The following is a 144,179-nucleotide window of genomic DNA, read 5'->3' as shown; positions in this document are numbered from 1 at the left end:
AGCAATCTATTCCTGTGGGATGTCTTGACACCTTATCGTTTCCTTTGCGTTCGAATTTGCATGAATCATGATTAAGATGATGAATGATGATGTTGACTTGGCTAGCATGTGATCAGTTGTATTAGGAGGATCACGCTAAATTTGCCAAGAATTGGATAGGCTGCAAACACCGCTTTTTTAAAAGGATGCGTCGTTTATGCCATAGAAAAACCATATAACACTCAAGAGCAATTTCTTTTAGTGTATACTTCATGTTGTAAACTGAGAACGCTCATGTTTTCGTCATTTTATGCTGAATCATTACCAATAGTGCTTATTTTGAATAAAAAACAATATCCCGGCAGGCGGTGGGCCTCCCAGCCACCTTCCGCGCGGTGGGGGGGGGACATTTTTTTGCCCCCCCCCCGTATCTCCGAAACTACTGGACGGATCCGGAAAATTCAAACGGCGTTCGATAGCCCTGTCAACTTTGTCGAAGGCAACCAAATTTCATTGACCTCGGGGTCACCGATGACGTCACAGGTCAGGTCAAAGATAAAATGTTTCACCGTTCACGGGGCTTCTAGGGAAAGCGCTATAACATCGAGTAAAACGCATTTTGTCGAAAATCAGTGATAAGGCGTCAGTTGTCTAGTACATATGTTGCTATTAGAGGTCACTGGTCATACCAGGTCAGGTCACAGGTCAGGTCGCCAAAGGTCACCAAGGGTCACCACATGAGCCCAACTTTACTAAGGTTATGCGATGCATGTTTTATGGCCAGTTTTTCATTTCCAACTCAATGGTGTTGTTTATAAGACCATCAGGTACGGTTTAGGTCACTTTCTGGTGGAGTTCAGGTCAAGGTCAGGTAAAAAAAGGCCAAATTCCAAAGTTGATATTTTTGCATAAAATGGGTATCGATTCGATGCAGCTCGTCACGAGGAGTCTAACGGTGGTCTTTGTTTTGCGCTACGAGGCCTAGAATTGCTAAAAATTGAGTTTGAAAATTTGACATCATCAATTTTGAGCAGTTTTTTTCGCTATAACTAGGCCAAAAAAAGAGGTGTCGATCTGAAATTTGGTATGTGGGTAGAAGGCGGTAGGTACTATCACATATATTCCGTTTTTTTTTAATTCAAATTCTTTTGGATTTTTTGGTTGTTATATTCAAAAAATCTATTTTTTGATTTTTGGGGGTCAAAATCCAAAAAAATCGAAAAACTGAAATAGCAGTTTTGTAGCCATTTTGATTCTACACCTCTTATGTCGGAAACATTTTTCTGTATCTCTAAAGCTGTAGGCCTGATAGCTCTTCCCGCGAAACCTTTTTTTTTGGGTCGAAAATGGCAAAAATGACGTCACTCTGACGTCATTAGCGGCCAACCTAGCATAGCCTTTGGAAAAATTTGTGGTCACCATGTGCGCTAGCTGCTCCCGGGAGGATACTGAAAGTTTGGTGACGATCGGCGCGGCGGTTCTCGAGATATATTGAAAAAAAAAACTAAAGGGGGGGGGGGGAAATGCCCCCCCCCAGCCTGAAAGGATATGGTTCTAAAATGAACCTGTTCATATCAAGCATACGGGCGACAAATTCACTTAACATGGAAAATCCGGATTTTGAGTGCCCACATGTTTTATGTAATTGTTATTTGTCAGAAAATGTTGCATCTCATTCAATCACCGCAACTATGCAATTGATCAGTATATCATATAATACATGCTCAGAAGCGTAAATGGGTATATCTCAGTGGCGTTTCTATGGCTATATTTACATAGCCCATTGTATGAAAGTGTCGTAAGTGTTTCATGTCAACAATACCGAGGATTCCTCGAGAGCTCTGTTACCATCAGTCACCAGGAAAGCAGTATGCAGAGACTCACCGCTCCACAATTTCAATTAAGCCCATCACCGAACTAACTTTCCGCCCAATGTGACAAGCAATAGGCAAAAGTTTGCATTTTACCATGATGGGCTTAATTGAAGTGTGGAGTAGCCCGAGTCCTTTCGAATGATTATCTTTTCCTCTTTGAGAGAGAGGTAGAGAGAGAAAGCGAGAGAGAGAGAAAGAGACGGAGCGAGAGAGAGAGAGAGAGAGAGAGAGAGAGAGAGAGAGAGAGAGAGAGAGAGAGAGAGAGAGAGAGAGAGAGAGAGAGAGAGAGAGAGAGAGAGAGAGAGAGAAGAACGACAACAGAAAAGGGTATTAAAACGTCTCACGCATATAAACTTATGTATTTTTTTTAGCCATGTATGTCCCCATAGTTTTGCGACTGTCCCATGACAGTGCGGCGTGGGCCGTAATTTCCCCACCAGATCTTTTGTTATCGTCAGGCGGCGAGGCTGTGTATATTGCGGTTACTGCTCTGCGCGGGCGGCAGAGTTAGAGCGCCTCCGTCGTTCCGGGTCCCACGGGCACGGTATCTCATGTCGGGCGCACATGGTAGAGGGCTAACGAACATGCATTAGGCTCTCATCTGCACCTGTCTCAGTGGGCGCGCTGCCCCCGGGGATGGAGAGAGATGGACGACAGAGAGAGAGAGAGAGAGAGAGAGAGAGAGAGAGAGAGAGAGAGAGAGAGAGAGAGAGGGAGAGGGAGAGGGAGAGAGATAGAGAGAGAGAGGGAGAGGGAGAGGGAGAGATAGAGAGAGCAGCACATGGAGAGAGGGAGGAGACAGACCAAGGGACACAAGAAATTCGAGGAAGGATGAAGGAGAATAGGTAGATGAAGGAAAAAGAAAAGGAAGAAGAGGATAATGAAAAACATAAAGCACTTAAAAGGGAGATATAAGAAGGGCAAAAGAAAAAAAAAATAGGTGAAGAGCCAACAAAGAGAGAGAGAGAGAGAGAGAGAGAGAGAGAGAGAGAGAGAGAGAGAGGGGGGGAGAGAGAGAAAAAACTTGTAAGGACAAAAACATTTGACGAGTCTAGTAAATAGTAATGATATCCAACAGCCGCATCTCCGAGAATTATCGCGGACATCATTGAGCATTTAATGCCTTAGCGCTCCTGCCCAACTTTGTATAACAATGGCAGCTCTGAGATGTCGGTGAGGACGATGCCTATGATGTAGAACGGTCATTGCCCGGGACAGGACGGCCTCCTCACGATGGTGCTGAAAGGTCCTGAGAACGGGCCACCAGCCGTCCCTGAACGACCGCATCTATTGCAGCGCGAACACTTCCGCGGCAAAGTTTTGTTTGTTTTGTATGCCGAATTTACTGCGGTATACTGTCGATGTGTATCATTGGCTGTCCATACATTTGTCTGGCAGGGTGCTTTATTGCTGCCACAATAGAAATGGGATTCCATTCTACTGCAATGGCCGTTAGCCATTACATGCTGGCTCAGAGCTCTGTGGAAGTCGCACACAACATCAATATTTTATGCTCAGCTTTTCCGTGAAATCCGAGTAGGTCTCTTGGCCACCACTGGCTGGCTTTGTTTATTATGCAGCCGTTCTTGCATACCACAGTTGGTTACCCTCAATGCCATTTTTTGTGGTCAAAGGAACTGATGCGGTGTCGGACCCATCCGGTCTGCAATGTGTCCACCCTCTGGTAATAACCAACACTCTGCCACTGTCTGTTGCATCATTGAGAAAGAAACCGCTCCAATTCGTCCGATTATCGTTCCAGGCTTCTTTGTCTATCGGGCTGAACGGATCGGCTGCCCGTCTGTGGCGGCCGCATCTCGATAGCTGCAGCTGACGGGTGTCTGGTTTTTCAGCGGGGGCGTCCGCCGCTCCACTGCAGACGCGCTACGGCAGCCGGGGCGCCGAGCTGGGAACCGCCGCGCCGTCCGCCGCACTGCCGTCGCTTTCGACACAGCCGGAGTAAATAACAGCTGATTGTCGCACAGCGGCGACGAGTGACACGACGCACCGTGTTTGGGTGCGCCAGCTCCTCGCCGAAACTGCGCCACATTGGCAGACGCACGTGAGGTCGGCTTTGAAAGACTTGTGCTGAACATAGAGAGCCGAGACTATAGAGACCTCGCCAGGCCGAACTTCGAACCTCCGAACAAAGCTCACCAAATGAAACAGGACGCCTGACGCCGAAACTAGAATAGCTCTTGTGACCCAAGCGGAGTAGTTCATTGTTTCCAGAGACTTTAGACTGCTGAGTGAGGCGGTTATTTCTGTCCACGGCTCTCCTGCGTCTCCGGACCCGTGTTTCACGGCCGACTGACGCGGTCTGGACGCAGTGGTGGGCGACGTCAGCCGTCAGTGTGATGTGGCGCGCGATGACGCCAGGGATGACGTGGATGACGGCTGTGACGCTCCTCCTGGCTGGGGTGGAATCGACAAGCTCAGGAGACTTCGAGATGTACAAAGGTGAGGACAGGGGACAAGGCTGGACTATAAGGAATGTAAGGAGTGGAGTGTAACCTAATTATACGCATGGTATGTATTTGGAAATTATTTAGACCTTTTTATTAGTGTATTGAGATTGATTCGTCAAAAATTCGAATTGGCAGCTTGCATGCAAGAATGCCACGTAAGTGTCACATAATAATGTGTTTCATAGTTTTGAGACTTTCACAATGTACAATTAATGGTCAACTGATGTCATCTATTACAACAGTTTCGGAACTTAAGTTTAATACCCCCACACCAGGATGATAATATGAAAACAATAATAAAATGGGCGTGTTGCTGAAGAATGATTGACCACTAAGTTGCTGCAAAATATGCACGCCAAGCATAACAAAAACACAACAATTAGACCTGTAATTTGCCATAGGTATGAAACATTTGAAAATGAGTTATCAAATTTTGTGCGCTTATGCACTAGCTGCGATAAGTATGATATAGGACCACAATGCTGTATCGCCTTTGGTTACTGCTCTGCCTGTCTTATGTTTAGTCTGTATAGTGCAATGTTTCTCAGTTGGATGGAAGGAATAGATTGCCCCCGAATAAACCGTTTTATGATCCCTTTCTGGACTTTTTCATACGGTTATGCCTTTATTAAAGATTTCTAAGATAAAACGAATTCAAAGTACTTGCTTGTATTTTTTGGTTGACAGCCTCATGAAAGCAATTGGAAATATACCGGTGACAATAATATCAAGCATATTATGTAGAGGGTGTCAAAATAAAGTTAGTTTGTTTGATCTCCAGACATTACCTCCAGTCAAGTACAAATAGCAAATTCTTTGTTCATAGTCTGAGCGGAGCAATGTTGCCACGGCACATTGAACCGCAATGCAGCATATATAGACTGAAAGGGAATGCACCAGATTGTTGTTGCGAGCCAGACTGATCGGGGATGCACCAGATTGATACTGCAAATCAGACTGAGTGGGAATGCACCCGTCTGATTCTCCGTACCGGCGGGGAGGACAGCTTGCTAATGCAGTGTCGCTGATTCCATTGCGTCCCTATGGAGCCTTTCTCTCCGGCTCCAGGATGGGTTGTTGCCTTTGTGCTGCCTTTGTTTGAATCTGAGCCATTATCCGGTCGCAAATGGGCGCATTCGGCCGTGCCATTGATTGCGCCAATGTCTGGTCCCCGCCCAAATGTGGCCGGAGCCTGGTCGTAATGAACCAAACCGCCCCGGCCGCTGTTGCTGGGTCGTTCCTCTCGGTGTCGCTCCCGGGCGGGGGTCTGCTGGATGTCCGTTCGGAGTGGCGTGAGTCAGATGGACAGTAAATGTATTATTTGTATTTGTATTGTACAATCAAGAGCGATCCACATTCTCAAATTGCGTGGCGATTACTGCTCAATGGGACCACAGCTAGCCGAAACATTCACCCAATCCTAACTCTCCCAGGCTGTCCTGCAGCGGTATCGGCCGAAATAAATATTTTCTGTCGACGGTATTAAAATTTTCATACATGCCCCACCTGTGAGATAGAATTATATGTTTGAAAGACTTCTGGACGTCGTTCAGCTAAGTTCTCTCTAAGCAGTTAGTACATCCACCCATACCGTCGTGTATGGTGTGTGGTATTAAATACTTACGAGCTGTGGCGCTTAGAAACGGCGCCCGTCAAATATGACACCTCTCGGATGCGACCCATGTCAAGAGGCGTGCCTTGTTGAAACACAATGCCGGATAAGACAATTTCTATTTCCTTGCTGCGTTGGCTCGGTATGCAGAACATCTCAACTCTCGAGCCGATGGATTGTGATCTACATATGAATGATCAGAATTATTTCTGATACAATGCGCTTTGCTCTGTCGTGCAACAACTGACAACTAAGTGCGCATTGGATGTAAACACGAGTCCAATCTTTGTGTACGTAAGCACTTCACTTATATCATTCGACGATTTTACCATCTTTCCATTCTAAAATCACATCACCTTTCTTTACTAACATCACTCTCACGAGACCGCAGCATCCGTCGATCACCAGTTTGATCACCAATCACCAGCACCGTGTGTGCGCACCAGCCCTCCCTGACGCCGCTGTGTCGCGCTGCCGATCAGCCGTCAGCCATCACGTGAAGAACACCTGCTGTACTCACCGGGTGCCGCGTCCCCCTCCCCTCAATGACGATAAACGCTGCGCACAGGTGGTGGCTGACACCTTCATTGTAACTGACGACAACCTGCATGCATCTTCGCTGATGAAAAAGCTGGACAGATATGGATGAGAGGATATAAGGGAGACAAGATGATTCATTCTGGGAAAAGTCTGATTCCTAAAAATTATCGGAAGTGCTTATATTTCTGACATCAAGCCTTGTTGATCAGAAGGATCAATTTTAGTTTATTCGTACTTTGTGTAAAGATTATAAACAATCTTCCGATGGAGTCTTCCTCACCAGCGACAAAGATGTTTTTATGCTTATGTGATGCTTGTGGTCCTTGCACAAAGAACTTTAACATGAGGCATATAGGATAACTAGAAATAACTTCTGACGAGCAGGCCTATCAGGGGCACAAAAAAACTGCATTGCCGTATCTAGAAACATCAGGCTAGAAGGCATATATGCAACCTAGCTCCCCAGCGTTTTTTGAATTTTGTGTATTCGCATGAGGTTCATAATCATTCTCTACCATCCTGACTATTTTCTGTTGATTTCCGCCGCCTGTCCGTGTCTCCGTTCCGACCAGGCGAGGGAAGCCCTGGGCCCATAAGGACCGGTGGAGCAGGCCTCGCCCATGACGCTCCCATTTCGGGATAATGACGGTATTAAAGTGAGGGCTCTTGGGACGGCGGGTCATCACCTCTCATGGCCTGAGGCAGCGGCTATCGAACCGCACCAGGCGCCGTTCACAAATAACGCGCAGGAAGCGTACTGCAGGATGGACGACTCTTTGTGATGGTTTGGTTACTGGCAACTGCTTCCTTGAAATGCCTATTGGCTAGATATGGTGCTTGAAATATTCGGTTATATCCCGGAAATAGGGCTGAGGGAGAACAAATACAACGAAATTTTGGGTAAACTTGGGTTTATTTTCATTGCAACGTCTTTATTTAGCGTTATGTTAGCGATTGAATGTGTTCAACCTCTGTTTGGCTTACGAAGATGCCGTTTTATGCCTACGACTGCTGAGAATAATAAGTAGACGCACAGACCTCCTCTGTCCGGCCATCGTGGAGATATTGGTATGGGCGGATAAATGCTCGCAATATTACGGATAAACGACGCTTGGCGTAACAATACGGCATGACTGAGTCTTTCAGAGTTGAATACACATACAACAATCCCACATTTTCTTTCAACACTCAATCACTCCCTTCACTGCTCCTCGTTTTCTATTTATGTTTCTTTTAGTTTTTAACATCACTTTTTATTTGTCACATATACCATTTTATCGTATTTCTTATGATTCCATGCTGTCTATTATTCGCCTGATCTTTGTCTTTGACCTGCTTTCCCTCCCTGTCTGATTTGTGTCTAGTCCTGTCTGACCTGCCAGTCATTCCCTGTCTGACCTGTGCCTGATCCTGTCTGACCTGCCGTCCCCTCCCTGCCTGAATGTTGTCTGATCCTGTCTGACCTCCCTGCCCCTTCCCTTCCTCCCCACTGCCGGTCCGAGACAATGGCCTCTGAGCAGGTCAGGTCATTGATTAGGGCATCTCTGGGGACCCTAGCCGTCGATACCAATGTCCGAGCTCACGAGTTGGTGTGTGGGCTCTCCTCCAGAACAACCTCTCCACGGGACACGGACCGGTTTCATGGCAGCCGTTCCTAGAAACTGGTGTCGGACCGGCTCAACGATAGCTTCTAAAATGTTTGGTTCCAATGCAACTAAAAAAAATAAAGATCTGGTTCCACGGAATCATCTCCTACATTGCTTAAATTGCATGCATATTGAACATACCTAATGCCCGTCACCCACTCGACGCATACAAAACCGTATTGCATATTTTATAGAAAACAAAACAAAACAAGTCGCGGCCATTGTTATTCATGAAATGCACACTCTCGGATTTCTTGTCAAACATATGGTTTTCTTGCGTTTACTGCGTTGAGGGCTAATGTCCGTATCGTTGCCGGGCACCCACTGATGGCTGACGGATGCCTGCTGCCTGTCGGAAAATATTGGCATTTACGGTCTTTAAGCTAGCATGCTCTGCACTGTTGGCTTATGGTCGACTTTCGGTAGGGTACAATGTTGACAAATGCTGTTTGATCTGGCTTACGGAACTGTATGTATACAACTTAACGAGCAAATGAAACGGCGGCGAAGTTGCTTGAACATCCGATGGCAGCATGTGTATTGTGTGACGTGTACCAAAAATCCATGCTTGGTAACATGAGGGTTACAGCATTTGGGTTAACTTAGTAAGCAAAAAGAAGGCGATATGCTTACTTAAAGGAGCTGGATAAAGAAACAATTTCAATAACGCCATAATAGTTATTTTCTTACCGAACCTCTGATGACGGTATACCGGGTGGCCCAGAAAAAAAAACGTTCCCAACTTTAAATCAATATTTCTCAGAAAGTGATACAGATACAACATTGAAACTTCGGATAGTCAATGCAGCACACATTTTCAGTAAATGGTGTGATTTTCATGGTGTTCGGTAAATTACTTTTTAAACGGTTCGTGTTTCAAGCATGCCATGTAAAAATTACTTTTTTGCTCCGATGTTTACTAAAAATGTGAGTGAACGGGTCACTTTCACCCCGCTGCACCGCGGCCTAGAGCCATGACTTCTACTGGCAGCTAGTCTCATTAACCCTCGCCCGCACATGGGGGGGGGGTGGTTGCCACCCCCCCAGGTAGTCTTTCTGCTCTGCACTCAACATTTTTAGAGCTAGAAGGCTGATTTTTCGTATAGCTGCTCCTCTATCCTTTCTTGATGTCCACTGAAAATTTCAAGTTTCTGTGGTTTTTGGTTTCGGAGATATGACCTTGTTTTTCAGGTCATGTCATGACCCAAATGGCCAATTCTCAACATCTTGCGTTGGCTATGGGCCTTGTGAGCTTTTAACACCTTGATTTCGGCCTTTTATGCCAATCCTACCTCCCACCTATCATGAAACATGTTGTTCGACGATGTACAGAGGTCAAGGTCAGGGTCAAGGTCAACCTAGGTCATCTAAGATAATTGCGTTTTAGGCAAGCTGAATTTACTTTTTTGGAAATTTTTTGACTACATTTTTGGTAAAAGCTTCTCAGATCATGATTTCATGTAATATGGACACATAAACAATCGGTGCACACATCAGTATACACACAGACACACACAGACATACAAACACATATTATTGACCTTGACCTAACTTGACCTGAGATGACCTCAGCAGCAAAAACCTGGTCGGGTAGTGTGACAAAGAGGTTCTAGCTGGCTTGGCACCAGAAAACGGCATCGTCATCGGTATATGACAAGCAGCGCGCTTGATATCCAACGGTGACCTAAAACAGCAACATTTTTTAGTTTGACCTGACCTGGAAGGTCAATGACTGACCTGAGAAGGTAAAACTGGGTATCATTGGATTCGTCTCTTCCCAAAGAATCTTTTTGGTCTTTACCGCTAAGCTCTATCTCCAACAGGAACGAAATGGCGCGGGGGGGTGGCAACCACCCCCCCCATGTGCGTTCTAGGATGGGAAAATGGCATGTGCGGGCGAGGGTTAATGGTTCGGGTCTCAGGATGACACATTCCCTCAGGCAACCACGATGGCTCTGTGCCAGCGGCATCGGAAGAAGTTTCCAGTTTTCTAACCATCTTGTGGCTCAAATGCTTTCCTGGCTGACATTCCTGAGAAAAGGTATAGCTTTTCAACCTTTTTTTTGTCATCTGCTGGCAATGTTGTTTTTCATAAGTTATTCTGTGGTCTTCTGGCACAGGAACCAGTCTGCTTTAGTTTGTTTTCCTTATCCGGTCGATTTACTGTTTGATCTACTGAAAGGAGGGTAATCAGCAGTAATCCATGCACCGTGCCACTCCTGCTCGAAACATGATTTAGTGTTGAAACGAATGGCATCCATGAGCACCATTTTGGCTCAGTATTTGAATGTTTGGCACATAAGTGAGACAAAAATATTTAAAATAAGAACATACGTGTTGGTTTCATTCACGTGCTCTATTTTTTATAACATGGGACGTCTAACCCTATCATCACTATCGTTTGACATCGTTAAAAAAGCAAAAAACGTCTTGTTTAACCCTCGCCGGACCTATTGGTTTTCTACATACGCGCCGGCCGAGGGGGGGGGGAGGGGCGGGTACGCCCCCCCCTCGCCGTTTCGCCCCTGGTGGAGCTAGCGCGTTGCGGAAAAAACGAGCGTGTGCGCCGTTACGAGACGCAGAGATTGGTACCCGATTTTAAGGTCCTAGGTCAACCGGTGACCTCTGAGGTCAGGTCAAGTGCCCCAAGGTACGGTTCAGTTTTTGGTGAATAACTTCGCAAAAAACGGCCGCAGAGCGCCGATTTTGGCAGCATCGTGTTCGCCTCGCTCAGGCGCGTCGAATGATATACTTTTTGTCCGGGTCAGGTCAACTTGGGGTGTTGACCTCAGGTCAAGGTCAGGTCAGCACCCCCAGGTCACGAAGTTGGTCGAAAGAGGTCATGTCGCATATCATTCGATTTGGCAGGTCTTCCTGAGTCCATTGGTGGCTTTTCCGACTCGCTAGCTCAATTTGATCAAGAGTTATTGACGAAAAACTAATATGACCTTGATGACGTCATAAATGACGTCACGCAAGGTCAACATTGCAAAAGTGACGCATCTAACCTTGCAAGGAGTGCATCAAATCACGATTCTGTGTGCTTGAGATAGTTGGAGATCGTTCCCGGCGCCAGAATAGCAGTTTTCATTTTTTCCCCATTGACTTATAATGGTGAGGTCACGAAAATGACCTGACCTCATATGACCTTTAGGAAAAATCCGAGATATAAAAGTTGTGAGACTCATAATGGATACCAGATCCTGCAAGTTTCATTTCCCTGTGACATCTCCTCTGGCAGTGAGGGCGTTGTGAAGTTGCGACATCTGAAGACCGTGCAGAGGTTCACTTATGACGTGATAGGTCAGTGACCTGACCTGACCCAAAAATGCGGTTGGTGTCAAAAGATCCGGCTTGAATCAAAGGTCAGGTATGCCAAGTTTCAGCTATCTATCTCCAGCGTGCTCGGAGCTATCGCGAAAAAAACCCTATGGAGGGGCGGCACCCGCCCCCCCCCCCCTCGGCCGGCGAGGGTTAATTCAACTCAAGATTCCCAGCTTGAAAATGATGGTATAGTGTTATAATTTGGCATACCAATGCGCAAAGAAATGACGCAAACTTGATGAAAATTTTGGCTCGGTATTTGTACTCGACTTTGATATATAGGCCTCCAAAGTTCGGAACGTTTTTTTCTGGGCCACCCGGTATATCCCTCGCCCGCACATGGGGGGGGGGGGGTGGTTGCCACCCCCCCAGGTAGTCTTTCTGCTCTGCACTCAACATTTTTAGAGCTAGAAGGCTGATTTTTCGTATAGCTGCTCCTCTATCCTTTCTTGATGTCCACTGAAAATTTCAAGTTTCTGTGATTTTTTGTTTCGGAGATATGACCTTGTTTTTCAGGTCATGTCATGACCCAAATGGCCAATTCTCAACATCTTGCGTTTGCCATGGGCCTTATGAGCTTTTGACACCCTGATTTCGGCCTTTTTTGCCAGTCTTACCTCCCACCTATCATGGAACATGTTGTTCGACGATGTACAGGGGTCAAGGTCAGGGTCAAGGTCAACCTAGGTCATCTAAGATAATTGCGTTTTAGGCAAGCTGAATTTACTTTTTGTGAAGTTTTTTGACTGCATTTTTGATAAAAGCTTCTCAGATCATGATTTCATGTAATATGGACACATAAACAATCGGTGCACACATCAGTATACACACAGACACACACAGACATACAAACACATATAATTGACCTTGACCTAACTTGACCTGAAATGACCTCAGCAGCAAAGTTCTGGTCGGGTAGTGTGACAAAGAGGTTCTAGCTGGCTTGGCACCAGAAAACAGCATCGTCATCGGTATTTGATAAGCAGCACACTTGATATCCAACGGTGACCCAAAACAGCAACATTTTTTAGTTTGACCTGACCTGGAAGGTCAATGACTGACCTGAGAAGGTAAAACTGGGTATCATTGGATTCGTCTCTTCCCAAAGAATCTTTTTGGTCTTTACTGCTAAGCTCTATCTCCAACAGGAACGAAATGGCGCGGGGGGGGTGGCAACCCCCCCCCCCCCATGTGCGTTCTAGGATGGGAAAATGGCATGTGCGGGCGAGGGATATCTATGCCTACAAAATCAGGCAAAACGTCTCCTTGATTTTCCCTTGCGGTTCGATTTTTTTATAAATTAAATTCAAAGAAACCGAGGCTTGAGGCAAAGATAATTAATTCAGAGTGATACAATATGGCCGACTACAGAGCATATTCAAAGACACTAAAATGACACTGAATGATTTACCGGTCCTGAACGGGCAGACACAGCACGGAGAAGCGTCTACTAGCTGCCGTAGCGTTTCAGTATCAAACATAAATAAATAGGTTCGTACCTGGTTTGGATTGTTCCTGCGCAGGATTCTTTCTAATCCACCTGAAGGTAGTCTGATGAGAAATAATAGATTTATCTTCGAGGTGTATTGACTTTGCCGACATTTCCGTTCTGAATAAGCGATGAAACCGCCGGACTGACAACAGCGGAACAGCAGTGTTAGCCGTCTTCACTGGAATCTTTAAGCCATTGATGTGTGTCAAGAACTTGGTATCGATCCACGCCAGCTGCGTCCGGACAGAGCTTCCTCATTGCTGAGCCGTGATAAGCTGCTGTCAGTGAAACTGAGGGTCGATATAAATCGGCGCGGAATGGGGCTCAGTGCGTGAAAACCTTACGGTAAAATACAGAGACAGTGTGGACATATTTGAAATACGTCGGCCCATTTTACGTCATGCATGTGTAAAAGTGAGAAAATGGATGCAAAGACGCTTTATAGGGACATCTGTTGTTCTGAAACACTTTTTCTTACCCTCCCCTCTTCCTCTTCCATGATTTTGACGCTAGTGGTTATTCATTCTTGCTCTGTGGTAGATGAGCGAACTCTGTCATATTTCACAAACCGTATTTCTATTTTGTTTCAGCTGACTTTGCATAATTGCAAATAGATATGCAGCATTGTCATGTTTATCGTGTCCTCTTAGCCAAACCATTCTTACACATAGACATAACAAAACTGCATGGATGATAGAATAGTTAAGCGGTTTCTTTAATCCGAATAACATGTGGTTTTGTAGACCCCGCAGTCCGAGGTTCTATGGCTAAACCTATCGTCCGTGTTTCGGACTATGCGGTTGACATGATGTATCACATATCGTGTTCCAGTGAAATGCAGGCAGAGCTGTATATGTTTTCACAGTTTCACGATGCGTCCGCTTTTACATATACCGCGCAGGATGTCACATTCCCGTCGTGTGATCCGCGGAGATATACATAGGCAGATTGCCGCTACACCGCTGCAATCAGTCTGATGCGGCGAGCAGCGGGACGATCATTCTTTCTCACCACATGGTACGCTCTCGGACAGATAGAAAGCCGCTCAATCCATCTGGCCTGTGTGGTGTGAGAGTGCGTGCCTGCCCTCCGACCGAGTCAGGTCAGGGAGAGAGCCGGAGAGGTCGAGAGGGGGCGAGGGAGGCAGAGGATGGAGCGGGGTGAGCGGAGTGATGGGGCTGACGGAGGTCAGGGATAAAACTGAATGGGGTTGATGAGGGGGCGAAGGAAGTAGTGTACTCTATAGGGTATACCTCATTTATAAATGAGGTATCCATAAAGAGTGGGGACTGAAATGCACACATAAGTCAAATAATATACCAAGTAATAAACACCAATCATTTATCAGTTGTGGTGGACTTGCTCAGTTTGTAGTTCTCTCTTTGTTTTGTTCTCATGACCTCATTGTTTGGGAGCGCTCCGCCTGTTTATAATTCCGTGATGGATGGATGCCAGGCTATGTGACTGAGTGATAAACCGTCGTTTTTGTACGTTTTTGTGTGGCCTGGTGAAATAAGCTTCTGTTTATTCTGAAGGCAGGCTTTGATATTGTGTTCCATCTCATGTTTATGCTAATTTCCGGAGGATATGAGTAAATGTAAACGACGATTGAACATTACGTTGCGCTGATCCACCAATGCAGGTATAGTGTATGATTCGGAAAAAAATATGAGTTGAAAAATATGCAATTCTCAGTGAAAAAAAGTTATAACAGTTAGCATTCAAATTGCCGCACGAATAAAAAAAAATAACTTAATATGTGATGAAATTGAGCAACATAATATTTGGGGAGCAACCATAAGTATATGTAGTTCGTTTTTCTGAAGTTTGCCCCTCACTGTAAACGTCTTTTTGAACACAGCACGAGAATTGCTAGCTAAATTACCGAGAAAATTGGTTGGCGCACATTGTATTGGAGATATGAATAATATTTTCAAAATAAGTTTTGAACACCGACGATGTAACGATAATGTTAAACGCCGTGCAATTTATTAATTAGTTCAGACATGATTCCTGAGAAGTCGTCTATCACTGTGGAGCTGTAGGTATGGGCAAATACGAGCTATGAGTCCGTGAAATAGTAAACAAATTTGATGAAATTGATCGTCTGTGAAATTTGGTGAAATCCCTGGTGAAATCAATGTGCGCCAACCAGTTTTCTCAGTAATTCAGCTAGCAATTCTCGTGCTATGTTCAAAAAGACGTTTACAGTGAGGGGCAAACTTAAGAAAAACGAACTATAGTTACCAAGCTGTTTTTCTTGAAAAGCGCTGTCAACGTTTCTCGCAAACCATGGTATACCGAGTGACGTCATGCGTCACAAAGACTGATGCCAGGACTCGGTGCTACCAATTCCACCGTGGTCGTAAATTACGACAGTGCTCACCACTGCGACATTTCATGGTGCTCGACGTCCTTACAAGATCCATTTTCAAAGAGCTTCAAGTGCTCAGCAGTCACACTTCCCTGACAGAGACATGATATAGGTGTCATCAGTTAGGTAGACGTGAATGCTCTCATAGCTGGAAATATTTGTGCTTCACTGGAAGGCAAAGCCAACAGTTCAAATTATCAGATACCCATTTTTTAAGGCGGCCTTCTGAGCCCTGAGCTCGGCCATCTGAGTCAGGTGCCCGTGCTGTGGCACCCTAGAAAAGCACGTTTGAAGTGCGGCTTGCAGCTGACCTTCGCTCGCAGTTCACAGACCGTTGACCTTTCACCCGGCCGGACTACTGCGTGACGCTCCCTAACGCAGCAATTTCCGAATAGGCCAGCTCTGAAAACTGGTGACACTTTGCGACACTTTGCGATACTTTGCCAGCTTGTCACGACACTGCTGCAAACTTGGCGCAGCGAGGCGTCCGACGGCTGGGGAAGGGGTTTTCCGGCATGACCTCCCGAGTTTGAGAGGATGGGAGCCGGGATGACACCTCGACCGAGTGACCCTGGCTAGGTGGGGGGTTTACCGACTGACCCCGTGACCCGTGCCGGGAGTCCCTGCAGAGCCGAGACTGAGAGCCACGCCGGCCGGCGCCGCTCATATCTGAGTTCTGATTGAGAGGCGGGATCTCAGACGATGCCCGTCTACCAGCCTCTCCAAACTGACAGCGAGATTATAGCTGCCTCGGCGACCGCAGCTATGCGGCCATACTAAAACTCAGGTTCACAGCCATATGAACCGAACAAATCAAGACGTTATCGGTGCTGCCAGTAGTCGTGAGCAAATAGCACTGATTACTTATAAGGTTACTGAAATTCTGAACTCGAATTGCTAAAATCGACTCACGAGTATCTTTATCTCCAATATGGATCACCGATGTTACAGTCCAGGGAATAAAGGTATTGCTACACCGGAATAAAGTGTGGCTTGGTATGCTGGTCCCTTGCAACTTAGATACATATTTATGAAACTGAAGACATCCAAAGATAACAATAGTCATAATGCAATCTGTCTTTCCTTTCCTCTTCAGATGTTTTACATCTTCCGCCCTGCTAAACAACGAACTTGATGTTATAGCACTTACAGAGAACCCTGTCTGTATCCCATTCGTCTCATTCATAGACCAAGTTGGGCCGGACGACGGCCATCCTCGGCCGGCGTCCCTCTAATCCAATGACGCAATTCCGAGAAGAGGCCAATGCATTTCATTTGGGCCGAATTGGCCAGCCGACTCGAGGTGGCGGACAGCACGAGCCGGCAGCGACCCAGTGACGTGCTAAATCGGACCACCCATCGCCCCGCGGACCCCTGCGATCGGCCCGGAGCAGCGGCGCCCCCAACTCGATCGGCCCGGCGCTCCCAACTCATCTGCAGTTGGCGGCCGGCTACGATTGAACTCGGTATCACCATTCGGTCTGGCCGTCCGGTTCGACTGAGAGCCGGCGTGGGCAGCAACAGTCAGTAGTCTGCGCTTAGTGGCAACTTTCAGTCGGAGTCAGGAGTTTGCGCAGCCCTGATCCAATAAGGTAAAGGCACCCAAGAAGAGATCCTCAGGTGGTACTGATGATATGGTCCCCCACGCTATCGAGCTCGAATCCTTTAGTCAGCAGCGTTGATCCAATAGCAAGCAACCAACAGCGTCCACATGCGTCTGGCACCTGCAGCTATTAGTAGCCGTTGCAGCAGTGCCTAACGCATTTTGTATGATTTAGCAATCTTTCACTTATACCGAATCCATCATTCCTAACATTATTCCTGTTCTGCCTTCCTTTTTTTTGTTACTTCTTAACCCGCGCCCGGCTGGGGGTCCTGGATTTCCACGCCCTGCTGGGGGGGGGGGTGTTTGAACACCCCCCCCCCCTTCTAACTCGGCTCCTGGGCCACGTAGCGATAAGCGGAAGGCGGCGTTCGAAAGAGCGTCAAAAATAATGAGGAAATCACTTCGGTCAATTTTTTGGTCAGGTCAAAGGTCAGGTCACCAGAGGTCATTGAAGGCAAAATTTGGCCGATTTCCAGGTCGAATGTCGACAATTTCCAAGAAGCCAACGCATAACTCGGGAACCAATAGAGCTACAGCGCCGCGGAAAAGCGCATTCGATAGCCCTATTAGCACCCTTTCTGAGTAATTTTCTCAGATTTGACCTAACGTCAACGGTTTTGCCTGCAGGGGGCAAAAACTGCAAAAATAGCCGATTTTTTCGGAAACAGTATTTCTGCAATAACTTTTGACCCAAGCCTTGTACGAGCTTACTTTTACCGGCATCGTGTTCCTCTCGTCAAGACGCATCGAATGAACTATAACTTGACCTTGAAAGGTCAACTTGAAAATTTGACCTCAGGTCAAGGTCATGACCTGACCGGAAAGGGTCATGTTGCATATCAGTCGATCCGTATCGTCGAGCTGAACACATCTAAGGCGTTTTCATCGCTCTAGCATGCCTCTATCAAAAGTTATTTGCGAAAAACTGTTAGATACCATTCGTGACCTAAGATGACCTCAGGGCATAAACAGGGGTCACGGACACCATTTTCATGTTCAGTGTGTCTAAACCACTTGTAATTCAGTGTTTGGGAGTGTTTATAATGTCTTTCGTCCAAAAGAGGCGCATTTCAATTTTCTCCCATTGACTTATAATGGGGAGGTCGCAAAATTGACCTGACCTTAGGTCATCGATATCAAAATTCTGAGATATACATTTTGTACATGCTATTGCTCTTAGCAATCGCTGAAAGTTTCAAAGCGATCGGTCACTCCGTGTAGCTATGACAGACATTGAAACTTTTTATGAGGTGAGGTCACTTCAAGTGACCTGGTGACCTGACCTTGAATGACCTTGGTCTGAAATTTTCACAACGTGTGTAGAATTGATGTATGATAAGGTGTACCAAAAACGGCGGCGCTCCGCGCCGCCGTTTTTGAGATATTTGCGAAAAACCACAAGGGGGGTGTTCAAACACCCCCCCCCCAGCAGGGCGCGGGTTAATGGCCATTGTCCCCGCAGTCTGTCGCCATCCTTTCCGTGACTCTGTCCTCTCTCTGGGCTCTTTTATCGGCGTCTGCGGCTGGCCGCGTCATTACTGATGCTCTGATCGAACTGGGAGCTCATCTCTGACTCGGGGACGCATTATCGGGTAACGATTCTTACCGACCCGTCCGTCCAAATACCGCCGCGGGCCCGCTGACGTATCAGCCCGTAGCTCGACTGGGGGCACTGGACAGTGGAGCTGGGCGGGGTCTTGAGCCAGCTTATTGGATCGTTGGATAGGTAATTTGTTTTCATGTACTCCAGTGTGTTTAGAGTTTTCAGTTGTATAGTAAGAGCGAGTGATTTTTTTAGTGATATTGAGGTGCTCCTGAAGCATACAAACTAAGCTACCACTGCACTGGTATGATGGACGGTAATATCATATTTAGACAGCCGGTCTTATCTCATAGATTTAAAACACATGCAAAAACACTCCAAAGTAAACAGCTCATGCAGCTCAGAGCTTCGGCTATTGATCTCCATTCCGTTGTTGATTATATTCACCATTAGTGTCCATTTGGTCGGCGGCTCGTGTCCGTTGTCTTCTGAGCCAGGCCGGCCTGTGTGTGCTGTCGGTGATGACCACTCGGGGGCGGACGAACACGCAGGATGATGATGTCGGCAGACGGATCCAGCTGTGCCCAGACGGCATAATCACAGAACGGCATAATACCGCCATTAGACACGTGGGTATGACGGGCAGTGTGAGTAATGCATAGCCGAGACGCGAGCGCCGCTGTATGTACGTACTTACAGAAGGGCCGTGGGTGGTGAGACTATCCCAGTGAGATAATGTCGGACAGCGTAATGCTGTATTCAGTCAGCCACTGTGGGATTGTCGATTGAGCCAAACTGGGCTTAGTGACTGTCTGAATCAGTCACTGTCGGACTGAGATTGTAGGACTGAGCCAAGCACTGGATTGAAATACTGCGCTAGCCATTCTCAGATTGAAGCGCTGTATGGTTCAGCTGAACTTTTTTGTCGTAATTATGTATGCAGTATACATCAAACATTTTAGTATGAAGTAAGACAAGCGGTTGATTGGGAATAGCCAATATTTCCTTGATTGTTACGTCTACTTTGGTTTGCAAGCGATACTGGAATCTAAGATACTAATAACGAAATTCTACCACCACACAATGCACATAATAAGCATCACTCCCTTGAAGAATATTTGTCTTCTGTGACTGCACGGACCTGCATGGCACACTTCTCTGAGAATCTGTCTGTATGGCCCCTGTCCAATATTCTCAGCCTGTGACTGTGGGTAACCCCCGGTGCAGCCATTCGTTCCCAGCTCGGCCGCGGATGTTTTTACGGGCAGCGCTATCCAAGCGGCACGAGCATCTGACACGCCTGGACGGCATCAAATTTCCGCAGTCGCAGTCGTACTTGCTACCTGTCTTCAATCACCATATTTCGTCGTTTACGGCGCTGGCTGCCTCATGGCTGGACGGATTGGACGCGGGGTCGGAGTGTGTTGCCTCGCGACTGGCGTTACGGCTGCCTCGCCCTTTGGCCGGCTTACTGAGGCGGAACTCGGAGCTGCTCTTCGTTAGCCTCTTTTGGTGATATTCTGAGTTTAGCTGTCACCCTAATGACTGTTTTGCTCTGCCACCTTTGCCGGCTGTCGTTTATTTATGTCTGTCCGCAATTTCCGAGTCAGACTGTTTGCATCCGACTTCAGGCGGCAGAGGCAGCTTTCATCACAAACACCTTCAAACTTTCGCCCTGATTGTTAACACAGAAAATATTTCAGGGCTGACGAAAGTAGGAACGCAGCCACCCTCTCCACTTGTGTAAACGACGGCAGTCGACATTGTCTGTACCCTATGAAATGTTATCAATGATCGCATATTCCCTTTTACTGTCCACATGAGCACGCAACATATCTGATCTACGATCATATCGACCACCTATCTACGGTAACAGTCTACACTTCAGCAGAATCAATCACCAACTGACAGTCCTATCCCCGCACTCACCAAGTATCCACAGTACACTCCCCTCCGCCGTCCCTCCTCGCCGCGGACCCACCGAAATCCGACACACCCGGGCCGGGTTCGTCGTCTCGGACCACCGCGCGTCAGCTGTATTCGGGAGCCGGCGCCGGGTCTCGGCGGCGTCTCGGGCGGTCATCGATCCCCCGCCGTCGCCGCCGTCGTCCGTCCAGTTGGGTCCGGCCCACCGCCTGTCCGCCGCAGACCGAACCTCCAACGAACCTCTCCAGTAGACGAGGAGAAGGGAAATCAGACCATGACACGTGTGATCTACGCAGGGTGGCTCCGGCTCTCGATGTGTGATTAGTGACAGACGTTTTAGGTTTCTGTTTGGGGTGGTGAAGCGTAACAGCCGTTTGAGTTTGTGAATTCGCAGATTATTTCGGAGGCTATCAGTTCTTTCGATCATGGATTTGGGATATTAAACGTTTTAGCATGCTCGCTTAGCTAACGAGAAAGGAATCTCTTTGTGGTTAGTGGACAATATAGTAGCATCATACCTTGACTGTACTATTTAGTTTTTAACCCTCGCCCGCACATGCCATTTTCCCATCCTAGAACGCACATGGGGGGGGGGGGTGGTTGCCACCCCCCCCCCCCCGCGCCATTTCGTTCCTGTTGGAGATAGAGCTTAGCGGTAAAGACCAAAAAGATTCTTTGGGAAGAGACGAATCCAATGATACCCAGTTTTACCTTCTCAGGTCAGTCATTGACCTTCCAGGTCAGGTCAAGCTAAAAAATGTTGCTGTTTTAGGTCACCGTTGAATATCAAGTGCGCTGCTTATCATATACACTGAAAAAAATAATGACACCTAAAAGGGGTGTTTTTTGAAGCGTACCAAAAACGCGCAGTTTTCTGGAGTCCGATTACACCCGGAATCAGACACTTTCTAGGGTATAATGACACTGGTTGAGGGTGTATTTTTATACCGTACGTCGTCAAATGATTCCCGGAATCATACGCCTTATGGAATAAAAATACACCCCAAATCAGAGTCATAATACTCTAGGAAGTGTCTGATTCCGGGTGTAATCTGACTCCTGGAAACTGCGCGTTTTTGGTACGCTTCAAAAAACACCCCTTTTAGGTGTCACTTCAGGGAGTAATCGGATTTTGAGGGTGTATTTTGATCCCACACGGTGTATGATTCCGGGAATCATTTGACACATGTGGTATAAAATACACTCCCAACCAGAGTCAGATTACCTCGGGGGGGGGGGGGTGTCTGATTCCGGGTGTAATCGGACTCCTGGAAACTGCGCGTTTTTGGTACGCTTCAAAAAACACCCCTCGTAGGTGTCACCTCAACGGTGTCAAATGACTCTTGGGATGGTTTTTCTATACCGGTTCAGAGCCTGTTCCTGTTAGCGTCATACATCAGCTTATATCAATATTACCGGTACTATTGGTCTCCTATATGAATATTCGTAATATTCGAGTGCGGGGATTGGGTTGTGTGCAGGGGTGAGGGATGCACTCGAACCGAGCTGCGGCGAGGGTATAAAGGGTATATTCATCGCATCAGAAAAACAGGTCGCCTGGGCCCTTATCTTGAGACCAATAGTATGGTACAACTAACCAACATACCCATGGGTATGTTCTGCTTCTGAAGCTTATAGGAACGATTAGCCAGACTGCAACGAGACTTTAAATGTAGCTTACATGTGTCTTCACCCTTCCAGCTACAATTTTACCTATTGACGATGACGTCTTCTTTTCAATCAGTCTTTATACCAGATATTGTCAAATGATTCTCGGAATCATACACCTTATGGGATCAAAATACACTCTCCAACAGAGTCATAATTTCAGTTGTTAACCACGTGACGCAAATTAACAATACATGCATGTCATTCTTTATTTTATATGCAACAATAAATTCCAAAACATTTGGGCACGAAATGTATGGCGAAATCTAATGAAAACTTATCGTAAGGATCATGGGTCCGTGACTCCATTCACCGTAAGGAATTACTCACATTTCAACAATGTTCCATCAACCGGTGATTATTGCTACTTACTTAGGTAGAGTTATTCTGCAGCTTAATGACAGAAAAACTTACCTCCGTTTCCATAGTGCGTTGCAATCTTACTGTCCTCACTTCATAATTTCACCGAGTGCAGGGCGCCTCCTTATATGAATACGTACAGAGCAAGTTACAAATAAAAACTGAACTTTATCGTTAATGCACTATCACTTGAAACAAAACTACACTTCAAACAACGTTTGGCGACATTACAAGCACGTAAATTCAAATAATTCCTGTCCTCACTCACACCGCACACACCACGTGGCACACCACGCGCGCAACTGAAGTCCAACGGCTTTCTAACGGTTTTCCTCAAGGTCGCACTATTTCGTCTTCGTGGTGGACCGACTAACACAAATGACGTCACAAGACAATGCAGCCTGCTGATTGGCCTATTTCATCTTCGTGGCGGACCAGCAGCACACACATGACGTCACTCGGGGCATTGACTCAAATCACTGAACCTACACCAGGGTTACGGAGTCAGAGTCGGAGTCCGTTGGAGTCGACAGTTCTGGCCGTAGTCGGAGTCGGTTGGAAACGACAGTTCTGGCCGTAGTCGGAGTCAGAGTCGATATTGGAAGCCGGAGCTGGATTCGGAGTCTGATTCACCGAAAATCTCTTGACTCTGCAGTGTTGGTTCCTACCACCAGTGACGTCAAAACAATTTCTGTAATAATTTAGTGTTTTTTGATACTATCATGTGGAGTTTTTGAACCCTATGGGTGTCATTTCACTCATGAGTGAAAGTTGAGCGTTTTCGTAATCCGTGACTCGCTTATTAGGTGTATTTTGACCCTCAGTGGTGCCATAATATTCCGGTGTCATTTGAACCCAATGGGGCTCAAATGACACCGGAATATTATGACACTTCCGAGGGTCAAATTACACTCAATAAGTCATTTGAACGGAATATTATGACACCACTGAGGATCAAAATACACCTAATAAGGGAGTCACGGATTGTGAAAACGCTCAACTGTGTGAAATGACACCTATAGGATATAAAAACTCCTCATGATAGCGTCAAAAACGCTTAGATGTGTCATTTTACACTGACACCGTGCAGGATCTTTTGACACGACACCTAAAATGGGAGTCAAAATTTTGGGAGTCAAATGACCCTTGGGTATGTGATTCTGACCGAGATCAATTTACACTAAAAAACGGTGTATGGACACTGTTTTTCAGAATCGGATTACACCATGGGTGTCAGTTGATTCCCAAATAGGGGATCGTGATTCCCGGGGGGAGTAATTATTTTTCTCCGTGTACCGATGACGATGCCGTTTTCTGGTGCCAAGCCAGCTAGAACCTCTTTGTCACACTACCCGACCAGGTTTTTGCTGCTGAGGTCATTTCAGGTCAAGTTAGGTCAAGGTCAATTATATGTGTTTGTATGTCTGTGTGTGTCTGTGTGCATACTGATGTGTGCACCGATTGGTTATGTGTCCATATTACATGAAATCATGATCTGAGAAGCTTTTACCAAAAATGCAGTCAAAAAAACTTCACAAAAAGTAAATTCCGCTTGCCTAAAACGCAATTACCTTAGATGACCTAGGTTGACCTTGACCTTGACCTTGACATCTGTACATCGTCGAACAACATGTTCCATGATAGGTGGGAGGTAAGACTGGCAAAAAAGACCGAAATCAAGGTGTCAAAAGCTCACAAGGCCCATAGCTTACGCAAGATGTTGAGAATTGGCCATTTGGGTCATGACATGACCTGAAAAACAAGGTCATTCTCCGAAACCAAAAATCACATAAATTTAAATTTTCAGTGGACGTCAAAAAAAGGATAGAGGAGCAGCTATACGAAAAATCAGCCTTCTAGCTCTAAAAATGTTGAGTGCAGAGCAGAAAGACTACCTGGGGGGTGGCAACCACCCCATGTGCGGGCGAGGGTTAATCACTCAAATTTGCGTTTATCCTCTTATATGGCAAATATTTCAGTTACAAGCAGTGCAGTGCACTGGTTTGGTTTGGACGAGAGCAATTCGATGGTAGGTGTACATTTTGCGGTTTCAAATCAACCGATAGCCTAACAGATCGAAAGCAAAATGCCGACCTGATATCAGCAAGACGCTTTTTGGGGCGATACACGAGCGGGCGCGAGGGTGAATCTTGTACGTGCGAAAGTGCGAGGGAGTACTCCCCGCTCCCCCACTGACTTGTGAGGGACACCAAGCTAAACGATGCCTGAAGATGTACCAATTTTAGCTCAATCAGCCCAGCCGTTCTCAAGCTGTGGAAGCGGCTTCCTGTACGTACGTGCGCAGTGCGCACGTGCAATCTGGACCCAACTGACTTGGACATCGATAAGCCACCGATCCTAGTACGATTACGCTGTGATAAACTACCAAGAAAAACAAACAAAATATTTCAGGCTTTTGCTGTTGAATTATTAAATGTTTATATCAGACAAGAATATGGCTTTCATCTGAGATCGGAGCCTGATATAAATTTGATTTATCTCGAAAGTTAGTCAATAATCATGCAGGCCGGACTTATAATGTATTTTTTTTAGTTTATTTCTTAACATTATTTCTTATAGAGCAGTGTGCAAAATGTGCGAATGCTCAACGAGCACAGTCGCATGTCAAGCTGGGTCAAATGCCCGTGCGTTTTCCTATGCGAGCACAATATGTTTAACGAACGCTTGAGCCCGAGAGACTATGCGGCCTACTCCAAGACAAGAAAAGACAATTTATTTTTGTAAAAGTTTAAACACTGCCCATTTAACATTCTCCGTAGAGCTGCCCTATGTGGTATCAGCGTCGACGGGGCGCTCTGCCGTGCTGGCCGTCCCAGTGTCATCACTCAGCAGCAGCCCCGCTCGATACCCCCTCCCCCGAGCACGCCCCCCCCCCGCACGCCGCTGTCACGTCTTGGTTGTGCGCCTCAGTAGCGTCGATCGACCCCGCCGCGATTTTACACCAGTCGCCGCACGGTTGGAGTCGGCAGTCCGCCGCGGCTGCGGCTGGTCTAGCGCGTATCTAATTCTGTTGGATGTCCTGCAGTGGAAACACCACAACTGCCGTCCCAACGGGGTGAGCACGGTCTGTTCGGCCGCGGCCTTGAATGAGACGGGTGTTGATGCATCGCGAGCTAAATCGTCCTTGCTTTTATGAGAATCTCGGCAGGCGGATTAGGATGCAAGATAAAACTGTTTGGGCGCCATAAAACTGCGGCTTGACAGTGCGTGACCTTATGGCCCGTTCGGTAGTGCTCGAAGATCTATAGTTGAAACATGTTTTTGGGAAGCACAAGCAGTTTTACATAAGGCCTATATGCAGCTTTTATCAGGCTGATGCATTCGTATTTTCCTCAGAGTTCACTGATGGTCAGGTTTGAAAATAGTGCTGCAAGACTTTACCTTAATTGCTTAACTCCTCTTGTACTTTTCACAATAATTTAGCCACTTCAGCATGTGTAGCTAACTTCATAGTTCAATTAGCTCTTCTCTCTCATGCTGCTTTTCTTTCATTTTTTCAATGAATGAGATACCTATTGTTGCAGGCAAAGCCTCACTTACAGACAGATTTATTATCCTTAACATAGCTACACTTTAGGAACTTATTTAAATCATGTTGTCGCCGACGCAACGAAAGGCGACAGCGATTGGAGCGCACGAGGAACGTTAATATTTTATTTATGATTTTACTGAACGTTCCGACGGGTTTCGACGAAAAATACAGTTTTTTTGAGTGCATTACGACGATTCGTTTCCCTTCGCTTTTCGTATTCGTAATATGGGAATTTTTCGCATTTAACGTAATGTATTTATTAACTCAACATTCGTGATTGTTGTAACGACAACAATTAATGGTCCTCCGGGCCGGATAGATAAGAATTGATCCTTTTATCGTGTGCTTTTGTCATCGATTGCCATTGACCCCGAGTTCATTGTAACGTAACGATGACCTACTTCACTCGCTAGCATCTATCTCGCACTGTTACAGTTAAAGTAAATTGTAGCCCTTATCATGGAGACGGCTCAGAAGAAGTTACGAGCCAGGAAGAAGGGAGCATTTACGAGACTCTGTAATACAGCCGAAACCATTATCGCATCAAACGGAAGCAGAACGCAACTGCAAGGTCTACTCGAAAGGATCGGAGAGGCTTTAGACAACGTGGCTGAAGCAAACGATGCGTATATAAGAGGACTCGAAGATGACAATGAAGATATAAGAATATCAGAACGCTACATGGAAGAGGTGGAGGAGCGTTATAAATCAATTGGTGACAAAATCACGTCGTACTTAATGGCACGTAAGAGCGACGCACCCTCCGAAGCGAGCTCGCGAAGGGCGGGCTCAAGCATACGATCTCAAGCGTCAAGTACGTCAAACCGCTCTACAGCATCTAAAGAAGCCCAAATTAATGCCAGTCTGAAACGGCTGCAGGCGCAGCAGCTAGAACGGCGCACACAAGAGGAGAGAGCTCTGGAAGAGGCAACGAGGAAAGTGCGACTGGCTGAGGAAGAGGCGAGAAGAAAGATGCGTCTGGCTGAAGCGAGGGACGCTGCAGAATTGGCTGCAAAGGAGGCTGATTTACGCCAGGCAGCTGAGGACGAGCTGCAATGGGAAAGAATAAATGACTTCGACGGAGAAGAAGCTGAAAACCAAAGACATCAGCAATCGAGTGTGATCGAGATGAACGACGAAGGTGCCGCAGCCCCAATAGACGGTCCAGTAACCGAATGTTTGACGGCGCAGAAACCGGACCGGCCGACGAGCACCATGGCTAACCAAAAAGATCAAACAGAAGAGCACGCACCGAAGGAACGGCAGGTTCAAAATTTAAATCCAAGACGGACTGCTTCTGCAACATCCTGGATTTCCGAGGTGGCAAACAAACCGCAAGATATGACGTCAGCAGGGCAGTACCCACCGGGCGGCCATCATCGAAGTGTTCCCCAGATCAAACTACCAATGTTTAGCGGGAAGGCAACTGAATGGCCACAATGGATCGGGCTGTTTAAAACGCTTATACACGACCAGCAGTGTTTGTCCGACGCAGAAAAACTCGCCCATCTTCAGTCTTCTGTCACGGGGCTGGCCAAGCAGACAGTCGAAGGAATGCTGTATGATGGTGCGCTGTATCCTGTAGCCTTAGAAACGCTCATGGAGAGATTTGGAAAGGAACAGGACATCGTAAATGCCAATCTTTCTGCCGTCTTCTGCACACCACCCATGAAAGAGCTGGACCCGACGGCGCTGGAAAGATTCCATGCTGTCGTCCGCTGCGCGGTCAAAGTTCTTGAAAATATGGGGTTCGAAGGTGATCTCAACAGCACCGAAAACCTTCGTCGGGTCGTGCTGAAACTACCGAACGAGCTGAAAAGAGAATGGGGGCGTCAAATCGTGGAAATGGAGCCAAAACGACCTGGTCTAAGGGACTTCGACAGCTGGCTGAGCCAACAAGTTCGCATCGTCACGGCCCTCCCAGCCAAGCCCACGGACTACGACAGAACGACTCGCTATAAGAGTGACCGCTCCAAGAGCCTCCTAAGAACACCTTCAGCTCCAGCAACCTTGACCACGGCACCGAAGGCCAGCATAAAGAGCGCCAGACCTCCGCACGAGCAGGACGCGCCACACTGTAGCTGCGGAGAGTCACACGAGCTGTCCGTGTGCCCTTCGTTTCTGCAGCTGTCAAAAGGAGAACGAGCAAAGTTTATCGGTGAAAGTGCTCGCTGCTTTCTGTGCCTGAAACTAGGACATCGGTCGCGACACTGTCCATCGGTAGAGACATGTGAAGAAGAAAACTGCCGGGGAAGACATCATCGCCTTCTTCACGGCAGCAGCAGAGTCTTCCCTTCTAAGACTGATCGTTCAACTCGTAGGACAGTCGCGGCTACAACTCCACGGAAGGATGAAATGACCCTGCTTCAGATAGTGCCGGTTAGGGTTCACGGAGACAATACTTACGTCGACACGTTCGCTATTCTCGATTCGGGGGCTCAGACCTCACTGTGTACCGACCGGCTGGCTGAGAAGCTGCAGCTGACTGGTGAAGTTCGGCCTCTATCGCTGAACAACGTGGAAGGCAGCGGACCGCAGCGGATGGCCATGAAGACATCGGTGAAGCTCACCGCACTGGCAGAGGATTCGGAGACACGCTCAGTGACTGTAAATGAAGTATGGACGGTGCCAAGACTGAACGTTCCGGTACCCCAGCTGAGCTCCTCCGCGCGCTCGAAGTGGCTTCATTTGAACGGGCTGGACATAGCCGATGTTGGCGCAGACCAAGTAGAAGTGCTTCTTGGAGCCAATGTTACCGAAGCGATTCTCCAGAAAGAAGTACGTGTCGGGAAAGCAGGCCAGCCAGTCGCCATCAAAACGCATTTCGGTTGGGCTCTGACTGGCTCCATCGCCAGCTTGACTCCGACTGATCAGCACCATGTGATGCACATCCACCGCAGCACCTCTCAGGAAGACGAGCTGAACGAGCTGCTGCAGAACTGGTGGAAAACGGACTCATTCGGTACCTCACACGACTTGAAGAAAGAGACTTCGCACGAAGACAGACGAGCCATTCGAATACTCGAAGACACGACCAGGCTTCAAGACGATGGTCACTTTGAATGTGGTCTCCTGTGGAAAAAGGACGAAGTGTCGCTGCCGGAGAATCGCATCGGCGCACTCCGTCGCCTGGAACGAACTGAAAAATCACTTCGAAGTAGCCCTGACAAGGCGAAGGGATACAAACAAGCCATCGACAGTTATGTCTCTCTCGGGCATGCTCGTAAGCTGGGACAAGACGAGGCAGCCAAAGCCAACCCTAAAAGGTGGTACCTTCCTCATCATGCCGTCTTCAATCAGAACAAGCCTGGGAAGATAAGAGTTGTGTTCGACGCGTCCGCAGAGTTCCATGGAACTTCGCTGAATGAAGAGCTGCTAACTGGCCCAGACCTTCAAGAGCTTCCGGCTATTCTGATGCGTTTTCGCGAGAAGTCAGTGGCTATAGTCGGGGACATCGATCAAATGTTTCATCAAGTGCGCATCCAGCAGAGCGATCGACCAGCCCTCAGCTTTCTCTGGAGGGACTTGGAGTGTGGCCGACCTCCAGACACATACGAAATGAATGTCGCCATTTTTGGCGCAAAGTGCTCTCCTGCGATCGCCTCCTACGCGTTACGAAAGGTGATTGAAAGTCAAGTAGAAGTCGGACTCAACAAGCACTCAGCATCTGACATTGCAAAGCAGTTCTACATGGACGACTACGTGGCCTCAGCAGAAAGTCCTAAGAGTGCTGCCGACCTACTTCACACCGTCACCAAGCTCGTCTCCACAGGCGGGTTCACCCTGCGAAAATGGACAAGCAACTCAAGAGAGGTGATGGAATCTGTTCAGCCGACCGATAGGGCTCGTTCCGAATTGGACGCATTCACTCCGCTCTCTCCTGAGCGCGTGCTCGGCCTGATCTGGGACACAGAACAGGACACGATCGGTCTAAACGTTCCGAAGAAACGAAATCTCCCAACGACGAAACGGGAAATTCTGAAGGCAATAGCAGCGGTATACGACCCGCTCGGTCTGCTGTCGCCGTTTATGCTGCAGGCAAAGCTGTTGATGCAGGGTCTATGGAGACAGCAGCTTACATGGGACAGCCAGCTGGACGAACAGGACCTTCACAGGTGGCGATGCTGGCAAGAGGAAGCCAACATCCTCTCACAGCAACGGATCTCTCGCTGTTACACCGCTCTGGATGGACCAGTGAAGAGGTCAGAGCTGCACGTGTTCAGCGATGCCTCGGAAGCAGCCTTCGGCGCAGCAGGCTACCTCCGGCAAATCGACGCGACCGGCGCTATCCAATGCGCGCTGGTCATGAGCCGGACTCGAGTCGCTCCTCTGAAGCAGCTGACCGTGGTCCGTCTGGAGTTGCAGGGAGCTGTCTTAGCTACAAGACTCGCTGAAAGTATCACGTCAGCACTATCTATGTCTATCGACAGCGTCTACTTCTGGACTGACAGCCAGGTGGTGCTTGGCTACATACAAAATGAAAGCAGACGCTTTCATACGTTTGTCGCCAACCGCGTAGCGGAAATCAGGGACAAGTCGGACCCCGAACAGTGGCGGCACGTCCCCGGACCGCTAAATCCAGCCGACGACTGCTCCAGGGGCCTGGAGGCCTCTGCTCTCACGCCGGACAGTCGGTGGTTCCGCGGTCCGAGCTTCTTATATGACGATGAGACAGAATGGCCGAAGTATGAGTCACACTCACATCCGACACAAGAAACCGACCCAGAGGTTAAAGTGGTGGCCTCTGTCAGCGTGCGAGTGAAGAAAGTCGGGCTGCTAGTCGACCCTGCTCGCTTCTCATCATGGACGCGGTACAAGCGAGTTGTAGCGTGGTTATTCCGTTTCGCATACAATTATGCTGCGAAGCATCGCCCGCAGTACAGCCACTGGTCTGTCACCGGCCGCCTATCGACAGAGGAGCTGTGTGCCGCTGAGTCTCACATTCTGAAGAGAAGCCAGCAAGAAAGTTTCACAGAAGAGATGGACGATATCTCTCAAGGAAGGCCAATATCCTCCAAGAGCGCCCTGGCACAGCTAGCCCCGGCTCTCGACGAAAATGGCGTTCTGCGTGTCGGTGGGAGACTATCAAAGAGTGATCTGCCGCCATCGACCAAGCATCCCATCATTCTACCAAGGCTACATGACGTCACACGCCTCATCGCCATTTCGTACCATCGCAAGGTCATTCATGCAGGAGTCGAGCACACGATGAACGAGCTCCGTCAGAAGTTCTGGCTTCCGAAGGCTCGCTCGACGCTGAGATCTCTGATCCACTCCTGCTCCGTTTGCAAGAGGCGACGCGCGCGACCTCAGGCCCCCCTCATGGCTGGCTTGCCAAGTGCAAGATTCGACTGCAAGCATGCCTTCAGCTCTGTTGGCCTCGACTTCTGTGGACCGGTGTACGTGAGGAGTCGCCGCAGTCGTCAAAAACGATACATCCTGCTAGTGACGTGTCTGGCTTCAAGGGCAGTCCATCTAGAGATGACGTCATCACTGGACACGGACAGCTTTTTACTCGCTTTCCGCCGATTCATCGCCCGGCGAGGTAGGCCTACTCACGTCTTCTCCGATAACGGCAAGAATCTGCTGAGGGGTGAAAGAGAAATTCGTGAGGCCCTGCAGAAGTGGAACAAAGCACACATCCATGATGCCTTGGCCCAACAGGATATCACGTGGCACTTCAACCCGCCTGCAGCGCCGCACATGGGCGGATCCTGGGAGTCTCTCATCTCTTCGGTCAAGAGAGCTCTGAAGGTCGTGGTGGGAAACAGCCTGGTGACTGAAGAGGTGCTGCACACAGTCCTCACCGAGGTAGAGCACATCCTCAACAGTCGGCCTATCACCCACGTGAGCTCGGACGCCGGCGACGCCGAAGCTCTGACTCCAAACCACATCCTTTTGGGACGCAACTGCCCAAGTCTGCCTCCGGGAGTGTTTTCTGACAAAGACCTCTCCATGAAAAGACGTTGGCGTCACTCGCAACAGATTGCAGACCATTTCTGGCGCAGATGGACCAGAGAATATCTGCCCACACTGATCGGTAGACAGAAGTGGACGAAGGATACCAGAAACATTCAGATCGGTGACGTGGTGCTAGTTGCTGAGAGTAATGTACCTCGTGGCCGCTGGCCCCTGGCTCGGGTAGCCAAAGTGTTCCCGGGATCAGATGGACGAGTGAGGTCAGTCGAACTAAAGACGCCGAGTGGCACATATGTCCGACCTGTCGTCCGGTTGTGTGTTCTCGAGGAGTCGGAGTGAGCACGCACGTGACGCAGGGCGTGAGGAATATCGGTGTTGTACATAGGATCCTGAGATCGTCTCTGAGGTGCGCGAGTATATCGTTAGACTGTGCGCTTGTTAATGGACAGACGGCCTCCAAAAGGTACTGGAGGTAAATGTGTCGTGTGTTACCTGACTATATCGGGCATTCGGTTCGATTTCTGGGGGGGGGGGGAGTGTGTCGCCGACGCAACGAAAGGCGACAGCGATTGGAGCGCACGAGGAACGTTAATATTTTATTTATGATTTTACTGAACGTTCCGACGGGTTTCGACGAAAAATACAGTTTTTTTGAGTGCATTACGACGATTCGTTTCCCTTCGCTTTTCGTATTCGTAATATGGGAATTTTTCGCATTTAACGTAATGTATTTATTAACTCAACATTCGTGATTGTTGTAACGACAACACATGTTAACCCGCGCCCCGCTGGGCTATTTAGCCATACGCGCCCTGCTGGGGGGGGGGGGGCAGATTCTGCCCCCCCCTGTCTAACTTCCGAACCGATGGTCGTAGAAAGACGGGGAAAACGGCAATCGAAAGCTCTCAACAAGGCGGATCTTAAGAGCCCAAATTTTTTTGCTTAAGTAGGTCAGAGGTCAGGTCAAGGTCAGGTCAAGGGTACAAAATGCAAGTTTCTACAGTATCGGCCTTGCACCGTAGTTGCCGAAGAATGGACTGAGACTGATTGCCCAAAACGTGTTCTTAGACTACCAAGACAATATTCGTTGCATACAATGTCATTCAAAGGTCAAGGTCAAGGTCAGGTCAGGTCAGGTCACCAAAAACAAAATATAGAAAAGGGCATGTGCGACACATGTTTTATGGGTCATTTTATACATAGAATTCAATAGGCACACTCAATAAGTGATATGGACCACCTCTGGATTAATTTCAGGTCTAGGTCAGGTCAAGGTCAGGTCAAGTGAGGTCAAATTTTGAAGTTGGTTGTTAAGGCCTAAAAGGTGTCTATCTGATGCAGTTTTTCACGGCGAATCGAATGGTGCTATTTTTATTCCCGTACGAGGTCTAGAACTTCCCAAAAATCATTTTTCAAAATTTTTGTGTGTCGTGACGTCATAAAATCTTGAATAACTTCCACATTTTTGAACCGATTATTCTAAAAATTAGTATGTAGGTGCACATAGACCACTTCTCTGACATATATTCCGGTTTTTTCGATACACTCAAAATTTTGGATTTTATAATTATTTTCCCAAAAAAGTCAGTTTTTTGAAAAAAAATATTGGTCAAAATCCAAAATTTTCAAAAACCGAGATAGCCATTTGATAGAGAAAGTAGAATCACGTATAACCTTTTTTGTTACGTCTTGATTCCTCTAAAAATGAAGATGTTAGCGGCGTTTGAAGTTTTGCCGTTTTTGAGGCGAAAATGGCGAACATGACGTCACTAAAACGTCAATTTCTCAAAAATTGTCCGACGGATTTCGCTCAAATCTTCAGGGAACTTGTCAAATTGATGTATGATAAGGTACTGTAAGTTTGACGTTGCTGGTTTAACGCGTTTAGAAGTTATTGGCGAAAAACGAAAAAATCCCGCGCCCCAGCGGGGCGTGGGATAAGTTGGAAACGCAGTTTAGACCATCTACCCCCCCCCCCCCCCCGCAAAACCGTCCCTGGCCTGCAAACTGCACGCACGGCTTGGATATAAAAACGGAGTCTTACTCACGGCCCAACTCAGCATTACGTTTCAAAGTGAGCAAAATGTTTCAATGAAGCTTGTTTACCGTATGCTTTAGAGCGACCTCGCCTGCTCTCAGAAACAAGCTAAGCTGCTTGGCGTGACTCAGAACGCATCTACCACGTCCCTGCTACATGAGCCACTGAGCTTATCAGAACTGCTCTCAGTCTCGGTGCTGGAATGATGGACGGCCACCAACCAGCCAAGGGTCGGTTCAGGCCGGTGTTCAAGTGATTTATTACGAGATTGATCTCTGTCCAGACACCTCATAACATCAGCGATCTGGACACTTTAGACGCTTGGAAAACGCATTGTAGGTGTGTGTTAGGCAAATTTTTGTGCTCCTCTTTATGTTCTTACAACATATTTGTTAATAAAAAACAAAACACCTACGACCTTCGTGTAGGACAGCTAGCCTCGCAATTGACGTTACCTGGCGGCTACTTTGGGTTTCTATAGGCTTGTATCTAATTCCACTATGCCAGAACCTTTTATTGACCACGAACGGTCCGAAATTGAGATCATATTTGACATATCTATTGCCATTGAATGTAAGCAACAGTAATAAGCATTGTTTAAAACTATTGTTAAATCAAACTTGATACCTATCCCTTTCATTTGTAATGAAGTGTAAAATGATATATTATTACGTGAGCATTTAACCCGGCAGGCGGTGGGCCTTCCGGCCACCTTCCGCGCGGTGGGGGGGGCATTTTTTGCCCCCCCACGTATCTCCGAAACTACTGGACGGATCCGTAACATTCAAACGGTATTCGATAGCCCTGTTAAATTTGCACAAGGAAACAGAATTTCATTGACCTCGGGGTCCCCGATGACGTCACAGGTCAGGTCAAAGATAAAATATTTTACCGTTCACGGGTCTTCTAGGGAAGGCGCTATAACACCGAGTAAACCGCATTTTGTCGAAAAACAGCGATAAGGCGTCAGTTGCCTAGTACATATGTTACTATTAGAGGTCACTGATGATACCAGGTCAGGTCACAGGCGAGGTCACCAAGGGTCAGCACATGAACCCAACTCTACTAAGGTTGTGCGATGCATGTTTTATGGGCAATTTTTATTTCCAACTCAATGGTGTTGGTTATAAGACCATCAGGTACGATTGAGGTCACTTTCTGGTGGAGGTCAGGTCAAGGTCAGGTAAAAAAAGGTCAAATTTCAAAATTGATAGTTTTGCATAAAATGGGTATTGATTCGATGCAGCCCGTCACGGGGAGCCTAAGGATGGTGGTCTTTGTTTTGCGCTACGAGGTCTAGAATTGCTAAAAATTGAGTTTGAAAATTTGACGTCGTCAATTTTGAACAGGTTTTTGTCTATAACTGGGCCAAAAAAGGAGGTATTGATCTCAATTTTGGTATGTGGATAGAAGGCGGTAGGGACTATCACATATATTCCGTTTTTTTTTCGAAATTCAAAGAAACGTTTTGGATTTTTCGGTTATTATATTCAAAAAATCTATTTTTCTATTTTGGGGGTCAAAATCCTAACATTTCAAAAATCCGAGATGGCAGTTCTGTAGCCCTTTTAATTCTAGACCTTTCATGTTGAAACATTTTTCTGTATCTAAAGCTGTAGGCCTGACAGCTCTTCCCGCGAAACCTTTTTTTTTGGTCGAACTTGGCAGAAATGACGTCACTCCGACGTCATTAGCGGCCAACCATCATAACCTTTGGAAATCATTTTTGGTCACAATGTGCAAAAGCTATTCAAGGGAGGGTACTGAAAGTTTGGTGACGATCGGCGTAGCGGTTCTGGAGGTATATCGAAAAAACTAAGGGGGGGAAACTGCCCCCCTACACCGCCTGGAAGGTAAAGAAGAGCATCAAACCGAAGCTCTCCACTCGAACTACACAGGAATCGAGCAACCGACAATCTACAAGACGTCAAAGACAGATACATCGGCATCAGTTCTTTTGATGTAGATCTTACGCAAAACAACGCATCTTTGATTTAGCTTATCAACACGATGATTGCAGTCAAGGAGGGAACTTTGCAATTGCCTGGCGTTGAACTGGGCATTCAACTCATACAATTGAGAAAAACAATTACTGCATCTTTCAAGTTTTTTTTTTTGCCTACAACAAATAACTACAAATGTAAGAGTATGTCGCGCCCATGGCTGGCGTGGTGTCTTTACGTCCTTACAACAGCTTTCGCAAATATTACGCCTGGTTTTCCTTTGATTCGCCGTCACGGTTGACTCATTCGCAATCACTCCCATTTGGAGCGACGGCTGTGGTACTTACGCAGCGTGTTCCCCGGGTGACAGCAGTACCGGCTAACGGTATTGCCAGCTGACAGCAGTGGCAGATGACAGCAGTGCTGACAGCAGTGGCGACTGACAGGTGACTGACGGCAATAATATCTGACAGCAGTGCCGGCTGACAGAGCTGCGGCTGACAGCAGTGCCGACTATAAGCAGTGTCGGCTGACAGCAGTGGTGGCTGACAGCAGTGGCGGCTGACAGCAGTGCTGACAGCAGTGGCGGCTGACAGCAGTGCTGACAGCAGTGGCGGCTGACAGGTGACTGACGGTAGTAATATCTGACAGCAGTGCCGGCTGACAGAGCTGCGGCTGACAGCAGTGCCGCCTGACAGCAGTGCCAGCTGACAGCAATGCCGGCTGACAGCAGTTCCGACTATAAGCAGTGTCAGCTGACAGCAGTGCCAGCTGACAGCAGTGCCAGCTGACGGCAGTGCCAGCTGACAGCAACTCCAGCCGACAGCAGTGCTTATGTAACAGCAGCGACAGCTGCCAGCTCTACCGCAGACCCATTTCGACCCTAACCAGCCGACACAGATTGACCAGCTCCGCCCAACCGTGCCTCCCTGTGGCACTTTGCAGCCGCTCGGCGGCACACAACACACAGATGGGCGGGCTGTTTGGATTCACTCACGTCCCTGCACGGCGCACACCGAATGGTCTCATTGAGGTCTGCAGGGGGCAGGCAGGGGAGGCGCGTGTCGCCACCCGCCGCTATGTTGACGGAACTGATCTGTCCTGGGACCAGGCGGGCTTCCATCGGTCCTCTCGGGGCGTGTTGTGTATCCGCTTACCGAACACTGCAGTGTCACGTGAGTGAGAGAGAGAGAGAGAGAGAGAGAGAGAGAGAGAGAGAGAGGGAGAGAGAGAGAGAGAGAAAGAGAGAGAGAAAGAGAGAGAGAGAGAGAGAGAGAGAGAGAGAGAGAGAGAGAGAGAGAGAGAGAGAGAGAGAGAGAGAGAGAGAGAGAGAGAGAGAGAGAGAGAGAGAGAGAAAGGTACCTATCTCTAATCGGTAATAATTCAATTTGTCAGACCATGAAAAAAACCGTTCGTAACTGCAATCATTTATCAACCTAAGCTGTGCTTAGAAACTTCTACGAGTGTCATACCATTTAAGCATGTATGATAGACGGAATCAGAGGGTTGCATATGTATGACACATTTTCACGTGACCAGAGAGTCAAGTCGAGCCACATTTCCAGCGCCTCGCTCCAACTGTATCCAAGGAGGGCGAAAACATATCTCCCAAATGGACAGTTGCAATGCATGTAAACGAGACTAAATTCAATCTCAGAATAGAAAACAGAAACACTCGGATGCAGATAAAAATGACACTCCTTTTCAGCCGAGAATATGTCTATTGCTCATACCAAGTGTATGCCAGTGCACGCAACGCCAGTGTTCGCACCATCCGGAACACCAGGGCATATAAACTGGGTAGAGTGATCCGGAAAAAACGGGGGCAAAGATAAATTGTTTGTAGGCCTAAACAACCTCCGCCTGCTATAACAGGATGAAATTAGAGTTAGTACCTACCTAATAAGTCGCTTTTCGTTGTAATACTGCAGGCAAAGTGATAACAATGGGTTGATTGACAGCAAAATAAATCGAAGTATTCTAGAAGTGAAAAGAACACTTACTAGACTGGCCACATGACATCCAAATGAGCTTTCACTGTCCTCCTGAGCTGCTGCGCATCAGCTGGAACTATCTGCCCCCCCCCCCCTCCAAATCGTCACAGACCAATAAACCAATGAGCGTAGATCTTAGTTTGCTCTGATTGGTCGCGGAAACACCAACAGTTTCAGATGACGCATAAAATGCTCAAGGTCTCCAAAAGTTGCTTGCGAAGTGTCGCCATTTTCAGTAATGTTAGAAATGGCCCGAGCACAATCTCCTGCTTGTGGCTATGCTGCAGGTTGAATCAGGCTCTAGGTTCGACCCCGAACAAAATCAATGAATCGTGAGGTAGAGTTAAACTGAAGTTCAGAGTCTGGCTCATGGCTGTTTGGCATTCTGAAAACACCACCGCGTCGGCGGAACACTGCTTCACTCTAACAAATCGTACAGATGGGGTATTCTTCATGAGAGCTTGATTTCTTGTCATGAACCGATCCAAAGAACTTACTTAATTCTAACCCGTGAACCCACAAACTTTATGTCTTACGAGCAATAAAGGCCAGGGTGTTGTTGACTTGTTCCCAGAAATTTTAGCATCGTAAATCATGGGTAACTGCACTCGCACGGCAACCCTAACACCCGTAAGAAGAATGACTCAGGACGAACACTTCCAAAAAGAGACATATGTTCACCAGTTCAACCACCAGGATATTGCTATTGTTCCACCACCACTGAAATTGAATTTCTCTGGCATGCCAGAATCTCCTAATCAGATTTACTAATCACCATTATCTGGCGCTTTGTTTTCAGGCGCGCTGGTGCCTGCACTAGCGGTTTTGGGCGGCAGAGCGAGTCTTCCGTGCAGTTTGACGTCGGAGAAGCCTGGCGACCGACCGGAGCTGGTGCTTTGGTACAGGGACAACTCCGGCGCGCCCATTTACAGGTGGGAATTGCCGTGCTGCAGCTGGAACGCTGATTATACATGTATGTATGAGAGCAGCATATAGGGTTTAACAGATGTGAAATATTGGTTTAATGCCTACCTATTCATTATCAATCCCTCCTGGAATATGAGGTTATACATAGTATATGCTCATTTTCGTGATGTAATCGGCAGGGAAAGAGCGAGACGATTGAAGCTGGAGTAGCTAATAGTAATTAAAAATGGCAGACATTACTGTCTGGTTAACGAAACCCAAGTGATAGTTTCATTATTTGTGAATAATGTAATTAATGTACCTAATAATAATGTATTGTTTCGCTGGCGCAATTGACTTCCTCTAAAGCAGCGATGAAGCCTTATGACGGCATCTATTTTATATTGCAGCTATGACGCGCGTCAGGGTTCACTGGGTGGCGGAGTCCAATGGAAGGACAGCTTTATCCTGGCTAACCGGAACGCCGAATTTCTGGTGAACACGTCTCCGCCGGTGCTGGCTATCGATGACGTCAGAGAGGCAGACGCTGGGGAGTACCGATGTCGGGTGGACTTTGAGCTGACACCCACCAAGTACCACCGCGTCAACCTCACCATAATCGGTAGGTGGGAGTTGCTGACGGGTAGCTTCATAAATTTGGTGTGCTGGGGTTTGGAGGAATGCTATGAAATTTTTGGATTGTGACAAGATGATACACACTAAGTACATATGGTAATTAGTTATGCACCTATCTCCTTGACATGTTCCAAACTTGCTTCCAAACAACAGCCTCCCAATTATCAATCATTTATTATTGCTCGAATATTATGATAGGTGGCTGCCAGAGTGGCTGCGATTGCTCGCTCATTGTTGACCTTATTTTTTCATCGTTGTCTAGCATTATGTGCTGCAAGTAAAGGTTCGATACTAACCGTAAGCTGGTTTTAATCTGTAACAAGCTAAGAACTGTGGCCAACTTCAAGCCATGTTTCTACATCTTCTGTAAATAGATCAGCAAGGACAGGGTCTCTGAAACCCTCGCCCATTTCGAGTCTTTTTTACAGCTGTTCGTTTTTATATATATCTTTGTAGTGTCACATCCTTGGCCCAAAACAATGCTGCTTTGAGGACACTTGACAGAACTTCACTTTTGATCAAAGCGAGCGGAAAGCAAACAAAGACTGGCCCGAGGAACTTGGAGCTGATTCGGTGCTTATCTGGTTCCGACTTTAATCGGTGATTTTGTATGCTAAGGACCGCTGTGCTGTAGTCGATTTTGTTGGGAAGATTTTGTTGGGAAGGTCACTAAGTTGATTCCAGGTTCGATCCTCTAAAAATCAGCTATTGGTCATTTGAAGTAGGACAGTCACTAAGTTTATTCCAGGTTCCTTCCTCTAAAAAATCAGCTATTGGTCATTTGAGACAGTACAGTCTTTTATCATCTGCCGAAATGCTGAGTGGGGAATATGTCAAGTACAAAACTTTTAGTTACGCGTACCTGTATTCAGTATAAAAAATTGATACAGGAATGACAGGTACAGTCTGCAATACAGGAATATCCCTCTTTCTCTCTCACTCCCTCTCTCTCTCTCTCTCTCTCTCTCTCTCTCTCTCTCTCTCTCTCTCTCCACTACAATGTTCCGTATCATTCGTCGCTTTGTTATAATATAGGCCGATGTCATTATGTTTCGACCAGAGCATTCTTCAAGTTTTCTTTCTAAGCAGGTGTTATATTCTCCCTTTTGCTTTGCTTTTTAGTATTTTATTTTTTTCACATTAATACTATCCTTTCTCTTTTCTTTCTTTATCCTCTTCTTTTTCCCTTCTTGTCCTTCCTTCTATAATTTCTCATTCGATTCATCATTGCCCAGTGATTTTATTGACTTGTTTTGTCATCTTTTTCTTCTGTCTTTCCATTCCTTTGCCTTTCGAGGTTTGCATTCCAGTCCCTTACCTGACCGTCCAAGGGCACACTTCACACAGCTGACAAGAAAAAACTCCAGCAGCCTTCTAGCAGCCAGGCCAGCTGGTCCTTTTCCTTCCATGCCCGCGTCATTTGGCACTGCAGTGTAGCGCCTCTCTTTTGTTGTCGTCGATGGAGCCAGCGATTACCGGCATCGCATTGCCAATGCAAACGCACCTCTCTGTATGCGTCCTGGCCGACGTCAAATCATCGGTGACGGCACCGTCTCGCCGGCCGTCTGACGTCCGGTGACGCGGCGTGTCGGCAAATGTGGCGCGTCGACGGCGACGGGCGGCGCAATGGAGGCCGTGGAGGAGAGCGACGGCCGGCCGCTGCCAGGGAGTCGAGAAAGAACGGAACTGGCCCGAAAAAAATATCTGCCAGAGTGGCAGTTTGACCGGAAAACGGTAGACTGGTGGAAAATGGAGAATGGAAAGTGGAGAATGGAAAATGAATGAGGAGGGTTACTGAAGTGGCATTGGCGTTTCATTATGCTTGATATTACAACTAAGATAACTATTGTGAGCATGTTTGATGTGGAGCAGTACATGGCTGAGCCTGAACAATGAACATACATTGGAGTCCCGAGAGAGTAATGCTAATTCGCACATGTCATTATCGAACGAAGCTCTATTACACACTGGATAAGTGTATCTTGGAGAGGACGCATTCACTTATACCGTACAGGTTTTGAGGCAAATGGAGTATGACGTTCGTCGTTATGGCGTCATGGCAATCCCTACCCCACCTCAGCCCCCGTATATCTATCCCCCGTGTCTATGGAAACGTCACGCACAACATTGCTCGATAGGCTGGGTTCACCGCTGTCCAACATTCCTAGCCATGTAATATCACCATCTGTCGGAAAAGCTGCGTCCCATTGCCCTCTACTCCTTACAGCTCCCTTCCTAAATTAAAATTGCTGCTCGGATCATCTGTATCATTTTTCTCGTAAGACACATATTAGCTCAAAAGAATGTCTCACTGTTGAAATGCGCCATGATTAGCGTTTGCAGCCGCTGCCTTTTTGCGCCACTGCTGCAATGCGTTTATCGAATGGCTGACTTTCAAAGGGAGCTTACCGGAATGTACCTACTGACGCCACTGATAACACTATGCAACAAAAAATGAAACATTTTCTGTTCCTGGAAAGCGACCGAATTTTTCTTATTCATTGGGTCCTATTATAACCGAAATGGGCATTAGTTTTGATCTGAAAATGCTTTTCCGGTTTTCAGAGACGATTTTCGATTTTTGGCCCCGAAATTCGGTTTTTGGCCCACCGTGTCCGATGTAATTGAGTAATCGACTCGCGGTAACTTTCATCGCCTTTCCTATGCCACAAGCTTTCGAATGATATCTGGTTTTGCATATTTGCGTGCAAAAATAACGTCATAAATCTATGTTAAAGTAAGAAAATGTTGAAATTTTGTAAAAATTTGACATTTTTTCGATTTCATTTCAAAATAGAGGAAAAACTGAAGGCCCCATCCAAATTCTGAGCCCAGTTCCTTGAAGAGCATTCAATTTCCGTTCGGAAGGTACCTTTTTAGTGCATTTTATCGGATTCCTGTGGCGTCCAGATTAAGTTAACCTAAACACATATCCTAAGTCATATCACATAGCATTAACCTGATAACGTATGTTAACGCCATAGGATCAACGAGGGGTCAACTGAGGTCATTTTGTTGACCCCTTGTGACCTCGGGTCACACGCAGGAACTTACTTTTGAGCAGTCCTGTCGCTCAGAATCTTGATCTGTTGGGGGCCCGTTTTTCAAGTGACTCAATCTGGACGCCACAGTAAACCGATAAAATGCACTAAAATAGTACCTTCCGAACGGAAATTGAATGCTCTTCAAGGAACTGGGCTCAGAATTTGGATAGGGCCTTTAGTTTTTTCTCTATTTTGAAATAAAATCGAAAAAATGTCAAATTTTTACAAAATTTCAAAATTTTCTTACTTTAACATAGATTTATGACGTTATTTTTACACGCAAATATGCAAAACCGGATATCATTCGAAAGCTTGTGGCATAGGAAGGGCGATGAAAGTGACCGCGAGTCGATTACTCAATTACACCGGACACAGTGGGCCAAAAACCGAATTTCGGGGCCAAAAATCGAAAATCGTCTCTGAGAACCGGAAAAGCATTTTCAGATCAAAACAAATGCCCATTTCGGTTATAATGGGACCCAATGAGTCCAAAAAAATCGGTCGTTACTCAGGAACAAAATGACTGTTGCATAGTGTAATTGATTGAATATGAATTATGACAGAACGATCGGAACGACTTGTTAGTCGATTGTGATATGGTCAGACGTAATAAATCATCTAAGCTGTTTGTAAATTTTCCTGCTATTTCCGCATTGTTTCCGCATGTCGTACATAACATGTTTTTTCAAGCTTTGTCTCTTAGTGGTGGCGTAAGCAAAGCAACGTCGGGATATCAACGTGTGTCTTTTTCTCTTACTTTGGTTTTGCTCATTTCCACAGAAAACCTTTTTAAGCTTGGTTGTTTCTTCTTTTATCTAGATTGTTTTCTGAAAAGTGGCCTTACAAACTTTGTAACGCACAGCTTCAGAAGTTTCTGTAAGCGAACCGTCTTTTTCGCTCGATTACTTGGAAAATGTTTGTACGTAGATGTATTGCTTTTAAATCGGAGAGACTGAAAACAAATTTGGGACGAGTAAAGCACAAACAAGACAAAAGAAATAACATTTTATCATCGTGGCAAACAACGTGGTAGGAGGCAACGCCCTCGCTGGAGTTCTATAGCTATATAAACACCTACCGTTTATTTTTCAGTGCCGCCGACCCAGCCAATGATATCGTTTCCAAACGGCGATTTTGTTGGTGAGGAGCTGGGACCTCTAACGGAAGGTGACCGCCTGAAACTCAGCTGTGAGACGCGGGGAGGTGAGAGGACGCACCGCGATAGCGCACTTTGCGCTGGTTATGGACCAATGCCGTACAGAATTGCTGGTTGCTGGGATGTAAATGTTGGCAAAACATCCTTTGGGCATTTGAACTTCTTATTGCTGCCAAGGCGTCCGTATCCTAAGTCGGTGGCACCGAGTTCGCGGCCGGGGCTACCTGCCGCCATCTACCTGCGATGCGTTAAACTTTTTATTCAAATTATTACCGACGAACCAGGCGCGGTCAGGTCGAGTGATGGGTCCGTGGTGTCGTTCGCAACAAGCACTGCTTAGTGGTGCCCTCGTGCCCACAGCCACCCGTTCATCCACTTGGACAAAATGCATTGAAAATGAAGTAAAAGTAAAAATGTTAAAAACCTAATGTAAACACAAATTTAAGATAAGCAGGAAAGATTTGCGGTATGTAAACTTACTGATATGCTATTTTTTGTAGCATCATTCGGTCACAATGGTGAATCCGCAGGTCGTCCGGCGCCGTCCCTCTCGTGGTGGCGCGGCTCGACGCTGCTGAGCAATGCGCACGTGGTGACATCTAGCGGCGTGCTGCGCAGTGTGCTCCACCTGCCGGCCATCTCTCGGTCGGACGTCGACCAGACTCTGACCTGCCACGCCACCAACAACAACATCAGCAAGCCGCTCTCCAGCAGCGTTCTACTCAAAACGTATTGTGAGTTACGGCAATGTCAATTTGTGATTTTTTTTTTTCAAAATGTCTACGTGGCTGTTGGTCTTGACTGATGCCTAAGGATGTTTGATATTTTCTCTCAATCTTTCAAACTCTTAACCCTCGCCCGCACATGGGGGGGGGGGTTGCCACCCCCAGGTAGTCTTTCTGCTCTGCACTCCACATTTTTAGAGCTAGAAGCCTGATATTTCGTATAGCTGCTCCTCTATCCTTTTTTGATGTTCACTGAAAATTTCAAGTTTCTGTGGTTTTTGGTTTCGGAGATATGACCTTGTTTTTCAGGTCATGTCATGACCCAAATGACCGATTCTCAACATCTTGCGTTGGCTGTGGGCCTTGTGACCTTTTGACACCTTGATGTCGGCCTTTTTTGCCAGTCTTACCTCCCACCTATCATGGAACATGTTGTTCGACGATGTACAGATGTCAAGGTCAGGGTCAAAGTCAACCTAGGTCGTCTAAAATAATTGCATTTTAGGCAAGTTGAATTTACTTTTCGTGAAGTTTTTTGACTGCATTTTTGGTAAAAGCTTCTCAGATCATGATTTCATGTAATATGGACACATAAACAATCGGTGCACACATCAGCATACACACAGACACACACAGACATCCAAACACATATCATTGACCTTGACCTAACTTGACCTGAAATGACCTCAGCAGCAAAAACCTGGTCGGGTAGTGTGACAAAGAGGTTCTAGCTGGCTTGGCACCAGAAAACGGCATCGTCATCGGTATATGATAAGCAGCGCACTTGATATCCAACGGTGACCCAAAACAGCAACATTTTTTTGTTTGACCCCTGTTTTGGAAGGTCAATGCCTGACCTGAGAAGGTAAAACTGGGTATCATTGGATTTGTCTCTTCCCAAAGAATCTTTTTGGTCTTTACCGCGGAGCTCTATCTCCAACAGGAACGAAATGGGGCGGGGCGATGGCAACCCCCCCCCCCATGTGCGTTCTAGGATGGGAAAATGGCATGTGCGGGCGAGGGTTAACCCTCGCCCGCACATGGGGGGGGGGGGGTGGTTGCCACCCCCCCAGGTAGTCTTTCTGCTCTGCACTCAACATTTTTAGAGCTAGAAGGCTGATGTTTCGTATAGCTGCTCCTCCATCCTTTCTTGATGTCCACTGAAAATTTCAAGTTCCTGTGGTTTTTGGTTTCGGAGATATGACCTTGTTTTTCAGGTCATGTCATGACCCAAATGGCCAATTCTCAACATCTTGCGTTGGCTATGGGCCTTGTGAGCTTTTAACACCTTGATTTCGGCCTTTTATGCCAATCCTACCTCCCACCTATCATGAAACATGTTGTTCGACGATGTACAGAGGTCAAGGTCAGGGTCAAGGTCAACCTAGGTCATCTAAGATAATTGCGTTTTAGGCAAGCTGAATTTACTTTTTTTTTGAATTTTTTTGACTTCATTTTTGGTAAAAGCTTCTCAGATCATGATTTCATGTAATATGGACACATAAACAATCGGTGCACACATCAGTATACACACAGACACACACAGACATACAAACACATATTATTGACCTTGACCTAACTTGACCTGAGATGACCTCAGCAGCAAAAACCTGGTCGGGTAGTGTGACAAAGAGGTTCTAGCTGGCTTGGCACCAGAAAACGGCATCGTCATCGGTATATGATAAGCAGCGCACTTGATATCCAACGGTGACCCAAAACAGCAACATTTTTTAGTTTGACCTGACCTGGAAGGTCAATGACTGACCTGAGAAGGTAAAACTTGGTATCATTGGATTCGTCTCTTCCCAAAGAATCTTTTTGGTCCTTACCGCTAAGCTCTATCTCCAACAGGAGCGAAATGGCGCGGGGGGGGGGGGCAACCACCCCCCCCCCATGTGCGTTCTAGGATGGGAAAATGGCATGTGCGGGCGAGGGTTAAAAAGGTATTTGTACCTATCCATCTTCCCTCGGATATCTGTTTCACCTCAATATATCGCCAGTTGGCCCTGAAGGGTTCTTATGAGACCAAAGGCACTAACCCTCCAAAAAAGTGTTTTGAAGACCAAATCAAAATTTGTATAAGCATTTTTAGTAACTTAGCTAATCAGTTTTGTAATTTTGTTGTTTTTGCATTCATGGTGTAGTAAAAGAACTTGGCAGTGCAGGTTTATCCGCTCCCGACCGATATCCGTTCGTCCTTAGACAATAGAGTTTCGAAATTTTCGGGAATTTTCTTATATTGAGGAAAGCTCAAGTCTTGTAGAAAGCATCCATTAATCGTGCTATTCGTGAAGCAGAACATGAATCAAACTAGCATGGAGAGATTGTTGAGCGATTGCAATGTTTTCTGTTTCAGTTCGTCCCCTTTACGTGCGCATTGAGGGCCGAAACCGTCCGCTGTCTTTGGGCCGCGTGCATCACGTGACCTGCACGACAGCTGGCTCACGACCAAAGCCCGTGATCACGTGGTGGATCAATGGGTTAGAGCTGCAGGATTACTCAGTGCAGGTGAGAATGTCGTATAAATATTTTGGGAACATTTATCAAGGTATTGACTGGGCACATAACCGAAGGTTTGTTGTCAATAGTTAAAAACTATTCGTTAGAATTGTGTATTTCTATTGAAAAACAAATCTGAATTCCCTGACAATTTGGCAAAAGAGCTGCCTTGAGATCAGTATAAAAGATTGAGAACATAAAATCGATTATTGCATGCCTATAAAATCAAGACATTGTTTTGCAGCCTGATAATACTTATGTTAAAAATAGCCCGCATTAACAACTTTAAATTTTGAATATGAAATTGGAGATATCTTTTAGACACCAACTGAGTATTCAATAACTATAACTTGTCATTATAACTTGTCATGTGATGTAGCAGTGCAGAGCACGCACAAATGCGACTACCTTGTTCCTGACCCCGTTCTGTATCCTCGATCCTCGTGGCAGCAGCTCCAATTCGGGGTTATCGACATTGGGTCGGTCAGTTCCATTTCCTCACTAGCTCCAACTTTGTGGGCGAGGTCAGTGGCACTCTGAACTGGGCCAGAGGTTCTCATATCTCCGTTCCCGAGAGAAGTTCCGATAAATTTCAGATTGTATCTAATGCATTTTCTCAGAATCGAACATCAACTGGGTGCAGTTAACAAAATTGTGTCTCAAGTTATTTTCGTGGAGCTTGCTAAGTCTCTCCACTAAAACTGGTGCTACAATACACATCTCTTCGTTTGTTGAGACAACCAAATTTAAATGAGAAACGTGAGAGTAGATTTCCGCCATCTCGACAGCGGACTGAATTGTTTTCATTACAGACGTCTCTGGACGGCAACGAGACGACGAGCGTGCTGTCACTGAACGCCAGCCGCGAGCACAACGGCAAACACCTGACGTGTCGCGTCACAAATCCCGAGATGGACTCCACCGTCATGGAGGACGCCTGGAGAATCACCGTCAAATGTACGACACGGACAGACACTGACATTGTGCATGGCTTCCATCCGAAGGGTATTCACAATTCCTCTAGTATCACCTAGCTGCCTGTGCTGTAATATGACGAAAGGTCAACTGCAAGTGAGCCTGGACATGGAGCGGAGAAACATAAAATCCCAGGTGGCCCTTTCCCGTTTAGAAGGAAGTAGAACTAGAACTGTAAGCTCAACTCTGACGGCCGAACACCGAATGCAATGTAATATCTGGCTTCAGTTATGGCGTTCTCCACTTTATGGTGCTACCCCGCCTTTACAATGTTAGGGCAGGACGTCCATCATGGAAATTATGTGAGGCAGCTGCGCTTTGAGGCTGTAAGCTGTTGGCTGTAAGAGCATTGACCCATAATGCTCACCGCATAAGCAGAACCTGACATATTTCATCGCTAATGAACTGCGTAGTGTTTTAATGCGCCTTCATCTGAGATTAGGATTTCGTGTTTTAAATGCTAAATGACTTACTAAGTTTCTCTGAGTCTATTTTCAGCTTTCAAAATACATCTGTCCGTCTGTCCGTCTGTCCGTCTGTCCGTCTGTCCGTCTGCCCGTCTGTTTGTTCATGATCTCCGTGTGTCGCTGATGTGATTACTCGCCTGAGCACGGGCCTCTGTGCCGACAGATCCTCCGGAGGTTCGACTGACTCTGGGACCGCAGATCGATCCAATGGCGCTCAGAGAAGGCAGCGACGTTTACCTCGAGTGTCGCGTCAAGGCGAATCCAACCATCTTCAAAATCGAGTGGCTTCATAATGTTAGTGTCTTGAAGAAGCAATGTGTGAGCGCACTGTGACTTTGTTTGAAAATCATGTTTTTACGGAAATAGTTTTTTTCAAAGCAACTATAATTGATACGAGCCTATTCCTTCCCTGTCGACAGCTGTTTGGTACAACCAATCAGGTTTTTTTCGAGAACAGTATTGATCTTTAGCGGCCGTCATTAATCATTTCCGTCTCACGTGTCCTCCGGAATTTTCCTCTCACCCAACCTCCAGTTTATTCGTTGAATAAAGAGCATGGAGCTAAAAGCTTCAAATTGATAGAAAGAAATGAGTAGTGACTCGTTTAGTGTAACGTTTTGTTTAGATTTGTAGTTTTATGCGAAAGAAAAACATATCTTTATCGCTGGTTAACAAATGCATGCTTTATTTCAATGTACCTGATCATTTTATACTGATAGGCATGCCTCAACTAGCAGCACACGTTGTAACGCTTCAACATAGTTTTCAAGTGATCGCCGTTTCCTTCAGGGCCACGTTCTTCAGCCAAACCAACGGGAGGGCATCGTCATGAGCAACATGTCTCTGGTGCTGCAGCGTCTGACCCGACACAGGTCGGGTCACTACGTGTGCCGCGTGGCCAACAGTGAGGGCGAGAACGTCAGTAACCCCGTCCAGCTCAGCATACAGCGTGAGTGGCGAGTGTGGGGAGAGAGAGAGATGGAGAGGGAGAGGGAGAGGGAGAGGGAGAGAGAACGTCAGCAACCGGGCTCGGCATATAATGTACATACAGCGTAATTGGGAATGATACAGGAAAGATAAAGAAACTTTATTGGCAGTTCGGTAACCAATAATTCAGCGGGCTTCCCCTTTTTACACACTGAGTCACTCACACAGTTTAACGCTCTCATCGTTCCTTCTTTAAAACCTAGTCGACCTTTGTCAAAGTATCGTGTTATTGCGGACCTTTGGGTCCGAAAGTCCACTCGGCACAGGTTAGGACGTATTTTAAAAGCGCACTTTGACCGGTCTGTCGGCCGTTATTGGCCGGACTCGGGTAACAGGCGCCACAACACTGCACTGGACGGGTCAATAGGTAGATGCGCACATCAATACTGGTGGAGCGACATGCGTGTTTTTTATACGTCCTAAAGCTATATTCCTAAATATGATGAATGCTTTATCAGGGTCTTGCTTTCACTATCACTGGGTACATGATCCACAGGGCAAATGCGTCTGTCACGATACTATTTATCTGACGATGGTCGATGATGCTTTTAAATGACATTGGCAAGTGCGTGTTCCTGACATGTTGTTTACATGCTGTCTGCAACTGAGTGTTCTATCGACTTTTCGACTAACCACTTCAGCACAGCAGCCGTCAGTGTTTTACCTCCGGCGACCCTCAGAGCGTCTCTCTGTGTGTTCCCAGACGCCCCCGCCTGCCGCGCCAACCAGCGGCGCCAGTACCACGTGGCCAAGCACGAGCAGGTCACCGTACCGTGCCTGGTGGACGCAAACCCCGCCAGCGTCGACTTTCAGTGGCGACTCAACAACTCTCATCAGCTGCTGGACATCAGTCGAAACAGGTGTGAGGCAGTCGGGAAACTTTTTCACTCGAATTCATATTTCTCGCGATTTTAAATGCCTTTAGGCAATTAAAATCGCGGCATTTAAAATCGCATTTAAACATCATGCTGTCCTGTTGTCACATTGTTCCCTTAGGAAAAATGATTCCATGGTAATACTCAACAAAACTGCCCACTGATCAATATAAGACGTGTATCCAGCCATAGACTACTGCATCTGTGTGATATAGACTAGTCTATGGTCTAACTAACCATCCCGTGGTTTTGTTCTGACGCAGAGTGCGGTCTTCTGGCACGATTAGTGAAGTCACTCTGAAGCCGACCAACGACCTGGACTTTGGCACCCTCGAGTGTATCAGCGTCAACGAAATAGGCGACCAGAGGACACCCTGCTACTTTGACCTGATCCACATCGGTAAGAGATACTGGACAAGAAGCAGATCTGTGTCTGTGCATTTATTGTTGGGAAGTGGGGAGCGTATCCAGCCATGTTTCTTAGAGAGATTCGGAAATATTGATGAAGAGAACATTCCAAAAGGCCGCGGCCACTGTCCAGACTGAGTCACTGTTGCGGCGACCACGCATCGTAATGCAGTGGTGCACAGTTACGCGTGGGCACGTGTCGGTAAGGGACACGATGTCCAAAGTTTCACCATAAATCAACTGCCCTCATTGTACTGGTGCCTCCATCACTTCCGTTGGTGCTTGATATTAAAGTTTATTTCTAGCTGTAAGCGGAACCACAAGTTTCAAAGGCGCTAAATCAGTTTAATGCTTCGTAAGCCTTTCTCTCCTTACCTAGAAGCATTGACGTTCGAAACGTTCAAACCCTCTAGGCGCACACCGCGCCTGGGTCTGAAACGGCTCATAATGTGCCGCAGAAGTTGTGTTGCACGGTTTCAGAGTATGTGCGTCCATATACATACAGTGTGGAATAGAGTCACTAAATGCTCACAACAATTGCTATATTCCAGCAAGCCAGAATAAATGCACATCTTCCGCCGGACATCACCCGCGGTCCGTCTGCATTTTACTGACTAAATTGTATGCCCACAAGTATCTACGCATTCCTCTCTGAATGCATCACATGTTCATGAACAGCCTACCCAATTTCAATTTTCGTCAAGCTTCAAAAAGTTTAGACACAACAATAAGGTGGATAGGTTTCCAACTTGTAATTCATTTACTGGGCTCCACCAATATCATAGTGCCGTTTTTCCCGGCTAATGTAAGACAATGAGAACCCACCCACCTCTGCGGAGCGTGTGTCGTCCCACTAGCTCCGGGACTGGCGGGTGCTGCGGGCCTGCAGGCTGGCGCCTGAAGACGGATGAGGGGCACCAGTTGGCAGAAGCTATACCATGCATCATATACTGCGGCGTGGTGGCTGCCGCCGCCGCCTCCACCCACCACTGCAGCCGCTTCAGCCATAAGTGCTACCACATCCCACACCCCACTGGTGATATCAATTGCACAGCATGGGCAAACCAAACAGCAGCTAAGCCAACGGAAGTGTGCGGCAACAAGCAGAGCAATTTTGAAAAAGAGAACGAGCAATCTTATATCGGATTGTTGATGGTAACGGCAAAGGCGTCGATAAAGGACAATTTCACGTGTTATAAACAGCCAGTTATGTCGATGAACTTTATGAAATGGCGTTACAAGAAGTGGTGCAGGTAAAGGCTGTGAATGTCTGTTTAGATTGCGATGATGAGCAGCTCTGGCTCACAGCTGTAATGCGACAATGAGCCGAATAGCTTTGAGTCACTGTAAACGCTGGCGATAATTGGCTAGCGCAGTCAGTAATGCGACCGATTCGAGTACGGACGGCGACAGTATTCAGCGCCAACGAACGACGGCGAAGCCTGTTTGTGCAGCGACGACGGAGCTGACACAAATAGGAAGCCAACAGTGGCCGTATTGACAGAGGCGTGCTCGGTAATAGGGCCTGTGGGCCTCGCTGCGGGGCGGCTGCGGCCGCGGATGCTCCGACGGCGGGGCGGCGGTGGGCGTGCTGGGAAATAGCGTAGTGGGGGGTGGCTGTATGTATGAGTATGGGTACTCCACCGGTGAGAAAAGCGATGGGGATAATGTAGTAAAAATGGCTACTGGTATGGCAGCTTCGTTCAATGTTCTTGTGAACAATATTTAAGTGGGTCGTCTGACAGGATTATACGCTGCAAGACCGGCAAGAGAGATAATGTAGCACTATGACGGGGGGGGGGGGTATGGTAGACTTCTGTGGTATACTCATGTCTTATATGGTAGCCCTGCCGCTAGAAGACAGGAGGATATAATATGTATGCCTGAAAGTATGCTGTACCGCATCGCCCATAGCTTTGGACATTGCCGCTAGATGGCAGAGTAGATCAACGCCTGGAAATATACTGTACCGCATGGCTCAGAGTTTATAACGCTGCCGCTAGATGGCAGTAACGATCAACGCCTGGAAGTATACTGTGCCGCACGGCTCAGAGTTTGAACTCTGCCGCTAGATGGCAGCAAAGATCAACGCCTAGACGCATACTGTTCCGCATGACTCGGAACTGAGATTCCTATCGCTAGGCAACAGTAAAGGTTGACGGCTGCAGGCATATTGTGTCGCTATCCGCAAACACGGCTGGTGAAGCATACTGTGAGACATCTACGGTCCAAGATGGTATGGAAATAAACTAATTCATTAAACCACGGTTGATTGTAGCTTATTTGGATGTTACACATATTTATGTTACATTCTGAAAATTCGAACTATTGCTAGTTTTAGCTTCCTTGTTGTTTCTATACCCTACCACTATTTGACAGTGTGTAGCAGTAGAGTGACCATTACCAATATCAACACGCATCACTGTCTTACTCTTGACGATGTGTCCCTCCGACAGCGAACCCGGTCGGTCCGCCGGAGCCGCCCTCCGACTGCGCCATCCGAAACCGCACCCAGGCATCGCTGCACATCGGCTGCACGGCCGGCGCGGCCGGCGGCTACCCGCAGACCTTCCACCTGGAGGCGTACCAGGCGCGCACACACGTGCTGCTCTCCAACCTGAGCAGTGAACAGGCCGAGTTTGTGCTGGGCAGCCTCGGGCCCGGCGAGGAGGTGGTAGTGCATGTGTACGCGGTGTCGAAGCGCGGCAAGAGCGGGCTCGTCACACTCGAGGCCGGCACTCTCAAGGTGGCAGAGCTGAAGACGAGACAAGGTGAGCTGCTGAGAGAGAGAGAGAGAGAGAGAGAGAGAGAGAGAGAGAGAGAAAGAGAGAAAGAGAGAGAGAGAGAGAGAGAGAGAGAGAGAGAGAAAAAAGGAACGTTCCTTTTCTTGGACGGATCCTTTGAGAATGCGGTAATTTAATCATGATCGTAATTTCAATTTCACAGAATCTTCCAAGTTCTTAAGCATTCTAGCATGTTAGCCCAATGAAAATCCTGGCCAACCCGATCTCTCTCATATATGTGACACGTCTCTTATCTTCCCATCCTCAATTTTTTTTTTCATCTCAGAATGAAAAAAAAACCCTCACCAGCTCCTCGATAGACATTTTTACTCGATAAAGTGCTCCTCCAGGAAAAGCAATCTTACTCAGCGAGGCTCGTTGTGAACGACATCATAATTCGAACACCAAGATAGATAGGCTCTGGAGCATGCTTGGTAACGAGCATTTCGACCGAAATAGCAGCACTTTTTATGCTGGGTATCCACTCTGCTGAGCGGTGAGCCACATACTTCTTGGTGAATAAGCTCTGAGAGTCGGAGAAATGTGTAGGTTGCAGGTGGCTATCTACACTCAGCTCCTGTGTCATAGTTCATCCTACTAATTCATTGCACCTTCTGTCATCATTCCGTAGGAGTGTACTCTGCCTCTTAACTCTTTTTTCTCTCTGTACATTAACATTGCTTTTCATTAACCTACGTCTTGTTTTCCCTTTTGCTCATACCAGTCTGCATTATTTCTCCCTTCTCACTTCTCTCTTTCTCCATTTCATCTCTCTCTCTCTTCTCTCTCTCTCTGTCTTTCTCCTCCTTTCCTCTCTCTCTCTCCCTCTCTCTCTCTCTCTCCCTCCCTCTTTCTCTCTATCTATCCCAGCTCCGCCCATTCGGTCCTTGAATCAGCGGTCTGACGGTAACTGATATCGACCAGTCTCAGCTGAAGACTCGCCATCAAACGCTCGTTATGACCCTGAGCCGCCTGACGATTGAGCTGAGCTCGCTCGACCGGAGCGACGACCGCTCGGCTCGCAGCGGGTGACGCTGTGCTATTTGTCGTCACGCGCAGCACACGTGGTACTCACTAGTGGTGCCAATCGAAACTTATTTGGATACCAATATCTTGAACCGATATAAACTTAGCATCACTTAGCATCACTTTGAACTCTTAATTTAATGGTGTTGGTATTCTGTTTGTTTTACAAAGTCTTAATTTACAATTCTATTAGGAGCTCTGAACTTCCAAAATTGATCGGTGTGGGATGGATTTCCTTATGATTTTTGCTCATATTTGTGGGTGGGCTGGGTTTGAGGGTGGGGGCACTTCTGGTCACCTATTAATGGGTGGCGGCGTAAAAAATGGTTTGGTATCAATTTTCCAATAACCCGTATCTGCAGACATCACTAGTACCTACTCGTTTTGCACGGACGGTAAACGGGTCACGGGGGGCACACGTGTTACTCGTTTTGTGCCGACAGCACACGAGTCACGTGGGGCGCACGTGCCGTCTCGACGCGGAAAGCCGGTGATGGCCGCCGTCCGGCAGGGGACATTCCCGGGAGTGGAAGTCAGTGCAGCCAACTTTGACCCGGACCTCTGCGCTAATAGTCACCGGTCACCGGCTAATGGTTCCGGACCGGAGGGTGATGTGGCCGCGGCCAGGGGACATGTGGCTGTTGGTCAGTCACGGCAAATGAGTGTCTTTGGTGTGCTGGGGTTGTTAGGTCCTTGCCACGGCTACACCTGAACAGATTTGGTCACGTATTGTGATCAGGAATCATGCTTCGAGGGGAATGCTGCATTTGAAGACATGGCTCAACCTGTTTGTGATTGGCTCAGCTTCACAAGGTAGCAAATAAATCCAGCTACATTGGCGGGGCGCTCACATTGGATCGCAGAAGCATAAGCTTTATAAGCTGCCGTCATGGGAGCTCCGAACCATTTGTGGGTTTGACGCCGCTGACAATCGTATAGTCGCTGGAGTATTGGATCGGCTGTTTTCATGACACAGTATACACGCGGTAACGACATTTTGAGGCACTTCGTCACTCTAGGAGCACATACATATCCAAAATAAGCCATGTATCATCACAAAAGCTTCTGAACCTCATCGTAAATGAGCCTTATTGTATCGAGTAATTTGATATTAGCCGTTTTCACGACGGGCTATCCGGCGAATGCACCTGATTTGACCAAATCTGCACCTAATTTCTTCTACAGCAAATATCTTCCTTTTATGAATTTATTTCAGTGTTTTAATCGATGATGCTCTCTGATAATATGACAAAGCAGGCATTTAAGCAATTAGTGCAACCCTAGCTGATAGCTGCTAAGAGACACACTGAACCTGATTTGACCAAATCTGCACCTGATCTGTACCAGATGTGCACCAAATGTGTACCAGATGGCCGTCGTGAAAACGGCTATTTTGTCGTTAGGTTGAATCTTGAAAATAGATAAAATGCTTCCCTTCAAGTCGTTTGGACTCTGAATAAGTTGGAGCTTCGCGGAAAAGGTGCACTGCTCTCCACGAGAAAAGGCCAATGGTATCTGTGTTTATGGCATCAGGACAACCAACTATAGCGGCACACAGGACGGGTCAATGAAAAAAGGAGTTCTGGTATAAGCGAATAGCTTCCACAGAAATAGTCATAAACATAATGATACATAGATCTTTCCAAACTCATCGAATGAAATGTTGTAAATTCCGCTACTTTGTCCAATAAATCAGGCGGACCCAGCCTTTGTTGTGGTCTACGTCTAGAAAACTTCACCAGAGTGTATAATTGTCCAACACAGTGTCTTGCTCGATTGGGTAGCTGTTGACACAAATGTCTTTGGACGTTCGGTCACCGTCTCTCAGGAACAGCATCGATCCTTCTCATCTCATGATGTCAGATGTTTCGGTTTTTTAGGGATATCAGGGACCGTACTGCAGTGCGCTGATCAGCCCATGGGCTGATGAGCCCATGGGCTCATCAGCGCCTTCCCTGCTTATTTCAAACTTATTACCGGCTTGAAAAGTCAGGAAAATCAGTTTAGATATGTAATTGTCGGAAAACGAGATTGATCAGTCCATCTTTCGGTCAGCCAACAGAAAAAGGGAAGCTAGAAACGGCTCATTTTGTCTACCATTTAATGCTATACATTGCATTGCATGTTGACAGTTGTGATAGGTCTACTGTGCATTTCCATCCCGCCACCGGTATTCGTATTTCACATCCATTGTGTCGGCCGCTGAAGGCCAGAACGGAAATCATTCATCTGTCCCGGCAAATGGAATCCCGGGCGTCAGAGCTATATTAGTCATAGCAGACATTGGTCTATGCTCCACTATCTCATTATCACATAGTGTGTAGGAGACATGTGAGCTAAATATAAGAAGCGATGATCATACAGAACCTGTAAATCATATTGCTTTTATGCACTGTTTTGTAACGTCTGTGTCCTGCTTATAACATCAACAAGGATTAAAAATCCTTGAGAGCGTGCTATCCTAATATACTGAGTCGTCGCTGTGTGTTTCAGAGGACGAGTCGACTGGACTTCAGTTCACACCGCTGGTCGGTATCCTGCTGGGGGCCATCATCGCGCTACTGCTGATCGCCGTAGCCGTGGTGCTCACCCTGCGCCGGGTTAGGGCCCGCGAGCTGCGCGCCGCCAGACGCGACACGGAGGAGAGTCGAGAGAAGATGCTCAGCATGCACACCCTGGACAGTGACCGGGTGGGCGACAAGAGCCCCGATGTCGTGCCCTGCACCAGCACGCTGCTCGATAAAAGAAAGGGTCAGTGGATAATTCGTAGATGAATGGTTTAGTGGAGATTTTAATCGATTGACACGGAAAAGTTGTAAGTTATCTTTACAGGGGCATTAAATTAGTTCGTTTACTAACAATAGCTGACCAGAAAGGATGCATTTGACCAATGACACACTAGCTTCGATTAATTCGTTTCCTTATTAACCAGTAAAACGCCTTTTGGGCGAGGAACGAGCGAGCGAGATAGTGAGCCCTGCACGTGCGGAAGGGCGAGAGGGTACTTCCAACGGGCTTGTGCAAAGCACTCTTCTAACCGGTCGCTAGCGGTGTGCCAAATTTGAGCGCAATCGGCCCAGCCGTTCCTGAGATCTGGAAGCGGCATTGTGCACGTGCGCACGTGCAAACGGGGTCCAAAATGACTTTTGCACGGCACCCTTCTAACCGGTCCCCAACCGTGTTCCAAATTTGAGTGCAATAGGCCCAGCCGTTCTCGAGATCTGGAAACGCCCCCTGCACGTGCGCACGTGCAGTAGCACCCTAACCACAACACATGGGAATGCATTGCCTGGTGGGTGCCTACCTGTATGCCAAGTTTCAGCGAAATCGCCCCGGTAATTACCGAGTTACTGAAATGGGAACAAATTTGGCACCTCTTCTTTTTGTATTTTGCACGTGCAGTGGGGGTCACTCACATAGGTCAAGAGTATCCGACCTTTGGTAGAAGGGATGCAGCTACCCTATACAAATTACCGCAAGACAATCGCTCAAGCCGCTGCTGAGATATGGGCCTCTCAAAATCACTACTTTTGCAAAACTGCTTGAACACCCTTGACTTTTCACGTGGCACGTGCCACGACGGTCACTGAGATGTATCAGAAGTAGTCAATTACGGGGTAGAAGGGATGGGGCTACCCAGCAAAAAAGACCGCAGTCCAATCGGTCCAGCGGTTGCTGAGATATAAGCCTCTCAAAAGCGTTACAGGCCGGGCCGGGCCGGGCCGGGCCGGGCTGGGCCGGGTCGGGCCGGGCCGCTCATACTGAGATTTTTCCGTTATATTGAAAAAACTTCGCTTTGCTCGCTGCGCTCGCTCGCTCGTAATTATATCGCAAGTCTGCGTGTGTTGCAAGCACCACTGCACACGAGGTTATAATGCATGCGTAGTTTCAGTATGTCATGTTATAATTGCTTTGTAAGCAAATACGGAAGCATCTATCCGGTAGCAACCGTTACCATGCGTATGACAATTGAGTAAAGTAATGGTAAGGACGTGCACTGCCGTTTCACCACATCACTGACGCATCACTGACGCTGTGTATTGCAGGTAGCGGTAGCCACCACGACTCGCGGAGGCCTCAACGGCCCGTGTCGCCCGGAATGCCCAGCATATCGGAGACGGTGTCTATCGCTCCCGACAGCAGTCTGCCGCGCAGACTGGCCTCACTGGAGTACCTCGACCCTCGATTAGTGAGTATCTACCCATAGATATGTACTAATTTACTACACTATAATTTACTACACTATATACGACACACTACATTACAGTGTGTCGATCCTAGATTAGTCAGTATTTCCCGAATTTTACTACAAATGTATGATAGCTCACCTAATGACCGTAGACGACTAAATACAACACAAAATAATAGTACACAATGCAATGTACTCGTATGCTGCACACAAGGTTGTCATGTTGACCTTCACGGAGATTTGGATAATCTTGATTGGCCAATGCTTTCTTTAGCACCGTTACCATGAATATGACAATTGAGTAAAGCAATGATAAGGATATACTGAAAAATACTGATCGTCATTGTCGGCCTAGAATATTTCTTTGTGACTCACTGATGACATCCAAGTTCAAATCATGCATAATGTACAGTCGCATGTCAAGGGAGTTTATAGCCTGCATTTACATGTTTTGTGGTCCATCCGAAATACTTTATACGCTGGATGTTTTCCGAGCATATTTATAGCCTTTGTGACAGCCTGTGCAATGTGCAACCATCCCGTGTACCCATACCCTTTTCACCGGCCGGCACATATGCAGATCCCTGTCAAATAAACTTCCGCGGTTTGATAGCCTAAATAAACCAGCAGCTGCTTCAGGGTTGACTTGTGATTGACATTTAATGATCCGCATCGTTCTGCTGTTTGATAATTGGAAATCACAATCGGGTTGCCGTTCCGCCCAATCGGAGTTGATAACATTTACCAGACGGGGCAATCTGCCCAGCTTCGATCGTCGTGACGACAGGACCGCAATAGTCGGACAGAGGCGATTTCTTGGTACTGCAGAATCGACTGGGGAGTTCCCTTGTGTGTCTTTTGTTTATAGAGCTTTGGACGGAAGTTGAGTGGGAAATGTGTTTGGCCTGTAGACAAGACTTCTTCCACGTAGCAATTCTATGTATTCGTGTATAATTTAGGTCCGAAATTGGTTTGCCCAAGCGCAAAGAGTTGCGTGACTTTCCGCATGTCTGTGATTAACAATTCAAAATTTCAGCACCGAGCCTGTAATTGTCTGTTTTATTCACACAAAAAAAAACTCGACATCACCACCAGCCGCGGTCATTCCTCGCCGTTGTCACACACACACACACACACACACACACACACACACACACACACACACACACACACACACACCCCCACACACACACACACACACACACACACACACACACACAGTGACGGAAAGTCGTCACCGACGATGACATTTCGTCGGCACTGACGGCAGGCGGACGATTAACTGGCGAGCACCGGCTAACGGCCCTCGAACACTAATGAGACGGCGCCTCTCTAATGGAAACGCCGATCAGACGGACGAGCGTCACAGTCCCGCCGTTCGCAGCATCGAACAGTGCAGCGGCGAGGACGGTCCATGCTCTTGTGGAGTCGATAACGAGACGGCTGTCACAATTGGACGGCTTTGCATGCACTGGAAATGGCGGCAGCATTCGACAAACTAGAACCAATAATGCTGACAGTAGGCAGCACAAACATAGCCCAGAACCGCTGTCTATACGGGCCGTAAAATCCCTGCAATGTATGTTGCACTTGAAACAAAATCATTTAATTTACATTTATTCAAAACAACGGAAGGGAATACCCCGCCACTGAAGAGCGTTGGACACACATTGACTGCTCGACCTCAGGCGTTGCCTTCAGAAGAGGCCTGTTGTTGTGGCCTCCCACAGCAGATCAGCTCGCCAGAGACCGAAGTAATTGAAGTGCTCTCGAGAAACAGACGTCAAGGGTGTTGTTTTTCGCTCGAGTTCTGTTGGGCAGCACGCATGTTTGTGGTTGGGTGTGTGTAATTTGCGAATAATTTGTCGGAGTCTTGGACGTTTGGACTTCTGATTTTAGCGAGATACAAGATTGTGATGTAACTAGATTAGTATGCTAAAAGCCTAAGGGAACAGCATCTTTGTTCAAATTGTGGTCGAGTTGCATCTTTGTTACGACTGCGATCACGCAGGTTGTCCTATTGTGGCAAGTCTTTTAGTCGAATTTACATAAATTGCTGTAGAAAAATGTTGCAGGCCGACTCTCACTCGTACTCCTACCTTACCACCAGAAGCAATTGACCATCGAAGGAACAATGTCGAGGCTCTTGTTCCTTTATCACAATGTTCACAAACGCATACACGCATGCCATTTGTTGACCTCATACCTACCTAGTAAACGTGTTACCAGTTCACGCTGAGAGTATTCGCTGACCATCTTGTCCCACTTTGTTCCAGGACTGCGGGGAGACGAGCTCACTCCGCAAGTCTCCCAGCATAGAGATGTTCCCGGCCCGAATGGCCGAGATACCGGGCTTCCCAAAATCTCCGGCACCGTGCAGCCATCTTCATATGGTGTACGATTCGACTGCGTCGCCGTCAGAGGCGGGGAGTGAAGGTCGTGATCGTAAGTGGCACGAGAGTGTGGTGTGATAAAGGTGACCGCGTGAGCACGTGCTGCGTGAGTGTTCGATCACTATTTGTGCCTCTGGGACGGCTGCGAGTGCTGGAGTGGACCAGCGGTGTATCGCAGGGACGGCTACTGTCGCCAGTGCAGTTTGATGTGGGACGATTATTTGGAAATGTGAGCTGCTGGTGCCGTTATGGAAGATCGTGTGTTTACCTAATTATTGTGTTGGGAATCAGCATGGCGATTGGAGACACGTGAAGAGACTGTCAAAACTATTGCATTATGTATTGTGTAACACTTTACCGAAGGGAATATATGGTCTGTCAACGACTGTCAGTGAGATCTCAAACGTGAGAACTTCTTAGCCGTCTCAAACGATCGTTGCAATGTTCCACAGTGTGGCTTCCACGATTGACAGGGTAGGAATGACGCATGAACTTTGGAACGGAAGCCCTGATGTTGATCGAGCTCGATGCTAGTTATTTAGTCCTGAAAACAGAATGAGTGATGTATTTTTCGAATATCGTGTTTCAAAACAAACATGTGTTGGATGTGAGGATGTGACACACAAATGTTTCAAATTTCAAATATTATGTTTTGATTGGTGTGAGTGTCTTTCTGAGTGTTGTGGTCGATCAGTCAAAGATATATGTGCTGTACATAAGCTATGACTCTAAATTATGAAAGTCATTTGCTTATAAAATCATTATCCGCAATCCTATAAATTACCTTTTTTAGATAACGTTACATACTATCCATATCTCTAACAGCTGCTGCGATATACCCTATATAAATATATAGCCACCCTTCCTTGGATAAGTTTAAAAGTGAATATACTAATATAACAGTTGGCTTTGGTCAGTTTTTATTGTTAAAATAAATGTTAACATCTCGAGTGGCCAACGAGAGCATTACCACTGACATATAGGCATTGCTCATAAGCATTGGACCGTGTAACTTGTAACTATGTTTGTTACCAATGCTGGTACAAAGAAACACTCGGGAATGAATTAAATATTTAACTCTATGAATGCCGCTAACAAGGACCGTATGGTGTTTACAGTTTCGTGTCCGCAACTCTTAAAATAATTGCCTTCAGTAAATCACTAACCAAATGAATATCAAAGCAGCCAATCATGACCACCCAGCTGATAGACACTGATGGCTATATGAGGGCAGACAAGCCGCAGTGTCGGCTGGGCATCGTTCCCCTCAGGGCCGGCGGCTGATAGCACAGGGCTAATGCATGCGTGACATCTATGACGGAAGCCGCGGTTCCGCCTGTCATACAGACCGACTAATAGCGGGTCTCGTGTAGCGCGGCAGTAGGACGGACAATTATCCTTTGGTAATGTGACAAAAGGATGGTGATAAATCACGTATTTATGGCCAGTTTTCCTGGCGCTGTACAGTATACTCCTGAAGTCTTGGCCTTTACGAATGTCGTTACCCATCATCCATTGGCTCGGCTCTTAACAGTTTTATGATCATCTTCATGGGCAGGCCGCAGTTTTTCATTGAGGCATCGAGACCTTGTCGGCTAAACTGTTTGCTCGGATTCCCTCTGCACCAGGTACGGAGTGCCAGGAGAAGGGGGGGGGGGGGGTGACGTGCTAACTGTCCAGTCATTGCTTCCTCGTGCTTTGCCGGATATATCTTTCTAGTTGAGGTTTATTTGCCATTGGGTCTACAGTGCAGGGATATTTCTATCTCGCACTCTTCTGAGATGCAGAGATAAGAAATTGTTATCTCTGCATCCCTCTGAGATGCAAAGATAAGGTCTCGAGGGTTCATAGCGAAAAATCAAGAGTTCAAGTGATGATGGGTCAATAACCGAACAACATTTTTAATGGTTGTTTATTGATGAAACTTATGAAATATGAACAAACTACTCTGGATCTATTTTTACATAGATGAATACATTTAAATATAATATTTTATTAATCAAGAATAAACCTCAACATAGAAAGATATAGGATTCCTCATGGCTCACTCGTGGAAGATAGGATATCTTTTCCTCGCGTGTTACAGAAAAACCTCGCTCCTTCGTCGCTCGGTTTTTCAGTAACCCGCTTGGAAAAGATATCCTTATCTTCCACTCGGAGCCATGAAGAATCCTCTATATCTTTGGAGACGTCTAGATAAAAGAAACGGGTGTCGGCACAGGGCAGTAGGCATTTGCTCAGTCTGTTCAAAGCTGACTTTAGACTAAATTAATGTGTGAGTAGCAAGAAATAAGCATGACTAGTGGGTCAGTAACCATGAGCCGTTGCCAGCCCTCTACTCACCCGTCTCATCACGTATTTCAATGGGACAGCTGATACCCGAAAGCCGCTGACCGCAAGGTGCCCAGTCCCGCCACTGTCTCAGTCCCGACTCCGAGTGGCCACCCACGGCACTATTTTGGCACGGCTGCAGCAACTGACAATTGATACTGCCGACCAGACCGCCAGTGACAACATCAGTCTTAAGAAGTGGACCTTCATGTAGGATAGGGTGGCGCCGCAAAGTCATTAATGATATTCATTAGGAACAGCATTACGTGAACAGCTTTGCACCTACTAATTTTCCATAAATTTGTTTAACGACACTCTGGCGAAAGTTGAGTCTGCTTCGTTCAAGCTGACAACTGTCTAGAAAATATTTTCAGCACTAAGCGCTGGAGCCCATCTCTACGGATACATAAAGCATGGTTAACTCACGTGGTGGCTAAGGGAGGGAAAGTCGTGATCAGCCGTGACAACAGTCCGTGTTTTTAAGCAGTTTAAACCCTATTAGTGGCAGGGGGTTGTTTTCATCCACCCCTCGGGTTTTTCGGGAATATCTCCGAAATCGCTGAAGCTACGATGCTGAAATTTTCTTACTTTTCCTAAAACTAAATTGGGCACATTCCCTGAAAATTTCAAGTTCATAACTTTACAAGGGGTGGCTCCAAAGACTGGGAATTGGGGGGTCCTATTCGTGAAGCGAGTCATTTGGGCGAAGATCACGATGCTGATGTATTATAACTGTCTGCACCAGTTTTACGAACAGTGAATGAAAGGTATCATGTGATAACATATACAAAGTTATTGTGCATCCTCTTTTGACACGTTTTTGCTATAATAGGCGGATCCAGGCGTCCAAAAAGGGGGGTTTATGTTTTACCTCCCAACATAGGTGCCCTGACACCGCTGATGCATGACCAATACAATTGTAGTCGTTCTCTCATAAGAAAATTGTAACATAACAAGACCATTACCACCCTTTTTAGAAACAGTACCAACAAAAACCTTATTTACTATACTTTTTGTGTACCCCCAATCTCAATGATCTGTATCCGCCTATGATTTTTGAAAATGCATATTTTTAGGATCCATGTGAATTCCTGGCTCATTCTCTATCGATCGGCAAAAGTAGCGTTAAGATTGGTTCAGAAACCTGGCCGTGATAAACAGTCTAAAATGTATCTGCAATTCGCCCGTTTTTACCCCCCTCTACCCCCCTATTGACATTTTTTAATTTTTATTTTTTAGAAATGTAGATCACGTTGAGCGAAATCGAATGCCGTTTGAATTTTGAAAATCGGCCCGTTAGATCTCGAGATATCAGGGGGGGGGTCGTAAACAGCCCCCCCCCCGCCACTAATAGGGGTAGCCAGGAGCCTGCCACTAATAGGGTTAACATGAACTTGTTTCCTTATTGGCTTTCCTATGGAATCGATAACAATTCCTAGGGGGATATATGCCTCACCAGTTCTTGGATGCTACGTTGACGAGAAAGCATTTAACATTTTGCTACACAAAGCTACTGCAAGGTAGTCTTGGACATTCATCCACCGGCCATAGACACTGCGTTATCTTTGTACTCCCTCTGCTATTCAAAGATGTCTTATGTTCCAAAACTTGTTCTACATATATACCAAGCAGCTCAAAATGCGTGCTCCAGCCTCTTAGCTCCCTGTAATCTAATGTGTGCACACAAATTTTGCATAATTTGACATAATTGACTTCGTTGTGCATTGCAAAACTCCTTGTAGCCAAGTTCTAGTCGCAAAAGTTGGATAAAAGTTGGGCTGCCGTCAGGGAGCCCAGGTCGGGCTGCAACGGTTCCCAGCTTTTTGCGCTTAGGCATGGAGTGACGGACGTCGCAATTTCAAATTAGCAACGCAAGACAAAGTTTTACTACATTATCCAAGCTGCTTTTCTGCGCCCATATATTTGCAAGCGTAAATAGAAGAAAGAACTTTAAAAATGATGTGCATGTTGAATTATATATCACTTATGCTTATATATTTATCATTAACCCATTAATGCCGGAATTTTTATTTTTGATTCTTTAGTTGTCCTTAACAAATGTTAGCCACACGGGTCCCAGTAAGAAAACTGTGCAAGCTTAAATTTTTTTCCATCGGTTCTCAAGTTATAAGCATGGGTCATAAATGACCCAACCGGCATTAGCATAGTCACAAATAAGGAGTTATCACGAAAACCGATTTAGCTAGATACCTTATTGTGTATACTGTATAGCGGTCTCAGCCAAGCAATATTAACCTTCCAGGCGGTGGGGGGCATTTTTTGCCCCCTTTAGTTTTTTCGATATATCTCGAGAACCGCTGCGCCGATCGTCACCAAACTTTCAGTACCCTCCCGGGAGTAGCTAGCGCACATGGTGATTAAAAATTTTTCCAAAGGCTATGATAGTTTGTCCGCTAATGACGTCAGAGTGACGTCATTTCTGCCATTTTCGACCCAAAAAAAGGTTTCGCGGGAAGAGCTGTCAGGCCTACAGCTTTAGAGATACAGAAAAATGTTTCGGACATTGAAGGTGTGGAATCACGAGGGCTACAAAACTGCTATTTCGGTTTTTCGAATGTTTATGGATTTTGACCCCCAAAATCAAAAAATAGATTTTTTGAATATAATAGCCGAAAAATTCCAAAAAGTTTTTTGAATTTCGAAAAACGGAATATATGTGATAGTCCCTACCGCCTTCTATCTACATACCAAATTTTAGATCGATACCTCTTTTTTTGGCCAAGTTATAGCGAAAAAAACTGTTCAAAATTGATGACGTCAAATTTTCAAACTCAATTTTTAGCAATTCTAGACCTCTTAGCGCAAAATAAAGACCACCATTAGACTCCCCGTGACGAACTGCATCGAATCAATACCCATTTTATGCAAAAATATCAACTTTGAAATTTGACCTTTTTTGACCTGACCTTGACCTGACCTCCACCAGAAAGTGACCTAAACCGTACCTGATGGTCTCATAACCAACACCATTGAGTTGGAAATGAAAAACTGGCCATAAAACATGCATCGCATAACCTTAGTAAAGTTGGGCTCATGTGGTGACCCTTGGTGACCTTTGGTGACCTTACCTGTGACCTGACCTGGTATGACCAGTGACCTCTAATAGCAACATATGTACTAGACAACTGACGCCTTATCGCTGATTTTCGACAAAATGCGCTTTACTCGGTGTTATAGTGCTTTCCCTAGAAGCCCCGTGAACGGTGAAACATTTTATCTTTGACCTGACCTGTGACGTCATCGGTGACCCCGAGGTCAATGAAATTTGGTTTCCCTCAACAAATTTGACAGGGCTATCGAACGCTTTTTGAATTTTCCGGATCCGTCCAGTAGTTTCGGAGATACGGGGGGAGCAAAAAATGCCCCCCCCCCCGCGCGGAAGGTGGCCGGGAGGCCCACCGCCTGCCGGGTTAAGAGGCACTGCATTGCAATGCTTTGCAACGTCTCGTTGGCGAGGCCGTTGGTGCCGCTGGCAGGCCTGTGGTGCCCCTGTTAGGCCTCTGGTGCTCCTCATCGGCCTGACAGGCCTGTGGTGTCCCTGGAAGGACTGTGGTGCCCCTGGGCCCTGACAAGCCTGAGGTGCCCCTGACAGGCTTGTGGAGCCCCTGACAGGCCTGTGGTGCCATTGCTAGGTCTGTGGTGCCCCTGGCAGGTCTGTGGTGCCCCTGGCGGGCCTGTGGTGCTCCTGCTAGGCCGCTAGTGCCCGTGGGTCCTGGCAGGACTGTTGTGCCTCTGACAAGCCTGAAGTGCTCCCGACAGGCCCGTGGAGCCCTTTACAAGCCCAATGTGCACGTGCGAGGCTGGTGGTGCCCCTGTGAGGTCGATGGTGCCCCTGGCAGGCCTCTGGCTGGTGCCCCTGGCAGGTCTGTGGTGCCCCCTGACAGACCTGTGGTGCTCTTGCTAGGCCGATGGTGCTCCTGCAGGCCTGTGGTGCCCCTAACAAGCCTATGGTACCCCTGACAGGCCCGTGGTGCCCCTCGGCCGGCCGAGTCTCCGGCCCGCCCCGCGTCACGGCCCCGCACGACCGGTCCGCTCATGATATCCCAACATCGCAACACTAGGCCTGTGGTGCCCCTGTAAGGCCTGTGGTGCCCCTGATAGGTCGGTGGTGCCCCCGGGTCCCAAGGGAGGTCATGAGTGACCCATATGACCCCCGTCCTTTGGATCCGCCACTGTGATCTGATCACAACCCCCAGAAATAAATAATCGTATAATCATCAATTGCTTCCCTTGTATTCAACATACGAGAAAATTGACAACACTATTGCCGGCTGGGTCATTTATGACCCAAGGATATTTATCGAGGAAAAAAAGTTATCCGATGGCGACAAGAAGGGCAAAAATATGCATCATGCCTTTTTCAGACAAATTTAGATTCCAGGTGGACGATCATTCAACAGATAGTAAAGTGCAAACATAATATAATGTTAGGTACTTTTGGGGGCGGCGCGCCATTGCCAGTGACCGACGGCTGTGCAGTCCCGTCGTCTTTGGCTCCAGAAACTTCCGTGGACGAGCTCACACGAGTTTTATGCGGCTCCGACGCTCGTCGCTGAACCCACAAATCCAACAAAACACACGCACAAGTTTCTCAAAGTGCCACTTGCCTCCATTGAGAAAAAATGTTAAGATGTTGCTTTTGGGTCATATATGACCCAAGCGGCATTAATGGGTTAAATAATGTCTGCTTTAAAAGCAGCTTCGATGTTTTTCTTTCAAAGTATAATATAAAATGAGCATTTACGCGGTAACGCAGCGCAGTTAAAACTGATAAAAGCAAATGGCTTTCTGTCAAAAGTTCCCAGTTCGATGGCTGACATATTTCCAGGGTCTATCCGACGGTGATCCTCCCAAATCCATTTGACCATTCTCTCTCCAGTGTGTGGTGCCCTCTCTGTCAGCCCGGCTCGGTCCGGCTCTCCATTCCGGCAGTTTAACTCGGCGGCCAGCGCGGCGCTGCCATCTCCAATGTGGGTCGGCCGAGCGCCGTTCCACTGAGCCAGGTCACGGCGGCAATAGCGGGCCGCTGTCGGTCGGTCAGCGCCGGCGCCGTCCACCCCCTGATAAATGACCACTGGAGAATAGCCAGCAGCGCGGCGGCCGCACGTCCTGAGCCGGCGCCGTTCTCCTGACTAGAGCACAATGTGGACCGGCCGCCTGCTGCCCGACCGCCCAACGTCTGACCACCGCCCGCCGCAGGTCATCCACCGTCTGACCACCGAAAATGGCTGAAATGTGCCTATTATATAGATGTGCTTACCAGTTCTACTTATACTTTGACCGCCCATGAATATGTTTCATTTTGTTGTAAGCTACAAGCCATCGGAAAATTTGTCACGCGTCTAATGCCATCCGATGAGCTCTATCAATGGGCACCACACGAGTAACATATTCACGTACCGGTGAATGGAGAATGGATTATGGAACATTGGTATTATCAGCCGTATAGGAGCGCTACTGCCTGTTCCAGCACATTAATCATAGGCACATTGTTCCGAAGAACAGGTGAGGAGCTGTAACGACCACGCTGTCAATAGAATAGGCGGCCTTCATTGACCTCAAACAAACTCGCATGTCGTCAGGGTCGTGCTTGTATCGTGCTGCAAAATAGAAGGTACTAATGTGCAACAGGTGTAATTTCCTTCGCCTTATTTGATAACCCACAAGATAGCCTGCTCTTCTTGCAGTTTGATTTCTATAGGAGATAGTCACTCGTCTCATACGTTTCAACCAAATTGCATTATGGATAGTAACCCAAGCAAATGGAAAGCCTGTGCTCTCAACGATAAGGAACAATCAGCATGTCAAGTGAATTGGCCAGCGCGGCGCCATGTGCGTATATCTGCATAAGTGGCACGGAGCTGCGTGGCTTCTCGGGTCAAACGGCGCCGAAATCCGTTCAGCTGAGAGACAGCGCCGGCCTGGGCAGCCGACCGTGCTAAATTCGGCAGACGTTGAGCGCATTATGACAGTGGATCCTGAGCGTCGACGGCCGACGTCTTCATGCTCGAGGAGCAAGTGTGCCATTCTGAAGCCGGTTTGAAACAGAGGAGTGAAAATTTTGCTTATAAAAACACGCAAGGCCGATGTATTACTCCCGTGGTAGATATCATGTGTCATACATGCAACATATTCTTTGCATTTTGCTACTGCACGCAACTAATAATTTGTGATGGTTTTGTAAACGCTCATCTTGGTCTTACTTTTTCGATTAGAGTTATGAACCATTTAAATCTAGATGTTTATGGTTCCAATCTCTCTTTGTGCAATGACTCGTAGTATCATACACACCTGTGCAATAAGTTTGGTATATGTAACATATACATTTCTTAGAAGTTAGAACCCTCCCAATAAGAAAAAAAAACGGAGAAGCTTATTATATCTGGCCTTGTGCATATTAACCTATTCGACCTTCTAATTTTGGAATAATGCTGGACGACAGGGTAAAGGCCGACCTATATGCACCCCCGCACTGCACGTTCACATGGCACGGTCATTGGCACGTACAATAGGTACAGCTCATATGCCGTATGTGACATGTGGAGCTAATCACCGGCGAACTCCAGAACGTTCTCAACTATTCGGGTGCATTACCTACCATTTCAATCGGCATTAGATCTAAAGCACAGACACCTTTGAAGACCTACCAAGAAAATAAAGGGAACTTAGTTACCATAAATCAGCTTGTATTGTGAGTAGCGCTTGGCAGGAACAGTTTATAAACATACAATCAACGTGTCAAACAGTCATATCATCATCTTAACTCACACAAAAGACATGTTTGTCAATCAGCCTCCAAACACATACACAGTAACAGGATGTAAGTGGGCCTCTATCCAATATTTGTATATTTGTGACAGAACACAGTGATACAACCTGCCGCAGCGTACGCAGAACTTCGTACATTGCCGGGAGGAATAATAATCCTACACGGCAACAGCTACAACATACATCCAAGCATGATGTTAATGTTGAGATTATTAACAATATCCAATGGCTCACCAAGCAACAAAGACAAAAAATGCACCGATCTAAATCAACCCTCGCAGGCTTCCTCCCAGTTTAGAAAACATTGACAGAGCGTATACTGAGAAAACACTATCACATTTCACGGCCCGCTTGAATCGGCATTCGTCCAGCAACAATGACACATTGAACCGACCAACAAAGACCTGAGCACCATACCCCCGGCCCCACAGCCGACCCAGCGGGAGTTTTCGCCCCGAGTCGTCCTCTCGCCCCACTGTGCACAGCCAGTATCGCCCGGGGCACCTCCCCGCCACTCACAGTCCTCGCCACGGCCCTCACGAGGACGAACCCAATCCTCTGGGAGGACGACAGGCATCGCGTGTCCTCCGGGGACGACGAGTAACGTCGGATCAGCCGCCAGAGGTCCTCAGAGGAGGCAGTCCTGGGTGTCAGGTGACGGCTGAACCATCCTCTAGTAGGTTGTCGGGCCGTTCCGATACGGGAACCTGTGTGAAAGAAAGGATTGAGTGAAAATAACGAAGATAACAGCAATTTTATTGAGTTCTTTTGATGATTTCTAAAATAAAATAACACTTCTACCCAGGCATTATTAACTGAGATCAAATACAAAGACATAATCGATTATGAAACAAATCATCCTCGTAGAATTAAACACTCCCTTTATTATAGTCATGTGTCTAGCACGCTTAGCACCTTGCGATGCATGATGGTATGCATGAAGTTGTGCGATGTAATCAATTAATGTGCAATATAACGATGTTGCTAAATTACTAACAACTTCTGAAGTGTCTAACGCAGAGCGATGCACAGCACAGAGTCGGTCAATCAAGGTCACACAGCACGATCGACACAGACTCAGCCAGTAGGTCACGGCACAGAGCTTCTTCAACCATATTCTCACCTGGTAAATCAGGCAGAGTTTCATGAAGTTCCCGTTCGTTCACCGGCCATTGGTGTCCTTCCAGATGGCTCCCGCACCCAGCCGCTGGGCACGTTGTCTCCCGCTGTATTTCTTGAGGCCCCCGGCCGTCCACCGCGCACTGCCCTTGTTTGGAGCACTGTCCCTGTCTGGAGCACTGTCCCTGTGTCCGTTCCCGACACATCACTGCCGGCACCGCACGCGCCACCGCCCTTCTCCCAGCAGTTGGCACTAGACCCCTGCCTCGAGAGTCCATCACTCAGCAGTCAGCGTTCTCGGGCGGTCCAACGTCAGCGGGGAACACGACTGAGGCCGCGCCGGCGCCGCTCCCGAGCGAGCGTCACACAACGCTCTCCTGCCACGAGGTGTCCAGCTCTTTGGTGTCCGACTCAGACGCCTCCATCGAGTCATAGAAGTCGGGCGAAAGGGTGGGCGCCTTGGGAAAGCCGGGAATCTCGGAGACGAGACGATGATTGGTATATGGGTCCGGGCTGGGGGGCTTCGGGAACGTGTGCAAATCCGTATGGCACTGAAACAGGCAACGGGTGGGCGTTAGATACACGTGCTCGTCGGCCACTAACTGCCGGACGCAGGGCGACGCGCCGGCAGTTCTGACACAATTTCGACGAAATGATGGCCAAATTGGTGGCGTCGAGCAGGTAGTTGGCTTGTAATTTGCGCGTCCAAGTTATGTAAGTTAATGTATCGACTTTCGCACGACTCTGATAATCGTCAAGCAGAGGCGACCTCACCAGTGACCTCGGGGGACCTTCAGGACAGGCCTGGCTCGACCCGGTGGCCTGTGTCGCACGGCCGCATTTATCATTGCAGATACCGCGGTGCTCTCGGTGGTTGGGGTGCTGAATTGTCTAGTTTGAATGCGCATCTCATTACAGTATAATAGGAGCTCTGTTAGAGCGAGGCCCGCCCGCCAGCGGCCGACAGTGAGACTCCAGTAAATGGCTGTGATTTGCTCGGAACCGAGGCAAATGTGAGACAACAGTGGCGAGCTCGTCAACGTTCCGGCCAACAATGCATATTGCATACTATCAAGGACAGATATATGCCACAGCGAAATGTTCCTGCAAACGGACCACAAATACAGACTATTGTGGCGGCTTTAAACAGAGAAAACTGACCGGGTGGGCATCAACGATGAATGATTTAGATGTTCTAATGCTTTAAAACGAAAATTAGTCACCAGTGTTAGTGTCATTTTGTGGTACCTAGGTTTAGGCCTGGTTAGAAACACACAAACGGATACTTATAAGAAACGGTTAAGTTAATCATCTAAATGCCAGCTACGTCAAACTAGCTCGTTAAGTGCACAACACTCTGATTACTCCTCGAAAACTCTGATCTACGGTCGGCCTGTAGGTAGTCCAGTAACTGGCGTTCGTACGTCTTGGCAGGTAACTCCTCACTAATCGGGGGTCAAAATACTCCAGTGTGTTAATTAGTACGTCTCCGTAGGTAGTTACTCACTGATCGGGGGTCGAGATACAGCAGTTGAGTTAGTTAATACGTCTCGGTGGGTAGTTAATCACTAATCGGGGGTCGAGATACAGCAGTTGAGTTAGTTAGTACGTCTCGGTGGGTAGTTACTCACTAATCGGGGGTCGAGGTACTCCAGCGGGGTCATTCTCCGCGGCAGACTGCTGTTGGGAGCGATAGAGATCGTCTCCGATATGCTGGGCATTCCCGCATATCCCGGAGGCTTGGAGCGCCTCGACTCATAGTGAGAACCGCCACCTGAAACACACCCAGTCCGACCGTGTTAGTAGGTTTAGAAACATGTCCTTTATACAGTCAACTGGTGAGCTCCAGCCCACATAGCAGGGTGAGCCGCGTGCCTTCCACAAAAGCAATTTAGTGGTTAGTGGGATGAGCTCAGGGTTATTTAATTACGCTCATTTAGCTGGAACTCTTCGAACGTTCTGCTGTTTTATTCGGTACGACAATAAAAATCAAATCACAAGCGTAGAAAATTTGTGTTATCGACTTGCTATCGACTCGCACTGACATCAAAAAATGTATCCGAACGATGTGAAATTTATGACCAGGCAAGGCCATGGTTCATTATTGTCTGCCGTAGTCTCGTGATCGGCTGGTAACCGCGACAAACAAACATTAATTCCAACACGGATTCATTTTGCGTTTTATGTCATCAAAAAGAACAGAATGCCAAAAGCATAAGCATGAAATGTCGGAATACAATGCGTTGCGTGCTGCGCTTGACGATGTGATGCCAGAGCAAATTTTAGCAAATGAAGGATCAGAAAGACCGCTAGTCAAATGCATGAAATTCAAATTCTAAAACACTCTCTGAAAGATGCTGAAATCAATTCAGGAAACTATCCTCATTTAACTATTTATGAGTGCAAGATAACTTCATCACTTTTTAACAGCGTAAAGTGGTAAAAATGCGTGATCTCATTTGACTGGATAGTCGTGAAAATTAATGTTAATCTTGTACATACCTACATAACAGATAGTCTCTCGAGAACGGCAAGTACACCGAATGGTACAAGTCTGCTACCACTGCCCACAACTGACCCTTTCTTTTGTCGAGCAGCGTGCTGGTGCAGGGCACGACATCGGGGCTCTTGTCGCCCACCCGGTCACTGTCCAGGGTGTGCATGCTGAGCATCTTCTCTCGACTCTCCTCCGTGTCGCGTCTGGCGGCGCGCAGCTCGCGGGCCCGCACCCGGCGCAGGGTGAGCACCACGGCTACGGCGATCAGCAGTAGCGCGATGATGGCCCCCAGCAGGATACCGACCAGCGGTGTGAACTGAAGGCCGCCCGACTCGTCCTCTGTAAGACACAGAGCTGCGAAGTCAGTACACATTATAGTTATACACCGAGCAGCAGTCCTCGTGCACCCTAATTGTTCGACCTTTGGAGTGACATTGGGAGGTATGGACGATTAACGATGTGGGTCTTGATTGAAAGTAAGTAAAAAAGGTATCCCTTGTAATGGTCATGATAAGCAGCCTTGATTGGAAGCCTGATGGATTGACCAATAGTTCACATAATAAATCCAAAAATTAAAAATACAAGACTGAAATGAATGGTATTGTCAATGCATGCGACCAGTGGCCTGCATAAGAAGCCCCCCAACTTCAGCATGCCACCAAGAAACGCGGTATGACATATGCATGGCATCGATCCTGGCTTCCCAGCCACGTATTTGGCATGCTCTGGTCGGCCGGGCAGTTTCTCCAAGTGTCACAGTGGCTGTGGATACACAATGCCCGGCTACAGCTGGAGCGCAGAAACCCACGAAAATGGAACATTTGCCTAACTAGATGCAGCCCTCGGCGTACAATATGCAGACCTGCGGTAAGCGTGAATGATGCTGTCGACTTCAATACAAATGCATTCCTGGATATGAGGGAAATAGCCAACAGCATGAATAACCCGCACATCCAGTTAATGATATGCATACAGGTCATGCGTTACGACTTACGTCACTTATAAACGATGAAAAAGAAAATAAATACGTCAACTTAAACGTTATCAGTCAGATATGTATTGCAGCCCAGCATATGAGCATGAAACAGCGCAAATGTATTATAAACAACGTTTAACTTCATGCTAATGGGGAGGAATTGAAACGAATGAGGACAGGGCAGCATATCGCCATTCAAAACAAAACTTAAATAGATGGGTAAAATAAGACCCAAATGATACGCAACCAAATTCTCAAAACTTTTTACATGATGGTGTGCGTGCTGGTTCCAATTTCACCAATATCTTTCATAGCCATAACTGCACCCTAATGGTAATGTTTTGGCCCGATCTCAGTTTTTTTTTTCCAAAGGCATGTGACTGTAAGGTGCCTTTTCAAAATTTTTGAAAAAGGTGATTGTCGATAGCGCTTAACATGTTTAAATGAATGAAAGTGAGAAGAAAAATAATAGTACTTCCATAAAATCGAAATATCTTTACGATTGGCATTTTATGACATTTGTTGAGGTTCGTGCGTCACTGTACAAAATAAATATCATAAAGGCACAATCAAGAGCAGCAAACGATCAGATAATGGACTACACTATTTATTTTTAGCTGCAGTGCCTGCCAAACATTTTTGTCGCTATTGGTTGACAGTTCGACCCGACGTGTGTCAGGTTGTGTCAGTTGCTGCACGGAGAGTGACACATCTCCGATGACGCCTAGCGCGGCAGTCGGACGCTTTTTACGCGCCGCCGTACCACTCAATAACGTGGCACGCGTCAGCGATCGGCCCCGTTCCGAATCACCCCTCTGCAGGCAGAACAAACTGAAAATGGACGGCGGCCAAAAACGCCGCCAATCCAATAAGAATAAACGACACTCCCACGACGAAAACGTCAAGCTGCAGTCATCACCGATAGTAAATTTCCCGAGAAAGGAGCAAGCAAGCGACAAAAAGCAAAACAAAAAGAAGCACGGCCAAGCGGTAGCATGCTGAGCAGCGACAGCGGAGCGGCGCCGGTTTCGGAGACTGACCTTGGCGTGGTTTCAGCTCGGCCATGTCCGCGCTGAGCGTGTCGGCCTCGAGTGTGACGAGCCCGCTCTTGCCGCGCTCCGACACCGCGTACACATGCACCACCACCTCCTCGCCGGGCCCGAGGCTGCCCAGCACAAACTCGGCCTGTTCGCTGCTCAGGTTGGAGAGCAGCACCTGTGTGCGCGCCTGGTACGCCTCCAGGTGGAAGGTCTGCGGGTAGCCGCCGGCCGCGCCGGCCGTGCAGCCGATGTGCAGCGATGCCTGGGTGCGGTTTCGGATGGCGCAGTCGGAGGGCGGCTCCGGCGGACCGACCGGGTTCGCTGTCGGAGGGCGTTAGTTAGCGTGCGCGAGCGACGGTCCTGAGTCCTGACCGCACCGTGAGCTGGCCGAGGCAGTGACAGACCAGAGACCAGAGACCGGAGACCAGGTCAGTCACAAGGCGGCGACTGGGTCAGAGTGAGAGAGAACAGAAACACAGACAGACAGGCAGACAGATAGACAGACAGACAGACAGACAAAAGGGTAGTGAAGTATCATACACTAAGGACAAACAATTACGCTTAAGACCGCGTTGTGAAGGCCTGTTGTAGTCACTAGCTCTAGCCTCCTCGTTTATCCAGAGAGCAGAAACATGTCAACGGTAAAGTTCATTGTGGCTTGCCGTTGCTAGCTGGAATCCTTTTATTATACCTTGACATTTCTGTTATCACCCGTGGCAAAGTGTTCCAACTATGACACACCCGGCCTTTTCATTTCAGGAATTCTCTGAACTTGAAATGGTAAGCCCAAGTGGACTAGAATACATAGAAGGGCGCTTTGTGGATGCATTATATAATCTCAGGATCAAAGTCTCGAGCTCGGCCATATTGCCTATATGATGTTAAGCCACAGGTTATTGTTTTTGTACATATTTATCAATCAGCGTTTCCTCAACATACATCTGCGATTGTGACATTGAGAGGGCCGTTGAGGAGTTAAACTCTGCTCTCAGCACTCTTATTATATTGACATCTTGGTAAAAGGAAGTACACATGGAAAGCGCCATTCGTATTTCAAAGAAATATTTTAGAAAGCCGAATTTCATATTTGCATGCAGCAAAACAATCATTATACGTCTATCAGGAAAATTTTCCTTTCTTATGAGCGATGCGTAAGATGTAGGTATGTATTATAACTAGTTCTTTCTAACAGAGCTTCTGAAACGCTTTACCGTAACGCACAATAATCATGAGTGTATCGGGATGCACCTGGACCTTTATCTAGCCACCTCCAGTACCTACCCGACACCTGTCGTAATCTCGTCTAGAATAATTCGCCAAAGGCATTGTTTCAATGTTGTTGACAGCTACCTACGCATCAATGTATCTCTTCGGTGAGAGAAATGGAGAGAGATGGAGAGAGAGAAATAGAGAGAGAAGGAAAGAGACAGAAGGAGAGAGAGGGAGAGAGAGAGAGGGAGAGAGGGAGAGGGAGGGAGGATGACAAAAAGAAAGCAGGGACACATAACATAACATGTCATACGCCTCAGCTAGCTCACCGATGGGTATGATGTCGAAGAGACAGGGCTCCAGCTGCTGCCCGATGTCGTTGTAGCTGGTGCAGATGAGCGTGCCGAAGTCCTCGTCACCGGACGGCGTCATGGTCAGCTCACTCACCGTCCCGCTCGTGTGGATCCTGCGGGCAGCAGAGGAACGGGAGAGGTCAGTTGTGGTGGATAGGCGTGCTGTAAGGTACTGCGGCTGCATTGTATGCAGTGAAAATAAAATATTCATGTTCTATTGTGATATTTAGGTGGGTTATACAATATACGCTCCCTTACTATGCGGGTAATTTATACCATATAAATGCATGTAATAGTTACATTCATTGTGGTTGATGGCTTCACCGTAACATAACACACTGACACGTCCTCATAAACCCATGCATGTTCAAGCAATAACCCTGCATGGATCCTGTTTGTGTGAATAATCAGATTCATTTGTATGAAGGGATTTGTTACATAAAACGTCAGCACAGACAGATGAACAAATTCGCGCTGCAAAAAGTGCACAGCGTGAGCTCACGTGATCCATTGCCGTCTCACCTATCTGAGGCGATCTGAACAAACTCGGCTGAGTTGTTGAGCTTCCACTGGAATTTGACGCTGGCAGGGTTCGCGTCCACCTGACAGGGTACAGTGACCTGCTCGTACTTGGCCACGTGGTACTGGCGCCTCTGGTTGGTCAGACAGGCAGGAGCGTCTGCGGCAGAACAGAGCAGATGTGCGGTCAGAGAGATGGCCTAAATAGCGACAACACAACAACACTGCATAGTGCATACACTAGCCCTCGCGGGCCCGGGGGCGTTTTTCGCCCCCCCCCCCCCTGGCGAATATTTGCGATAGCTCCCGAACGCTTAGGGATAGGAAGGCGAAACTTTCAGTAACTTTTCTCCCATCAATTTGACATCTTTTGAAGTAAAAAATTTGGACCTGGCCCCCTTGATGACGTCACAAGGTCCATTTTTCTAGACCCCTGCACGGCAACCTTCGGCGTCACAGACGCAAACTTCAAATAGCTGCTAAAAATAGAGTTTTAGAGATAAAGACAACTTACGAGCATGGTTGTGTAGCGTTTGACATAGAGAAAAATAGAAAAATAGTTTTGGTGACCTGAGGTCAGAGGTCAGGTCAACGACCCCGAAATGTTGTTTTAGTTTTTCGCAAATAACTTCGACAAAAATGGTCCTAGAGCTACGGCAGTGGTACCATCGCATTCGCCTTGTCAAGCCGCGTCGAATCATATATATTTTGTTCGGAAAAGGTCAAATTTTATGTTGACCTCATGTGACCTCGAATGACCTCTGATTGACCTTGACACATGAAAGGTCGTTTATGATGGATTTGTACCCGCTGATCACGAATCTGGCATCTATTTTCCTCTAAGCCTTCATTTAGAGCTTCCGGATTGCAAAATTGTCTTATTTATTATTACTAACTTGAATCAGTGAAATAGCCTCTAGCAGGGATACTCTTCTGTGACCTTGACCTTTGAGCAGCTTTGTATCGTAAGATGAACCACAAATAGGGAACTGATAAGCCTCAAAACATTTCAAAACATCTTGGAAGTTAGCACGCAAGATATGCGAAAAAGTGCCAAGTTTGAGGTCAATTTTGAGCGTGACCTTGACCTTGACCTTTCACTTTGAGCACATTTTCAGAATCCTCAGATTCTCTTCTTTCGTTTGACAGCCAATTTTGCCGGTTTGATGCAGCCTGCCGTTCTCTAGAAGGCTTACTTTGAGATCACTACACATGTGGCGGTTTTTGCCTTTGACCTTGACCCCTGACCTTGAAAATTGACCTGAGGTCAAAAATTTTAGGTGCATTAGAATCGTCTCGTAAGGACCTTTCGTTTGGTATCGCTTTTGTTTCCGTATCTCCCTTATTTACGGAGTTAGACAGGGGGGGGGGCGAAAAACGCCCCCCCCCCCGGGCTGCGGTGGTTGGGATTACCCCCGGGCCCGACCGGGCTAGGGTAGGAAACTAGCATTTCAGTGCACGTTGTTGGCGCAATGAAATATGAGAAAGCAAAGGCATGGTACAGATTATTATGATGGACAACCGGAATCCTCAAAGCAGTCCTGTATTGTGAGAATACATCGGAATCCGGAGACGGCGGTGAACACTACATCTGGCGACGAGGATGAGATCCTGAATACTACCGACGATGAACGTCGAGGGGGTGTCGCCGCCAACTCCGTTCCTGGCGAGACCAGGAAAACCAGCACTGCCCTGGAGTGACTGGATTTTCAGTTTCCACAACTACCTGACTGCCCTGGGAGGTGAGGCCTACAGCACGGAGAGGAAGACGGCTCTCCTTCTGCACTGTGTCGGCGCCGAGGCGCAACGGGTGTACCGTACCCTACCGGTCCAGCTGAGGAGAGAAGACGAAGACGAGTTCCATGCGGCTGAGCGGCAGCTCGCCGAGTTTTATGAACCTCAGGTCAACGTGATCGCGGAGCGGTTCTTCTTCCGGCAGCGACGGCAAGAGTCGCACGAGCCGACGGCCGACTACGTGGCGGCGCTGCGCCGCCTGGCAGTAAACTGCTCGTTTGGACAAATGACAGACGCCATGATACGTGACCAAGTCGTGGAAGCAACAGTGCATCCGATTCTCCGCGAGCGTTTTCTGCAGGATAAGGGCCTGACCCTGGACCGCGTTCTGGAGATCGCCGAGGCATTCGAGCGATCCCGACGCGAGGCGACCGCCATGGCCGGGCCGGCGCGGCCCGCCGCCGACGGAGCGCAGTCACTGCATCAGATATCTGACGCTCGTCAGCGCCGCGGGCGCCGGCCCTGGCGACCCGCCCGGCGGCAAGACGACCGCCGCCCCGCCCCTGCCCAGTTGCAAGCCGACCGTCGCCCCGGACCTGCCCAGCTGCAACCGGACACGTGCCCCAGCTGCGGTCGGCGCCAGCACAATGAGCGCGGTCGGTGTCCCGCTACCGGGGCCACGTGCAGGCAGTGTGGGCGGACGGGTCACTTTGCCGTGGTCTGCTGGTCTGGTGAACGGAACGACGACAGAAGGTGTCACGAGCTGACTGTTCTCTGCTGCGCCGTACCAAATACCGATAAGATGATGTGCGAAGTACAGATGGAGGTACCAGGTATCACGCAGACCGTGAATCTGCAAGTTGACACGGGTGCCACGGTGTCCGCTTTAGGACTCGGCATCGCCAGACGTCTCTTCAAAGGCAGTCGTCTCAATAGAACGTCTGCTCGTCTGTTCGGTTTTGGTCGACACCAGCTTCAAGTGCTTGGCACGCTGCCAGCGCTGGTGACCTACCGTGGACGGCGAGCCAACGCAGAGTTCTTCATCATAGATTCCGACGGTGAAGAAGCCGTCATGGGACTGGACCTGCTGAAGCAGTTGGACGTAAACCTGCACCCCGCGAGTGGGGCAATCGATCAGCTGGCGGTCACTGGGAGCGCAGAAGTCCCGGAACCGCCACCGTCTCAGCCCGACCCTGGCGAGATATGCTCACTGACGACAGTCCGTGGCTACCAGCACAGGATTGTTCTCCGTCCTGATGCTGTACCGGTGCGTCACAAGCTCCGCCGACTTCCGTATGCTGTTCGTGAAGAGGTCAGCCGCGAGCTGGACCGACTCCAGGAGGAAGGAGTCATCGAACCGGTCGAAGTCAGCGACTGGGTTCACCCGATGGTCGTCAGCAGGAAAAGGAACGGGAAGCTGCGCATCTGCGTGGATCTCAGGGACCTGAATCGACAGGTCATCGCCGAAGTTCATCCCCTGCCGACGGCAGAGGAGCTCCAAGACCAGCTGAAGGGCAACATCTTCACAGTTATCGACCTGCAGAGCGCATACCATCAGCTGGAGCTGGAGCCTGCTTCCCGTCAGCTCACTACGTTCCTGACTCACCGAGGCCTACGACGGTTCACGAGGGTTCCGTTTGGTCTGGTCTCGGCAGGATCTGCGTTCCAGAGATTGCTGGGCAACCTGCTGGACGGCATCCCGGGATGTGTTCGCTACATGGACGACGTCGCGGTCGTGGGAGTGTCACAGGAAGAACACGACGACCGTCTTCGGCGCGTCATGGCCCGACTGAAGGAGGCCAACTTGACAGTCAACAGAGAGAAGTCTGTGTTCAGCAAAGCAGCTGTCGACTTCTGTGGCTTCACGCTGTCTGCGTCGGGAGTCACACCACTGCAGTCACAGATCAAGGCCGTGACTGACGCACCACCGCCGGAGAACGCCAAGGAGCTGAAGTCGTTCCTGGGGATGTGTGGATGGTTTCTCAGGTTCGTCCCTGGGTACGCCGAGACCGTCCATCCACTGTACCGGCTGCTGAAGAAGGGCACCAAGTTCGTCTGGGACGACACAGCGAACCGAGCTTTCAGCGAGGTCAAGCTGAAGATAGCTGCAAGCCCGACACTGAAGCCGTTCGACCAGAGCCTGCCTACATTCGTCACGTCCGACGGCAGCGGCAAGGGCGCTGGAGCTGTACTCACGCAGCTGAGCGCCGATGGAGAAGAAAACGCCGTAGCGTTCTGGTCTCGGGCGTTCACCCCTACCGAGCAGCGCTACTCAGTGTCTGAGCTGGAAGCACTGAGCGCTGTTCTCGCCGTGGAACACTGGAAACTGTATCTGTGGGGACGTCCGTTCACTCTCCGCACAGATCATTCGGCGCTGCAGACACTGCTCTCGCCCAGCTTCTCGGGGAGAGCGGGCGCGAGGATCGCGCGCTGGCAGGCACGCCTGCTGCCGTATGCGTACACAGTCCAGTACGTGCCTGGCCGGAACCTAACTCCTGCAGCAGACGCCCTCTCCAGGATGCCAGTTCCTGCCGAAGAAGCGGACCTGCATGAAGACAGCTCCGCTGAAGAAGAGGTGATCGCTCTTCTGACAGATGAAGGGAGCGTGCTGACCGAGCAAGACGTCCGCACCGCGTCAGCTGCTGATCCTGAGCTGCAGCAGCTGCGTCATCAGATCAAGCGCGGCTGGCCGAGCAACGCCAAGGCCTGCCCGGTTGAAGTCCAGCCGTACTTCAAGATGAGACACGAGTTGTGGGTGCGCAACGACGATGTCATCCTGAGAGGAGCCCAACAAGTTGTTGTGCCCGTTCAGCTCCGCCGCAGATACCTGGAGCTGGCGCACAGCGCGCACGACGGAATCGTCCGCATGAAACAGGCGCTGCGGAATCTGGCGTGGTGGCCCGGCATCAACCGTGAGGTGGAGGAGCTGTGCCGAAGTTGCGAGCGCTGCCAGCACAGCGACGCAGTCCTCTCCCAGCGCGCACGCCCTGCGCCCATGCAGCCAGTCGACCTGCCGGACCGCGCCTGGTCGAAACTGGGAATGGATATCGTTGGTCCAATCAACGGAGCACCAGCGACTGCCCGTTACGCCATCACTCTGATTGACTACAGAAGCAAATGGGCGGAAGTCTGCCTGACGTCATCGACTGAGACTGAAGACGTCATCAAGTTCTTGTCAACTGTGTGGGCCAAAGAGGGCTATCCCGACGAGATCGTGACGGACAATGGGCCCCAGTTCACGAGCAGGGAGTTCACTGCGTATCTGGCCGCCCGAGGGGTGAAGCACACCAAATCGTCCGTCTACTGGCCTAGAGGCAACTCCGCCGTAGAGCGCTTCAACAAAACGTTCAAGTCGTGGATCACAGACTGTCCACCAGCAGCGTTCATTGACGAGGTACGCAAGAGCCTGGCAGTGTATCGAGCCACCCCACACACGACAACTGGGAAGTCACCGTCAGAGCTCCTGCATGGACGACAGATGAGGCTGAACCTGCCTGTCATTCAGCCGTCAACACCAGGAGCCGACAGTGTGGCGTCTCGAGTTCGACGCCGACAGCAGTCCAACAAGAGGTCCTACGACCGCCGCCGTGGCGTGACGACGCCGCGCATCACTGAGGGCGACTACGTCTGCGTGAGACGGCAGGGACACCGCTCGAAGACGTCCTGTCGGTTCACGTCTCCGGTGCGAGTCACTGGGCGCGTCGGTCCCGCAACGTACCGTCTGGCTGACGGCCGGACCTGGAACGCCGCCCATCTGGCCCGTCTCCCATACGCGCCGGCGTCTCCCTCCGCATCTCCCCCGCTGGGCCCGGCGAGACCACGTCGACCGCCACGACTTCCGAGGCCGACGCCGCTGGCCCGCTGACCTCGCTCGCCGCTGCTTCTCGCCCGTCGACCGAGACAGCTTGCGAGCCGTCGCCGGACGCCGCCGATGTGAGCGTGCAGCGTCCCAGGCGAAGCGACCGTGTCTGTAGACGACCGGACTACTACGTGTCGCAGTGATGCTGTTCCTTTTTTTGCGAGAGGGGGGAATGTGTAGTGTATCGAGTACCTAGTGCATCGGGTGTCCGAGGCTCGGCATCGGGCCCCCGGTAATACGAGTGTGAGGCGGCCGCACCCTGCTCGGCTCCAGTCAGAGCCAGCAGTCGAGAGGCTCCGCCCGGCCGCACAGCACGACAGTGCCCTAGTGTTTTGCACCGCGAGTTTGTGAGAATACATCGGAATCCGGAGACGGCGGTGAAATAGGATTTGTGGATTGATGTTTGAAGTTCAAGGGGGGAAGCACCGGATGCTTTAATTAAAGGTTAGGTGGTTAAATATTGTTACGGATTAGACTGATACGACACATTGTGAATAATTTTCGTGGCATAGTTCGTACGACATGAGATTTTAAAGAATAATTGTGTCTTGTAATTGTATCTTAATATATTTTGGATTTGTTTTTGGCTTACATTAGTTATGAGCAAAAGGTTACTAATCCATCTGATTTCCATTATAATCATAATCATGCTCAAAAAAACGTTTCACACCATTCAATAATTGTATCTGGTGCAGAAATGTTCATCACCGAATCATAGGTTCTACGAACAACGGATAACATTTTTCATTTATATCCACGCCTGTAAATACTACGGGTGAGGTTTTACACCAGACATAAAAATAACCCAGAGTGGCCACACGTCGCGCCAACGCGGGAAAACCTGGCACCCACACTGTGTTATTTGCAGAAGTGGACGGGTCTCTGTCTCTCACTCCCTCCCTCCCTCCCTCCCTCCCTCCCTCACTTTCTCTCACCCTCTCTCTCTCTCTCACCCTCTCGCTCTCTCTCTCTCTCACCCTCTCTCTCTCTCACCCTCTCTCTCTCTCTCTCTCTCTCTCTCTCTCTCTTTCACCCTCTCTCTCTCTTTCACCCTTTCTTTCTCTCTCTCACACTCACTCACACACTCACTCCCACACACTCTCTCTCTCCCCCCCTCTCTCTCTCTCTCTCTTTCTCTCCCTCCCTCTCCCCACACTCGCCACTCACGCTGTATGCTGAGCTGGACGGGGTTACTGACGTTCTCGCCCTCACTGTTGGCCACGCGGCACACGTAGTGACCCGACCTGTGTCGGGTCAGACGCTGCAGCACCAGAGACATGTTGCTCATGACGATGCCCTCCCGTTGGTTTGGCTGAAGAACGTGGCCCTGAGGGAAGAGTGACAGGAGCGTACACGCCTGTTAATTAGAAGCGCATGCTGGTTCTCGCATGAGAGATAATTGAAAACGGTTTCATTCTAAGCAGGTAAATGAAAATGAACCCTATGAATACCAGCTATAGCCAGGAGAAAATTGCCTTGATTCATAATTCGCTTATTGGTTTGTTGCCAAGTTTTATTATGCTATTTCTACTTGTTTGATAGGACGTTTGAGATCACTTCCCACGCGCTTTACATAACGCAATCAAGCTATATGATAATGTTTACTTTGAATTTATGATTGCCCGAGGCGAACTTACGTCATGAAGCCACTCGATTTGGAAAATGGTCGGGTTGGCTCTGACCCGGCACTCCATGTAGACGTCATCTCCTTCCCTGAGGTCGGCAGGGTTGATCGGCTTTCCAACAGTCAGACTGACCTCTGGGGGATCTGTCAACATGTCACAGGTCATGTGTCAGACCGTCTGTCAACATGACCACATGTCAAACCGGTAGGTCACTATGGCAGAGGTCAGCTGTCACTATGTTATGGGTTACCTGTCATGGTGGTTTATCAACAAGGCACAGGTCAACTGTCTGGTTAATTTGTCAAAATGTCATAGACCTTTGGTATTCTGTCAATTCTAAAATGGCATCGATCCGTCAGCCTATCAAATTACCGCAGGTCAACTGTCTTGCCGGTTAGCCATGTTACCTGCACAGTTACCCAAATCAATAAATTATGTGAACAATATCGTAATCGTCAATAAGGCACTCCATGCAGAAGGACAGAAGCTGGCATTGTCAGCGGAAGAACCGTGGATGCTTGCATGAAAATGAGTCACGATGCACTTCAAGGTAATGTGGAGGAAAGTGGTATTACAACATTTTCAAAGAGGGAGGGTAAACGAGCGAGCGTGAAAGTATCCTAGCAGAATATGTCAACATAAACTCGGAAAATCAAAGTAGGCATGCCATTTAGATTGAAAGCGAATGAGCCTTAGCCGTGAACTTCAGTCATTTGAGAAACAAATGCCTCTTCTAAGCAACCACACGACATAAACCGTCTAATTGTCAGCAACCATATACATCATACATAGCTCGAATGTAGAAAACCTCTAGTTAAAGGAAATAGTTCACTTTCACGAAATTATTTTTTTTTGCAACGGATTTATGATTTTTTATGTTCAAAATAATCAACAAAGAAAATAAAACCTTCTTATAACAAAATATTATTTTCTATATTTTGATATAGGAAGAACTTTTCAGTTTCTGTAAGGCACACGCGATCCAGTATGAAAAGAGCATGGGTCCCGAAAATTCTTCAGAAACAGAGAAATTATCGCAGCCACCGGCATTTGGGCGATCTGCTCGATCTGATAATGTTCCCCTGAATATCCTAATTGATCAGTACGAGAATTTTTCTAGAGTTCTCGTAGATAATTGCTCTAGTTTCTGAAGAATTTTCGGGACCCATGCTCTTTTCATACTGGATGGAAATATATGCAAGGCACACATCCTCAACGCAAGACACCTTTTTCGGGACGAGAAATAGAATATCTTTGCCTAGGGTGATCGTTGGGCTGTAAAAGCTCCTGATTTATGCTCGTCTCAGCCCAAGCTACGGAACTGCTATTCCAGTTCAAAACCCATGTTAAAAAGTGAACTATTTCCTTTAAGTATGTCGTACATTTGACGGTGATTCTCCAGGCGTCCTCCATGCCGGTGGAGTCCATCTCGGGGTTGGTGACGCGACACGTCAGGTGTTTGCCGTTGTGCTCGCGGCTGGCGTTCAGTGACAGCACGCTCGTCGTCTCGTTGCCGTCCAGAGACGTCTGTAATGAAAATATCGTGTTATTGGTTAGAAAATATGCATTATTAGCCGTGGTATTGCATGGCGGCCCACCTTGGTATTAACAAGGCATTGGCTAAAATAAGGAAGCGATGCCTCCTTACTCAGCATGGAAGCCATTGTCGGAAATTTCCAAGATAGTTGAGTATAAATTAATATAAAAAACTTGCTAGCAAACTCATGTGGTTGCGACTTATGAAGTATTTAAGGCTTTCATCGCCCCTACACATCCATAAAACGCATTGGAATTCGTGAATTACAGAGGCTTTAATTCAAACTATGACACTGTATTTGCATTGCAATACGACTCTCATTCTACCCAATTCATAGCCAAGCCATATTCCTTATTCAAATTGTACACCGAGCGTAGCATTACATTCATTTCATAGATGGCCTCATCATCATTGGAATAATTACAGGTTGAGTACGTACCGCAGTTTTATTACTCATGAGCCACTTGTGGCGTGAGCAGTTCATTTACCTATGGTGTTATTGGTGATGTAAGTTATAGCTACGGTGATTGAAGTATACAAATTGGTATGTCACTTAACCCTATTAGTGGCAGGCTCCTGGCTACCCCTATTAGTGGCAGGGGGGGGCTGTTTACGACCCCCCCTTGATATCTCGAGATCTAACGGGCCGATTTTCAAAATTCAAACGGCATTCGACTTCGCTCAACGTGATCTACATTTCTAAAAAAAAAATTAAGAAAATGTCAAAAGGGGGGTTGAGGGGGGTAAAAACGGGCAAATTGCAGATACATTTTAGACTGCTTATCACGGCCAGGTTTCTGAACCAATCTTAACGCAACTTTTGCCGATCGATAAAGAATGAACCAGGAATTCACATGGATCCTAAAAATATGCATTTTCAAAAATCATAGGCGGATACAGATCATTGAGATTGGGGGTACACAAAAAGTATAGCAAATAAGGTTTTTGTTGGTACTGTTTCTAAAAGGGTGGTAATGGTCTTGTTATGTTACAATTTTCTTATGAGAGAACGACTACAATTGTATTGGTCATGCATAGGCGGTGTCAGGGCACCTATGTTGGGAGGTAAAACATAACCCCCCTTTTTGGACGCCTGGATCCGCCTATTATAGCAAAAACGTGTCAAAAGAGGATGCACAATAACTTTGTATATGTTATCACATGATAAAACTGGTGCATACAGTTATAATACATCAGCATCGTGATCATCGCCCAAATGACTCGCTTCACGAATAGGACCCCCCAATTCCCAGTGCTCTGGAGCCGCCCTTGGTAAAGTTATGGACTTGAAATTTTCAGGGAATGTGCCCAATTTAGTTTTAGGAAAAGTCAGAAAATTTCAGCATCGTAGCTTCAGCGGTTTCGGAGATATTCCCAAAAAACCTGAGGGGTGGATGAAAACAACCCCCCCCTGCCACTAATAGGGTTAAGTGCTATATGGTGTATACGAATATGTAGTATTTTCTGGCCCCGCAACTTTGCACAGTCAGCCAGCCATCCAGTGTTTCCTAGGACCACAGAAATTCCCCAGCTTTCTGGCTGGCGAAAATCACGTCAGCGACTGCCTATGCCGCCCATGGGACGCCCAACCAACGAGCAACTTTCATTCTTGATGGCTTCGGCAAATATATTCAGGCCCCGCGCCAACGCGGGGCTATGCTTTGTAGCCAAGCAGCAAAGCTCAAAGCTAATTTACCGTTGGACGTAATATGAATGTATGCAGAGTATGTAGAGGCGTTTCAAATCCGACATTGGTTATGCACGAGGTGGCGGGCCACAGGGAGTATTAGTCGAATTATCGTACCACTGATCCGATTAGGATGCAGTTTTGGTGCCAAAGCTTCCAGAATTCAATATATCTTCTGAAGATCTATCACAGTCGAGGCTTTAGCTGCACGCCCACGGCCAAGGATTAGTTGGAATGTGGACGTGATTCAAAATATCCGCGTGCTTGGCATTTCTTTTACATGATAGAAGTTTCCTTTCGGAAGTGAGCAAATCGCTGTTACCTATTTGGAAAATAGGGTGACATTTCCCGGTACAATAATTTTCTACTCATTTCCATAGCTGCATTACCCGCACAATACCTGTTTAGAAAACGTTTTATTTTTATTATAATTAATCCAAAACGGACGGACACATGCCACGGCCGACACCCTTCAACGTCGACTGCACCCTACCCCCAACCCCCTATCCCCTACCCTCCACTTCTAGAGCCGGGTCGATGTGTTCATTAGCGAGCGGCACGTGGCAAAGATAGAGGAGACCATCCAGCACCGGGGCCCACTCGGCACTCGAAAGATCTCTGTATACCTACCGACAGGACAGTCATCCGATATACGCGTCATCTCCGCACCCAGTGTAGTTATAATCCGGGCAGTAAAAGTAACAACAAGTGTGTAAATTAATGTATTTGACATCAGTCGAAATTGCAAGATATGATACTTCCCGCCAATGTCGGCTAGGTTTGTTGTTTCTTCCGTAGACTACATACGCGTCATGTAGCTTTTTTGGTCAGCGGAACAGTAGCTCACATAAGCGCATGTGTCTTGAAGCGTAAAGCTCAATTATGATTAGTGATTACCCTGTAGTTTTTAGCGACGCTTATGACAAGATTCAATTGGGGTGCCGAAGCTATACGAAACTTTTTTTGCATCAGTTATATAAATGGACATCCGTGCGTCGTATTGAATCGATAGCAAGTTTTTATAGCGCACATTACCGGGAAGATTTACAAATATCACCATACTATTGAGACCGTGACAGGTTTTCAGTAAAAGTCTTCTTATATGCTATTGATACCGAATCTCTATCAGTATGACGTCAATAAGGGGCAAAACGGGCCAATGGAGCGCACAGATCAGAGTAAAACTGTCTTACTTTATCACTGTGAACGCTTTATTGAGAACGACCGACGGAAATGGCTTGCTGCGTGCAATAGAGTCAGAGAGCCGGCACTGAAAGCGGTGGTGATTCATTCAATTTCCTTGGCCTGACAACATGTCTGAGGGGAGGCACTGTCATTTAACATCTGAAGCCAGATAGTCACATCAATGTGCACACCAACCTAATGCTATAAAAAGATGTTTGAACTTGAATGCATGGAGTCAATAGGGCAAGCAGCGTCGCGTCCCTAACGGTGTTCCTGAAGTTGTGATGAGCTGGTTGCCATCGCGACTGGATGGATGTAATATACAGGAAGGGTTTTAGATCCGTCTCGTCATTACCCTGGTGGCCACCAGTGCGCACCGGTTATCGTCGGCATCTTACCTGGATTGTGTAGTCCTGCAGCTGGACATCATGAATCCACCACGTGATCTGCGGCTGTGGACGGGAACCCGCCGTCTTACAGGTCACGTGGTGCACGCGGCCCAAAGAGAACGCCCGGTTTCTTCCTACCAGACGCACGTAAAGAGGAGGAACTGGAAATACACAAGAAAAGCAGATGATGAGTGATGGCTTCCTATAGGGTGAAACTATGTAGCTTGTTTTAGCACACAACTTTTCCTCACTAAATTCACAAATCATTATTCTCACCGATGAAGACTATCATGCAAAACGTCATGGGATTGGCGGCAATAACTTTTACGGAACGAAGATAATAATAATAATGGAATCTAATTAATCATCATGCAAACTGCCGTGTCATTTGTATAGCCACCCAGAAGTAATTGTATTCTGGTAATTCACGGAGACATAACACGCAAGGCTTCTGCGTGTAACGACTAGATAACCAACCAGACGAGACACGCACTTGTGCAATCGAACATTTATATGTAATTCAGGGGCAGACCAAAATCGATTTAATGCACATTAGGTGCATTTATACCTGGCTAACAAACGAAAAGTAGACAATCACACAGGAATCTACATATGAACAAGTCAGGTGTCGTGCAGGAGGCTCATTACCTCGTAAAGCCCATCGTCATAACGGCAAAAATACGGGACGTATTTTACAGGAATGCATGAATATGACCATGGAAGCCATATGGGCCTGAGGAGAATAGCGCCGTAAAACATGGCGCGACAAGGGCTGGTGCGGATACGGCGCTGGGTTTAACAGGACGTTGGTGACTCAGTAGTGTGCTGTTGTAGTAAAACAGAGGTAGTGGGCCTTCACAGTAGCATTGTTGAGACGTTTTTGACTCTACCGGCTCTTTGGATTTCTTACTCTAGCGTTATGAAACAAGACTCTCGGAATCAATAAACTCGCAAATCATGAAGCGGAAAACATGTACGGTGTTGCCAATGGTGCGCTGCTGCTTTAACCCGCGACCGCCTGGGGGGGGGGGGGGGGGTCGGTCCGACCCCCCCGTTTTTCTTGAATAACTCATGAACCACTTTCGCTATCTACTTGAAACTTGGTATACCTTCTCCCCCATCAATTTGACGTCTCCTGTGCAATTTTTAAGAAAAAATTTCCAAACTTTTTTGAGATATATCGATTTTAGTGATGTAACTACATGGCGTTTTTAGTCAAAAAGTGGTAAATGTTTAAAAAATCGCCAAAAATCAGGGTTTGGAGCAAATTGCAAATTAAAGACATGAAAAGACGCAGCTCAACGTGTTCTTTAAAATGGCTATCTCGGATTTTCCATAAAATGTGTTTTTCACCCCTAAAAATTCAAAAAACTATATTTTTTGGAAAACAGCTTATAAAATCCAAAATTTTAGGAATTTCCAAAAAACCGGAATATATGTTGTAGTGCTCTATTAGAACATTAGATGCCCCAAATTTCAACTTTCTATCTTGATTTTTGACCCCTAAATTGTAAAAAATAGCTCCAACATGCATAGGGCATGGTGACGTCATAAGCATTTTCGTGAATTTGAGGCACTTCTGAACATCGCATGTGAAAACAAATGGCACCACTAGATTCCTGGGACAAAGCTCGTCTAGAAAAGTGCATTTTTATGTAAAAAATAAAAAGTTGAAAAATTGACTTTTTTTCTTAGCCCTCGTTTAGTTATGTATAGTATAAACGATTTTTTATGCTTTCAATGCACACTTATCACCAGCACAGTGACTTGGGGTCACATATAACCATTACCATCGGATTCGGCGTGAAAAATAAGCCATAAAACATGTGTCGCACGCCCATGTAGCAGAAAGTGAAAACCGTGACCTTTCGTGACCTGACCTGACCTTGACCCGTGCTTAGTATGAACCCTATACGCACATAATACCTTTACTAGGCCTTTGAGGTCATTTTTGGTGAGTTTCGAGCAGCAGCTATCGATTCCGCTGTCCGTAAGCCGATTCATGCAAAACCCCTGAATTTGACCTTTGGCCTGACCTTGACCCGAAAGTTGACCTCAATCTTAAAATCTTAAGAGTGCTTTGGGAAGGTCTCGTAGAGACCTTTCGAACGCCGCCTCGCGGGGCTCGATACGACCATTGGTTCTCGAGATAACAGGGGGGGGGTCGGATCCGACCCCCCCCCCCCAGGCTGTCGTGGGTACGGAAATAGCCCAGGCGGTGCCGGGTTAATTTCATAAAATTAGCACTTGCCTTCACTCAACTGGAAATTATTCAGCCATTCTGCGAACGGGGCTCGTCGGTTTCCACGCCGCGCCTCCTGGGACACCCGGCAACTGTACGGACAGCCGGCGACAGGCTCACTTCACCGGTCGGTAGTCTGCGGCCGTTCAGAGAACTCCTGGCCCACTGCTAATTCGAAAGGCAGTTACCGGAGCCACCCCGGACCCAACTAAAACCTGTGTCAACTTTTCAGCGCGAGAGCCTCGCGGGCCATGGCTGCTGCTAGGGTGCCGGGGAACATGGAGCCGCCGCAGTGCCAGGAAGCTCTCAGACGCTCCCCGGTAGCACGGGCTGACGTTCGACAGCCGGCGTGTCGCCCCTCCATCGGCGCCGACACGTCGGTAGACGCACGGCGAGGAGCGCTGCGTCGAGTGGGCCACTTGTATTCAGCCGTGGGCCGACGGCGCGACGGCGGCTCAACTTGGGATCAGAGGCCCAACTAGCCGGCCAGCGCGACGGGCAAATGGTACTGGCGTGGAGAGGGAGAGAGAGAGAGAGAGAGAGAGAGAGAGAGAGAGAGAGAGAGAGAGAGAGAGAGAGAGAGAGAGAGAGAGAGAGAGAGAGAGAGAGAGAGAGAGAGAGAGAGAGAGAGAGAGAGAGAGAGAGAGAGAGAGAGAGAGAGAGAGAGAGAAAGAGTCAATAGCAGTACCTCGTGTCCCCCATCAAAGAGAAAACCGGCCGAACGACATCAACTGGATCAAACTCGGCCCTCTCGGCGGCGACGGCGAACGCTCAGAGTTTGAATCGTGTCGCGCTATTTGGTACGCCAAACGTGTCAGCCGGATCCCAATCAGTATTCAGCACCAGCGGTGCAAAACATGCGACTGACTGACTGATGTTTGGCTTCACTTCGGTAAAATCTCCGTTGACGTATCTTCTCTTCGCAAATATTGCAACAGACGGACTTGCCAAGGTATGGCTAGCCAAATTCACAATGACCTGTTATCTAACATTTTCCAGTCGCTCATCACTCGTTCTTTATTTGTTCCCGTATATTCCTTTTCCTGTGATTCACATTCAGACCACCGATCTTTACCCGTCCTCACCAATTTCGCACCCACTACCCCTCTCTCTCTCTCTCTCTCTCTCTCTCTCTCTCTCTCTCTCTCTCTCTCTCTCTCTCTCTCTCTCTCTTTCTCTCTCTCCCTCCCGTTCCATCTCCCCCGCCCCTCTGCCCGCGCACACTCCATCGGCTGCCCGTGGCGCTCTGCACCGTCCATGTCGACCTCCCGCGGCGCGCCGACTCCGCCGAGCGGCAGCTCTGTTTGTGTTGGAGCTGTCGGCGCCGACGCGTCGGCTCGGTGCACCTGGGTGGTGCGACGCGCCGCCCGGCCGGCGACAAATCAAAACCCGAGCGGCGCGCTTCCGTCAGCGCCGACAGACACCAAACATCGGTCGGGCGGGGAACGACGAACGGTAGACGGTTTGTGGTTCACGGCAGATGACACAGACGGTGGGCGAGAGACGAACTACGACAGACGAGAGACGAGACACGAGAGACGACCGCCGACAGATGACAGACCACAGACGATTGGCGATTAACGATGCCTCCTACGACGGACTGCGAACGAAAGACGTACAGACGATAGAACGAATACGACGAACGACAAACTGCATCGGCCCTTCAAACCACTCCACTCGGCTCTCGCTGGCGGTGCCGCCGCCTGTTCCAGTAATCTCGCCCGGGCTGAGAGGATGCAATCAGAGAGGCCAGCTGCCCAGATAGGCCCGGTAAGACCGTCCGCCGGCCCTCGGCTCGCCGCCGAGCCGGCCGGCCGCGCGCCGGCCAGTTTCATTTCGCTGCCAGCGGTGCAGCCAATCCGGCGAGTGGCACCCTCGGCCGCCGGCTGCCAGACCAGATAGACGTTATAAAGAAGGAATGCCACGACTTTCAGGAAATATTTAAATTCACAACATTCGGAATCGGTTTTATTAGAAAGTTCAGGGAAACCGCTGCTCGCGGTAGATTCGTGGTTCATTATTGGAAATAGAACGGACTTTTCTTCTTTATGCTTTGCATATCTTTGAAGGGGAGGTCTTTGTATGGAAAATGATTTGTGAAATTTTCCTCATTTCACAATTTTGCTGATTGCTTGCCCATACGCTTAGCAGTCACGAAAGTCCTGCTATTCAAGAAAAAAAAAACGAATAAAAAAGTAATGCTCCAAAAATAACATTTCGTAATGGAAATAGTGGCAAAAGCAAGAACATTTATCAAATTATTGTGCCAAAGGGCAAACGGAGGAGATGCATTGCACTCGCAAGCTAAGGTAACTAAAGTCCGTTAACCAAATTACGCAAACAATGACAAAGAAAATGCTGCTATATTAATCCCCATGTACCAAGTTACTAAATTTTGCATTGTCTCTGATAAACCAAAACATCAAATCCCATTCGAAATACTCCGCTGTCGCGATTTGAGCTGGCTCCGGACCCGCCAGTTCCGATCCCCACCACCGGAGCCGCTCGCCGGCTGACTGCGCTCATTGCCGGCATTTATCGACCAGTCGGCTTTATGGGCCCTGTCACGCATGCACGGTTTATGACGTATAACTATATAACACCCACTTAACAGCTCCATCAATCACTTCAGCATTGATATGAGGCTTTGAAGCTGAGCTGACACGCCGTCTAAGCCAACAGCTCGGCGAGCTTTTACAGCTGCGCCCGTCGGCCAGAGGGTACACGGAGGGTGAGAGGCTGGGAAAGCTCGTAACAGCACGGAAAATGAGCTCCGAGCGCCGCTGATGAAGGTGTGACTCCGTGGTTTTGATGGTAAGGCGACCAATGTCTTCTTAATATGTCGGCGGCCCCCAAACGACTTATGTTCTCCGTAGACTGCTGTCGCGCGTTCGTAAGAATGGTGCGATGTATTTACATAGCTGCTCTCATTTCTGAAAATTGATCTTCCAGAAGACTAATGGGTGATATACCGGGCTTCCATGTTTTTGTTTTCTGCTGTGTAAAGAGCCTTGACTCAAATGTCTGCACCTTGTGTGAAAGGATCACTCTCGGTAGGTACTCACAGTAAGTTTTGAGTAGGACGCTGCTGGAGAGCGGCTTGCTGATGTTGTTGTTGGTGGCGTGGCAGGTCAGGGTCTGGTCGACGTCCGACCGAGAGATGGCAGGCAGGTGGAGCACACTGCGCAGCACGCCGCTAGATGTCACCACGTGCGCATTGCTCAGCAGCGTCGGGCCGCGCCACCACGAGAGGGACGGCGCCGGACGACCTGCGAAACCCGCGGCAGGTCAACAGGCGCGCACTCGAACGAAAGGAACGTCTGTTGGACATCTTTCTTTGGACAATGCTGGGTTTTCGCAAGGTACTTGGATTTCTTATTAAAAAATAATAACCGGGAAAAATTTACATTTGTTTTCTAACCAATACAAAAATACTGAAATATTGCACACAGCTACTTTAATATGCATGCTAATGTTATTTATCTTTGAGGCCGATTACTACCACTTTTAACCCACCCAAAATCCACAGTTTCCCTTAAAAGAATGTCTGCAACTACTACCACAGACTGCAATAGCAGGCACATGAAAGAGTTTGAGTTACAATACCATGGTTCTGCTTTGATGACCAAAAGTTAATTAGCGTTCCTTTACCAGCTTGACGCTAATGGCGCCTGTCTGCCGCTCAGACAACATGATAACCTGTGTGCGGCTGTGTCTGTCTGTTTTATGTTTGTGTGTACGACCCGGAGAGTGCTGCAGAGCGACCCACCTCCGCGTGTCTCACAGCTCAGCTGGACCTTGTCCCCCTCGGTGAGAGGCCCGAGGATGTCTCCCACCCGGTCTCCGGTGGGCAGGCGAATCACAGGCCGAGTCGGGGGCACTGAAACAAAATAATGAGAACGTGTTACCATTATGTTGCAAAAAAAGTTACAAAAGAGAAGAGCTACAAATATAAAATGCATTTATGTGTATGGTGTATTGGCATGTGCGATGCTGACCACTGGAGGATCTGCGCTTTCCCAGTGCCCCAATTTCCGAGAAAATTAGGTGCCCATAGTGCTTCTGTTCAGGGGTGTAGGATCAAACAGGCTGGTCCGGTTCACCTCAGGGCTCAGTCGCGGACATTTCAGTTACCTCTCAGGCTGAGGTCGACCATAAAATTACCCGGCCAGGCCACCATACGGCCGGTGAGCGGACGCGCTGGCGCGTGCCGGGGAGACCGGACTCAAATCAGCCGGCTCATGTGTCCGTCTAACGACCTCTCACCGGCCGGCGACCAATTACTGCCCAGGAGCGGCCACCTCGGTGTCGGCGGCGCTCCGGCGCGCGGCGTCATTAACACCGCTGGTCGTCCGGAAAATGCCCCGGAGGGGCGACAGCGCGCCACTGGCGGCCGCGGCCAGGTGTCCAGTGGGCGAGTGGGGCCGAACGGGGCCCGTCCTGCACCGCTGCACTGCCGCCGGACGTGACCGCCGGTAACGCCGTGGGAGGTAACGATCGATCGACGGCGCCGAGCTCGGGACGACGCGGATCAGACCGCAACTAGCCGACGGACGGGAAGATTGGGAGGGACAGACACGGTATCGATAAATAAACCGGGCACTGGTCTAACCACATCGACTCGCATGACGGAAATGACCCGGGCAGGCGCGAGCCAAGTTCACATCCGCGGCCGTCAGGTCGGCGTTTTGCAGCGCGGCCGGACCATGTGTCAAACTCGGCCGACCGGCGGCGAAATACATGACGCTTCCTGGCAGTAGACTTCAACTGTCAAAGCGGCCTGTCGCGAGCCAGCGGCAGGCGCCGTCTTCCGATCCGGACCTGGCAAACTTGTGGAGCGCATCGCCGGCCAGCTGAGGCGACATACCGTCGCCAGGGGCCGGAGATGTCCGGCACTGGCCTGGAAATACTGCGCACACACGTGGACGCCCCAGTGCACCCAGCGGCAGCTCCAGATAGCTCGGGATGCGTTGTTAAGTATGTTTCTTAGCCAGGATAATTTTTTAACCGGGATCATTTTGGATGAAAATGAAATAGTTCAAAAGTGTGCTCATGTTGATTTGGGAATGTAAACCAATTACACGGAAGTTTAATTAAGATAATACCGTTTTTAACCAATAAAACATGATCAATATTCATTGCACAACTGTATTCGGTAAGAATGTTGATAATTAGACATATTCAACGCTTCTTGTATAGGTGAATGTGACTTTAAAATTAAGGTAGTTCGTAAACATTTAAAGAACTTAAAAGCGATGAAAACGCCTTTCATCATGAATATACCACAAGGCATTACATTTTCGTATTATCAGCATGCATTTCAGTTGATGAGATAAACGGCTAATTGGCTTCCTGAAGCCATTAAGCAGCATTGAATTAGAGAAAAAGATTCTATGCACTCTCATTTAAGAATTTTTATAAAATGTGATCGAGAACTGCTTTTAGCGAAAATTGATTTTATAATCGGGCACGTTTTTCCATGAAGTGAAGATTTTACAATGGCGTCCAGGGTCTTTTTCACGTCATAAATCTGAAGCTTCGTGCCATCCACGCCGTTCCATAAGCCAAGATCTTGACAATGATTAGAGTCTGTCATGCAAGCACGCAACTCGGGAGGCGCCGCTGGATTTTAAACACCGTGAGCCGAAACAATGGCGTGGATGTAGCTAGGGGCTGGGCGGTGTTGGCAAGCCCATGTCCCCATCACTGGTTCGTGCCTGGATTCTCATCGAACAACAGGGCTATTAATGTGATGAATAATTTAGCACGTGGTTATGCCAGCTGACAGGTAATTTGCGCATTTGTTTAGAATGTATCGAAGCATAACAGCACAAGGGTTTCCTTCTGGTATAAATGGGCTGTGCGAAACATTTGCTCCTCGTTTTAGGCGTCACCGTAACCTAGACATAACACCCGCCTTAGATAGCAACCCGCCTATATGTACAGCAACTCTAAAACACAAACTAATAAGATAGGCTCAAGTCCCGGTGTTGCCAGTCTACATACGTCACAACACGCATCAGGTCCCAGGTTCGAGAGACACCTGGCGGCCGGAGTCGGAAATGCCTGCCTTGCGGCACAGCATGAACACGGCGCTGACGTCGAGAGACATCTAGCGGGGAATACACAAACTACAGCGGACGGGACGAGTCCGATGCGACGTTTCTGTCTGAAACCTACAAAAAGAAATAAAACGAGCCACAAGAAGTGCAGTTTTTGTGCTCATATAGCCTGCATGACTGGAAGAGAGGAAAATGACAAATGAATCATGCCTTTTAGTTTTTTTTTTTTGTTATAAATGCACATTTTACTTTAAACAGTGTCGTAGAGGCATGTGTCGACAATCTGCATCTGTCTAGCTCAAACAAAACTTAACAAAAAAAAATTATATCTATTAACATGGCTGATCCTTCAAAGTCGTACTCGGGCTCGGTATCGAGCTTTGTGACCTAAAATGTGCGCAAGATCACTTACCGATAACGGTGAGGTTGACGCGGTGGTACTTGGTGGGCGTCAGTTTGAAGTCCACCCGACATCGGTACTCCCCAGCGTCTGCCTCTCTGACGTCATCAATGGCCAGCACCGGTGGAGACGTGTTCACCAGAAACTCGGCGTTCCGGTTGGCCAGAATAAAGTTGTCCTTCCATTGGACGCCGTCACTCAGTGAACCTTGACGCGCGTCAAAACTGTGGGCAAACAAATAACATCGCGAATGAAAAATCACAAACATTGGTCCAGTTTTAACAGTCCCATTCAGGAAGAAAATATCGGTCTTGGAAAGGAAACAAAAATGGAAAGAGAGGCATAAAACAAAAAGCACGAAACAGAACAGACACCTCACCAAAAGAAGCAAAACAGTCAGCTAACCTTGTCATTGTACATTGGATATAAAGCCTTTTTGTACAATCCGCATTGGACGGATTATCCCACGACCTTCTTGACCACCGACCCGAGAACCACTGACTGATCGTCCGAGCGCCGTGACGATATCTCGACACCGTGCCACCGAGCAGAGCCATGAGCTGTGAACTCGGCGCCTACCCGCTCATCTCAGAGTTAATAATTTACATAAAACGGCCCAAGCCTCGTCCGAACAGCGCTGTAGGACGCCTCGTCAGCTCAGCCACTTCGGTAGGGCGGCGCCGATTTAGATTAAGTGGATGCTCGATCCTTGCCCGTTTCCGCGCGCACACGCGATTGAAGCTCATTCACTGCGAGACCAGTGAAACGAATAGGACGTATCCTGGTAGGATGCCGCTGAACGACGTAGTAGTGCCGACTACAGTGTCATCGATATTTCAGCTTGGAAATTGGCGACAGGACAATCGAATGCAGGACTTTCAATGACAACCCAACTATGAAAGGCTAAAAATGTATGAACACATTTAACAAGAGCCGTTTTCACGACGGCCATCTGGTACACATTTGGTGCACATCTGGTACAGATTAGGTGCACATCTGGTCAAATCAGGTTCAGTGTGTCTCTTAGCAGCTATCAGCTAGGGTTGCACTAATTGCATATATGCCTGCTTTGTCATATTATCAGAGAGCATCATCGATTAAAACACTGAAATAAATTCATAAAATGAAGATATTTGCTTTAAAAGAAATTAGGTGCAGATTTGGTCAAATCAGGTACATTTGCCGGATACCCCGTCGTGAAAACGGCTATTAGCTGCTTTGATTTTTTTTTTGCATTTTTTATTATTGCTGCAATTGTAACACAAACAGAAAGTCTGATAGACAATGTTTATATAATTTCCGTATCGAAAGAAAGAAGATGATCCCACAAAACATCGGCTCGCATCACAAGTGGCATTTAAAACTCTATAAAAAAAATCGGTTATTGCATGGAAAGTCCAATGAACTATGTGGTGTGCACTGTGCATGTGTGCTTAATCTGGTAATCAATCAATTCATATGCATTATGCATAGGTGTACATACATGCTGCGGTGCAGCCATTGCGTTTCATTACGGAGCGAGCGAAGCGAGCGTAGTCTTTCCTTAGATTAACGGAAATTTCTGAGTATGAGCGGCCGGCGGCCGTGCGGACGCTTTTGCGAGGCTTATATCTCAGCAACCACTTGACCGATTTAGATGCGGTAATTTTTGTAGGGTAGCTTCATTCCTTCTACCAAGTATTGGACTATTCCCGATGCATGTGGGTGACCCCTTATGCACGTGCCACGTGCAAAACGAAGAGGTGTCAGTTTTGTAATTGTTGCAATATCTCGGTAACTATTGGGCCGATTGCGCTGAAAGTTGGCAGGTAGGTAGGCACCCACTAGACAATACATATCCATGTACCACAGTTGGGGTGCTGCTGCACGTGCGCACGTGCAGGGGTCGATTCCAGATCTCGAGAACGGCTGGACCGATTGCGCTCAAATTTGGTACGCGGTTAGGGACCGGTTAGTAGGGTGCCGTGCAAAAGTCAGCTGGGACCCATTTTGCACGTGCGCACGTGCAGGGTGCCGCTTCCAGATCTCGAGAACGGCTGGGCCGATTGTGCTCAAATTTGGCACATCGCTAGAAACCGGTCAGTAGGGTGCCGTGCACAAGTCAGTTGGAGGTACCCCCTCGAATTTCGCACGTGCAAGACTCACCCCCTCGCTCGCTCCGTTAGTCGCCCCAAAAGGCGCTATACTGGTTACTAAATTGCATGCAGTCCATATATACCTATGAATGTGCTTAGACATCTCGAACGGTCCATTTTTCGAGATATCTATCACATTTCCAGTTCGTGCGCTGTCATTACTTATATTTACCAAGATCGCTATGCTTACGCCATTCTCTAAGTTTGCATCTTCCGCTGTTCAACTTTGCAGATGCCAGGCTTACAAAAAGGCAACACTATGAAAAGTACGAAAGTATTTTCCGCATTTATCTAGCCATCTAAGACAATAACATACCTACAACTCAAAAGAATATCCAAACATGACCCGATTTTTCCGACCCTCTGGCCCCGAATTCCATTCAGTGTTATACAGGCCACACTGCTCCCTGCTCCATCCCTGGCCCAGCCGGGCCGCAGGCTGGCGGCAGCGGGCAGCTGACGGATGGGCCCATTGCCAGCAGAAAGCCGCCATAAACTTGTGTGCGATTCATAAAGCGTTATGAATCGTCTTCAGAGCCGCGTCAATATTCCATTGTTAATTAGGCCAGTTAATGGCCCTTCCACTGCTGAGTGGTCGCTATGTATTGTCGAGAGGGCCAGATCGATGTGCCACGGCTGGCTTATGTCAGTGACCAGACGTAGTGAAGCCGAACGGTGCATCTTGACAGTGTTTGCTCTAATGGCATTCATTACTCCATGTCAACACCTTCTATGCTGATGCAACAAAGGCTCACGGGTTTACAGCGTTAATCTTGTCACTTATCAATGCCGTGCTGTTTATGGTAGCTGAGCAGGAAACAATGGTTGTTTGTTGTTGCTTTGAAGTGATCAACAAATAATTTAGTGGATAGATTAAAGCAATACATTGAATAATTTGCACCAAAACGTGTACATCCTCAGTTACTAGCACTTACAAAATATGTGCAGAAATTAGTGCAGTTGTACGAGTAAGTGTACTTTTTTGCTCAGCTTTCTACTCCAGTCACCTTCCAATCAACATGCTAGAATCTATGCATATGAGCTAAATATGTGCACTTGCTTTTTACAGGCGCACCCCAGCGCGTTTCTTCTCACCTATGGATGGGCGCGCCGGCGTTGTCCCTATACCAGAGGACGAGGTCAGGTCGGTCGCCAGGCTTCTCCGAGGTCAGACTGCAGGGCAGGTTCGCGCGACCGCCCACCACCGCCGAAGTGAGCACCACAGCACCTGCAGAAAAGAGAACAGTTGTTAGTGGTCTCTTAGGATCCCCGCTCGTAGCTGGGCGCATTGCTTGTTGAAAGAAGATACAAATGCGCAAACTTACCACAGTGCTTTCTTGCAAAAGAAGTCGATAACTATAAAAAATATAACGGCATATGACTACAATGCAGAGGCCTGATTTCAAGTGGTTCACCACAGACCAGCCGTGTACCCATTGGCTCTCCGATATCAAAGTGAAGCACAGACTGTTCGTTGTAACGACTGGGTATCCATTGCGGCAGACTCTCACCAGAATGCCACCTCAGCGTCGCTCGGTTTCTTACATAAGTCTCACTTATCAGCAACCTTTTTTTGCAGGATCTGAGAAGACGTCTTTGAACATCTGAGTGCCTTAGGTATATGTGGGCTCATTTACTTCATTCATAATGTACATGTGTTATTCATTCATAAAGTACATAAAGGCCGTTTTCACGACGGAACTTTCGCAGAGGAACTTATTTGATACCTAAAAAGTACCTACCCTTAGAGGCCTTAACATCCCTCAAACTGAAATATTTTATGTTCAAAATAATTTTAGAAGTTTAAATCCGGGCATTTTTTGCCCTCAAATCACTTATTTATTTACAAACACAGCAATTTTTGGTTCTAGTAGCCCACCTTTCGACTATGAGGTATTAAATCAGCGTGGCAACTTGCTCCCTCTTTGCTCCCTCGGGTATCTAATTCCGGAATTCTTAAAAACAAGGAAAGTATATATCGAGTTCTCTTTTATACCTATTCAGTTATGTTTTAATGGTGATTAAAATATGACAAATTTTTTAATTACATTTCATATAAGAAAACACGCAAAACAATGAAACAAAAATAGCTACGGCAGATAATTACCTTCAGGTATCTAATTCCGACCAATCAGCACCTCAGTAGGATATGACGTCATACAAGAATGGTGGTGAAGGCCGTTTGCAGTCCCGGCCGGTAGGTCACGTGACCGCCGGGCGCCTCGGGTCACGCGGCGGTCGGGAGTCGGACGCGGGGCGTGGTCGCGGGCGGACGCGCGGGGCATCATGCTTTGCTTTGCTTGCTTTGTCAACTTCATATAACTTACTATCGCATTCGTGTGAAAGCCAAACACTGCTCAGTGCCCTTAGAAATTGAGTTTTGGAAAGCTCAAGTTCCTATAGCTCCTCAGGTCGGCAACAGTTGAAGCCTCATCTGAACCCATGTGAAAAAACGAGGGTAAGGAACCTTGTGTTGCTTTTTCTTTTACCGTCATAATTATCTCAAACCATCACAATTTTGAGTTGCCACATTGTCTGCTTCACTACATTCGTGTAAAACTTGGCTGAAGGCTGGTGGCTCAAAGAAAGGTGAAGATATTTCTTTAAGTGCCTAATCCGTGAAATTGAAATATCCCGGCTTTACAAATCTACACTTTTCATTTTCTCCACGATACATTTTTTAAAATTGTTTAAATTTTATCTACATTTGTTAAAATCGGGGCTTTGGTTTTGTGTAAACTAGATCATAAAGTTTACTATAGTTTTGTGTAACCTGATGGCTGAAGAAAATAGTAATTTTGCTAAAATGATGTGCGGAAATTTGTTGCTTTCCAAATCAAATTACTCAAACCTATAGTTCATTCAAAATTAGGAGGCATTATTACTGTTTTTTCTTGTAACATGAACTGAGTTTGGGTACGGTGCTCCGGAAACGTTGTGGAACTTTAAGCTAGCTAGAGCAGTTTCCATAAAAATTGTTTAGGTAGTTGACATGGCTTGTTGACAACTCTTTTGCTGTTTCTAAAAAAGTGGAAAAAATATTTTCCTGCATTAAGCACACAAGGCATGTTATTCTCATAAGCTATCGAATGTGTGTGTGTTTTTTTAAGCTGTTTTTTTAAGCTTTTAAGCTGTAACTTCAGTTACTTCACTTTAGAACATATTGCCCAGAATGCGTCACTGATCATGAGCTGGTATATCATATCATATGTAGCAAATACATAAATGAGAATAGTGTGTCATGAAGTTTTGTGCATGCTTCTGGATCATCTGTAATTACATCAAAGGCTCGGCTCAAGAGTGTCCTGCCGACCAGCTTATGCCCAACCCTTTCTGTCCGCAGAACGTCGCCTGCGACTCCCGCACGCCGTTTGCCCCGGCCGTCCGTACTGGTCTTCGCGCTGCGAGCCGCGCTGGAGTTCGCGGCGGCGTCGTGGAGCTCCCATCGGGACGGCGTGTGATGCCCGCGTCGAGCTTATAAGCCGTGAGCTTCGATTGGCGGCTCACGCGGTCACCAGCTGTATGTACAGCCTCGGCCCCGACGACCCCGCTAATGGCCGAGACCGGCATACCCCCGGCATGGGTCCGCTGTCCGGCGCAGCGCTGGCCGCCCGCATGCTATGCTACTTTTGGCTGTATCGATGCCCAGCGGGAGCGCGCTCCACGCTGCGGAAGAGGTACACGTTGCGACCCGACTGAGGACTGCAACCGGATGGTGACACGTCGGCCTCTGCGCCCTGGCCGGGGCAGGCGTAACCGACGTCACAGTGGAGGAACGCCCAAACAAGACCAGCCCACCGTCGGAGCAGCATGGAAATATCATGTTCTGCCTGGACGTCGGACCCGGCGGCGGCGCAGTGCACCTGCACACGTGCGGAGAGGGGCGCTGGAGGCTACTCTGGAGCTTCTGCCATTCCGCGGCGCGACTGCTGGCAAAACGGCGGCGATTGAGGCGGTTGGGAACAGCTGCAGCAATGGTGATGGCGGTGATGGCGACATGGCGGTTTGGGACTTCATCTCAGCGCGGCCGCCGCCCAGGCGCCGCTGCGCCCGGCTGCTCAGCCACCTACCGGATGGCGGGGTGGCCCTTACGGCCCTCACGCCCGTTCGGTCTGCGGCCACGTTGTGGGGTGGCGGTCGCGGGGTTAGCGGCGTTGGACTTCGTCCTTTATCCAGACTGCACCGCACCATCTGAACGGATGGATCTGCCAAGAAAGATGACATCCAAGGCGGCTATGAGGCGATCACAAAGCTTCACCAAGAGCTTCTCCTTCATGGGGCCGGCCGGCCGTTAAGTCGCAACACCGGCTGCCGAGTGCCAACAGCTGCGTGCGCTGGCGCCGACGCGTTGTGGGCCGCGCTGCTGACGCCCAAGCTGCGATATCAACCATCTATGAATAAGTGGCAGCGGTGGCGGCTTGTCAGTTGTTAACGTGCCTTAACAGACGTTGCGAATAGCCCGCGTTGGAATCGCATGGTTGGGAACACAACGCAAGTAAAAATGGGCTTCCTTGATGAACCTACTTTTTAAGCATTGTAGCCTTTGTAATTTTGGATGTTTTGCTGTAGATATTATTTTCTACATATATACTATATGGTCACTCACGTGCTTTAAATCGCGCAATGCAATTGAACCATGGTAAAGACAATGATAAATGAACTGAGAGCTGACATGCCCCATGCTTTGTGTGTGTATGTGTGTGTGTGTGTGTGTGTTTTTTTTTTGCGAGTCGATAAAAGTGGTTTTGGACACTGGATGAGTTTTTAGGGGTGTGGTGAGGGGGGATGTAATTCCACAGACCTTCTGTCAGATTCACTAATGCAGTAGGTCTGTGCGGTGTTTAGTTATCGGAGCATTCTTTGAAAGTCGTGAATAGGGCCACCGAGTACCTAAAGCCGTGATATTCCCCCACAAAAACTTCTTTTAAATAACCGGGGATAGGTAGGTACATGAGCAGAGTAAATGCTATTACGAACGCCTATCACAATGCTGAGCGAATAGGAAAATCCATAGATGGAGAATTGTGCCGCGTTACGGGTGCTCGGGCGCAGCCAATCCACCGTTACCCCAGCGGTGACCTTGACCCGCATCGTCTGTCTCGGCTCCAAAGCCAAACCGGCGTGGAATTGGGAGCGTTCGAGCACTCATGGTCCGGCGCAATTCTCCACCTAAATCCATTCCTGATACACATTTGCTTGCTCATAGTCATGTAACCCCGGTAAATTCACCCAACTTTCGTATTGGTCGCTCCATAGACAGATGGCCACAGAGATCAACTTAAAAGGCCATTGTTGCATTCATTTAGTGGAGATCATTAAAGAGCCGTGACAGGCCACAAGTCGCGTGACATCATACGTGTAACGACCAATGACGTCGGCCTGCAAAACCCAATGGAAGCGGCTAGCAGCGTGCAATAAAACAGGGCGCTGCTTTCTAAATGTCTGTCGTGCGCCATAAATGAATATATTCTTTGTAGCCTGGCAACTCAGTATCTTTTTTAACTATTGTACTAGTATTTAATAATTTCATAATTTTATAATTGTGCTTACGCTTTATGTTGATATTAGTGATAAATCCTTAGATAAAGTAAATCGATGTGATATTTAATAGAAAAATAGCAAACTAACGCACCATTCATTCGAAAGCTGGGGAACCTACTAAAAAGAACTACTAAAATTCCTGAGGAACTAAAGGATTAAATGGGGATTAAATAGATGCCTGCTATTCCGTCGTGAAAACGGCCAATGTGTATGTGTTACTGTGTGCAAGCTCTACCGATCTCAGAAGAAAATAAGCAGCATAAAGCTGAAGTCCAAGGAATGGTGCTCGCTTCGATATCATGTTATGTGAGGAAAATGCAAGTGTTACAATTGTAAGAAAAAATACTGCCTTGGTAACCGCGTAAACGATCGCAGTCAGCTGATTTCACGCCGAAGTAGCACATGTCTGACTTGGAATGAACAAAATGCCGGCGTCCATATATGCACACGTATTTCTAAATGTTGCATGAGGCACAGTCGAATGCCGACACATTTAAAGCGCCGTGAACACGGAACAATCTCACCAATAAAGCCCTGGAAAATCCTTCAAGCGTTGCGACGAAAGCCCATTTCACAGGAGTGTCTAAGCGGCAGTCGATCATTACCGTTCACCATAACAGCGGTGTGCCGTTTCACGGGTCCGCTCTGGAGTGATTATATCCGTCTTTATTTACCTCAGAAAGGCAGTGAGCGGAGCTTTCATACCGGTTTCATGGCGGCTCAGCGGGTTCTGCGAATGTCACCGACAGCCAGAGCTGCTGCGAAGTGACCTCTGCACGCGACCAAAGTCGGACGCCGGGTGACAAAGTCGGACGAAAACTAGTCACGAACTCAACGCAACTTGCAGACCGTAGCCAGGCTTCCTTTGAAAAGACGTCATTTATTTTCAGAGTCTCTCTGAAACCCCACCTTACACAACGAAAATCACAGCTCTTCACGATCATCCATTTCACCACTGTACTTTAAACTTGGTGTGCGTGTAGTTGTCGATCACTTGCTCGCCCGCCGGCACCGTTCGTGCCACAGTGTCATGATGGGACCGCGGCACCGGCAGCCCAGGTAGCACCTCATTCACCGACCTGACCGCGGCGTGACGGGAGCCTGTCGCGTGTCCTATTGCATCCAGTCGATCCGCAGAGCTCAGCCGAGCAGACACAACGGCGAAAATCGGCCGCAGGCCAGGCGACGCTGTGACAGGGCGGAGTGGACGCACACCACTGATACAGATAGGTTTCTGTTTGATTTCAGCTTTGAGGTCAGTATATTATTATGACCTGTCGAGTTGTGTTCGATAATTTTCCATACGGGGATAAGTTTTCGCTAGAATGACCTATATTTGCTTGACGTCGAGGCAAAATTGAAATAGCGACAAAACTTTCTGGCCAGGAACAGTTTCGGGGTTTGACAATAGCTTTGGAAATGATTGGTTCGTGCTATGTCACCTTTAATTTCCGGGGTCATTTCTTTTCCGCCTATGGGGCCCGGAGACACACAGTAGTTTGTCTTGTTCAAGTGAGCTACTATATTGTGTTAGGAAACACTAGTCACACACAAAGTTTGCTCAACTGCACACACTGACACTCCCCAATACCGTCTAATGTCTTTCCGTCTTTGCACCGCATGTAGACCCAATTAGCGGAACGCCCAAACATCGGCTGCTGCCATTTTACATAACACCACGTCCTCCGCTCCATCGGTATTCGGTATTCTGTTTCGGCGCCGATGACTAACGCCTACCGCGTCCTCGGGGACTATTTGACCTCACTCGGCCAGGGAGGAACATGCCTCGTCACAGCGCGTCACAATCGATACGGCCGGCCGCGCAGTGCCGCCAATGTCGTGCTGGCGGCGGCGTTAAGCACAGCGATGGCCGTTCGGGGCGCGATGTCCTATCCAAACGCGACACGGTGAATCGTCCGCGGCCGACACGGCGATGTGGTGTGAATTAGGTACCATCAGACTGTTCGGGAAGGCGTAACGAGCTGGCCGGAACGGAGCCGCCGCGCAACAAACGCCATACACCGCAGCTTGTTGATGAACGGTGCCAGGGCCAGGGCCCATACGACAGAACATTGAGTTGATTTATACACGCGGTCTGATCGAAAATCAATCCCGCGATTGGAGTCCACTTCTGTTCAATAACAACTTTTACGACAATGGACTGGTGAGACGTATTATTTATTTATCGGGATAAACGACGGGGAAGATTGATTTTCCATGTGGGTGTATTTACGATAATTACGGTTAATATCGGAATTACATGTGAACAAACATGAGGCTTTAGGAATGATTACACACAGGAGGCGAAAAAAATACAATTGAATGAGTGGTGATAAATCTACGTTATAAATACAAGTTATAAATAGTTATATTTCCTGAAGATACTAGCACATTACAATGAACTTACACGGCTATTTTTGTTCTTTTAACAGGAATCACTAGAGTATCGTCGTTGCCGCGTGTGGCTCCGTTGCCGCGTGTGGCCCCCACTGGCACCGCCGCTAACGACCTTTCCCCGACGGCCGACGTCTCCAGTGACGACTGACCTCGCACCATGTCACGTGTTCCGGACCGCTGTGACGGCGTCCGGCGAGCACCCAGACCAATAATGAGGACGTCCTACCGTCACCTCCTCCCCTCTGCCCCCCTCTGCCACCCCCTCTGCCGCCCCTCTGCCTACGCAGACAGAGACAACGGCGCTCGAAATGTGATATACCAGATCCATCTGGGAAAGCCTGGGATGTCGGGACTTAGCGAGGAGAAACGGGAATCTGCCGAGCGTCTGAAACTAGTTAATTGTATCTGTCGTCGGCGCAGTGGGTTTTGTGGACAAGTTCTGAAGTTCTTCAGACGTTATCAATGCTGCAAATCTTGTAGGGTTAGAGGTGCTCGAGGAACCGAACTAATCGCAACATAAGGATAAAATTGTTTCATCTATTGGATCTGAGATCCAAGCCAGACAAAAACAGTTCTTGTGTTCTGGGTATTCAATAAATGCCACAGGGAGCGTTTCCGGTAGGCATGCAAATAAATGACAAGACGTTTGGGAGGTTCCACCGTAAGTACAAACTAGCTTCCGTTAAGCTGATCAGTCGATCGCAATACACGCTCGCTTGTTCCAAAACATGTGTGTAGAAAATTGCATATTTTTACGCTTTCTTGTTGACGTTTCCTAGTTACATTATCAAATGTTTGTAATGAAGTGACCAAGGTTTTTAAGAAATAAGCCAGTTAATTTGAAAATAACGTCATGCGACTTACAGGTGATGAGATTAAGGACACTCTGAACCAGGCGTTAGGTTATTTACAGGGCAGTGCGTTGGCCATGCAGTTAGCTGTCACCGCCAAGTGCAGGTCCCACAACGATTAGCGCGCCAAGGACTGCTTTTGTTCCGCCACTCGTATCTCCGCTCGTAAAGCCAGAACTGCAATGCGGCCTCGGCGCGGTGTCGGAGCCAGCCCAGGTCAGGCGCGTTACGGACGGCTATATTTGAATTCCAGGCTGGTGCGAGGGTTCGTGTGGACGGACCATGACCTAACTGCGCCTCTAAAATGCCACTTGCTTCCGGCAACGATACATAAATTGGAAATAATAGTCTTGTAGCTTGCATGACTTGCTTATTCTGTAGGAGCTATTTAGCGAAAATAAAAATGATTCACAGGTATCGATCGGTAGTTTGCAGCATTTGGTGGTGCAGTCAGCAGAATTTGCATTTAAGGTTTCACAAAAGGGTAACACAATACTCATAGTTTGGCCTTGGATGTTATGCACTCGTGTGCTGCATCGTGCTATTTTCTAGCAGAAAAAAATAGAGCGAATAACAAAGAACAAAGTGCAGCAAGGCAGACAACTCAATTTCCCCGCACAACTCATGGAGCGCGCCTGTTTTTTGGCAGCCGACAAGACCGCCCCGCTCCCGGTCTGTGCGGTGCGTCTGGCCGAGTATTCTCGTCTGCGGTTCCCAGTATACCGCGACATGAGCGCGGCCCGCCGCGGAGTGCTGTGCGCTGCCAGCCACGTGCGGTATGCCCGCCCCTGGGTCACGGCCCTGGCGCGGCGCCCACGGCGTTCCCAGCGCACGGCGTCGCCATTAGAGGCACCGACACTTCTTGGAAACTCCGGATGATTGGTAATTGGGAAAACACCCGGTCAAAGCTGGCGTCGGGTGAGTGGGAGGGTACGTGAGCCGGCCACCGGTGGGAGGCGCATCGGGTGGCGCGGGAGACGAGATGGGCTGTGACAGCTACCGACTCGTCTGTCACAGCTCGGCTGCCACAGCTCGCCTGTCACACTGCGCCGTCACAGCTCGTAATGTGGCTGGTTTGACAGCGGAGGCGACATCGACCGACATACCTCGCTGTCAGCGCCGCTCGAATAGCTTAGGTGAGACAGAGGGACTCACTTTACCACTTCTAGGACATTGCCAACTTTTCCAGGGAGCAGGTCGGCCCATGTCTGTGTTTCATGGATAAGTGCACGTGCGTGCGGTATGCCCGCCCCTGGGTCACGGTCCTGGCGCGGCGCCCACGGCGTTCCCAGCGCACGGCGTCGCCATTAGAGGCACCGCCATTAGAGTGCTTCAAATATGTTAAACGTATTGAGTTTATGTACATAATGACGAATTTGGATATCTTTGCACGTCGAAGGGGTTCAAAACAAGGGGAAGAATAACTCTTCAGTGCTGTTAACCACCTTATAAAGGAGACTCGGATTATAATCGGGCTCGTCAAAATATTCCATCCGGCGTTCGACTGAGCTTCATTTAAATTTCAAATAAATTTTCTTTGTTTCTGGTGCACCCAGCATGACGGGTATAAAATTAGATAGAGCTGATGGCTAATACAGAGCAATTCGATCAGACTCGTGGCGAGATCTTTCAGCAAATCTTTAAGGAACGTTCGTCCATCCGTAACAGTTAACAGCAAACACAATCAGCCCCAGCTGTCCAACTCCAAACTCAATAGCTGCCAATTGTAAGTGAACGTCCGACATAAAATAAGGACGCCGTCGGCCCGCGCATGGCTCAGACATCCTCCTGTGCCGACTCTGAGACCATATACAATACAACATGTAGCTCCGTTTCTGAGGTGATCCTGGCCTCCGCACGGATCAATTGCAAGGGTTGAAATTCCAAATCAAATGTCTCCAAGTTCTGTCACCGTCCCTGTGTTTAGAAGTGATGAAAACAGAGAGGGGATGTGGTGATATATGATGATTTACACAGAAACGGTTGACAGTAATGTGGCAAGGACCATGAAGAAATTTGGGTTGATAGAAAAGAACAGCAATAAATATATGCAAATGCATAATTAAATGCAAGGGGTAAATAAACGCTAAGAAAAAGCAGAGTTGTTGTTAAGTTTATGCAATAGGGAACGTCCGATAGAATTGATACTCATCAAAATGCAAACTAAAGTTAGAGAATGATGAGCACGCGAACAGGCTGCTATTGACACCAGTGGCAGCGTCGGCGGTGGCAGCGACTGCCACGAGACGGCCGAGAGTGCCGTCCCAGCGAACTACCGCCAAAGAAATGAGTCTGACGGGTCAGCCAGGCGAGAGGGCTGGGAGGGAGTGCGCCAGAAGTGCGGGCAGAGCGTCAATACACTGTCGATTGGAGAGATCCCAGAGCGAGCGCCGCCCGCACACATCCGTGACAAAATGTGTGCGACAGCCGACTGACTGGTGGGGGTTGACGGCTGGCTGGAGCTGAGCGGCTGCTATTGGCGTATAGAACATGTGGAGGGGCGGCTGTCAGGAGTGGCTGTCAGGAGTGAATGTCAGAAGGAGCGACTGTCAGGAGGAGTGGCTGGGGAGTGATAGTCGGGGAGAGACAAGCTGACAGAAAATGGTAAACTGCCAAACATTTTTTTGTAAGTGTGTTTTTGCTGTCGAATGTTTCAGAATAACAACACAGCCTTGCAATGCGTCAGAGTTTTGCGACACCACATCACTTAGAGCATTATTTACGATTCTATAAGTTGCTGGAACTTCGCCACAGTAAACATTCGCTACTGATTGCCACCAACCGACTTGCATAAGAATAATATTTTCTTCGTTTTTCACAACACTCGTCTTACAAGATGCATTGCTGCTGGGCTTCAAATGCGGCTTTGGAAAGGTGCCAAACACCACTGTTTTGTGACCTGAGCACGCAGGACCTCTAAATCTAGGGAATCTGGGCACAAAGCTGTGCCATCAACAAAGCATGTGGTTAAATAAGCACCTCCAGTCAGAGGTGGATAATTCCAGCAAATGTTGGACTTCGCCCGGCTTGGATGATTTGGTATAGCAGCTACCCATAACTTGCATGAATAACATGGACACGACTCAGAAGAAACTTATGCTGCCAATTTGGCGGGGAGACTACACAAATATTTAGAACGAATATGGTCAGTATCACCTCCATAATTTTTAGTATAACTGGTTTAGTATAATTGGTATAATTGGTTATTCGAAATTGTTGATCGGTGTAAAATCTACCCCAAATAAAACCGACAATCTACGCCAGCCGATCATGCTGGGAATATCCTCTCGCGGCTCTGTCCCCGCGCTCGCCCACTGTCCCGCAATGTTCGGGGGTAATGCGGTACAGCCTACCGTCAAGGCGCTTCCAGCGGCCGCCTGGGTGACGCGGTAGGCCGGCCATCGGATGGGAGTGGAGTCACTCATTGCACCCTGCACTGTATGTGGGGGAGGGGGCAAAATCGGAGCCCGAACCCTTCTCTTGGGGAACCTGAGCAGCACTGAATAAGAGCATGACGCTTTGCTTTGAGCCGCTCGCCCCCGACAAGCTCGGCCCGATGATGGAGCGTGCCACAGCATTTGTGAGCAACGATCGGCGTGGCGATCTGCTAAAATAAACATATTTACAGCGCTGGTAGTCTATAATAGCGGACTAATAACGCCGTCTGCACGCCACCTGGCTCCGGGGTTAATCAGTGCACCGCAAACGACGCCCAAAGACGTCGGGAACAAACGGCCGTCGGGCTCAGCAATCATAGCCTAAGCGGTGGACTAATTATTGATACTAGCATGCCAATGGTGATGGCAGCAGCATATTTTAGCAAGACATCTTTTGCTGACAGTTCCGACCGCGTGCTGGAGTAGAATTATTGAATTCATTTTTTATAGATATCGAATATCAAAGGCTGATTGAACGCAGTCAAACTCATTCGTCCTAATAAATCAGGAGCGTCAAGCATCCCACAACATCGTTAAGATTTCAGAGCGGCAGTCTAAAATATATCTCAGAGCTTGGACAAAAATTAAATAAATTGTCGAAAAACGCAACAAGTGTTTCGAGAATGTCAATTACTACAGACGTCCTTAGCTTCGCGGAGACGGATGCCCTCGTAATAACATAACATATATCACTGCTATTGACGTTGCCCCAGCCATGCCAGCAGCAATGCCCTGCAATACCAATACTCTGACGCAGTGGCACTGGTCTCTTCTGCCTCAAAAACAAGCATATATCTAAAATGCTGACACATCCTGCACAATTCCTGGCAAGAAAAAAAAATCCTACAAAAGGAAGGTATAGGCGCAATCACACACAGTACTGTTATGGATATAAATAGGTACGCAGCAAAGAACACGAACGGAGCAAATAAGTATAAAAAAGATTCAATATCCTAATAATTGCTGTCAATACCATCTGAATGAATCAATTGAAGAATAATGTAAATCATCGCTTATTTATTTTTCCAGTCAACACATATCGGCCAAAATCAATTGTACTTTATCGTACACTGACTTTGAACCGAAACGTTAGCTAAATACAATCAACTAAGACAATAAGAAACACACGATTAGACAACGATCGACATAATATTTACTGTGCAATTAAAAGTGGGTTCATTGTGCAAACATAGTCTTGCTTTTATAGTACTGCCATTCTGTGAAGTAGTACTCCGAATTAATTGACAATCGACCAGTGCCTCGTTGTTATGCCACTTCTCTTCAAATGTCACTGATAAGCCGAAGACCGAGGGACTGGTAATAGCAAAGACCAATAGGACATACAGGGGCATGGTTTTATGCGCCACTACCATACGTCCTGGTGTTTGCATTTAAAATTGAAAATAGCTCCGGCTCCGCGGCGAAATGGTTACGTCTGCTGTAAAATGGCTCCTTGGGGCGAGCCATTTCGCTCGCTCAATGAAAGCCACAATCAAGCCAACGACACAGCCGACCTCTAACCCCATTATCCGAGACCCCCCCCCCCCCCGGTTCTCGGAGTCGCGGCCACATTGTGCAGTCTTTTCGCCAGCTTTTCCCGCTTAGATTCTATTTTTTACTCGCGTGACCACCACATTTATTCACTTAGTTGTAGTGAATACGGAAAGTGATAAAGCCTGCGTATGATATTCAATCTGCATGCATGTCAAAAGCGTAAAAAGTACTAAGAACACTTCGCACGGCCCTGCGCAAAACCCTGAGGAGCCAAAGCAAAAAGTTTAAAATTTCGACCAAAATATAAGAGAAAACTCCACAGCGACTTGTGGCCTTGTTTCTCCGCCACCCTGCGCCTGACGGCACGACTCCGGCGTCTCTCGGTGGCTCTTGTCGCGGGGGTGGTCCGGGCATCATCAGTCAGAATTAGTGCGCCAGTGGCAGAGATGGAATCACCGACCGTGATTGATGTCAACAGGGGAGGCACGGAGACAGGCGGGGAGGTGGCCACAGCAGCCCACTCGAGCTCGGAGGGACGCACGGTCGGCAGGCACGCTGGAGGGGAGACATTCTCAGTTCTGGCTATATCGTCTTTCCTACAGACTTGCTACTCCACGACCAGCCTTGCTGTTTGAAAAAAAGTCTTGTGTTTTATTCGTTATTGATTTTTGAAAATATAGATCAGCATGGGCGCCAATTTATTTCAGCTACCATGTTACGCAACACACATGATTTCCGATTTGATGATAAGGCTTCAAAGGATCCAATCGCTCGTATATTTTCTTTTCATGCTGCTTTCACGCTCCGTTCCTGAAACAGATAGTGTGGCGCTTGAATATATCCCACATCAGCAGCCATGTCTTCCCATTGATATTTTGGCCCCCCGTCCTTCAGTTATCCTTTCATTCTTTCATATTCATTTGAGTTCCATTGCTCTCTCTCTCTCTCTCTCTCTCTCTCTCTCTCTCTCTCTCTCTCTCTCTCTCTCTCTCTCTCTCTCTCTCTCTCTCTCTCTCTCTCTCTCCCTCTCTCTCTCTCTCTCTCTCTCTTTCTTTCCTTCTTTATATATCGTTCTTTCGTCCTTCCTCTTTTCCCTCTATTCGCTCTCCTTTACTCTTTTTATCTTTCTCTCTATTACTCTCGCACGCAGCCATCCGTTTTGTTGACTCTAATCAGCCCTCAGAACTGAGCTAGGAAAAGTCGGCTGGCGAGACCCACAGATGAGTCGGTTACAACCTATGCAGTCGAGCCGGTTACGAACGCTCGCTGTCGGCCGTCCAATGACACTGTTGTCCCAGCGTGGCGAACAAAGAATCACTTATGGGAGGCGAAAAAAGAGCAAACGAATAGATCCGACAAATACACAAAGTAAGTACTCCGGTCGATACAGTTTCTGCCATTTTCGAGTGCAAGTGCTCGACCGCCTACAAAGCAGCGCCTATTCACACAGTCGGGGGGGATTGGGAACACGGTGAGTGACCAACAAATTCTCCCCCAAGACGGCCTTTTTCGGATGGCGGGAGCCTGGAGTAATTCGGTAAGTTTGAAGATGGGAACGGAGCGCATGCTGCTTTTCATAATGGCTTAGTTAATTATTCAGAAAGTAGATGGCCCTACAAGGGCTGCCCTTGACATTGTCCAATTAAAGCTAGCCGTAGCAAGACAGGAAACCAATTAATACTTTATGATGACAGTATGTGGGGCCCAACATTTTGCAATAATGTTCGAAGTTCCAACAAACGGAACGCGAAGATGGCCGTCTGATTCGCAGCCAGCTGTCTAAAGCACTTGAAACCAGGCGCGAGTTCCGCGTAACCCAATGCAGTGTCAGTGCCTGTGTCAGGGAGTGACGTGGCTATCAGCGGCATTGTTAGGTCAGGTGTCAGCGGAAATTCCGGTGTCAGTGTCGGTATTGCTGTCAGCGTTGATGTCATTAACGGTGTAAGTGTTGTCGCCAGTATTTGCGTCAGTGTGTCAGTCGCTGTGTCGGCTGCGGTGTCAGTGTCAGCGGCTACGCATATATCCACACACTTCAGCAATGTCAGTAATCAATGGGGCCTGAATAATCCAGGCTCGGTAGCGGTGGCAGTGACGGCGCCGGCAGTGACGGCGCTGGAGCGGCCCCTGTCGTTAGGCACACTAACGGCCCAGCAAAAACGCGCCTCTTCATTAGCAGATATGCAGGCGGTCTGGCACGCCACGTCAACGACGAACCGACACCGTGACTGCTACCAGGGCGCTTATCGCTCAGCGTTGGCTGTTGCTGCATCCTGGCGGCCTGGTTACCCCGATCGCGGAGAGCCATCGGCATCCAGTCACGTTTTTGCCGGTGATCTTTCTTGGGAGCGACGTCCAGGACAGCCAGCTGCGACACAGTGACGCACGGCCCGCCAGAGATGCGTCTTCTGGGCGGGTCGATCGGGTCGGTCGGGCGGCGCGGCAGCAATATTGGTCAGGGGCGCGGCCGTCAGAGGTTCCCCGACCGCCCAGAGACTCTCGGAGGTTCAATCGACCGCAGCAGTCTCACGGCACATCTGACAGAGTACACACGCCGGTGGACAGCCGACAGACAGACCCGGAGGAGGGGCGGGCACGACCACATCGGCAAGGAAGGACGGTCATAGGGTGAGGCGGAAAACCCAGCAGGTGGAAACCGCGGCCGGTCCGCCCGGCTGGCACAGTCTCGTGCCAAGGACGAAACGCCACGTGGGAAGCGGAAAATCACACCCCGGAATGCATTGTCTCCGTTTCCGAGGAACTGTTAAACTAGGAATATGATATTGAAAACTGTCAGTCCTATACTGCGAGAAGCTTGGCGTTGTGACGGCGCCCACTGCCGCCGTGGTTCTCTGCGAGTCAGCCGTCCCAGCGTCGCCAGGAGAGTGAGATGGATGGCGGCCTTGCCGTCTCGCCATCGCGTCGGTGCCGACGGAGCGACACCGGGGTCGGCGACGGAGCGACACCCCCCCCCCCTGCCCTGCCCCCCACCCCCTCCGCCATCGTCACATGACGGGGGCGGACGGCGGAGCGCGGCAGCCAGCCGGCCGTGGAGGCATTCACTGAGCGCTCCTCGCCGGATATCCGACACAGATTACGGCGCACCGGAGACGAGGAAAGTGGCGCGCCCCGCAGCGCGCGCAAATTGTCCCGACGGGCTGGACACGACCTAGCCTTGTCGTGACCGGTTACGAGTGTGAACCGTTCACGTCAGGGTATAACAGAGAGACACGCGGCGTGACTGGTGTGAACCGGCACGAATACGACCTTTTCAAACGGCACTGCGACGGCCAAATTGGCATCATTTATTTGTAGTCTGAATGGCACTATTGATGAGATCAAAATGCAGCGGTGTCTGCAAACATGGCCATTGCCTGATTGCCTGTGTTAATATTGCACGGGACGTGTCAAACGGGCGCCCGCTGGTGCATCGGCCAGCTATAGCAGAATCGATACGAGAGGCGCCGAAAATGAGGAGCAGTGAACATGGTCCTGATGTGACCGAAGTGAGCGATGAATACAGCCATTCATTGCTCTGTCGATTCACAGTCAGCTCATCAGTTTTGTCGCCACGTAAAGTTGTCACTATCGCTATTGAGATATTTCACTGGGTCTTAGTGTCTCTGGTTGTATCATTATGGTGAGTTTGACGTGGCATTTGAAATGACAGCTAGTCATTACGCATTGATTTTGAGTTATGACGCCGGCGCATGTTCAGGCGCGGGGCATGAGACTTGTTGACAACCTCATGAGACAGCATTGTGCAGCATGCAAGTATAAATAGCAAATAAGTAACGGTCGCCCGCTGCCCGTGGTGAAATACCATCCAGTAACAGGTGCCTCACATTTTACACTCACGAGCCTGTTCGTGATAACACGAGTGCCTGCCGAAAGCGCGGTGCACCATGCCTCGTCGATGAAAAAGTCACTGAAAGGCGGCGGCCCAGGCCCGGCCCGGAGCCCCGCGGAGTCATTTCTGATCTCCCTTGTCCTCCTCCATACACAATTGGTTTCTGCATACCCACAGGCAACAGGCTTTGAGCGCTGACAGTCAAAAGCAAGTCATAAAAGTCTGCCGCCTAGAGAAGACGCGTGCGCTGCTGCTGTGGGAGACAGGGCAGCGCCGGCGGCGGCGGCGCTCCAGAGCAGACCATGTGCCGCTGGAGCTGAGCCGCGCCCACGCGAAGGAGGCGAGTTCCATTGTCGGGCGCAGCGGCCGACATCAGACCCCGGAATGACACAAGGATCCGCCCCGCGGCGGCGCTTCAAAGCCCGTCTGCTGAGGAATGGCCGGCGGCCGTCCCGACCAGCTCGGTCGCGAAAAAGGCGGACCTGTCAGCGGTGCCTCGGGACGACACCGCCCACTGACGGGTACGGGTACACGGACCCCATCCCCGACCCTGCGAACACCCGGTCGACCCCATGGCAGTCAACATCGACAGTGACGCGCCGAAGACCGTCGCGGGGGTCGCCGGCGTCGTCGCGGTCACGCCATGGACGGACCGACGAAGTGCAGTGTCAATACCAGAGCTTCCGGCGACGGCGGCGGCGGCAGCTGCTGATAGCCCGGGTCGTGGGGTCGGGTCAATCGATGACCGGTGTCCCCACTCAGCACTGCGGTGAATGGAAGACCGCCGCGACTGCCTGTCCAGCCGAGACAGACTTCCCGGCAATCGGTCACCGGTCAGCCGCCCAGCCGCGACACCAGAGCCGCTCGACGAGCTATTTATAAATGCGCTGATACATTATTAAATCAGTCCGGGTCGCTGTAATCTGTCATTAGGAAAACGATGATAAATTCAGTTTAGAGTGGCGGTCGCCTCAGGCATACCAAAGTGGGCGTTAGATCGGCATGCATGGCCCGCGCGGCTCCTTTAGGTCAGCAATGACGCAGTCCAACAAATGAAAAGTCCAAAATAGCTCCACAGGTCACATTCAGAAGACGCTTGTGTAACATAAATGCTGTTGCGGCCCTATTGCAGCGGTGACGATCACGTCGATAGCTCGGCTCGGAAAATATGAATCTCCAGACACCATCAGCAAACTTCAGCAAGAGGGTCTGAATCACACATGAGTTTCTCAGAGAGCTCGTCTGATCCCAGATCGGTGGTCAATCTCCGGAAGTGCCTGGGGGGGATTAGAGAACGCTGCCGTAACAGCCCGGCTCTTTGGGGACGGCCCACTCTGACCGTGGGCGGTCTGGGCGTGTGTGTGTGTCAGTATGTGTGTGTGCGCGAGCGGGATGAGGTGGGGTTAAACTGCACGGGGGTCAGGATGATCGACGGCTGCAGCAACGGCTGTGGCCGTGAATGAGCTGGCTGCTGGGTCTACTATTACTGTGTTTTTATAGTTGTCACTAAAGCTGTGAATGAGGCTTTGAGCTGCAGCCACGACTAGGGATGCGGATGTGAGCTGTGGGCTGTGGGCTGTGGACTGTGAGCTGTGGGCTGTGAGCTCTGGGATGTAAGTTGTGGATTGTGAACTGTGGATGAGTTGTGATGCCCGTGTGTGGCTTTATGCAGCTATAGAGCTCCCCACTGCCACCAAGTCCGATACCTATGCCATAGCGTGAGCTGCGGAGGGCGTCCTTCCCACAGCTGTCACCACATGGCACGAGGGCCCGCGGATCCCCGCCCACTAACCACCGTCCAGCCGCCTCTGAGTGACAAACGGGCGGCCTCCGCCCTCAGTGGGCCGATTCTGCGCGAGCTGCCACCGCCGGGGCTGCGGTCACGGACGGCCGTTACACACACACACACACACACACACACACACAGACTCCTCCACCTCTGCTAAACAAACAGCCGGCCCCCGTTATTAAACAGGCAAACTGGTTCCGTGGAGGAGCGGTTTTCAATGGCCATTAAATTCGGGCCGGTGGCTGTCCTAATTCCCAGTCTGTTCCGAGTCACGGCAGGCCGAAATTTGGCGTCTGCCGAGCTAGATTAAATAGTGTTTGTTTGAGATAGCCCCGCCGGTGGAGTTCGCACGCTGTCTTTGATAAAGTGCATCCTCAGCGTTTATGTGTGCATTATCAACCAATCATAGAGGATAATATGATCCTAAATTAGAGGATAAAACGAGCCCAACCTGACCCCTGCCGAGCACGACGTCCTCCACATTTCTCCACCATGCTTTCGCGGATGGTGAGCCGCGGACGCCCGGGGCAGGCGCGCCCAGGGAGAGCAGAGAGACGTGTGGTATCGTCAGATCTAGCGCCGGCCTCCCGGGAGGTCCATTTATAGTTCTGCATTAGCCCGCGACTGGACCGCCGCGCCGTCGGGAGCGCCACATCAGCGTCTCATGATACCTACTCTGGTGGCGCGCCGGGCCGGACCTCCGTCCCGCCCCTGTCGCCGGTGTCTCGGGGAGCGCAGAGCTCATGAACACCTGCTGGTGATCGCGTCGGCGCCACTGCAGCAGGTGAGGATGTTTTACGGCCCGGATAGGTATCGACTGTCAAACAACACCTGCTCGAGGGGCGTTTGATGCATGTTCCACGCCTGATGGCTTGTTTCGATCGGCATGGGAGGTAGCCGGTGCCACCTCCCGTGTCGCCGGTTCCATCCCCCCCGTGTTCAAGCACCGTGTGATGTCAGTAGTGTAGCGGTACTCATGGACTGTGAACGTCTTCAGCAGCCGACGCCCACAGTCTACATGGGGCTTTACCAGCACGCAATGAAGCATCCGGCTATAGCAGGCAGCGACTGCCGTCAGCCACACCCAGCCCTAACAGCGAACGTGCATTACGTAAGCGTTCGATCGGTAACCGTGTAAAAATTGTCAGGAACATGGCCCATCGTCCACAAGGAATAGGCTAACCAAGGGAAATAAACAATGGCATCGCACTTGCCGTCTCTGAAGCGTGCTTTACTGCTAGGTGAGCTGGAATATGAAAGGCATACCCGATCAAAATTGGTGTCATTCCGTGTTTTGTACTGATAGAAAGGAAAGTCAAAGACAGTCCCATTTCAGCGCCATAGATCATGCACGAGCAGCCTTGAGACTTGATGTCCTTTAGATTATATGGTCTTAGATCACGCGACATAGCAAATATCCGCATGGCGTTTTAGGTCATTCGTGTACGCCATAAGAACTATAGCGTTATGCATTGCAACTATGTTTTGATTTTTGAACACAATAAGCGGCCAGAATACCTTTGCAGTATAAATAGTTCCCTTTTCATTGTAAAGCAATTTCATTTCATTTGCATTATTAGATCGCATTGATCGTTTTCTTTTTCAAATATGTAGGCACTAGGACGCCTAACACATTTCAAAGCACTTGAAGTAAAATCCTTAAACTTTCGAATGACTTGAAATAGTTATGCTTGGTTGACACGCAATATAATAGAGCAACCATGGCTATTATGATTTATGTAAAACAAAGCAGTGGCGACATTTAACAAATACTTTCGATGCGACACTGCGCGCCAACTGCTGGCCCGTCCCCACCGTCCACCGCAGTGCGGCTGGACGGGAAGTGTGTCCCACTGCCGATAGATGGCGACACCGGGCTCCTGTGGAGCCGGCGCTACTCGCTACCCCAGCAGCTAGCCGTCAGTGATGGTGAGAATTCGATATAACACTATTGTGCACCTGTCCGTGCTTCTATCCTCAGGATACTGAAATCCTTCTCCTCCACGCCACAACCCCCTTCCGGGCTGGGCACTCAGGGCAGGCAACTTTATCTCATGCGGGCTGCTCCCTTGGAGCGGCACCGCTGCTCCCGAGGGAGCGCACCCCGTAGCCGGGTGCAGTGAGTGCCTTGGGGCTGGGTGGCCTGTCCTCTGGACGGGCTCAGCCCCGGCGACTCACTAGGGTGCCTGCCCAGACCAATGTCTCCCCCTAATTCCTATCATCCTTCCGGCTCTGCAATGGTCTTGTCGACCGAAAGGGCCTAACCCAACAAAACAAAACAAACAAACACTATTGTGCTTTGTCGTGTTTAAAATACGGAATTGTCCACACGAGTCATTTGTTGATATGATTATCATTTGAATATGAATCATGCATTTTTAATACCTATATGTTAGTGAACTTACAGAAATGTGACGCCTGTGTTGTGTAGACTGAATAAAAAGGCATTCGCCAGTTACAAAACGCATTGCTCATCTTAGTGTGTTTGTCCTTAGTTTCACCCAGCCCCGCCCTCATTAGCTCTCGCGAATGTCAAACAAGAGACCCTGTGACCGATTCGCTTCACTGTCCACTCTTGGAAATGGGCGTCACCTGAACTGGACAAGATCACGGGTAAATCGCCTTACTCGGCTGACAAAGCCGCAATAAAGCCCCGCCGTCGCCCCCGGCTGCTGCCGCCAGTGCAGTGTTTTGCTCCGGTTAGACGGGACCGGGCCCACGCCCGACGGAGCTCGCGGCGGCCGAGGTCTCGAGAATACCGACCTTGTTAGTGGCCCGTCGGTTGCCTGAAATAGTGCCGAAGATAAGGAGAGTATGCATCTTCGGCGGTGAAATGGGTCTCGAAGAACAGAATACGACGCGACGATTGCTGTGATGCCATCAGAAGAGTTGGTGGCATTAACGCTGGGAAATTTATAGCGGAAAGTTGACAGTCTTGCATTTGGCGTCCGCAAATCATCGAAGTTTAATATTATTCGGTACGATTTGGGGCAATGTGGAAAGCAAAATGTGAGCTCCTAAAAAGCAAGCTTACTTGCATGAGTGTTTACGTCAACCCCCGACCCGAATAAAATGCTTTGGGACCTTGCTTTTACTTCAAATTCGAGCTCAGTTAGCGAGCCACCCAGTGTTGCCGCTTTGTCAAGAGGCAATCTAATTTTTAATCAAATTGTTGTATTTGGCAAACGTGGGAGATGGAACGGGCGGAGAGGATCATTTATTACCGTAATATACTCTCTAACCAGTTAGCTGACTAATTAACTTTTCCGTTCCCTTCCAAACCTGACACTGGGCAATCGAGCTGAGACATATGACCAGAAGAAGCCAACCAGAGGCTAGCTCTTTCCCAAAAGAAAACTAATAAAAATCTTCCTGATTTACAAAGTCGTAGCCAGAGTCGCATGTGGGATTTTCAGTCACTTTGTCTTTGCCACTCCTCTGCATTCTTTCCTCTTCGCGACTTTCCGCAATAAGTCACAATCGTGCTCCTTTCACTGGGCGTATACGGGTTTCAGAAAGGCGCCGAATAGCTCAGCGATAGTGGGCGTCACACGTTCCTGCTGGTCAACTGCAAAGCGGCTCAGTGGAGCGGATTAGTGGATAACAAGGTCATAACTGTCCGCGGCGCGAACGATTACAGCAGCTAGGGCCGCATTGTTCGCACATCCATCTAGTTGCGATAGCAGGAGAGATAAGTGTCCGAGGTCCGAATTGGCAGTGAGTCAATGACATGTGACGTCTCTGTTGTTGTCGTGACAGTGATGTGATCTCTCAAACCTCACAAGCTTAGTTTTGCAGTTTTTTGGTAGGTGAGAAATGTCCCAGATGCTTTTTGTGTTGATATATCGGAAAACCAGCATTCCGCTACTTTCAAGGCAGCTGCTAGCACAGACTGTAGAGATAATAAACTTGTCTCTGGTGGGTCCCAGGTGACAGAAATGTGCAAAGCCTCCCTAACGGTCAGCATGTCACTTCACTTTTCTCTGCTTTCAGTGGGACCGTTGGCCAACCTCAGCTGAGAGAGGGCGGGCAGCTGGTTTTGTTTTGTTGGGTTAGGCCCTTTCGGTCGACAAGACCATTGCAGAGCCGGAAGGATGATAGGATTTAGGGGGAGACATTGGTCTGGGCAGGCACCCTAGTGAGTCGCCGGGGCTGAGCCCGTCCAGAGGACAGGCCACCCAGCCCCAAGGCACTCACTGCACCCGGCTACGGGGTGCGCTCCCTCGGGAGCAGCGGTGCCGCTCCAAGGGAGCAGCCCGCATGAGATAAAGTTGCCTGTCCAGCCCGGAGGGGGGTTGCGGCATGGAGGAGAAGGATTTCAGTATCCTGAGGATAGAAGCACGGATAGGTGTGGGCAGCTGGGAGGTGGAGGTGACCTACCTGTGTACTGATCGCTCTCGTTGGCCCGTGCTGAGGTCACTGCCGCTGCCAGCAGGGTCACCACCGCCAGTAGCGCCATCTCTCCGTGTCAGCTGACACTCGACAGACCGCACTGACACACCACTGATACTGGAGCGCTGCGGTCTTCACTGCGTCCTCGTGAAGGAGTAGGTGTTGAACCGTCCCTCTTCTGGTGATCCTCACCGGCTCTTACACATTCAGCCTCGTCAGTATCTGATCGTTCAACCTGACCTCTGCTAGGTCACTGCACAGGCTTGCCAATCACTGTTGCTGCGGCAGATGACTGAGGTCACTGAAGTCACTGGGGTCACTGGGTAAGCGGTGACCTTTTATGACCTCTTATCCGCCTCGGCCCGGCGCCGTCGGAGGGCTCGTCAGCTGACGGGTCACAGGTGCCCGATCAACTTCAACGCCTCCGCGCTACCGCCTGGCGACACCGCGCCGAAAATGACTCGTGACGCCCGCTGGCGCTGTCTCACGTCAGCCGACGCGACTTGACAGTGACGTCACAATATGTCACCAGATGGATGGTTTTGTGGAGAATTCGGCTAGTCGCGCCCTGCGGTGATTCATTTTGTTGACATAGATGGGTTACTCTGAGAACGTCTCAGCGGAATCTGGAAGAAGAAGAAACATAAAGTTAGTACCGGTTGACACCTGAGTGTGTTTTTAACGTTCTGCAAGTTGCAAACGTATCAACTGCAATGCCATTTTTAAGTTAGCAAGGTGCGCATTGAGAAGTTTTCTAAATGCACTTTTAAAAGGCGTTTGTTGCAATGTTGGTACAAAGCTCATGTGTTTTGCTATAGGAATCCAGTATATTGGCAGTTGCTTAGCTATGAAAAAAAAAAATATTGATGTATTTTGCTTTACAAAACGACCGCTCAAAAGTTCGTCGTAAAATGCAAGTGGAAGCTGAAAAATAACTCGATCTATTGACTATTCGTAAAGAGTTTGCGATTACCTTTCATTGTATACATATTTATTTGTATTATTTCAGACTTGAATTATTTCTGGAGGATGCCACGCTAACTTTCCTTTCCTTTTAAGCAACCATTAAAAATGACACGGAAGGTGATGATGCGTTTCGAACAGTATGTAAAGCGATGCGACTGGTAGCATCAAAATTACTCTCACCCTTAAAACCCTCTATGACACCACTCATACTGCAAGTCGAGTGATATGGTAATAATGTTGGCATACACTCAAACAAATGTTGTATCATTCGTTCTACAGTGGCGTGTCCCGGCAGCTCTGAAAAACACGATATCAATGCATAAAAATGAAGGATGAGATGGTTAGGCTGACAAGAAGTAGTGGAGCAGTCCGAGATACAGTTAGCCTGAAATGGAAACCTTCTGAATTCCATCATCTGAAAAATTACATCGTCTCTGAACAGAAAAAGAAATGGAAGGACGATCTAAGAGCCAAGTAGAAACGTCGTGCGCGATCAATAGATGTGACGAAACTGAGCTGTGACGAGACTGACGGAATTATCTCACCAATAACTTCTACGAATTACACCTCATCGAACCTAATAAACGTAATGAATCAATATACGGTGGCAAGATCCGTGTTTTTGCTTCGGCCGCACCTCATGTCGCTGCTCAGGGAAAGTGGCACATCTTGTAACGCGTCATTTCGTGACGGAGGCGGCATGTTGCACGCCACATGTGAAACATTCGCTAATGCTTTCGCCCCGCTTGGCAGGAGACATGGCTGCCTCAAGTGTCGCCAGCGGTCTCAGGAAATATTATTAATGCGCGGGTGTCTGGCAAGGTCTCATAGTTAGACACGTCCTTTTCTTTCACAGCCCCCGAGGGAATTGAGATAGACGGCTCTGCGGACGCAGACACAACTGGTCCGGTGCGGCGACGCCAGCCGTGTCAGGGGGCCGCCAAGGTCTCAGCAGCTCCAAACAGTGTCCCTCTGACACGAGACATGTCCTCGGCGGGACCACCGCCGGCTGCTGTGGCGATTCGTAAAATAAACACCGCGCCAGCCTGCAGCCGAGAGGCCAGTGTTTATTCGGGGGCCTCTGGACGCCGCCCCGGTCGTCATGACAACCGCAGAAATCACAGCAGAAGCCGCCGCTCGAGAGGCAGAACAGACGTCAGCTAGTGAACCATTCTGGAGATGCATTGCCCAGAGGACGGGCGGCCCTCCGTCGACTCTCCAAATCAATGTCAGAGAGAATCGGCCAGGCAGCGGCCAGTTCAGCTGGATTAAGTTCGACGTTGGCCTTCTGATCAGCCGGAGATTAAAGTGCCAAAGGCCCCGGCACGCATAGTTTATTAGGACTTTACTTTCTGTTTCAGTTTGAAACCTCGGCGGAATTTCTGAGATCGCGTAGCCTGACAGATTACTCGAGCAATTCACGTCCGTGGCAGACAATCACTTAACGCGTGAAAAACAGTCACTCAATTCAGACATACATCTAATGTGCCTTCTCGGGGTTGAAGACATAACGTTAGATAAATCTATGTCAAACGTTAGATAAATTTATGTCACTTGGCAAGAATCATTCTATTCGAACTTATGCGTTCTTAATTCAAAAGTATTGGAAATGTACCATTCTGATTTTCAATTTTTATCTAAACCATCTATGAGACAATCGGAATTGCTCTCGCATTTTCACCTAGGCGATAAAACACACTGGAGTTGATTTATTTATTCATTAAGTAACAAAATGATTTACATTTTATAAGAAAATGCATAACTTACCCTAAAATGCACTTGCTTTTAACGACAGGAACGCACTAAAATGCATTGTAATTATCACTTTATTTCCGTTTTGAATAATACTGGCGTGGCACACAGCCGTTAGCGACCAGTGTTTATAAAACTTTGAGCTGTGATCGGAAGTCATTTCTCTTCACAACTGACATGAAATCAATGCACGTCAAATTACTCAAATATGACATTTTGGAGTAATTTTCTTTCTAATGCACGCCAATGAAATTATCTGAATGCTGGACCATAGAAGTCTGGCATTTGACTGTATTATTTGTATGATGTCTATTGTCTATTTTCTGGGCGAATGGAATCCAGTAAGAAGATGCACAGAAGTGCACAAGCGTCGTATTTTCTAATTTAACACGCCCGGAGTTTCATGAGATCCCCCAAAGCATCACTTCGTGGCATCCCACCTGTAAATCTTCACTTCCTAGCTTGTCAGCAAAGCAGCGCGTAGAAAGGAGTAAAAAATGCAAGCTATGGTTGCCCTAGCCATTTGAATAAATCAGTCCGTCATCCAGTGGAAATATTTACATTTAGTAGGTATATCAGCAGTCATCAAAGACAAATCGGGAAAACTACCGCAGACTCCAGAGCTTATATGTACACTGGAAACTGCCATCGTTTAATGGAGGCCACGTTATCAGCCTATGCAAAATGGACGGTTAATGCTGCAATTAGTCTCGGATTAGGTGCGTTGCCGTCAGACTCAGTGGCATCTGACGGAGTGGTCTGCTAGGTCGGCCATTCCGACCACTCAGCGCCTGCCTCGCAACACTTAGACCCAAATGACAGAGACGGCGCAGTGTTGCAATCGCAACAACTTCTCTCTATCGGGATGCACTTTGTCCGTCGTACCTTGATTGGCGGCGGCGCCCGGCGTCTGAGTCTGCCTGTCCGCGGCTGTGTCCAAGTCTGAACTCACTCTTCACTGACTCCGACTCTATGATGTCCACATCGAGTCCGACTGACTCTCACACAGTCTCTGAAACCCGAGTCCACACTGACTCGGGTGACTACCCAGACTCCACTCGGACTCGAGTCACTCGAACTCTGTTCAGAGTCCGCGAGGCGCCACCGTCCGCTAGCGGCCGCAGTCGCCAATAAACTGGCGGGCGCCGGCCGCGTCGACCGCCGACCGGCTGCGCGCTCACTCCTCCCCCTAACAGCACCCCCTGACCACGGACCCAGTGAGGGCGGCGCCAGCGACCCGCCAGACCCAGGCCAGGGTCCGGCGGTGAAGGAGGCGGCGGCGGCAGAGCGGAGGTCTGCACTGCACTGGAATGTCGCCAATGTCACGGGAGCAATTTACAGTAGCTCGTCTGAAAAGTGTTGCGTCGTCTTTGGACCGACGTTGGAGGTAGAAAGTGACGATGACACAAGTATTCATAACTCGAGTGTCCGCTGACAGAGTTTGGCGGAGTTATGTGAAATTCCGCGGCCAACAGTCAGCCAACAGCTCAGTTAACTCGTCTCGTAATTCATTTGTCACTCTAATGTATAGCTGGAATGAGCACAGAAATCATACGAAGAAACAGGTACATATTTTTGGTAGTTATAAGACATGATAAACGGCTCGCTGATCAAAGGCTACGACCACGACCAAATACTAGAACGTCAACTGGGCCGTCCTCAGAAAATACTGACTCGGAACATGGCTGACATAACAATGTTTCAGAACAGGCAATAAACATTTTGCCGAGAACTGCAACCCTGAGCAATGTTTCGGAGCTCAGTGAGCCTCAGCACCATTTGGCTAAATAATGACTATGTTCAATGCTTGACAGTCGACGATTGCAAATTAAGTCTGATGAGGCCATGCGATACTCGGTAATAGATAAGGTATGCGCTTCAGCTGGCTTCATTGATCTACAAACTGAAAGGAGTTTTAACGTATGAATGAAGTAAATGATCGAGTCACATTTTCCTACCTTTCCGAAACAAATTTTTGACGCCTTCAAGTGATAACTGTGCAGTACATATATGTGACATTGGGCTAAAATTAGCAAGATAAATAACTACAACACACAAAATGTTCTGTCTACTTCAATTCTGGCTAGATTTTCAAGTTACTCTATAGACCGCTGCCATAAATAAACCAGACAGCCGACTTTCCCAGACTAGTGTGGGCTGATCCGCCCTGGCAGGTCTGCTCGAGATCGAGTCCACAATCGATTGCGAGCCTCGTAATGAAGACAGCGCCAACAAGTTCCACTGCGATAATTGTATTCGACTGGCCCGTGAGATTCCAGCCCTGAGTGATGACACGGTAGCAATCCTCAGAGCGGCCGAAAACTCGTCGAGAGTTGGGACGATTTCCTCTGGCCATTGCGTGCCCGTTGTATGTAGTTAGCACAGGCCGTGAGGTAAAGGTTTTGGCTTGCAACTTGCATCCAGTGTTACGGCAACTGCAAAAAAATGATGTAACGTTACGCCTGTAAATTTCTTGCACAAAATGTGTGCGAAGTCGCCTTGCTTTGCATCATTTTCAGAGCATCGTGTAATAGTTGTATTGTTCCTTTTGTTGTCTGTCTCAGCTTATTGAAAAAGCCTGAAGCAATAACCCATCGACAATGCCGTAAGGACTGCTGCGGTTGCCTAGGGTAGCATCCCTAGCGTAGCGTAGCGTAAAACGCGTCAAAGCTCCATCGTTATCAGACGCAACACTTCAACAGCATACGTCCTCCATCGCCTTTCGTTTTAGCCTGAACGTGACGGGTAGCCAAACAGACACATTATGTTAGCGTGTCCTCGCCAGTGTATAGAGCAACTCATGTTCAGAACTTAGCAATGTTATTGACGACCTGCGTCACTGTGTGCCATGCAAGTGAAATGGAGGAATGACAGGAGATTGCACCACGGGCAGTAGCAAAAGTTTCTGGGCGAACCGTCGCCTGCAGACTCGGAAAAGTCTCCTCGCCGTCGCTGTCAGCGCCACTCTCTCGACGAATTGTCGCCAGTTTAGCGGGGCTCTAACGGAGCCGACTTTTCCGGGGAATCTGCCTGCCAGGGCCGCTTCGACGTCAGCTGTATGGGCACCGGCGCCAGCCCACTCTGCAAGACAAGCGCCGCCAAATGCGCCACTCAAGTGGCCCAAAGAAACATTTTATAGACTTCGATCGCGTTTCGAGGGCCTGTCACTCAAGCCTAGCGGCGAAAGCCTGGCAAAAACAACGATCGGCCCGAGGCAGCACACAAAAGCACGCAATATAGTTGGCTGAGATGAGCACTTGTGGTTTATTCGATGCTGTTTTATGCTCATGCTAATACGATTCGTCAATAATCTTGCATGAATTATGCTAATATGCCACTCTGAATACGAAGCAGCAGTTGTGCAATCGTTTGGCCGTCGGCGAATTGCGGCGGCAATTTGTCCGCGTGACACCCTCAGACGATACAGGTGTGGCCGAGAGCCGGGACGGGCCATCAGCGGCCACCTGTGATCCTCCACGGCCCCCCTGACAGGCGTCCCACGGCCGGTGACACCCCGACACTCTCCCTGCCCCCCTCCCCCCTCTGCCGTGAGTGTGCAGAGTGCAGAGACCGGCCGGCCTCCGGCGCATGGCAGCAGGCAGAGCTAGCCAGGGGGTAGGCGCTTTTGCATACGGAGCTCTACCAGAGGCCGGGATCAACACAGCTAATGAAGAAAACTTACTGGTCCACAACGGACACTTAGGTAATCTCTGGGTTTAAATAAATGAAATTAAAATATTCCAATAAATGTTTCAATTACATTAATTGCAACAAAAATGGGATAACGAACTTTATTCTATTCCTTATTAATTGTTTTAATATTCAAGACGACAAATATCAAATAAAACGGTTTCTGATCTTTCCCTACGGCATTGTCTTGCGCCCAGAATCTCACCTCATAATAATCTGTTAAAATTACGATCAGCTTGACGTTGCTGCCTCCCTACGACTCCTCGCTTAATGAAATTCCCTTTCCTGACAGCATTAGGCCCAATCAGCTTAGCGGTGGAGTGGCCGGGGGTAGGGAGGCGGGGAGGCGGACTCTTCTAGGACGCCTCCTCTCTCCGGCGCGCGCCGTCCCCACACTCGCCACAGGAGGGAACTCAAAGAAAGCACGCCACACAGTAATTGGCGGCAGCTGGCGGCCGCAATAAGAGTGCCGCGCGCGCCGGACCCAGTGGACACACGGGCACGAGACGGGTGAGGACGAGCCCGTGACCAATTGGGGTTGAAGCTGAGAGGTTATGAGCGACATAGCTTCCTCGACCGACCCCAACTATGCGGACGAATGTTATTGCACGAGACATCCCAACGCCGCCTCCCCCCCCCCCCACCTCCCCCCTCTGCGGTTCTGTCGTCTGGGGTGGTTAGGACTTAGGAGGGTCCACGCAGAAGAGCTCGCTGGGCGTATTTGAAGTGCGTTCATGGTGAACGGTGTCATTAATTCAACATCGGCCCCTAGCTATCGACGACACCTAAATCCATGGGATCGTGAACAGTGTGTGTCACTTGAACGCCCACTGAAGCGGGGAGAATGGGACCGCGCTGCGCCACACAAAGAGCGCTGAAATATGCATGATTCGGCGGTGTCTGCAGCGCAGGACCAGTCGCGCTGTATATGGCGCGCAGTGTCACGATGCGGCGGCTGTTGAACGCCGCGCAGATACAGATATGCCCTGTCGGCGGCCTGAACAACCCAGCCGACTGGCACAGACGCTGAATGCGGTCCCGATGACTTGTGTCGACTGTGTTTGGTGGCGTTCAGTCCGAGCGATGGATGTTCAGCAGGAGAGGTGATTGCATGATGGCACAGTGACTGTCCGGACTTGTCCGTCACATTCGACAGGCGTTCACTGAGTTTCAGAGCGGATGTAATAGTCTTAAGAGTCAAGGGCTCACCTGTTGCCTGCCACTAGACAGGCCAAAGTTTTGCACTCCACTGGGGATGGTGCGCAGCCCATTGAGCCCAAAGCACGTCGGCCGGCCGTGGAAAATGTGCCAACTCCGGTTCAGCTTCTTTCAAACAGGCGACGGACCGAGACGCATCGCCCCAGCGTCCTCCGAGGCCGAGCAGAATACCATCCCCCTCGCCAACCCATCCGACGCGACGGACCGGGCGGGCCACAACACAGATGTGGCGGCGCTTCTGACGACCGTGGGTAAATCGGGCCATTTTCGTCCGGCTCAGGCGGCTGTCACAGAGCGACGGAGGGTCGGTCCGGGGCCCGGCGTATCTCGGCCGCCAGCCGCGGAGCCGGGGAACCGCCCGAGACGGGACAGATAGAACCGCAGTTCAGAGGAGTGGGAGCGAAACTCAGAGTTGGAGTCAGAGTGAGAGTTAAACATATTAGGTTGAGTTTGAACTCAGTAAAACATTAAAAAAAAATGGATAGCATATAGAAATTTGAGGAGAATCAATTATTGTCATAGATCGTTGATAGAAATAAGATATGGGTATGTACCGTTTTACAAGGGATAGAGAGAAAAAAAAATGATTCCAGTTGACAAGGTAGCCGGAGCCCGAAGAATATAAAATCAAAACCCAGTGCCAGTTGTGAATAAATGCATAACTATCGAAAAAAAAAGAAGGAAAGAAAACGAGGGAGGTGAAACTGAAGCAAATTAAATTCAAAATTGAACGCAACTCGATAAATACCTGCCAAATTCAACATAGCTTAGAACAGAAGCGGATTAGGGTCTACAGTGTGTTGCTGATTGGCCCTGCCCGCCGGCGCCGGTTGACATGTGACATTTTGCCCGCAGTGGCGGCAGGTGGCGCACCGCCCAATTATACTGCCGCTGGCTGTCACAGATGCGCCAGAGAGCCGGTAAATTTAGCGGCGAAAGTCCGACCCTCACGCTGGTATGAAGGCTGGCATATGGAGAGAGAATGTATATACGTGGCATGGTTGAAGATTGAGAACAGAGTGAGAGGAAAGAAAAAGACCGTTTCCATGCAAAAGTCTACAAGAGCAAATGTTCAAAGTTGGATTATTTATGCGACTTTCAGAACTATTTATTTTTCAGTTTTTTAGCTAAGCCTGGATTAAAAGATAATAAAAATAATAATTTTTTGACTAAAAAACTTGGTCGGACTAACTAGTTCATTCCAGCCACAAATTCCTACCATGCAGTAAGCCTCGACTGCCAACCAGCTGTCGCTGCTCAGGGGTGACTGAGGAGCTCGTGCTGAAGCGACCGCGCCATCTTAGGCCGGTGCCCGTCACTCGTCGCGACCTTCCGTGGGCGATACCGTCCCCCAAAGGTACCTCTCTTCTGGGGGCTTGTCACTGTATCGTCGGCTCTCACCCGGCACCCCTGCACGGTGCCCCGCTGTTTGTAATAAGGTCCGCTGAGGACTCGGTGCAGGAGTGCAACACTGTCGATCCAGAAAACGAGCCGCCATAGATCGGATTGCCAAAAGGAGAAAAGGAACTTTCCGTAGTTTTACAGTCTTGTGATTTTATGCTGAGCACAATTTGGTACAATAAAATCGCTTTAACGTGATAATGTTATGCCTGAAGCAATTAGGGGCATTGCTTTCCCTAAAAGGCTGCTTCGAGCCAGGCTTCCGGCGGAAGCCCAGGCATGCCGCGCTCGCTCAACTGTTCCCGTTTTGATGCCACCACAGGGCAGACAGAGAACGACCCCGATGTTTGCATGCTCGACTGAGAACAGAAACAGCACACCACTCAAAAACTGGCCTACCGACCGATAAGGAGCACAAACAGTCCTGTGCTCTGTCCGCCCGACAAACGTCTGCGCTTCGTCAGTTTCTTCCTTATATGTACTGTGTGCGTGACAGAATACTGATCACGGAATGAACTGACGAAAATGTAAATCAGGTATCATGGGGATCTGTGGCATTTATGATATTTGCAACGAGGGAATGCAGTGATTGAATTATATCAAGTCTCTCATAAAACATTCGTGCCTGCATAATGTAATTTATGTTGTCACTGTTCAAGAATGCAGCATGTCCAGTCGAATTTAAATATTTATTTTCAAGTGCTGTCGTATAAGGCGGTCGATCTAAGCATGCTCCCTTCACTGGCGCTCCTGTTTTTATTTGCCAGCTAGCGTGCAGAGTCCAGGCCTTAGTTTCATAATCTGTGGATATGCAGCTTTGTGCAAATGTTCATTATCGACACCGAAAAAAATAAAAACGGTGGCTTCGGTTCCCTTTTGAATTACATTTCAAATGAGCAAATCACGCTTAGGGCGTTGCCGAAGCGTGCATCATAGATGTGTACCCATGTCTTTCTGAAGCCGTTACCACCACCGTAGTTTGAACTCCTGTCTCGTTGAACACATAATTTCCAACTACCTATATCAAATGACACTAGCTTATCAGTAGCAAAGCTTAACCACCTTAAAACCAAAATTAAATCAAAACAAAACCTCACATCTCTAGCAGCGCGTCTCCCGGTCGCGGCCTCCGCGGCGCTCTCCACTGCCTGCCGGAGCGGCCGCTCGGGTGCCGGCCCCGGCGTTTGTTTACCCTGTCCCCGGTTCGCGGAGGACCGATGGCGTCAGCGCTGTATCGAACTGCCTCGGCGATAAGCTGCGCCATTAGACCCCCGCAAACATATACAGTCCGATAGAGGCGCAGAACTTCATCAGCCAACGGTCCGTCCGACGCACGCCTCCTGTCCGGTCTTCGGAGCAGCGCAAGGGTCGTGTCACAGCGCCGTGGACGGCGGAGTCTCTTATGTGTCAGTACGGTGGATGGCCTGTGTCATTGCGGCAGGTGTCACTGTCATTACGATGGGTGTCACTGTATCATTACGATGGGTTCGCTCCGGCGGGTGTGTCTGACACATGTGCCGAACCCTCCTGTTAGGCAATAAAACCCACCCAAGAGCCGTGTGTGGCTCCCCCAGGCGCGCGTCTGAAATTCCAGACTCTTGTCGAGATCGACCCGCGACCTAATGGGGACATATCGCCGGCGATTCAGATAAAACTCACCGCTCGTCTTTAACGATTCAACACAACGACGCGCCAGATGATAGCGGCTGCAGAGCAGATGGGAAGGCGGCGTCTCCGGCTGGTCATCCGCAGAGCTCCCGGGCGGGGTATCCGGCCCAGACGAGACCCAGGGGGCAGCAGCACAGGGCAGGGCTGCCCACCAGCCGCCAAACGAGCACCCCAGAGGGGCGTTAGCTTGGTATTAGGTGTCTGAAGGGGCTGCGGGACCCACCGCAACATAAATAAGATTGCAGCGAATGTATGTACATAACGTGCAAGTAACTTGTGCAATGTGCAATGTTCATGCATATTGCCTATCACATCCACAGACAAAAAGGTCATCACGTACGAATGCCCGGAGGTATGGTCTCGGATGTCTTATGACTCGAATCGGCTGCATCTAATGCCGAACTCAGAAACGTTCCCGGCTCTTGAGAATGGACAATAGGAGGCAGTATCTTATTGCTTTACAAGCCTTAAAAGCGTTATTGACATCCTATTTCAGCAATGTCAGCTTCGAGTTCTTCGATTCTTATTGGCATTTTTATTTTTCAAACCGTCTGTACTGTTGATAAATTTCAAGAACATGTAGGCTACCGTCAGCGGATGCATTGATCTCAATACCAGATGTGTGTTGAGTATCCTGCACAACACGGGTGGTCAGACTCCTATGGACGGCGACAGAACACTGCTATCTTGACAAATTCATTGAGTTGCTTGCCATTTTATCAAGTAGTGGGTGAATGAGAAGCGTCTTATGTGCACAACATATCCGTGGGTCCTAATGTGATGGAGAGATAGGTCAACCGCTCCCCGAGCACTTGTAAATAACGTTCGAAGGGCTTAATTTTGCTGAGTGTCGCAATAAGGGTTTGTTTCTTTTATAAACCTTTTCTTTTCTTTTCCTTGATACCATGCACCACGGGGCAGAGTTTCCGATTACGACTAGCAAACGCAATTGTGCGATGAAATGCCCATTTCTGCATACAATTCACTCAAAAAGGGGAAACTAAATGTCATATGCTGGGCAATGCCTTTTCGAGAAAACATTTTATGCATATTGGTTCGATGAAACATCCGAGAATCACGTTCATGAAAGCTAACAACCAGTGTGCAGCTCCATTGAGTTTCCTCGGTAACCAAGCGTCTTGATGACACAGCCATTCCAATGAGACTGAATTATTGAGCCGGTTTATATCATGCCATAACAACACTTGCCTAACTAGCCATATAGCCGGCTGGATTGTCTCAGACGCGTCGTTAACCAGCTCATCCCGTCAACGCTGTGAAATCGGATATGCGGCGCACACAGGGAGCCACTTATCGCGCGCCAATCGGCCGATCCCGACGGCAGACGCCGGTGTTGTGCTGTGGCTCAACGTCAGGCCTATCGGTGAGAGGCTGGCGCCGCTCAGGGCCGCTCAAAATATTTCCCCTGGCCGGCCAGCCACCGAGATACGCGTGCCACGCGCAGCGCGGTACCCTCCTCCCCCTCCCTCCGGCAGAGAGCAGGATGGGTCTCCTGTGATTCTTTAGTGGTAGGAGGGGTAGCCGCTAGCGACGGCACGTCGCACAATTATTGACGGACATTGCAATCCCAGCTGTCATCGTTCCACCTCCGCTACAGCCTCTGCTTCAGCCATAGCCACCTCCACAGCCACCACTCCACAGCCGCCGCCGCCGCCCACGATCAGACGCTGCTATTATCGATTAAATTTAGACGTTATAAAAGAAGCCGGACAAAGATTGCACTCCGCAAAGACTCTGCTGTGTTTGCCTCCATTACGGTTTGCAGGTTTATGCTCTATTTTTAGAATACCAGACCATGCAAGAAAATTGCATAGAAATTGTGGCGCATTCGACGTGATTTATATAACGTGACTATTTTGTGGCCAATTTCATCTGATGACAACAGTTTGGCTTCAGATGTCTGAGTTCGATAGCTACAGACTGATATTACATTCGACATAGCTCTTTGCACGGATATTACCGTTCATTTGGTCGGAATTGTCGAGTGCGCGGCTTCAGATGTCACATCCAGACGGTAGCTACAATATAAAAATATGTTATTTTTAAAAAAGCGTAGGTATGCGGTCCTTTTGGGCGCCTGTTCACAAATGACGCCAGCGTCACAGGCCAGATGCATCTAAAATGCAACACATGAATTCCATTAGCTGTGATCTCCAACCAAGTGTGGTGTTGTTCAAACATCTGTCAAATCGCCGCGCCGATCCGGAGGTCTGGCAGCGATGCTGGATCTTTTCAATATGTCAGCTGATAAACATAAAAAACATCTGGCATCGATTGATAGAAGAGTCTTGTGCCTAGCTAAATAGTTGATGGGTAACGATGTTATTGCAGATGATGCAATTGGAAAGGCTGATAGCCAATGTTGCTTTAAATGTATCATAAAAGCATTACTTTACCAAAATATCTTATGCCATTCGCCCAGCACGGCAATAGCCAAACATAGGTACTTTTTCTTGAAGAGTTTAATATATACCACTGTTAACAGTTTTACTATGTAATTGCATATTACTCCACCGTCCATATTCAATGTTGCATTTTCAAGACATCCACATATCCTACATCTATGCATCGAATCGACTACAAGCATTGCAGTTTGCTGTCTGAAATCCTGCAGAGTTTATCGCGATGCAGCTATTCGTGTGCACTGATCCCAACCAAGACCGATATTGCAAAACATCTCCTGCCTCCACCGGCTTCTCCGGCAAGGAAGCCGCCCATCGCGAACGGTTTTTATTGAACAGGGCATCTGTCAAGGGGCATTGCAGGCGATTTCCTTCGTTGTGAAGGGAACACACCATTTGCTGGGATGCCTGATTTGGTATTCCTATGCCCAACTGTAACCTTAATAGTGTTCAGAAACGATAAATCACTTCACAGGAGGGAGACGATTGCATTTATTTGCAGTATGGATAGAAGTGCTATCAACTTAGGGCAATAAATGAGAGCATGCACGTATCAGTGCACAGTAAAAGTGCACATGGGCAATGCTCTGTGAATCTTATGCCACAGTGTTTAACGAGCTTTGAACAATAGCTGTATCGTCTAATTAAGAAACTGGATGAATGAAATATCATGAAAAACAATCGAAGGAAATAAGTGTAGCTTATGTATACCGTTACAATTCTAGGTAGCCCTCAAATAAATTTCGAAGAAACCTAAGACAGCTGTTCTACCTAAGCCACCTAATGAGGAATCATAGCCGTAAAAACGGAAGAATGTTTAGAGTGAGGGTCTTCAGACAACGGTACCCACTGTCCCGCCGAAGATTGACCTTTGGCCCCATTTCTTAGAGGACAAACTGATATCTGCTAGCCGGAAGCATTCAGCTGACCACACAAAGTGGTCATTGACATTGCCACACTGCAATTGTATCGAATGTCACCTTGACAAATGTCCTAATTATATATGTGCATTCCACTATGTATGTGTACTTTGCTGATAGTCGTCACAGGGGTGGGTTGTACTTACGGGCTATCAAACCAAACATCAGCCTACAACAAAGGCAATTGACAAAGGTGAATCGTTACTGACAGTACGAAGAAAAGTTTGTAATCCTGCTTTCCTTGGCCAATGGCCATGCAACATCACCAGGCTGCTCCAGCGCCACCGTTCGAAGGGAACGCATCTCGCTCGTCACGATGAGTCGAGTTTAGCTGGGGAGGCGACCGCTCGCCCGCCGCCTCTCGCGATGGTCACCGTGTTTATATCTGACCACTACTCTGACCCCTGCTGATGTCAGACATCACAAACACTCGCCCCCGACTGCCGGGTCTGACTCCGACAGCTCCCCACTCTGGGTCTGACTCCGCGGCCTCCTCACTGCCGGGATGACTGCGCCCTCCCCACGCCGGGTCTGACTGCGGCCTCCCCACGCCGGGATGACTGCGCCCCGGCCTCCCCACGCCGGGGCTGACTCCGCGAGCTCCCCACGCCAGGTCTGACTCCGACCTCCCCACTGCCGTCCCACCGCGCCGCCACCGAGCGGACCTTCCCGAGCCGCGCCTGTTCCCGATGGCGTGACTGTCAGGACGGGACGGCTCATAGCGGTGCGGGGTCGCGTGTCGGTACCGCCACCGCCGCATTTACCACCCCGTCACCACCGGCTGGGCCGTGCTGGACGGGTTTCTGACTGATGGACTGGTGCCGATATGGTGCTGGTATGGTGTCAGTGTGGTGTCGGTATGGTGTCGAGGGTACTGTATTGGTGCTGGATGTCGTCGGCTGGTGTTGTGTTATTGTTAGTGGTGGAATTGTATCGAGGTGGTGCTTAGCTGGTGCTTAGTGGGACCTTGGCTGTGCTGAGAGAGAATTGTATGTCGGATTGGTGCTGAAGCTGAGCGAAGTCAGTTTTCTGACTGAAGCTAGTCTTCTTAGGCACCATATAACCAGCGGCTCCAACCTCAGAGAGTCACTCGCTGCCTTCATAGCGAGTAGCAAAGGATCAAGAAATTCCAAGGTTTCAAAGCGGTGGTAAAGGGAAGCCAGCTCTAGCGTCCCCGTCTCTCAGCAGTGACTCGTATGTCAGGCTCCTCCCCCGCAGAGAGGCGTTTCTCATTCACCTATCACGTCCCTCCCTTCAGCGTCACACCGTGACATCAGACGATCACGAAAAGTGACATCACAGACAACCGCAGAGACAGTGACGGTGACAACACATGATATACGATACACCCACTAATGATTAGCCAAGAGAACATGTTTGCATTGGCTTCTGATCTGGGCGAACGTGGTTTGCTTTAGGCCACACCCATCTTGAAGACAGTGGTCGATAAAACTTCCAACGTGCCAACGCTCGTTGGAGCAAGATATTAGCAATACTTGGAAGAGCTGGAGACAGTCCGCCCGTCTACATGGATGCTTCCTTACGCCTAAAATACAGCATTGACTTATGACTTTCTAATCGTCCGGTGCTGTTATCGGCTGCTCGGTACCGCGTGTATGTTCCCTCATTCACTCCTGGTCACCCTTCGGTCACCACTCGCTGGGTCGGGCCAGTCGGCTATTTTATCCTCTTTCCGGCTAGGCCACCCGCTAAGCTCCCGCCGTGCCGCGCCGTCTGCGAGGGACCTGACCCTTCTGCCGGCAGAGGTTTCTCCAGGTGTCTCCAAGGAGCCAGCGTAGCGCTAAGGGTGTGCTCCGCATACACATGCATTGATTTTCGCCCTTACTAGCAGGGCCGCTGGCACGCGTTGGCAGCGCCCCGCGGGCATTTTTTCGCTTAGGGTCATTTTGTGGTAAAGAGGATCAGAAAATCACCCTTCCAACTTTCTCCAGGCCTGGGTGTTTTATCGAGCGCGCCTGAAAACGCACAGTGGACCGGAATCACACTTCGATTGCGTTACTTCGTAGAAGGTAATACGATCAAAAGTGCGCTCTTTTCTCAATCAATAAGGACAAGTGCGTTAAAACACACTTATAAAGTTTTAAGTTAAAAGCTTTAAAATGCTAAATTTCAACATTTCTACGCTGATGATAATCGTTAGTTGTTTCAGACTTTGGCATGAAAACGTAGGCATTCAGATCCACCGTGTGACCGGTCACCGTACGCAGTAGTGTGATGGTGTGAGTTGGGGAGTCAAGGCCGTGTGGGAGAAGGTGAGGAGATGCCGGTGTGCCGACGCGGCAATTGGCAGTGATTAGACAGTTGTGCATGCATTGTTCATCTAGCATATCATTTGCTTGGGCAAATTTATAGGCATGGCGCCTGTTTATCCGTCTAATTCAAAGGAAAGGTGTGAGTACCAATACTGGTCGTACTTTTCATAGTCATAGTCCAGGTCCTGAAATGACTGGCACTTGAAATTTTCAGGATATGTCGCAAGAGGCTCATTCCCAGACGTTGTGCCAAATTTTGCGGCGCTACGCGACACCACCTTTTAAAAAAAAAAACTTAAGGAGGCTGCATCCCCCCTCCCGCCAGGCGAGGGCTAAGTTGGAGACAGTGATGGGACTAAGATGTTCGTTGGAGCAACTCCAAGCATTTTATCGACCTCTGCTTGAAGAAAAGGTTGGATTTCTATTCGCAAGCACATTCAGGCTATCGTAAATGAAGCAGGCCCTCATGTCGTCACCAATATGATGTCATTGAACGCCCCCAGAGCGCTGTTAATGGCCTCGCGATGAGGGCTAAGAGAATGCTGCAGTCTGCAAAGCAGAAGAGACACACAATACTTCCAAACACATTACAAGCTTGTTGATGTTATCGCCAGTCTGTCCTTGACCCTGATTATGATTATAATCATGAGTTTGACGAGTCGCCGATCTGAAGTTCATCATCATCAACTCATATAATTTACACGCAAACGATGCCTACACGTGAAATTACAGGACAGGTACAAATGCCAGTGGCTCAGCAGTAGTTTTGAAATAGTTAAGCGCCGCTTATAATTGGCAGCGCGGACCTTGGAGGTCCTACTGCCTCGGCCATTTTCAATCAGGGTATGAACTATCAGTGATTATTTGGCCGTTACGAAGCAGAGCGAGAAATAGCCTCGTTCGTGGGGCATCAAATCGACATTGCTCCTCCAACTTTGGGCGATAAATCAAGCTATCTCGGCTGAACGCTGCCATTCCAGGGCTTTTAATGGTCTGGCGCGCAGTTCAAGTTTACTATAACGGGCTCAAATACGCATAAATGGGAATATGTGTTGAGGTCTCCGGGCCGGCGCGCCACCGGCGCCCACTATACTGTGCTTTGGCTGATAATGATCGATCCCTCGTTGGCGCTGCCGCCACCGAGTTCACGACGAATAGGTAGGAAAAAAAGAGGGGAGAAAAGAAAAAAATGTGGAGTAGGTCCCTGTGTCGCAGCGTCACTCCTCTCCTCTCGCGGTCGCGGCCGCTCCCCGACTGAGCTCCCCATGTTATTGCCCGCCCGCCCTGTTTGCGCGTGCCCGTCCCCGCGGGCTCAGCGCCGCCGTGGTCGCGGCTGGAGCCCTCAACGGGTCTTATCGGCGGCGGCCGATAAGACGGTCATTGAGGTCTCCGGGCCGGCGCGCCACCGGCGCCCACTATACTGTGCTTTGGCTGATAATGATCGATCCCTCGTTGGCGCTGCCGCCACCGCCAAACCCGCCAAACGGAGAACCCTTCGCAACACTAGGGCAATCGACACCCCGGAAACACCAGGGCAGCGTGACTCGATGGATCTTGGTCTTGTGCTCAACACGAAGTTCGCCACCGACCTGACCTAACTTGCCAGGGCATTGTCGAGCGGACCCCTGCTAGTGCTGTTAATGGCCGTCTGCACCCAAATCGTGTTATCGTTCATATCACGATCGATAACAAGGCGTGGGCCGACGACGAGTGTGTCTATAGGACGGCATATATGTACAGATTGGAAGTTCCTATTGGGGAGGGTGGGAGGGGACCATTTTCCACAGCCTGTCGGGTTTCCACCCTTCTGCACTGTCCGCCGCCTCTGAGCTCGCGTCTTGGACTGCCTGACCTGTTTTGCGGCAGATCCCTCCCTCCCCGTGTGTACTGTGGTGCCTTATCTCGCCTCGGCCGCGGCCCGGTCCCTCCCCGTCCCTGGACCCGGGCCGTCAACCGCGCGCCACGACTCGGGTCTCCTACCCCTCTGCCCCTCCCTCCCTCCTCGTGTTGGCCATCCTCCGCTCGCTCTCATACCGTTCGCTCCCCAAATCTGTTGTCCAGTATGGCTGTTAATGGCCGCCTGCACCCAAATCGTGTTATCGTTCATATCACGATCGAAAAAGACGCCAAACTCGCCAACGGAGCAGAATGTAAGTACATGCGGTTATATAGGTGTGTCCAGCTTATGACTGCGTAAGATTATGTACGAGTCTAATATGAATACGCCCCCGAAGTCACGCCTAAGACTGTTTAATCGCCGTACCACAGCCTGCCGTGCCGGGCTACCTGCTGTTTGCACTTGTCTGACGGCCCGCCGCGCCGGCGCCGCGGTGTGCGTTATGAGCCACGCCCGGTCATTTTTCCGCGCGTCCGCCCGCTCGGCCGCACGTTCCCTTATCCATGTCGCCGCACCCCCCCTCTCTCTCTCTCTCTCGCTCCTCCTCCCTCACTCCCCTCTCTCTCTCTTCTCTCTCCTCTCTCCTCCTCTCCTCTCCTCCTCTCCTCCTCTCCTCTCCTCTCCTCTCCGTCCGTCCCAGGCCCTGGTCCCTCCCTTGTTTGTCGGTTTGTCGGCGGTGTAGCTTTTATTACCGCTACGGCCGTCCAGGCGTAAGCAAATAGCACCACTGTGTCCACAGATTCCCCTCATCTCCGGCTTTCGCGTTTGACGCGAGCACTAGTCAGCGAGTTTGCCGCGCTGCTTTCTGCGGCTATACGCGCAGTGTCCCAAAATTTGCCAGTTTGGGTGGGAAATGACATCCAAATCAAAATAATTTTCCACTCCCACCTCCAACTTTCCAGAGCAATTTTTCACTCCCTATTTACGATAAAGAGCATCTGGAGGTGCCTTTTACCTCCCTCCATTTTCGATTCATTTATCTTTAAAGCAGCTCCCACATCCTTCAAATTAACAAATACATTGTTGATCACTGTTTTCCGCTCTTTTTTGTGCCTTTCTAACTGGCATTTTTACACTCTCAGCCCTCGTTCTAGTGACGAATATTCCCCTCCGACACCCAAGCCGAATATAATTTTGGGACGCTGCTGAGGTATATATCGATACCATACCGAGGCCGTGCTGACATGCGCGCGCACCGACCAGTTGGCGACATGTTGACCCTGTTGACGTCCTCTAGACCGCCTTGCCGACGCCGGGTCGAAACCAACAGAAATGTGACGCTCACACCACGTGGTTAAAGTATAAGCGGATCCAGTCAAACCAGCCGGTGGTCCAACATATGCATGCACTAACCGTCGCGTTCAATGTCTTGCTGGGGGAGAGCCGGCGTCGGCCGAGACGAGACGAGACGAGTCGGCCGTTTGGGGGGACGTCCCTGAGGCTCGCGTGGGCGGAGCCTAATGAGGTCCCATTGGCGACCGAACTGGTCTGATGACCTGGGTTCGCTTTACGAGTTTTACATACTTCCAGGGTAGTTTTTGGAGCTGATGTCGAATTTAGCATCAATAAAACAGTCGCGAAGCAGTTTTGAAATGACCATCCACTTT

General features: G+C 48.7%; 1 protein-coding gene across 3 annotated transcripts; it reads right to left on the bottom strand.

Annotated features, from left to right (window-relative positions):
• Nucleotides 1-69,945: 69,945 nt before the first annotated feature.
• Nucleotides 69,946-128,219, bottom strand: LOC122385279 (nephrin-like). Of its 3 annotated transcripts, XM_043373423.1 has the most exons (17): nucleotides 127,968-128,219; nucleotides 124,353-124,990; nucleotides 101,712-101,844; nucleotides 98,494-98,705; nucleotides 95,789-95,899; nucleotides 95,085-95,288; nucleotides 89,787-89,938; nucleotides 86,362-86,506; nucleotides 84,992-85,122; nucleotides 84,522-84,681; nucleotides 77,765-77,921; nucleotides 77,219-77,355; nucleotides 75,681-76,001; nucleotides 73,746-74,003; nucleotides 72,799-72,941; nucleotides 71,172-71,718; nucleotides 69,946-70,755 (listed from the first exon to the last, which is right to left on the bottom strand). In XM_043373423.1, exons 2-16 carry the CDS (start codon nucleotides 124,429-124,431, stop codon nucleotides 71,530-71,532), a joined length of 2,532 nt encoding a protein of 843 aa, XP_043229358.1. In that variant the 5' UTR covers nucleotides 124,432-124,990; nucleotides 127,968-128,219; the 3' UTR covers nucleotides 69,946-70,755; nucleotides 71,172-71,529. The 3 variants fall into 3 exon arrangements, with proteins under 3 accessions (XP_043229358.1, XP_043229359.1, XP_043229360.1); XM_043373424.1 differs by lacking the exon at nucleotides 72,799-72,941; XM_043373425.1 differs by lacking the exon at nucleotides 75,681-76,001.
• Between the last annotated feature and the right edge of the window lie 15,960 nt (nucleotides 128,220-144,179).

This window comes from Amphibalanus amphitrite, unplaced genomic scaffold (genome assembly GCF_019059575.1).
Source record: "Amphibalanus amphitrite isolate SeventyFive unplaced genomic scaffold, NRLGWU_Aamphi_draft 000213F_arrow, whole genome shotgun sequence".
NCBI lineage: Eukaryota > Metazoa > Arthropoda > Thecostraca > Balanomorpha > Balanidae > Amphibalanus > Amphibalanus amphitrite.
This window is presented reverse-complemented; position numbering and strand designations above follow the sequence as displayed.

Bases quoted from the DNA above. Each gene is read 5' to 3' on its own strand.
- LOC122385279 (XM_043373423.1), bottom strand. From the start codon at position 124,431: ATGGCGCTACTGGCGGTGGTGACCCTGCTGGCAGCGGCAGTGACCTCA. The intron at 89,939-95,084 runs GTGAGTACCTAC...GTGTATTTCCAG, and splicing joins CGTCCTACTCAAAACTTACT to TTCCTCCTCTTTACGTGCGT. The intron at 74,004-75,680 runs GTCAGTCTCCGA...TGTGTCTTACAG, and splicing joins CGAGCTGAAACCACGCCAAG to AGGACGAGTCGGGCGGCCTT.